The following is a 144,179-nucleotide window of genomic DNA, read 5'->3' on the forward strand; positions in this document are numbered from 1 at the left end:
TTCATTAATGTCTGTACATATTAGTGAGACCATACAGAATCTGTCCTTTTGTTTCTGGCTAACTTCACTCAACATAATGTCCTCAAGGTTCATCCACATTATTACATGATCCATGTCTTTGTTCTGTCTTACAGCTGCATAATATTCCATCAAGTGTATATACCACAGTTTGTTTATCCACTCGTCCTTTGATGGACATTTGGGCTGTTTCCATCTCTTGGCAATTGCGAATAATGCTGCAATAAACATTGGTTTACAAATGTCTGTTTGTGTCTTAAGTTTCAGTTCCTCTGAGTATATACCTAGCAATGGAATAGCTGGGTCATATGGCAAATCTATATTTAGCTTCCTGAGGAACCTCCACACTGTCTTCCAGAGTGGTTGCACCATTCTACATTCCCACCAACAATGAATAAGTGTGCCTCTTTCTCCACATCCTCTCCAGCACTTGTCACTTTCTGTTTTTTGGATAATGGCCATTCTGGTAGGTGTGCGATGATATCTCATTGTGGTTTTGATTTGAAGTTCCTTAATAGCCAGTGAAGTTGAGCATTTTTTCATATGGTTCTGAGCCATTTGTATTTCCTCTTCAGAAAAATGTCTGTTCATGTCTTTTGCCCATTTTTTAATTGGATTGTTTGTCTTTCTGTTATTGAGATGCAGGATTCCTTTATATATATTACATATTATATATGTGGTTTCCAAATATCATCTCCCATTGTGTAGGTTGCCTTTTTATTTTTCTGACAAAGTCCTTTGATGTACAAAAGTGTTTAATTTTGAGGAGATCCCATTTGTCTATTTGTTCTTTGGTTGCTCGTGCCTTGGGTGTGAGGTCTAAGAAACCACCTCCTATCACAAGATCTTTAAGATATTGCCTTACATTTTCTTCTAACAGTTTTATGTTCTTGGTGCTAATGTTTAGGTCTTTGATCCACTTTGAGTTAATTTTGGTATAAGGTGTGAGATGGACATCCTCTTTCATTCTTTTGGAAATGGATATCCAGTTCTCCAAACACCATTTATTGAAAGGCTGCTCCTTCCTAGTTGCTTCGGCTTCAGTGTCTTATCAAAGATCAGTTGTCCGTAGATGCGAGGGTCTACTTCTGAGCACTCAATTCGATTCCATTGATCAGTATATCTGTCCTTATGCCAGTACCATGCTGTTTTGAGCACTGTAGCTTTGTAATATGCTTCAAAGTCAGGTAGTGTGAGACCTCCCACTTCATTCCTCATTCTCAAGATATTTTTGGCTATTCGGGGCACCTTACCCTTCCAAATAATGTTAGTTATTGGTTTTTCTATTTCTGTAAAGTAAGTTGTTGGGATTTGAATTGGTATTGCGTTGAATCTGTAAATCAGTTTAGGTAAAATTGCCATCTTAACTATATTTAGTCTTCCAATCCATGAACATGGTATGTTCTTCCATTTTTTTAGGTCTTGTTCAATTTCTTTTAGCAGTTTCTTATAGTTTTCTATGTAAAGGCCTTTTGTGTCCTTGGTTAAGTATATTCCTAAATACTTGATTCTTTTGGTTGCTATTGCAAATGGGATTTTTTTCTTGATTTCCTCCTCTTGTTGCACATTACTTGTGTATAGGAACACTACAGATTTTTGCGTATTGATCTTGTAGCCTGCTACTTTGCTGTATTCATTGACTAGTTCTAGTAGCTTTGCTGTAGATTTTTCTGGATTTCCTACATACAGAATCATGTCATCTGCAAATGGTGAAAGTTTTACTTCTTCCTCTCCAATTTGGATGCCTTTTATTTCTTTTTCTTGCCTAATTGCTCTAGCTAGAACTTCCAGCACAATGTTGAATAACAATGGTGATAGTGGGCATCCCTGTCTTGTTCCTGATCTTAGAGGAAAAGCTTTCAGTCTCTCCCCATTGAGTGTGATGTTAGCTGTGCGTTTTTCATATATTGCCTTTATCATATTGAAAAAGTTCCCTTCTATTCCTATCCTTTGAAGTGTTTTCATCAGGAAAGGATGTTGAATTTTGTCAAATGCCTTTTCTGCATCAATCGAGATGATCATGTGGTTCTTCTGCTTTGATTTATTGATGTGGTGTGTTACATTAATTGATTTTCTTGTGTTGAACCAGCCTTGCATACCTGGAATAAATCCCACCTGGTCGTGGTGTATAATGCCTTTAATGTGCTGCTGGATTCGATTTGCGAGTATTTTGTTGAGGATTTTTTTGTCTATATTCATTAACGAAATTGGTCTATAATTTTCTTTTTTTGTAGTATCTTTGAATGGTTTTGGTATTAGGGTAATGTTGGCTTCATAGAAAAAGTTAGGTAGCTTTTCCTCTTCTTCAATTTTTTTGAAGTGTTTGGGCAGGATTGGTTCTAATTCATTCTTGAATGCTTGGTAGAATTCACATGTGAAACCATCTGGTCCTGTGCTTTTCCTTTTTGGGAGCTTTTTGATGACTGACTCAATCTCTTTACTTATGATTGGTTTGTTGAGGTCATCTATTTGTTCTTGAGTTAATGTTGGTTGTTTATGCTTTTCTAGGAAGTTGTCCATTTCATCTAAGTTGTCTAGTTTATTAGCATATAGTTGCTCATAGTATCTTCTCATTATCTCCTTAATTTCTGCAGGGTCGGTAGGTATGTTTCCTTTCCCATTTCTGATTGCATTTATTTGCATCTGCTCTCTCTTTTTTTCTTTTGTTAGCCTAGCCAGTGGTCCATCGATTTTATTGATTTTCTCAAAGAACCAACTTCTGGTTTTGTTGATTCTCTCTATTGTTTTCCTGTTCTCAATTGCATTTATTTCTGCTCTAATCTTTGTTATTTCTTCCCTTCTGCTTGCTTTGGGGTTAGTTTGCTGTTCTTTCTCCAATTCCTCCAGGTGAGCAGTTAACTCTTCAATTTTTGCTCTCTCTTCTCTTTTAATATAGGCATTTAGGGCAATAAATTTCCCTCTCAGCACCGCCTTTGCTGCATCCCATAAGTTTTGATAAGTTGTGTTTTCATTGTCATTTGCCTCGAGGTATTTACTAATTTCTCTTGTAATTTCTTCCTTTACCCACTGGTTTTCTAAGACGGTGTTGTTTAGCCTCCATATGTTTGTGAATTTTATGACCTTCTGCCTTTTTATTATTTCCAACTTCATTCCATTGTGGTCTGAGAAAGTGTTTTGTATAATATCAATATTTTAAAATTTGTTGCGACTTGCTTTGTGACCCAACATGTGGTCTATCTTAGAGAATGTTCCATGAGCACTTGAGAAAAAAGTGTATCCTGCTGTTGTTGGATGTAGTGTTCTATAAATGTCTGTCAAGTCTAGTTCATTTATCGTACAATTCAACATCTCTGTTTCTTTAGTGATCCTCTGTCTAGATGTTCTATCCATTGATGAGAGTGGTGTATTGAAGTCTCCAACTATTATTGTAGAGGTATCTATTTCTCCTTTCAGTGATCGCAGTGTTTGCCTCATGTATTTCGGGGCATTCTGGCTTGGTGCATAAATATTTATGATTGTTATGTTTTCTTGATGAATTGACCCTTTTATTAATATATAGTGTCCTTCTTTGTCTCTTTTAATTGTTTTGCTTTTGAAGTCTAATTTGTCTGATATTAATATAGCTACTCCTGCTTTTTTCTGGTTGTTGTTTGCATGAAATATCTTTTTCCAACCTTTCACTTTCAGTCTATGTTTGTCCTTGTGTCTAAAGTGAGTTTCTTGTAGACAGCATATAGATGGGTCCTGTTTTTTAATCCATTCTGCCAGTCTGTGTCTCTTTATTGGGGAGTTTAATCCATTTACGTTTAGTGTTATTACTGTAAGGGCAGTACATTCTATTACCATTTTGTTTTTTGGAATTTATATGTCATTTCTTATTTTTTCCTCTCCTTTTACCTTTCCTGATAATCTTCATTTCTGCACTCTTCTCCAACTCTCTCTCTCCTGTCTTTTTCTATCAGCCTGTAGCACTCCCTTTAGTATTTCTTGTAGTGCCAGTCTCTTATTCACAAACTCTCTCAGTGTCTGTTTGTCTGAAAATGTTTTAATCTCTCCCTCATTTTCAAAGGAAAGTTTTGCTGGATATAGAATTCTTGGTTGGCAGTTTTTCTCTTTCAGTATCTTAAATACATCATGCCACTGTCTTCTTGCCTCCATGGTTTCTGCAGAGAAATCTGTACATAGTCTTCTTGACCTTCCCTTGTATGTGATGGATCGCTTTTCTCTTGCTGCTTTCAGAATCTTCTCTTTGTCTTTGACATTGGACAATCTGACTAGTAAGTGTCTTGGAGTAGGTCTATTGGGATCTATTCTATTTGGGGTACGTTGTACTTCTTGAATCTCTAATTTTCTGTCTTTTATAGTAGTTGGGAAATTTTCAGTGAATATGTCTTCTATTACTCTTTCTGCCCCTTTTCCCCTCTCTTCTCCTTCTGAGATACCCATAACACATATATTTGTGCATTTCATGTTGTCACTCAGCTCCCTAAGACCCTGCTCATATTTTTCCATTTTTTTCACCATCTGTTCTTTTGTGTGTATGAATTCGAATGATCTGTCTTCCAGTTCACTGATCCTTTCTTCTGCCTGTTCAAATCTACTGTTGTGTCCCTCCATTGTGTTTTTCATCTCCTCCACTGTGGCCTTCATTCCCATGAGTTCTGCCATTTGTTTTTTTAAGTTTATGAATTCTTCTTTATGGTCATCCAGTGTTTTCTTTATATCCTTCAGCTCTTTTGCTATATCTTCCTTCATTTCATTGAATTTATTTAGCATTAGTTGCCTCCACTCCTGTGTCTCAGCTGAGCTGTTAGTTTGTTCCTTTGGCTGGTCCATGTTTTCGTGTTTCCTGGTATGGCTTGTTATCTTAAGTTGTCTAGGCATCTGATTTTGTTGATTAGTTTATTTTGAAGCTTGTTTTCTATCTTTTACCTAGTGGTTTTCTTGTTGGTTGGCTTTGTTCTCTGGCCTCTGTTATTCAGTTCAACTTATTCTAGACCTCTAACTTAGGTTCTATTTAGTTGATCAGAATTTCTCCCCTCTTGTTTTTCTGTTTCTTGCTCTGCCTCTATGTAACCTTTTTGTGAGTGGGTCTCCTCAGATATGGTCGACCGTAGTCAGATTTTCCCAGTCTAGTGAGGCCCAGGTCTCATTGGGAGGGTATGGAGTTTTCCTGAGAATAAGACCCTCCTATGAGGCCTTTAGAATTGGTGCTTTTCCTCTCCTGTCCAGCAGGTGGCGCTTGCCAGCACGCAGCTCTCCCACCAGTGTAAGGAGGTATGGGGACTTTAGTTCTCCTGGTGACTCTGATCCTGTCCGGGGCGTGGCTGACTGAAGCCGGAATCTGAATTCCAGCCCCTGGGGTCTGAGTTCCCAGAGGGAGGACTGCCAGTTGAGCTGGACCTCCTTCCACTCTCCACTCTTACAATCCTCAGAACTCCAGTTGTCTCTCAGGGGCACTATTCCCTTCTCCCCTCTCCTCTTTGGGGCCTCTCCAGGTAGATTCCTTGGTCAGCCTGAGTTGCCAATTAAAGACGGGGGTGGAGGCCTTCAGTACTGAATACAGAACTCAAAGACGCTGTGGGTACTCTGTGTCCCTCCAAGCCCAGCCTAGTCCCTCAACCCGGGCTTTCCAATAGAAAATAACCACATATATTACTTTTAGATTAAAAAAAAAAAATAGAAAAGAAAAACAAGAAAAAGAAAAAAGAAAAAAAAAAAAAAGAGTCTCTTTTAAAAGTCTTTCCCCAGCCTGGAAGTTTTGTCAGTGTCAGAATAGAGCATTTAAAGATATGCTTTGGGCTATTGTCTGATAATTATTCTCCAACCGCTTCAGTTCCACCCCTGCCAGGGGCTATTGAAATGCAAAAAGATAAGGGATCAGTGAGAAGCCAGAAGGGACAAAATGTAGGGGAAAAAAAAATGGCTTTTTTGGAGTCTGGTAATGGGTGCCCGCTTTTACGTGCCCCCACTTTTCGGAGCCCAGCCCTTCTTTAGCACCCCAGCTCCCAAAATTAGTTAATTAATTTGTTAATTAATTCTGCAGTTGAGGCTGGGTTGAGCCTCCCTTCTTGCCCTCAGCAGATTGCTGTTTTTTGTTTTTTTTTCCCCCCCTTTCAGGGAGCCGGCAGCAAGACAGTCTGTGAGGTCTGGGTGGGGAGGGGCGCCAGACCCCTGGTCCGGGGAACTTACAATGTTCGCTGTGATCTCAGCTTTTCCTCCAATTCCAAACTTGCGTCCAATGTGTGACTGGTTACTGGAGGCCCCAAAAGCACTGTTTCATATATTTCTTGGGTAATTGCCAGCTGCTCTAGGGGAGAGACGAAATTCTGCTCCTCACCACTCCACCATCTTGCCCTGCCCTCTCCCAGCCACTCTTGCTTCCTTCTCTCTCTCTTATTACAATAGTATGGATCATCTGATGCAGCTAAAACCAAACTTTTGCAAGAGAAAAGGCACAAAGGTTCAGCACACCCTCATGTTTGAAGGAACTGCCAGCAGATCGAAATGGCTGAGAGCACAGCACGTGGCAGAGGAATGTGGAGCAAGAGGAGGCTGGTTTGTAGAGGATCCCATGAAGCATTTAAGACACCCAGTGGCTAAGTCACTGCTACCCAGCCAAACCCATGTCCTAACTCAAACAACTTGGAATTCCTTCTTCAGCTTCTCCTTACCCTTGTTCTGGCTGCCCACCTCCATCTTCTGATTCCCTCCTAATGCCTTTTCCTTTCAAATCTACCTAGCACAGTGATTTTATCATGGGATTTCACCCAGGCATGACTGCCAAAGTCAGAGGAGAGCACTCCCAGGGAGAGGACCCTTGTAGACCTATGTCCCACCCCATCCCAGAATCACACATGAACAGAACACCTGGTCTAAGCCAGGGCCCATGCTCATGGCTTCCGTATCGTTATATCTTTTGATGGTCTGAGCACTCAGCAAGTCAGGAGTTAGGAGCTCCTTTAGTGAGAGGAGGAGTTCCAGAGAGATGGGGTGAAATGTCCCAGATCTCTCCAGGGCTTTAGTGGCCGAGCAAAGCGTCTTGGCGATTGAGACTCTACCACCCATGCTCCTGCTGGGCTGGGAGGTGATGTGATCTCCCTTCCCTAAGGGCCTTGGCCAACTCCTCTGGAGTCCAAGGCAATGTCCTTCTAACCTGGGCACCCATGAAGGAGCCAGGCCCAGTCCTAGGCTTGCCTTCCTCTTTAGGCACTGAGCCTTGTCATGCTCTTAGGGAGCACTGAAGAACATCAGGAACCCCCGGGGTTGCTGTCACAAGGTTGCACTTTAACGAGCTTGGCTGGCTGGTAGGTGACAGCAGAAGCCAGGAGGTTTGCTTGAACCTCTTGCTTCTTTCCTAGTTTTCTTAACCTATAAAATGGGGGAGCTAGACAAACAGTCCAGTTCTGTTCTGGCTGCTTATGGGTCTCTGGTCTGAGAAGTGGAATGGATAGAAACCCCTATAGGAAGTCCCTGGGTCTACCCACACAGCTTCAGCCATGCCCAGTTTCTGAGCTGAGGAGGGCCAGGGGTCAACATGACAATAAGTCTTATATCATGGGCAACTCAGATAGTGAGACTGCAGAGAGTGTATGCAGAAAGAATTCTGAGGCCACTCTTAGACTCAGGAGAACAGAGTTCTGTGGCTGATTAGTAATGCCTGCTGAGGGTATGGGAATTGGAAGTGACAGCATGCATGCCACATATCAGCCAGCTCTAGCCAGCAGTGGAATCAGCTTACCAGCTGCAAAGAGAATGATTTATGTTCTCATTAATCTTGAATCAGTTCTTTCATGGGTGAGCTCTAGGCCTCCTTTCATCCTCAAACCATACTCCATGGACAGATCTCATGATTCCTATTTTATGCATGAATAAACCAATGCTCAGAGAGGGTGGATAACTTGCCAAGGCCACACAGCCAGGACATGATGTAGCCAAGATTCAAATCCAGTTCTGTCCAATCTCAAGCTGTGTTCTTTCCACACATTAGTCCACCTGCCCCTTATGTTTTCTTTCTGGCAGAGGCTGGACTCTAAGTTTACAAGAATTCATGTATTTTTAAAAGGCCTATGGTCAGCAAATAAAAGTTAATTTGAAATTATCTCTAAAAATATTTCTAAGATAAAGAAAAAAAAATCCTGATTTGAAAAAGTCACAGAATAGATACTGGACTCTTAAAAGGTCCTTTATTATTTGTTCCTGAACTTGAGAGGGAAGGGTTACTGAGAGCTACTTGAGATACTGGAAAAGGTGACCTCAGGCCTTTCCAGAGATTAGCCCAAAGCAGATAAGGATAAAGTGTTTTCATTAAGGCAATTAGAGCTGGCAGCTGACAACCACCTCCAGGCCACTTTAGTAATTATCCCCAGGCATTGGACAACCATGAGACCTTCAGGCTGAGGAAGGGTTAAATCTATCTCTGGGAAAGCAGGAAAACCCTACCTTAGACTCAGCAAAGATTTTATTCTCCACTGGTTTGTTTAAAAATTGCATGTTATTCATTTTTTTGTTACCAACCTCTAAAGCATCACATGGCCCATCTCATGATACATCACAGGACTAAATGAAAAGCAAGGAGGGGAGAAAAAGGTGGCAAATGGTGCCCAAGGGTTCATGTTCCTTGAACTTTCCCTTATATAATACAACTCTCTAAGATCTGTTGTGCGAGTGTCTGCATTTTTTTACATGTAGCCTGGGAGAGCAGGAGATGGACATAGGAGAAGGGGTGAGATCATGGGGGCCCGTGAGTGCTGTGTTGGGATAACTGGGCTTTAGCCTGTGGATAATGGACACCCTTTAAACGGTCTTAGGTAGAGGCTCCACATTGTCAATTTGCACTCTGTAGCTCACGCTAGCCAAGTGTGGAGTATGAAGAGGAGGGAACAGGGCTGGAGGCAGGGGGACAGATGGTAGAAAAAGTTGGAAAAATGTTTGGCTTTCCACGCACCTGTCTCCATGAGGGCAGGGATCAGCCTGACGTGGCTGTCCGTGTCCCTGGTGATAAGGCGTGTCTGCCACCTAGTAGGCCCACGATAAGTATTTGTTAAATGATTGAATGGTGCAATTTCATTTATCCCAACAGAGAATAAAATCTCAACCAGAGCCTTGGTAATTGATAGAATTGGGGTGTGAGGGCAGAAAGGAGTCTTACCCGGGGACCCAGGAGCTCTTGTTGATCGACATGGGGCAGATTTGGAGACAGTGTTGGATTGTGGTGAGGCTGGGAGGCTGGTGGGACCGGCAGGTGGGGATATCTTATCCACCACCCATGAAGCAGTTACCTTCCTCCTCAGCTCCAGGCCTGTGCACACTCTGCTCCTTCTGGCCCAGAAACTCCAACTCTCCCTCCCATCCAGGCAACTCCTCCTTAGCCTTGGATCCCAGCTCTAACCTCCCTTCCCCAGAGGAAGCATTTCCTAGACCCAGAGAGTTGAATCAGTTTCCCTGATGCCAGACTCTAAGGGGGCTCATTCTCTTCCGACCAGGCCCTTACTGGTAACTGACCCTGACATCTGGGGTCAATAGATCAATGTGCATCTCCCCTTCTAGTGAGTTGGCTTCCCAAAGCCAGAACTGTGTCCATTTGGGGTCACCAGTGAATTTCCCGTAATGGGCAATGCTTAGTATGTAGTGAGCACCCAATCAGCTGAATGAATGAAGAAATGAAGGAAGGAAGGAAGACGTGCTTGTGTAAATGAATGAGTGCATGAATAAAAAACTGGTGGGGCTCTATCTCTTAATAAACAACAAGATTTCAGTCGCGGTTCATTTCCTAAATGGAAGCAGAGAGTCAGTTTTGCAAAGCAGGAATAACACGAGTCCTGGAAGCAGACAGAGCTGGGTTTGAGTCCACGTGCCGGCCACTTAAAAGGTGCTTGATAAACACTTGTTGGATAATTCCTGATCTTTTTCATCTGAATGTCTCCATGCAAGCAATCAATGTTTTGGGGCCTCAATTTCCTTATTTATCAAAATGGGAATAAGAAATCTGGTCTCAGTTTTTTTTTTTTTTTTTTTTTTTTTAAATAAGAATTTAATGAGATAACATGTCAATGTCAGGCACATAGTAGACAATAAATAAATGCTTCTATTTATTATCAACAACTGGGCTAACTGTGTACCTAAGAGTTTGCAGAGAACAATAAATAAGGAATGAGTGTAGCACCAAGATGGCCAGGTCCTTCCATACACAAAGACACACACACACACACACACACACACACACACACACACAAAATTTCCCATCAGCTTTCTGCAGCTGGTCACACTCTTAGAAAGGGATTGGCTTTCTTGCTGTGAACAAGCTCCAAATATTTCCAGCTGTGACTCAAACAGGGGGAAGCAACTGAGTTTGTGCATCTGTGTGTGTGTGTGTGTGTGTGTGTGTGTGTTGCATGGTAACGTCCAACAGGCAATAGACACTCAGACCTGCCTCCTTCCTTCCTGTGTCACCTCCGGGCTTCCGCTCTTGGCAGAGAGTCTAGGGCCCCGTCGGGGATCCTTGCAAGTCTGGGTCAAGGATGAAGGAAGAGAAGAGAGGGCGCGAGGGAAGAGAGGGAGAGAGGTGGGGGGTCGAGTTCATGTTTTCTCCTCCCCAGGCCCTCCAGAGCCCCAGGCCTGAGTGTAAGGAGTGAGTGAGGTGGAGGGAGCTGTCAGAGGCGGCTCGTTGTCTGGAGCAGCCTTGTGCCTTCTATTTATGGCAAACACCATGAAGAGCCCCCAAATGTTGGCTCAGGCTGGCTCCAAGTTGTCTGCTGTGCCAGAATGTAGATCCTGCAGCTGTCGCTAAATCACCAGGGGCTCCTGGCCACCTTCCCGCCACTTGCCAGCCTCTATTAATGGATGTGGGGATTCGGTGATCTTCCAAAAAGTGGGAAGAAGGCTGTGACGACTCTTATGTTTGTCTGTGCTTTAGAGTTATAAATCCCTCTCCCCAGACCACATCTCTCTCCTGAGCCACCTCCTGGGCACATCAGCGTGTGCAAAATGGATCTCACTACCTCCCAGGTCTCCAGCATGTCCGTCCTGCATACTGGCCAGCTTGTCAACTGGGAAGAAGCTTGCTCCTAGAACTTGGAAATCATCTTAGGAGCCCCCAAAACAGTGGGTGTCAGGCCAACGTGGATTCAAATCCCAGCAAGCATGGGGACTCTGAGAAGGCTGGGGAGGACAGGGAGGGCGGCTCCCGCCACAGCTGTCTTCACTAGATTGGAGAGGTTTGTAAAGCTTCCATCTCTCGTTGCCCATAAATCTGCTATTGTGCTTAAATTGGCAATGTGTAACTGAAGAGGAAAGCCATCCTGGCTCCAGGTAACTTGTATTCATGTTACTCCTAACTAAAGGCTCCTGGCGGGAAGGCCCTCCCTGGCGTCTGAAATCCCCTCCGTGGCAGCCGCCTAAATGCCAGCAGGTGGTTCCTGGAGCACTGGGGAGGAGCGCTCCCAGAAGGTTCTGGCAGCTTTGTTCTGGAAGATTATTGGTCTCTGCTGATCAGCATCAGAGAGTTCTAGGGGAGGCAGAAGAGGATTGTCACCGTTTGCCAACCTTCCAAGCCCCCAGAAGCCTTCAAGGACTTAGGTTGCTGAGTGGGTAAACTGTTATCTCCCTCTCTCCCCCTTTATTTGTTCCTTCTTGAAATCTGCAAACAGTTTCCAAGATGGGGAAAAAAAATGACCCAGGAGGTGAGGTTTTGCAAACGTATATCCCAAAATTCACGTTCAAGGTTTGATTTTCTCCCCATTGTTATGGCTATTTTGCTGTTTACTGAGCTGTAAACAAGTGACTGCAAGGTCCTTGCAATGGTATCATTTGCTACCCAGTTGGGCGCACTTCTAGAGAGACTGTTAAGAAGGTGTTCTGCAGTTGGGGAACCCTGGTTTGAACCCAATATCCCAGGCACCTGCTAATAGAAACTTTCCCTGACCCCGCCTTTCTACATCTGTGAAATGGCGCTGCCGGCAACTGGCTTTGAGTTTCAGGTGTGAGTGAATCGTGTTCTTCTTCCTTTCCAAAAACTCAACTCCGATCCTAACTAAATCAACCATCAGGAAACATTAAAATAGAACACGAGAATATGTATATGCAGGTCCTCTATGTCTGGGACTCAGCTGCTAGGTAAAACGAGGTCTCATTGACAGTTCTGATTCGATTACCTTGTTGGGTCTCTACCTTTTTAATAGCTGGGTCTGAGGCCCATTTCGAGGTTCCTAACCCCTCCCCTCAGATACCTCACCAATTGGTGAGATGTACAAGGGCTGTTCTGTTTCACATATTGCATAATTGTGTCCCAAGCAGCCAGCTCAAAAAGTATATAAGACGTGTGTGTATGCGTGTGTGCATGTGTGTGTGCTTATCTCCAACATCTGCCCAGTGCCTCTCACCCCCTGCTTCACCGGCTGCTGCCCACCTTGGGGCTACAGGTGTTGATGGGAAACATCCAGCCCCCCTCTCTTGGTCTCTCCTGACTTTGGAGGGGGCCCCGACAGCACAGCTGCTTAGGCTGAGAGACAAGCAGGTGGCTCCTCAGTTTACATACTGTCCTCTCCTCCCCAGGGATGTGCACACCCTCAGCATGGCCCGGCCAGAGTCAGTTTCACTGACATCAACCACCACTCTTGTGTCATCCTTAGGCCCGTTGCCGAGCCCCATTTGTCACCCCAAACTGGGAAGGGATCTTCTGAAATCCCTCCCTGCAATTTGCCTTCAACTCACAGTCCTCTGCTCCTCCTGCCCCAAACACAGACAGGATTCACAGGTTGTCCTTAAGTGTCTGAATTACAATTTCGCATCCAGGGAAGTTTCTTAGTCTCCATTTCGTACGTGCATGGACGTCATATCTTGCAGACATACGAGGGGGGAAGAGACAAGAATGAAAAGCGACTGATAGAAGAAGATGGTAGGATGAAGGAGTGGTGGTGTTTTCCTCCTCCTACACCTGAAGAAATAAGCTATCTCACGCAGTGTCACCCGCTGAGGGAGAGAGATCTGGGAGTCACAGTCCAGTTTGCCCATCTGATTTGGAAACCCACGGCTGCCTGATGGAGGGGCAGAACTGGGAGATACACCCTGCTTTTTTGGCTCTACACCCAGTGTTCTCGATTCTTCTCTGAATCAAAACCAGAAGTCACAAGCTCGAAGCCCGCAGGGTCCAGGCATCTGATGGTGCCAGGGTCAGAGATATCAGGAGAATGGAGCTGGCACTGACCCCCAGACCAGGAAGCAGAGGGGACCCCGGCTAGCTGGAAACACACGCCCCACCTAAAGGAGCAGCAGTGCCTCCAATCTGGCCCAACAGCCATGGGGAGTGAAGGCCCAGATTTGCCAGACTTAATGATGACTTAAGGGAAGCCGCCACACATTTTGGATTTTAGGTAAAATTTCAGAAGTGTCAGCAGCAAATTCAAATAATATACGCATATGATTGTGTGTGTGCATATGTGCATGTGTGTGCATGTGTGTACATGAGTGTGTAACATACTGACTAAACAAAACATATGTTAACAGGATTTTGCTTATGAGCTACCATTTTGCCTCTTGGGCTGCAAACTGTTTTACAATTCAATTGAGGCATTTTGATTTTATAAAAAATTCTACTGCAGATGAATCTAACAAATCTACCCCAGGCCTCCCATGGCCGGTTTCAACCTTCCAGTCGGGGAAACAGAGGCCAAAGCAGACTGGGATTGGGAACTACACAGTTCACACACCCGTGAAGCTGGCCCTGGGCAACCATCACTGTCATCTAATGGAGCTAACATCTGTTGAGTGCTTACTCTGTGCTCGACATCACTCTAATGCTTGCCATATTATTTATGTAATCCTCCCCACAGCCTGATGAAGTGGATGTAGTTATTTCCATTTAGCAGGTAAGGGAAATGTGGCACAGAGAGGTTAAGTAACCTATTGAAAATCACACAGCTGGAGAGTGAGAGAGTCGAGTTTGATCCTGGCAGTCTGGCCCCGAAGCCCACGTTGGTAACCCCTGGACTAGAATATTACATTGTCTTCATGATTATGACTGTCATCATCATCGTCCCCTTCTGGAGTTGACCAGTGACCTAATTTGGACCAGGAGGACACCCAGAGACCCTGTGGTCCAGGCAGGCCCAGTCCAGTTCCTGAAAGCTACTTCCCACAACCCGGCAGGTGCAGACACAGGTACAGGTGCCTGCGCGGTGCTCACGTTTGCAGGTCTGGGAACCGGAGAAGAAGGAAAGGAGAGTTCAAATGAGGACTCCCCGGCTGTTCGCCAGACCAAAGAGGCCTCTGCAGGACTGAAGGCTCTCAGGTTTTGTTCCTTGATCGGAACTGGAGATCGGTGCTAACCCACTGCGGGGGCGCCAGCTTGCCTTACGGGCCTCCTGCTGACTCAGCACCGTGGGAAGCCAGCTGGGGACCTGATCCTCCCCTCGGCGCTGCCATCTAGAGTTTCCAGCAAGCAGGGGCCCTGCACCAGGCACTCGGCTGCTGCAGGTTCTTTTGAGACCAGGCAAGGACCAGCCTCTGACGAGGGGGTTTCTCCTCCAAGGCTTCTCCTCCTGGTGCTGCGGGAAGTGAGCAGCCCGAGTCGCCCCATCTTTCTCAACAATCTCACGAATTCAAGATTCTAAATTGCAAGAAAAGGAGGATGCAACAACGACATCTGTGAAAATGTTGAAAACAAAGGAAAAATGGACTCCAATGATTCTCTTAGCATAATGATTTCAGTTCTGGTCCATGAAATAAAAATGATGGTGATTCCCCCTATGTAGAACCTGACTCCCAGGGGTGTAAACATCCCTGGCAACGTGGGACAGGATTCCTGGGGATGAGCCTCGATCTGGCATTGTGGGACTGAGAAAAGCCTTTTGGACCAAAAGAGGGAAGAGAAATGAAACACAAAGTTTCAGCAGCTGGGAGATTTCAAAAGAGTCAAGAGGTCATTCTGGAGGTTATTCTTATGCATTATAATAGATATCCCTTTTTAGCTTTTAGTGTATTGGAATAGCTAGAGGGAAATACCTGAAACTGTTGAACTGCAACCCAGCAGCCTTGATTCTTGAAGGCAATTGTATAACTATGTAGCTTACATGGTGTGACTCTGTGATTGTGAAACCTTGTGGCTCACACTCCCTTTATCCAATGTATGTATGGATGATGTGAAAAATGGGAACAAAATATAAATGAATAATAGGGGGGATAGGGGGATGGGGACGGGATGTTTTGGGTGTTCTTTTTTACTTTTATTTTTATTTTTTTGGAGAAATGAAAATGTTCAAAAATTGATTATGGTGATGAATGCACAACCATACAATGGTACAGTGAACAGTTGATTGTACACTGTGGATGATTGTATAGTACGTGAATATATCGCAATAAAACTGAATTTAAAAAAATGAGGGTGATACCAATGCTATCATGATGACAATAATAGCTCACATATATTGAGTCCTTCACTGAACTTTGCTGTGCCAGTTTGAATGTATTATGTCTCCCAGAAAAAGCCATATTCTTTGATGCAGTCATTTTGGTGCTGATCAGATTTCCATGGAGATGTGACCCACCCAACTGTAGGTGATAACTGATGAGACATTTCCATGGAGGTGTGGCCCCACTCATTCAGGGTGGGCCTTGATCAGTGGAGCCATATAAATGGGCTGACAGGCAGAGGGAACTCAGTGCAGCTGTCAGTGACATTTTGAAGAGGAGCTACAGCCAAGAGGGACACTTTGAAAAAAGCACAGGAGCTGCAGATGAGAGACGGTTTGAAGATGGCTGTTGAAAGCAGACTCTTGTTCCGGAGAAGCTAAGAGAGGACAAACACCCCAAGAGCAACTAAGAGTGACATTTTTGAGGAACTGCAGCCTAGAGAGGAACGTCTTAGGAGAAAGCCATTTTGAAACCAGAACTTTGGAGCAGATGCCAGCCACGTGCCTTCCCAGCTAACACAGGTTTTCCAGACACCATTGACCATCCTCCAGTGAAGGTACCCGATTGTTGATGCATTACTATGGACACTTTATGGCCTTAAGACTGTGACTGTGTAACCAAATAAACCCCATTTATAAAAGCCAATCCATTTCTGGTGTTTTGCATTCCGGCAGCATTAGCAAACCAGAACATTTGCTAAGTGCTTTACTCAAGTTATCTCACATATGCTCATGTACTTGACATAGGTGTTGTTCTGCTGTCCAAACCACTGATGATCATTTTTTGTCACACTAAATTACAGCTCAGGCATTTTGCATGTAATTAATCTCCTTAATTGAACGTTTATGGTTGAATAATATGGCCATGGTGTGGATGAGTGATGAGTCATCCAGCCCTGCTGCCCAGCTGGGATCCTGTCCATTCCAGGAGGACCACGTGTGGGGATGGGGAAGGACTGGCAGGAAGGGGAGGCAGGGCTGGGGAGCTGGCTGGCTGCAATCGACCCCACCTGTCTCTCCTGCCACCTCTCCTGCCATCACCCCCTCTCCGAGCTCCAGCCACATGACCCTACTTGTCCTTCTTTTGTTGTTTAAATTCCCCGTGCTCTGTCCCTCCACAGGGCCCTTGCAAATGCCATTGCTTTTGCCCAGTCACTCTTCCTTTCCCTTTGCCTACCGTCTGAGTCTCCTACGGCTGCTATAATAAAGCATTGCAGGCTGGCTGGCTTAAAGCAGCAGCCGTTGATTGTCTCACAGTTCTGGAGGCTGGAGGTCTGAAGTCACAGTGTTGGCAGGACCATGCTCCCTCTGAAACCTGCAAGGGAGAATCCTTCCTTGCCTATTCTAGCTTCTTCTGTTTGCCAGCCATCCTGGGCACGCCTAGCTTGTAGATGCATCCCTCTGACCTTTGGCTCCTCCAACTTCTCATGGCCCACTCCCCGGAGTCCGTCTGTTTTAGTTTCTCAGGCTGCTCAAAGTATATGCCATGAAAGGGATCACCCTAAACAGTGGGAATTTATTCGCTTACAGTTTTGAGGCTGCGAAAACGTCCAAGTCAGGGCATCCTCAAGGCAATGCTTTCTTCCTGAAGACTGGCTGGGGGCAGTCCTCGGCCCCTCTCCCACATGGCAAGGCACATGGCGACGTCTGCTGGGCTCTCCCTTCTCTTCCGGATTTCCTTGCTTTCAGCTTCTTGCTTCCGTGGCTTTCTTTCTCCATCTGTGTTCATTCCTGTTATAAAGGACACCAGTAATAGGATTAAGACCCATCCTGACTGAGGTGTACCACACCGTAACTGAAGTAGCCGCAACAAAAGGTCCTACTTACAAAGGGTTCACACTCACAGCAATGGATTAGATCAAAGAACCTGTTTTTCTGGGGCACATACAGCTTCAAACCACCACAGTTTCTGTTTGTGACCAAGTTTTACCCTTATAGGTTGTGCCGGTTTGAGTGTATTGTGTCCCCCAAATGCCATTATCTTTGTGGTCTTGTGTGGGGCAGACGCTTTGGTGCTGGTTGGATTTGCTTGGAGTGTGCCCCACCCAGCTGTGGGTAATGATTCTGATGGGATGTTCCCATGGAGGTGTGGCCCCCCCATTCGGGGTGGGCCTTGATCAGTGGAGCTATATAAATGAGCTGACTCAGAGAGAGGGAACGGAGTGCAGCTGGGAGTGATGTTTTGAAGAGGAGCAAGCTTGCTAGAGAGGAACGTCCTGGGAGAAAGCCGTTTTGAGGCCGGAGCTTTGGAGCAGACGCCGGCTGCCTTCCTAGCTAACAGAGGTTTTCCGGACGCCATTGGCCATCCTCCGGTGAAGGTAACCGATTACTGAGGTGTTACCTTGGACGTTTTGTGGCCTTAAGACTGTAACTGTGTAGTGAAATAAACCCCCATTTTATAAAAGCCTAGCCATCTCTGATGTTTTGCATTCTGCAGCATTAGCAAACTAGAACATAAGTATATCAAACATATTGGATTAGTGCCCACTCCAATCTAGTTTGGACTCATCTTAACTAATCACATCTTTAAAGAGCCTATTTCCAAATAAGGTCATATGCATGGGTCCAGGAGTTAGGACTTGAGCATATCCTTTTGGGGGGGCACAATTCACCCTATAACTCCCAAGTGATGACCACTCATCCTCTAGACCCTTGGCTTGATTCCACTTTTTCAGGGAGGCCCTCCTGAAACCTGGTCCTCATTCTGCTGTGTGGATTTGCCACATAAGGCTTGTCAAAGCTGCAGTTGGACATTTATTTGAGGCTATTTCTTCAATGCCTCTCATGCATTAGGCTCTTCATGCCATGAGGACAGAGACTACACCTGTCGTATTTATCACTGCTTATAATTACTGCATTGCTACCACCTAACACACGGTAAGGATTCCATGAATGCTTGTTGAAGGAAAGGACAAATAGGAAGTTGAGTTCAGGTAGCGGCAGGTGGTATTGAGAAGCAGGCACGTGGCCGCCCCATGGATTTGGATGTGGGTAATGGATTCATTCTGAGATGGACGCTAACTAGTCCAAACCTGGGGGAAGGGAATAAGGTTCCATGGCCTCAGCCAGGTATAGGACCCTGGGTGCAGGGCCAGGGCTGTAGCAGGTAAGGCTGAAGCCCATGACTGCAGATCTGGCCTATGTTCTTCTGGGACATGCCTTCTTTGGCAGATTGGAGATGCTGAAGGTCAAAGGCAGTGTCATCAAGTCTGACCTTATGGGGAGTGGGGCTTGTCCTTGAGTGGACTGTAGATGAAGCTGGAAGAGGAGAGGCTCTGAACTTTGGGTGTCAGACCTCCCTGGCTGCTCCTAGGTGGGTGAGGGGTGTGAGGCCAATGCTTCCCCACTGACCCAGAGTTTTCTCCTGCCTGAAGCAGAATCACAGAGCCCTTGGAGGTCTACAGTGGGGGCTGTCAAGCCTTTCCTGTAAAGGGTCAGGTAGTAAACATTTTAGACTTTATGGGCCACACAGTTTCTGTTGTGACCACTCAGCTTTGCCCTTGTAGCACAAAAGCAGCCATAGACAATGTATAAACCAACTACAGTGGCTGTGCTCCAATAAAACTTCATTTATAGACACTGTAATCTGAATTTCGCATCATTGTCATGCATCAAAAAATACTTTTCTTCTTTGGATCTTTTTCAACCATTTAAAACGTAAAAACCATTCTTAGCTCATGGGATGTGCAAAAACAGGCAATGGGCTAGATTTGGCCTACGTGCCATCATTTTCCATCACCTTATCTATTCTTTGTTCCAAATCCCAAGTATCTTTCTCTGCTGTTTTGCAAAAAGTCCCTTTGGAGGGCTAGGTTCAGGTCCTCGCTTAACCTTTTACTCCCTGTGCGACCCAGGGAATGTCACGTTGCCAGTCAGGGCCCAGGCATTCAGGGATTGAGTTAGAGGAGTAACTGGGCCCCTGGCCGCTGTGACCATCTTTCAGTGGCTGAGTGATGGTGATGTCTAGTCCCAGTCGGTGGTCTCTGTTGTGCCCCTTGGATCAGTTTCTTAGGACTGTCATAATAAAACACCACAAACTTGGTGCAAACCAACAGAAATTGATTCTCTCACAGTTCTGGAGACTGCAAGTCTGAAATTAAAAGGTTGGCAGGGTCACGCTCCCTCCAAAATATCTAGGGAAATTATCTGTTCCATGCTTGTCCCCTGGCTTCTGGTGGCTTGAGTGTTCCTTGGCAGTCCTTGGCTTGTAGCTGTGTCACTCCCATTTCTGCCTCTGTCTTCACACGGCCGTCTTTCCTCTGTGTCACTCTCCTCCAATAAGGACACCAGCCACTGGATTTAGGGCCCCACCTAATCCAGTATGAACTCATCTTAAATAATTGCAACCTGCAAAGAAATTATTTCCAAGTAAGACCACATTCATGGGAACCAGGCTTCACCATATCTTTTGGGGAGGACACAGTTCAACCTCTCCAGGAAGTAAGGGTCCCTGGGAAAATACCATATGGCTTTGAGGAAGATTCTGAAGAACCTCTTGGGATCAATTCCACAGGGAAGTTTCAGTAGCTGGAGATGCAGACTCCAGAGGGCTGAGCCATGGGAGCTGCCCATGGTCTGCTGTCTTTTGTCCACAGAGTTTCATATTCACACTTAAAAGAGTTGGGTCTGAGCCATGTATTCATTAATTTTCTCCCCTTGCAAAACTGTGCAAAATGAAGTGAAAATCATCCTTTCTCTCAAACACTGTTAACATGAAATAATATTTGACACCTGTCAAGCATGTGAAGATAAAGACTCAGCATGGGGTAAGGGGTCTGTGTAGCGCCAGCACAGCCTGTGTGGGAGAGAAGATTTAGAAAACCGAGAGACCCTAACCAACCAGTTTTTTCTCTTACATCCTTATTCTCATAAGTGACCCAAATGTACCCAGCCCTCAAAAACCGTGTTTGCCCTTGCCGCCTCCCTTTCCCTCTCTCTCACACACACACATGTAATCATGGAGATCTTCCTACTCCCCCCCAGGACCATCTGGAAATCTTGCACGCCCACTCCCACGTCCTCCATTCAGCCCTTTATCATCCCTCGCCTGGACCTTTCAAAATCATCTGTCATCTCCTTGCCTTTAGACGCCCCTAGTTTTAAGCCATTCTAAGTAGGGTCCTGTAGTGTCTTGAAGTTGTTTGTACCCCAGAAAAAAATGTATTCTTAATCTTATTCCATTCCTGCATGTGTGAACCCATTGTAATAGGCCTTTTTGATGAGATAACTTCAGTTAGATGTGGCCCAGCTGCATCAGGATGGGTTCCAATCCTATTACTGGAGGCCTTATAGGGAAGGCGACAGAGACAGAGAAAGCCACAGGGAGCAGCCAGAAGCTAGAAAGCAACAGAACACAGAAGAGAAAGAAGAAGATGCTGCCATGTGCATTGCATGTGACAGAAAGCCAAGAACCAAGGATCACCAGCAGTCAGCTCCAGCAGGCCACAGTCTGTGGGAAAAGGCATCACCTTGCCGACGCTTGATTTTGGATTTCTCCTATCTTCAAAACCTGGAGCTAAAAAATTCCCATTGTTTAAGCCAAACAATTGCATGGCATTTGTTTTAGCAGCTGGAAAACTAAAACAGGTCCCATGATTGTTTTTTCCAGAAAAGGAAAATCTGATTAAATCACTGACCTGATAATAAATCGAATGCCAAATACCTTTCTATGGTCCCTGCCAAACAGACCTTTTTCTTATTTTACCCTCACCAACTTGCCATCCCTGTTTCTACCTCTTAGTCTCTCCACTCACCATTTCTTCTGCCTGATGTATATATATATATTTTTTTGAGATTCTATGTTGATTTTAAATACTATTTCCTAATTGTCTTTTTTTGTTTGTTTGTTTTTTTAATTTTAAATCTTCATTTTATTGAGATATATTCCCATACCATGCAGTCATACAAAACAAATCGTATATTCAATTGCTCACAGTACCATTACATAGTTGTACATTCATCACCTAAACCAATCCCTGACACCTTCATTAGCACACACACAAAAATAACAAGAATAATAATTAAAGTGAAAAAAAGCAATTAAAGTAAAAAAGCACACTGGGTGCCTTTGTTTGTTTGTTTGTTTCCTTCCCCTATTTTTCTACTCATCCATCCATAAACTAGACAAAGTAGAGTGTGGTCCTTATGGCTTTCCCAATCCCATTGTCACCCCTCATAAGCTACATTTTTACACAATTGTCTTTGAGATTCATGGGTACTGGGTTGTAGTTTGATAGTTTCAGGTATCCACCACCAGCTACCCCAATTCATTAGAACCTAAAAAGGGTTGTCTAAATTGTGCGTAAGAGTGCCCACCCGGGTGACCTCTTGGCTCCTTTTGAAATCTCTCTGCCACTGAAGCCCATTTCATTTCCTTTCACGTCCCCCTGTTGGTCAAGAAGATGTTCTCCATACCATGATGCCGGGTCTACATTCCTCCCTGGGAGTCATGTTCCACTTTGCCAGGGAGATTCACTTCCCTGGGTGTCTGATCCCACATAGTGGGGAGGGCAGTCATTTCACCTTTCAAGTTGGCTTAGCTAGAAAGAGAGGGCCACATCCGAGCAACAAAGAGGCATTCAGGAGGAGGCTCTTAGGCACAATTATAGGGAGGCCTAGCCTCTCCTTTGCAGCAACAGTCTTCCCAAGAGTAAATCCTGTGGTAGAGAGCTCAACCCATCAAACCACCAGTCCCCTATGTCTGTGGTCATGTTAGCAACCATTGAGGTGGGATAGGCCAATACCCCTGCATTCTCCACAGGCTCCTCAAGGGGGCTTTACATATTTTTTTCCTTTTTTTTTTTTTTTTTTTTTTTTTTTTTTTAACTTTTTTTTTTAAATCAACTGTATGAAAAATAAAAATTAAAAAAAATAATTAAAAAAAAATACAATAAAACAACATTTCAAAGAGACCATAACAAGGGAGTAAGAAAAAGACAGCTAAACTAAGATAACTACTTTACTTCCAACATATTCCTACTCTACCCCAAGAAAGTTACCTAATATAGCAACATTTCTGTGAACTTGGTCCTACTATATCCATCAGAAATTAACAGACCATAGTCATTCCTGGGCTTTCCCAGAACATTAAATTTACCCACAATAGCTTATCTGTTCTTCTTGGATTATTGTTCCCCCTTCCTTAATTGCTCCCTATCGATAGTTCCCCTACATTCTACATTATAAACCATTTGTTTTAAATTTTTCAAAGTTCACATTAGTGGTAGCATATAATATTTCTCTTTTTGTGCCTGGCTTATTTCACTCAGCATTATGTCTTCAAGGTTCATCCATGTTGTCATATGTTTTACGAGATCGTTCCTTCTTACTGCCATGTAGTATTCCATCGTGTGTATATACCACATTTTATTTATCCACTCATCTGTTGAAGGACATTTGGGTTGTTTCCATCTCTTGGCAATTGTGAATAATGCTGCTATGAACATTGGTGTGCAGATATCTGTTTGTGTCACTGCTTTTCAATCTTCCAGGTATATACTGAGAAGTGTAATCGCTGGATTGAACAGTAACTCCATATATAGTTTTCTAAGGAACTGCCAGACTGACTTCCAGAGTGGCTGAACCATTATATAGCCCCACCAACAATGAATAAGAGTTCCAATTTCTCCACATCCCCTCCAGCATTTGTAGTTTCCTGTTTGTTTAATGGCAGCCATTCTAACCGGTGTTAGATGGTATCTCATTGTGGTCTTAATTTGCATCTCTCTAATAGCTGGTGAAGCTGAACATTTTTCATGTGTTTCTAGGCCATTTGTATTTCCTCTTCAGAGAACTGTCTTTTCATATCTTTTGCCCATTTTATAATTGGGCTGTCTGTACTATTGTCATTGAGTTGTAGGATTTCTTTATATATGCAAGATATCAGTCTTTTGTCAGGTACATGGTTTCCAAAATTTTTTTCCCATTGAGTTGGCTCCTCTTTACCTTTTTGACAAAATCCTTTGAGGTACAGGAACTTCTAAGCTTGAGGAGTTCCCATTTATCTATTTTTACTTTTGTTGCTTGTGCTTTGGGTATAAAGGCTAGGAAGTGTCCGCCTAATACCAGGTCTTAAAGATGTTTTCTTACATTATCTTCTAGGAGTTTTGTGGTACTTTCTTTTATATTGAGATCTTTGGTCCATTTTGAGTTAATTTTTGTGTAGGGGGTGAGGTAGGGGTCCTCTTTCATTCTTTTGGATATGGATATCCAACTCTCCCAGCCCCTTTTGTTGAAAAGACCATTATGACCCAGTTCAGTGACTTCAGGGGCCTTATCAAAGATCAGTCAGCCATAGATCTGGGGGTCTATCTCTGAATTCTCAATTCGATTCCATTGATCTATATGTCTATCTTTGTGCCAGTACCATGCTGTTTTGACAAATGTGGCTTTATAATAAGCTTCAAAGTCAGGGAGTGTTAGTCCTTCCACTTGGTTTTTCTTTTTTAGAGTGTCTTTAGCAATTCGAGGCATCTTCCCTTTCCAAATAAATTTGATAACTAGCTTTTCTAAGACTGCAAAGTAGGTTGTTGGAATTTTGAGTGGGATTGCATTGAATCTGTAGATGAGTTTGGGTAGAGTTGACATCTTAATGACATTTAGCCTTCCTATCCATGAACATGGAATATTTTTCCATCTTTTAAGGTCCCCTTCTATTTCTTTTAGTAGAGTTATGTAGTTTTCTTTGTATAGGTCTTTTACATCTTTGGTTAAGTTTATTCCTAGGTACTTGATTTTTTTAGTTGCTATTGAAAATGGTATCTTTTTCTTGAGTGTCTCTTCAGTTTGTTCATTTCTAGCATATAGAAACATTACTGACTTATGTGCATTAATCTTGTATCCTGCTACTTTGCTAAATTTGTTTATTAGCTCTAGTAGCTGTATCATCGATTTCTCAGGGTTTTCCAGCTATAAGATCATATCATCTGCAAACAATGACAGTTTTACTTCTTCTTTTCCAATTTGGATGCCTTTTATTTCTTTGTCTTGCCGGATTGCCCTGGCTAGCACTTCCAGCACAATGTTGAATAACAGTGGTGATAGCGGGCATCCTTGTCTTGTTCCTGATCTTAGAGGGAAGGCTTTCAGTCTCTCACCATTGAGTACTATGTTGGCTGTGGGTTTTTCATATATGCTCTTTATCATGTTGAGGTAGTTTCCTTCAATTCCTACCTTTTGAAGTGTTTTTATCAAAAACAGATGTTGGATTTTGTCAAATGCTTTTTCAGCATCTATTGAGATGATCATTTGATTTTTCCCTTTTGAATTGTTAATGTGTTGTAATACATTGATTGATTTTCTCATGTTGAACCATCCTTGCATGCCTGGAATGGACCCCACTTGGTCATGGTGTGTGATTTTTTTAATGTGTCTTTGGATTCGATTTGCAAGTATTTTGTTGAGGATTTTTGCATCTATATTCATTAGGGAGATTGACCGGTAGTTTTCCTTTCTTGTAGCATCTTTGCCTGGTTTTGGTATTAGATTAATGTTACCTTCATAAAATGAGTTAGGTAGTGTTCCATTTTCTTCAATGTTTTGAAAGAGTTGAAGTAAGATTGGTATCAGTTCTTTTTGGAAAGTTTGGTAGAATTCCCCTGTGAAGCCATCTGGCCCTGGGCATTTATTTGTGGGAAGATTTTTGATGACTGATTGGATCTCTTTGCTTGTGATGTGTTGGTTGAGGTCTTCTATTTCTTCTCTGGTCAGTCTAGTTTGTTCATGTGTTTCCAGGAAATTGTCCATTTCCTCTACATTATCCAGTTTGTTGCCATACAGTTGTTCGTAGTATCCTCTTATAATTTTTTTTTAATTTCTTCGGGATCTGCAGTTATGTCACCTTTTTCATTCATTATTTTGTTTATATGGGTCTTCTCTCTTTTTGATTTTGTCAGTCTAGCTAGGGGCTTGTCAATCTTGTTGATCTTCTCAAAGAACCAACTTTTGGTGATATTTATCCTCTCTATTGTTTTTTTGTTCTCTCTGTCATTTATTTCTGCTTTAATCCTTGTTATTTCTTTTCTTCTACTTGGTTTGGGATTGGTTTGCTGTTCATTTTCTAGCTTCTTCAGTTAATCCATTAGTTCTTTGATTTTGGCTCTTTCTTCCTTTTTAATATATGCATTTAGTGCTATAAATTTCCCCCTCAGTACCACTTTTGCTGCATCCCATATGTTTTGGTATGTTGTATTCTCATTTTCATTCATCTCTCTATATTTAGCAATTTCTCTTTATATTTCTTCTTTAACCCACTGATTGTTTAGGAGTGTGTTGCTTAACCACCAGGTATTTGTGAATTTTCTAAGTCTGTGATGGTTATTGACTTCTAATTGTATTCCATTGTGGTCAGAGAATGTGCTTTCAATAATTTCAATCTTTTTAAATTTACTGAGGCTTGTTTTATGTCCCAGCATATGATCTATTCTGGAGAAAGTTCCATGAGCACTAGAAAAGTATGTGTATCCTGGTGATTTGGGATGTAATGTTCTATATATGTCTGTTAAATCTAATTCATTTATCAGATTGTTTAGGTTTTCAATTTCCTTATTGGTCTTCTTTCTGGTTGATCTATCTATAGGAGAGAGTGATGTGTTGGTCTCCCGCAATTATTCTGGAAACATGAATTGCTTCCTTTAGTTTTGCCAGTGTTTCTCTCATGTATTTTGTGGCACCTTGATTGGGTGCATAGACATTTATGATTGTTATTTCTTCTTGTTGAATTGCCCCTTTTATTAGTATGTAGTGGCCTTCTCTGTCTCTCAAAACATCTCTGCATTTAAAGTCTATTTTATCTGAGATAAATATTGCTACATCTGCTTTCTTTTGGCTGTAGCTTGCATGAAATATTTTTTCCATCCTTTCACTTTCAATTTCTTTGTGTCCCTGTGTCTAAGATGAGTCTCTTGTATGCAACATATTGATGGTTCATTTTTTTTAATCCATTCTGCAAATCTATTTCTTTTAATTGGGGAGTTTAATCCATTTACATTCAACGTTATAACCATGAAGGCATTTCTTGAATCAGCCATCTTATCCTTTGGTTTATGTTTGTCGTATATATTTTTCCCTCGCTCTATTAATATCCTTTAATGTACCCATACCGAATCTCTTTAGTACTGAACCTTTCTCCAAGTCTCTGTGTCCTTTCTTTGTTTCTCTGTCTGTAGGGCTCCCTTTAGTATCTTCAGTAGGGCAGGCCTCTTGTTAGCAAATTCTCTCAGCATTTATTTGTCTGTGAAAAATTTAAGCTCTCCCTCAAATTTGAAGGAGAGCTTTGCTGGATAAAGAATTCTTGGTTGGAAATGTTTCTCACTCAGAATTTTAAATATATCCTGCCACTGCCTTCTCACCTCCATGGTGGCTGCTGAGTAGTCACTACTTAATCTTATGCTGTTTCCTTTGTATGTGGTGAATTGCTTTTCTCTTGCTGCTTTCAGAACTTGCTCCTTCTCTTCTGTGTTTAACAGTGTGATCAGAATATGTCTTGGAGTGGGTTTATTTGGATTTATTCTATTTGGAGTTCTCTGGGCATTTATGATTTGTGTATTTATGGTGTTTACAAGATTTGGGAAGTTTTCCCCAACAATCTCTTTGAATACTCTTCCTAGACCTTTACCCTTTTCTTCCCCTTCTGGAACACCAATGAGTCTTATATTTAGAAGTTTTATATTATCTATCATATCCCTGAGGTCCATTTCGATTTTTTCGATTTTTTTCTCCATTCTTTCTTTTGTCCTTTCATTTTCCATTCTGTCATCTTCCAGGTCACTGATTCGTTTTTCATCTTCCTCTAGTCTTGTAATATGAGTATCCAGAATCTTTTTAATTTGGTCAACAGTTTCTTTAATTTCTATAAGAGCATCTATTTTTTAATTTAGTCTTGCAATGTCTTCCTTACACACTTCTAGGGTCTTCTTGATATCCTTTGTATCCCGTACTATGGTCTCTTTGTTCATCTTTAGTTCTTTGAGTAGCTGCTCTAGGTACTGTGTCTCTTCTGATCTTTTGATTTGGGTGTTTGGGCTTGGGTTATCCATATCGTCTGGTTTTTTCATATGCTTTAGAATTTTCTGTTGTTTTTGGCCTCTTGGTATTTGCTTAACTTGATAGGGTTCTTTTAGGATTTGTAGACCAATTGAAGTTCTTATCTCTAATTTATCAGATCTACAGCTTTGTGGCATACACTTTATCTAACCAGCAAGTGGTGTCCACGAGGCACCTGTTCTCCACAAGTCAGTTCTCCCCTCTTTGCCTTTGTGGTGAGTGGGGGAGGGAGTCTTGTGGGGTCCAATTGGTGTACCAAGCTTGCGTGTGTAGTTGGTGTTGCCCACCCTGTATATGGGGCATGTCTGGCCAGTCAGGGAGGGGGGGTGGCTGTAACAATCAAATCTCCCTGGTGTTCCTGGAGTTTTAAAGCTGCTGCAATAGTCTAATCCTTCAGTTCAGTCCTGCCACAGTTTGTCTCTGCCCCTGACCCACAAGTCCTTGGTACTGGTGTATGGCCCCTGAGACTTGCATGTGGGTCCCTCTTCCAGGCCGTGCACCCCCTGGTCCTCTGTTGAGGGATGACTGTGCTATGTCACAGGTGAGTGACGTCCCCCCAGGGTGGTTCTGGGCTGCTGGGCTGTGTAGGAAGGCTCCCAGTCTGCTGAAATGATGGCTGAATGGGGCTTTGTTAATTCACACTCCTCCACCTTCCCAACTCTGGGACAACCAGCTGAGGGTGCAGGGAAGGCTAATGTCCACGCCCAGTTTTGTGGTGTGTGCCTGTTATTTGAAGCACTTCCATCACACTCGGTTGTCTGGGGCAGCTCTGGGCTATGGGGCTGGTGATGGGCAAGAGTGTTTCCTGTCCACCAGGATGATGGCTATGAGTGGATGCTCCCCTTTTTCTTGGGAAGTTGTGGTGTTTAGTGAATTTTCTCAGCCACTGGATTATTGCTTTTTGTCTCAGAGCTCTCTTAGTTCTGTTCTTGTCTTGACCTGCCTAAACTGCAAGTCTTCGAGGCTTTCTATATTGGGCTTCTTAGAGTAATTGTTTTAGAAACAGAAAAAAAAAAAGATAAAAAAAAAGAAAGTCCTCCTCACAGATCTAATGGGTTATTGAAATGCTAAGAGACAAAGCAATTAGGGCCATTAAGGAAAGATCCAGGGGGCAGAGAGATCAGTTTTTCTTTGGGATTTGCATATGAGCCTCAGGGCCTGAGCTCTGCCCTTCCCCTTTCTATGTTCACCAGAACTCCAAAAAGCCTCCGCTTTTATTTTGGAGTTTTTCTTGCTGTTTTTTGCTATGTCTCCTCTCTGCTGGGCTGGCTGCTGTCAGATTCTCTGGTGTCTGATCTCAGTCTATCTAGGTTGGAGTTTGGATCGGTAGAATGTGTTTCCGATAAGAGCTGCCACTGCAGTTCTCCCTTCTCCTTCCCAGCACCGACAGCCCCTCCTCCCACAGGACTGAGCCTGACAGGGAGGGGCGTGGGTCCCCTGGCCACAAAAACTTACAGATTTCGCTGATCTCAACAGTTCAACGTGTTCATGAGTGTTGTATGAAGTATGCCCAAAGTCAAATTGCTCTGTGGTGTCCAGTCCACGCAGTTCCTGGCTTTCTACCTACTTTTCTGGAGGAGTAAGTAAAACATACAGCTCACTAACCCTCCATCTTGCCCTGCCCCTGCCTGATGTATATTTTATCTCCCTTCTCCTACTTCCTGGGAATCTACTCAAACTCTGAGATCCAGCTCAATAAGGATATTATCACCAGCTCCCTGCTCCTTTTCTCATTGGCCCAACTTCTGTCTCACAAGTAGAAGCCTTAGTTTGACATTAGATACCAATGAGCAAGAAAGTAATATTCATAAACTGTACGTAAGAAAAAAAGAATCCCAATAAAACAAATACACGTGTGTCTACCATGTGGTCTAACTAAAAGATGGCCCTCCTCTCTGTGTCCCTTCCTGTATCTCTTCCCTTCCATCCCCTTCCATGTATTGACTTGACCCGCACCACAAATTTTATGTTTACCATTCCATTCGCTTCCTTTAGAGTTTTGCCTCATTCGTTTCCCTGAACTATACATTAAGTAATTTTATGTGCTTTTCACTTTCATATAAATGGAATCATCCTGTTTATGCTTTTTCTCCTGCAAGATAACATTCTTGAGATTTATCCAGTCTTTCATATCTTGGTTAATTTGCTCATTTTCTCTTTCATTCCATTGTATAAATATAAAACAATACTGTTATCCATTACCATTGGCAATGGTCATTTCGGTTGTTTCCAGTTTCGGGTTATGGCAAATGTTGTTTGTGGGGCCATTTCCATCCAGGTCTCCTGCTGCTTTAGGGTATATTCCTAGAAGTGGCTTGCTGTCAGACTTGGGCACATCTTCAACTCTATTCAATGATGTAAATTGCTATATTGGTTACATAATTAAGTGATTTTAACCAGTTACATCCACATCACCCAGCACTGGTTAATATTTCTTGTCGCTCTACTTTCTGGCATCATTTCATAGCGTCAGACCTTAATTTTTGCTAATTTGGTGAGTGTGAAATGACATCTCATTGTGGTTTTATTTTACATTTCCCTGATGACTAGAATGGATGCTTCATTCATATTTCCTCTTTTAAAGAGTAGAATCTGTTTTGCCTACATTTCTACTGAGTTGTTTGTTTTGTTCTTACAGATTTATAGCAGTTCTTTGTATGTTCTGAAATGGAATTCTCTGTCAGTTTTATATGTTGCAAATGTTTTCTCCTGGTTTGGGTTTACCTTTACACACTTTCTGTTTCTGTTTTTTGTTTTTGTTTTTGTTTTTTTCTGTAAATTGAAACTCTTAAGTTTAATGTAGACAAATTTATCAATTTTTTTTCCTTTATACTATGCCTTTTTGTGTCTTGTTTAACAAATCCTTTCCTAGCTTGAGGCTTTCAGACACCCTTCTAAGGTATCTTCTAAGATTTCTATAGTTTTCACTTTTACATTTGAGACCCCAGGCTGCCTGTAGTTACTTTTTGTGTGTAGTGTGACAAAAGGATCCCTTTAAAATATTTTTCCATGTGGGTCACAATTATCCCAGCACTGCTCATTGAATATCTACCCTTTCATCACTGAATTGTTATGAAGTTTTCATTGATGGGAGTTTGTCCCTGGGCTCTCCATTCAGTCCCAGTGTCCACAGCACAGTGCCTTCATCCTGGAGACTGACAATTTTTTTATATCTAATAAGTAAATTACATCACTGAGTTCTTCCTCTGGAATGTCTTGGATACTTCCCATTCTTCACTGTTCTGTTTACATTTTATAATCAGCTTGTCAAGTTCCACCAAACACACACACACACACACACACACACACACACACACACACACAAAACCGTGACACTGGTTCCCATGACTATCATTGCTCTCATAGTGTTTTGCATCATGCACAGAAAATCCTTGAGCACTTATTTATGCACAGAACCCATGTCTTATTCTTAAAGCTTTTCATAGTGCCTGACACAGAGCAGGTGTTTGAATGAATTGGTGGAAGGATGGGTGGATGGATGATGAAAACCTGCTGTTTGGGTGAGATTCACTTTTATACCAAAACACAAATTTATAGCACAATTAAATTAGTCACCTCTCAAAAGGATCTTTCACTCTCTAAAAGAAGTGAAAAAGGAGCAACTGTCATTACTTGAGCACCAGCTATGTGCTAGGAATTGTGCCAGGCAGGAAGACACGAAATCATTTTGGAGTAAAAATGCTTTGAAAATAGGGCATAATTTTCAAAAAACAGCATCTGCAACCATCACGTGGCTTGTGAAAGGCAAGAAGCCTCTTCCTTAAGCTTCCGTTTGCAGGGGTTGTGTGAGTAGCTCCCAGCGCTGACCTGTCTGACAGCTTGTGTTTGGGGCTGACACATTCTGAAGATGGAAGTTTCGTTAAACAAGACTCACAACAGATCAAGGGCTTTGGCCTTTTGTACATACAGGCATTAAAGAGCTGCTCCCTTTCAGGAAGCTGGTAGTTTTCTTTGCCTGGGAAACCTTGGGGGAAAAAACACTCAAACATAAACTTTTTTTTTTTGAAGAAAGGAGACTCAAGATTTCTGTGTTTTTATAAAATATTTAAAATACAGACTTTTCCTTGGCAAACGAAGGACCTTCAGCTGAGTAGCTCCCAGGAAAGAAAGCCATGTCCCAGAGCAAGCTTCCAGAGTTTACAATCTGTAGTCTTAAATCCTGGGTTCAAATCTGGGCTCTAAAGTTCCCTGCTTGGCTGATGTTAGGGGAAAACTTGACCTCTTGGAGAGGCAGAACCTTCACCTGTAATGGGAATAAGAACAACCTGGTTCATCTTCCATAGAGACATGAGCTTGGGATGGGATGGCCTGTCAGGGAACCCTTCATAACCTCTAACACATCCTGGAATCTCTAGATTGCTCATTCATTCAGTCATTCAACCGACATGCGTGCGGCACCAACTATGCACCAGTGCCATGTAGGACTGGACACACAACAGACAACAAACAAGACCCCTCCCCAATGGAGCTATTGTTCCAGTGGTGGGAGATAGACACTGACAAAGACAACAAATAATACAAAAGGCGATAAGAGATCGGGAGAAAAATAAAGTTGTGTAAGACAGGGTGTCTTAGTTTGCCAGGACTGCTTGATGGATTACTCACACTGGGTTGACCTAAAGAACAGGAATTCATTGTGTCATGGTTTTGGAGGCTAGAAGTCTAAAATCAAGGTCTTGACAGGTCATGCTTTCTCCCAGGGGTGTGGAGCATCCTGGTGCTGCTTGCTACAATATTGGGGTTTTTTGGATGGCATCTCCGGTTTCTCCTTCTCACTTCTCCTTCTGCTCAGCCGTCTGTGTCTCTGCCCAGATTCCTCTCCTCATCAGGACTCCAGGCTTTTGGACTAGGCCCACCCTGATTCAATCTGGCTTCATCTAAATAGGGTCTTCAAAGATCCTAGTCACAAACGATCCACACCTCAACTAACAATAGCATCTTCAAAAGTCTTGTTTATAAATGAGTTCACACCCACAGGAATGTGCAGGAGACTTAAGCCTATCTCGATGGGAGGCATGATTCAATCCTCAACAGAGCGTGTGCTGGTGGGAGCGGGGGACTGATGGGATGTTCCCTATGGGTTGGACAGGAAAGGCCTCCCAGAACAGCAAGACCTCACCAAAGTGAAGGGGTGAGCCCCGCGGCTGCCCAGGAAAGTCGCTCCAGGCTCGGGAGACAGGAAGTACAAATGCCCTGGGGCAGGACACTGATGTGGATGATGGCAGGTAGCCTGAGCAGTGTATAGTTTGGATTTTTTTTTTTTAGATAAAGATGGAACTTTATTTCTTACAGAATAGTCCTGTGTGGTCTAGGAGAGGTGGGACACTTTACTCTATGAGGTTTTCCACGGACAAGTTCCTCCTGTGCTATTGCTTTCCCCTTTCTTACACTATTGCCCTCGGCTGACAGGCTGAGGCCAGTTCACTAGTTCCAGTCCAGACTACACAAAGTGAAAAACAAAAAGGAATGAGCATCAATCATTTTGTCACACAACAAACCACCTGCAAACTTGGTGATTTAAAGTAATAATCATTCATTAGCTCACAACTCTATGGATGAGCAATTTGGGCTGGGCCCAGCTGGCAATTTGTCTGCTGGTCTCACCTGGGTTCCTGCACGTGTCTGTGGTTGACTGGAGGTAGCCTGGGTGCTGGGGGGCACAGACGGCCTCACTCACGTGCCTGAGGATTGGCCGGGTGATGGTGGCAACTGTCTCACGTTTCCCCAGCATCTAGCAGTCTTAAGCTGAGCTTTGTCACAGAGTGGCTGGGTTCCAAAAGCAGCAAGAGAGGGCATGCCCCAATGCATAAGAACTTTTCAAGACTGCTTGCACCACATTTGCTAATGTCCCATTAGCCAAAGCAAGTCACGTGGCCAAGTCCAGATTCAGCAGGTGGAGAAAGTGGCAAAGTTACATTGCTAAGGGGCTTGTGTACAGAGATAGGAGGAATTTGTGGTAGTGTTTTGCAGTAGGGTTGGGCTTTTCAGTCCCGTGGCTGACCCCTCCGAGTGAGGGTGCCCTAAAGGAGCGGCCTGTGCTTTTCCGATCTGCGAGTGTGAGGATGGGTAGAAGGAACACCGGATTAACAGGACTCCCAAGCAATACCCCTTGCACACAGTGCCTCTCCGTCAGTAAAAAGTGTACTTAGCACATCACAAATGGCTTTGGATGGAGTCTCCCCACATGCGTTTGTTGAATGACTGATTCTCAGAACAGCCCTGTGAGGTGGTACTGACGGCCGGCTTCCCTGGGACCCAGACTGCGACGGAGATCACCAGGCAGGATTTTTATGGGGGCGTCATTGAGGCAAGTTTCTGAGGAAGGAATGAAGGGGAAGGATGCAAGATTGGACAGAGGGAGAAGCTGAGCTGTGAGGATGTCCCGACAAAGGCCTCCTCCGACCCCATGGGGAGGCCTGGAGCTGCAGAGAGGTCCCGAGTTGAGGCCCCTCAGGGCCGATCAGTCCTCAGATGCAGCCTTTGCAGGGAGGAGGCCTGGCCTCGGGTGAGGTGACTCTCCTCAGCTGCTGGAAGTGGGGGAGTAAGACCTTTCGTTCTGAATGCAGCTCCCCCCCAGCCAACCCCTGGTCCTGCTCAGGTCCATTTCTTCATACAGGTTTTGGGGGCATCTCCTCAGGGTTCCAACTGGCCCTTCTTCCTGTGGAAATTTAGAAGTGGAAATATGCCATAGCCCCCAAGACTGCAGCTGGTTTCCTGTAGAAAATAATGCTCGTTGTCTCCCTCCTCCGTATCCATTCTAGGTTCCCCTCACCCTCTGCCTGCACCTGTTGGACTCAGTGGCTCACCTCCTGGGGTGACCCTGAGGAGTCTGAAGTTCCTGTCATTTGCATGATCTCCTCCATAGACTAGAAGCTTCCTGAGGATGGACGTTTTCCTGTTTTGACCTCTGCTGTGTCCTCAATTTCTATAGAAATTTTAGAACATTTTGTTCTCATGTCAAATGAGGGTCCATGGTAGCAACATATGTATGGAAAAATAAAACCATTCATTCACTAATCTACCAAATTATTCAGTCATGATTTTTTTTAAACTCCAGTTGGGTGTCAGGCTCTGCATTAAGAACTGAGGAAGACAAACTTTGAATGAGACATGACATCCCAATGCAGATTGACATGTAAGAGAAATTAAACTGGGTTATAAGAAAAGCCCACTAACATCATTTACAGAAGCTGCAGGAGCCTAGAAAAGGTTCTTTTTAGGTGGGGGCATTGTAGTTGGGTCAGCAAGGTAAGTAGGAGTTTACCAGATAGGGATAAGGCTTTTAGCTCAGGTTTCCCTCTCTCCAAACAGGCAAAGGAAATGCAAGATATAACCAAAGGAAATCAATGCAGCCTGGAGAGTTCCAATCCCCTCCTATTGTAGGACTTTCCTATAATGCCCTTAAGATTGTAGGCTCTGGGGATCCTAATGGAGAGAGAACAAAGGCTCCCATCAGGGCCTCAGAGGATTGTGTCTGGGAGGGAGGAGGGAGGGGGCAGAGAAATGAGAAGACACTCAAGCAAAGGACTGTCTAAAAAGTCATTATGGGCTTTTAAGTAAATTCTCAATTATAATCATTCTAATGGCTCTAATAAGTCTGCAATTTGGAGCTATGATGTTCTAATGTGTCAGCTGTCGTATGGCTCAGTTATAGATTCTTTTCCTTTTTTCTTTGGAAAGCTAATAATAAAAGGAGGGCACCTGCTATGATGAATTCTGCCAATTTCTCACTCAAAAGGGGATGGGTCCTCTTATCTCATTTAAGCCTAATTCAGTCACCTAAGTGCAGCTCACTCCCCACACCACCCAGTACTGTCTCCTTTGGACTCTTCCATCCTACAGCATTAAATTATGGCAACAAGGAGTGTTCCAATGGCATTGAGTTATCGTGGTAAAGTGCAAAGACCCAGGGCCGGCTGCTCAACAGTCTGGATTCATATCCTGCCTCTGCCTCATACTAGCTCAGGAACCTTGGGCAAGCCAGTTCTCTCTTCTGTGCCTCAGTTTCATCATCTGCAAAACAAGGATGACAATGGTGCTCACTTCCTGTCAGTGGAATAGACAACCTTGGGCGTGTAAGGGCCACTGCCTGCCATATAATAGGCCTTTCCCCTTATAGTCAAACTCACTTTTTTGGCAGATGAAGAAAGAGAGGATAATTCAGTTGTCCAAGGTCACTTAGTTGCAGAATTGTTAATGGAGTGAGCCAGGAGATGTGGACTTTGGAGCCAGAGGGTACTGGGATCAAATGTGAGGGCTGCCCTGATCCACTGGGCCACTCTGGGCAAAGGTCTCTCTGGCCTTCAGGCTCCTCCACTTGTTCTCTCTCTGCTTGAGAAGATCTTCCCCAACTCCTCAAGCAAAGACTCCATTCCTGCAGCTCTCTGCTCAAAGCTCCCCACTTCATCAGCCAGGATTCCTGAGCATCCTCTTTCAAACAGCTCCTGCACTGCCCTCCATCCCCCTTACCACGACTTCTTTGTTTTCACTGGGGCCTTCACCATCTGATACATGGAGTTGCTTATTGGTTCATCGTCCGTCTTCACCAATGAGAATGCAAACTCTTTCAGGACAGTCCGACATACTGTATTTGCTAGTTTTCCTCACTGCTCTACCTCCCCATCCTGGAACAGTCCCTGCTGCAGACCAGGTATATAATACGTATTTGTTGAATGCATGTTGAACAAAAAGTTTCTTGATTTCTCTAAGCTTCAGATTCTCAGGGGAATGGAGATGCCTGCCTCCTAGGGTTACTACAGGGATAGCTTATATGAAATGCCTGGCAGGGAACCAGCGTGTGGGAGAACTTGAGCAAATGACTGTGATTATAATTACCAGACATATGTAGACCTCCTGGGGCTGGAGCAAACCTTCACAGATGACCCTGCTGCAGCACGTCTTCATCAAAAGAGGAGGGTTTGGGTCAGCATTTCTCAAATCTGGCCACATATTGGAATCACGGCAGGCCTTTGAGAAAACACAGCTCTACAGTCCCCCCGGAGGTCATTCTAATCAGTCCCCTGGATTGAGGTCAGCAATCTGTATATTTTTAATATCGGGATGGCAAGGCTATGTCCTTTACAAGAGCTAGAAGAGAGGTGGCTCTGGAGAGAGCTGGTGTGGTGGCAATGTTTCAACCTTATTATAAGGCAAAAACACTTGCTGAGCAAGGTTAGGGTGTTTACATAGAAAAGCACAATTTCATAATTTTAAGGGAGGCGGTGGGAATGAAGGACTATTTGCCAGACAGACCTGGCTGTCAAGGCGCAGGCAACTTGGTTACATTTCTTCTTTTAAACTTTGACACTGCCAGCTAGCAGATAGGCAGTAAATGCTTGCAAGATTGTTCGCATTTCTGAGTGTTTAATCTTTTAATTATTACTCTTGGAGTTTGTACAGTGTAATGCTAATAAGCAACCACATGGCCCTTTCCTTGAACTTAATTTCATGCCCAGAATGTTTACACAACTGTGATTCCCCACTGTACAAAATACTGTGGCCAAGAGTTAAACCCCTTGGATAAACAAAATGAAATCATTCGCTATATTTACAATGACACAAGTGGATAAATAAGTAACTGGACTGATATTTTCTTAATAATTATCTAGTTCCGTGCTATCCGGTAGAGAAGCCATTAGTTGCATGCAGCCATTTAAATTAAAATTAATTAAAATTGAATTAAAAGAAAAAAGTCATGTCCTCAGCCACACTTGCCACATTTCAAATGTTCAGTAGCTGCATGTACGCAGAGGAATGGTACCAGGCAGCACAGATACAGAACATTTCCACCAGATCAGAAGTGTCTCTTGGATAGCGCGGATGTCAATTTTCTAGAAGTGTGTGCTTTAAGCAGACTACAGCTAGTGTGTGGAAATCTGCAAACCCCCTGGGTAGTAAACCGCCCCCCACCCAAACTGGCAAGAGGACAAAAGGTGTATGGTTGAGAAATTTGAGTTCCAGAATCAGCTTTTATAACTGGTTATTTAAGAAAAGTCCAGATGTGATTCTAAGTGTTTAGGGGGAAGGAGAATACTGTCAATCTGCTGAGCAGACAATAAAAGAAAAGAGCTTTGGACAGATGTTCGGAAGTTCTCTCCCAGAGACCGACTGCCCCAGAGGGAATGAGGTGAAGCCCTTGGTCTTCCCAGCCTCCCTTTTGGGAATGGCTGTTCATCGCACCTGTCCCCTCACCAGAGTGAAGGCAAAAATTGGAAGGGTCCATTTTTTAATTGGTATCTGCCGTGCTATTCCAGAAGAAAGAAAACTACTGAATGCCGGAGGGATAAGTACCCTAACTCATACTTTTCTCCTTCTTGATTACTTTTCCTTCCCATTTGAAAGACAAGATGGGTCATAGAAAGGGGTCAGTATCATGAAGTTTAAACCTGGAATCTGGCATAAGTGAGATCTGGTTTTGTGAAGTTGGTTGAGTTATTTCACCTCTCTAGATTGTCAGCGAGTAGGGATAATGACCTGTTATGAAATGAGACAATGCCTGACAAGCAGTGGACATAGCACCTGCCACGTGACGAACACACGCTCGTAATAAGTGCTTCATTGTCATGTGTGCACCTGGGTGTGTCGGCCAGGCCATCCCAGGCAACAATCCCAGCCGTGCTGTTCATTAACTGCCTTGCTTCAGTAAGTCTGTTAAGGGTTTTATGCCAATTTCTTCACCCATAAATTAGGAACGATGCTATCTGTAGGGCCAAATGTCAAGGAGCAGTGACATGGCCTGACCCAAAGTAGAAGCTCCGGAAATGTGGCTTCTCTTCTTTCCTAAGAGATTCCTTTGGAGCAAAACCTTTTCATATCCCCGTTAAGGTCCAAGGCTGGGCTGCACCATGTTCATCTGCAGATGAAATTTCCTTTCACCCATGAGCTGTTTGGTCCAAGCCTCCCTCCTCTTCAGTGGAAGATACTGGCAGAGAGCTCAGGTTCCTAGCAGAGGGTTCCTGGTTGGCTAAGCTGGTAAGCTGTGGGCAGTTCAGGGTGCAAGAATGGAAAACATCACTTGGGCTTGTTGCTTGAGCCTCGACCCAGACAGCTCAGCATGCCCAGCTCTGTGCAGGTGCTGGGTTTGAATCAGGTGGGAGAGGCACCAAGGAGAGCAGAGCGTCACCCTCTGTGGCTGGGTGTGCTCCTCCTGGCCCAGCCCCCAACAGGAGACTGTACTCTGGGATTGTACTGCCCTCCTTTCACTTTCCAACCCTAGAGCAACCAACCCTGCACATTTCATTAACCTACACGATTTTCACAACACCCCAGACGAGAGGGCAGGCCAAGTGGGGAACTTTCTACCTCCATTGCCCAGAGGTGGAGGCTGGCCTTTAGAAAGGTAGACTGCTTTTTAGAAAGACATAGCTGTTATATAGGAAAGCCACAGTGAAGGCTCAGGATATCTGATCCTAGTTTTGTTTTGCTTTGCTTTGTTTGTTCCCCTTGTAATTTCCTTCACGCTGTCTCTCAGAATTCTGTAATCTCTTCAGCCTTCCTGCCACATCCCACCCAGAGCTGCCTGTACTCACGATGCCCCTGCCCCCCACCCACCTCTCCTCTTTTAACTTTCATCTTCATGGTGTAGCTGAAAGAAATGTAATTTGACCATAATAATTCTCTTCAAAAGCTTAATGACTAATATTTACCAGCTCAAGAAGGTTTCGAAAGAAGAGGCTGGATTACTCTAATCAGATCCCATTATGGAGAATTTCAAGCATTTAATAGCACTGGATCCCATGCCAAGGGCAGAACGTAAAGCACAGCTTTGCACTAATTGGTCGGTGATGTTGGTTGGCCTCCTAAATCTGAGCCTTGGTTTCCTCGTGTATGAAATGAGAGCATTCAACCCAGTGCTTTCAGAAGTCCCTCCCCCTCTAACCTGGGAGTCTTTGAAACAAGGGGAAGCAGATGAGGTGTTGTTGCTCTGTTCTTTATCCCTTGTTTTAGGTAAGGATGCTCCTGGATTTGGAGATGGTTCCAAAGCCTCCCTTGGAACCTTGGATAATTAGCCTCCCTTGATATCTTGTGGCAACTTCCTGTCTGGGGGGCTCTGGGCAAAAAGAACCTGGGATTCTGTCCTCCTTGGAAAACTCCAAGAATTCTCTTTTGCTTTGGTCTGTAGGGACCGTCCGTTCTCTTCCAGGGCAAGTCCAGTGGCATTTACTGTTAAACTGAGCATTTGCCTTCATACTCTCTCCTTCTGGGAACAGTCTGCACAATTCCCCTCAAAGCCAGTAGGCATATGGATCTTTGTGTCTTGCATTTCTTCAGTTTTTGACAAAGCTACAAATGAAACCTTGAGGTAAGGAAAGACAGTAATGGAGATGAGAAAACTATCTATAATGGTGAGGTTGAAATACAAATTAATACTTCAACTTTGACGTCTACATATATATCTATATGTCAACCAGGGGCTAAGAGCACAATTCAGTACTCTACAAATATTTGTTAAGCATCTTCCATGATATGTGCGTATTTGTAAATTGCTTTGTAGTTTACAGAGCATAGTTTATGCACTGAATTAGTCAAGGTTATGTTGGTGGCAAAAATCTAAAACCAGTTCTGACTCAATAAATTTTTAAAAGAAATAAGTGTGTATGGTGGGATGGTATTTACTGGGAGAATACCAGGGCAGTTCAGAGAAACAAAAAAAAATGAGCATCTAAGATTCGGGAGAGTAAGAATGTGGGTTCCTTTGGGATTGTATCAGTCAATCCCAAAGATGGGAAAACAAAATCGTTCTGGGTCCTTCAACAGTGGATGTTTAGTGTGGGGAGGTGTTAACATAGCTGGTGGAATATCTAAGAAGTCAAACAGGGTTTGGCAACAGCAGGAAGCCTGACTCCACTAGAACTAGATGGAGAATGGATGCAGTTTGTGATACTCAAATTCAGAAGGGAGCCCTGGCTCAGGGGTTGGATGCATGGCGGGGTTGTTCCATCATGCTTTCCACTGCCTCCGAAGCTACTGAAAGACAAGGCCTCTGCTGAAGACACCCAGGGAAGCAGAGAGCTGGGCAGGGCCCCTGGGTTCCTCCCTCCTGGGGCCCCCAGTCTTCAGCCAGTGCTTCCCATTGTCTGAACCTGCCCTGAAGGCAACTGGCAAGGGGGTCTGGGAAGCAGTTTCTTGTGTGCAGAGCAGAGCAGGAGAGAAGGGGGTCTGAGAGGAAGCAGGTAAGCCATCACCTTGGGAAACCTCAGTTGTCCTGGCAAGTCTCTGTAACACTTCCCTTAAAGAGACTCAGCTCTGCCTTCTTTAGTCCTTGACTTGATCTCTTGGAAGTTCAAGTTCCTTAGCAAGGGGATGTCCTTGACCTGTCTTGGTTCAGGTGATCTGTCTGGATAGTTTGCTGTGGCCAAGGTACAGGGTCATTAAAGGAGTTATTGTGAACGAGGTATCTCCCACTCCACCCCCTGCCCCAACACACACACATGCACACACACACACGCACACACAGACACACATCAGGGCTATTGCACATGCTCCATTTCACTTAATGTCCTTGGAAATAGTCTTTATTTTCAGCTTTTCTTTGCAGACAAAGCTCAGCAAGATGGAATATTTTCCACATGTTGTCTGATGGTCAAGAGCTATCTGAAGTCAAAAGAATTTGGAATTGAATTGTGGCATTATCACTTACTGGCTGAGTGACCCTGGGCAGACAGTTTGACTCCAGGGTCCTCATCTATACAAAGGGGGTGGCCGTATTGGCCTACAGTGTTGTTGCAAAGATCCCATGAGATCACACACACTCATTGGTGTTCATCATTGCCTGCTTCCCACAGAGCGGCTACTTCTGTTTGTGTGCCCTGACCCAGTTCATGGAAGGTTTAGACCAGGTCAGTGAGAGCTTTCCTGTCTCATTAAATAAGTCTGTTCTAATGCAAAAGGTCACTCAGGGCGATCAGCTTTACACGGAAAGATGGGATTAAGATCTAATTCATCCATTCTCAACAGGGAGGGGGCAAAAACTGGTTCTTGGAGAAGTAAGAAGTAAGTGTCTTACTCGTTTTTATGTGTATTAAGCACTGATATGGATACATTATACAGATAAATATAGAATGTATATAGAATGCAAATTTCAAGGTGGGGGGGGTGATTAGGAAAAAATCCTAAAAGACCCTGTAGGCAGGCAAAAATGGATTGTTCTTCAGTTTTCTCTGCTCCATGGAGAAGCTTCTGGCTGTGCTAGGGAGCAGTTTGAAGGACGGGTGGCTCAGCCTCTAACCTGAGAGAAGCATGAGGTATAGAGGGCTTGGCATAGACTTTAAATGAGCAAGAATCTGGCTTAAAACCCTTGCTCTATTTTCCTACTCCCGTGGCCTTGAAAAGCTAATTTACCTCTCTGGCCTTCGGTTTCTTTAACTCTAAGATAGATCTTGCAGATATGTGGGAGATAAGGGAGAAAAAGTCTGAAAAGACACTGTATCTGGCACCTTTTTGTTGCTCCCCATGGCACTTTGATCACCCTAATTTATTCAAGACCAAGTCTTGGAGTCTTTTTCTCATTCCTGATTTTCACTATACTCTGTCTCATCTCTCCCTCTACCATCTCCTGTCCCTTCCTTCTCCCCTATGCAGGTGCCTGATGTCTTTCATCAGATCAGATCCTCTTCCAATGGGTAAGGCCTACCCCAGGCTCCCACTCCAGCCCCGCTGAGGGCCGGGCCTGCCCAAGTGCAGCTTGAGGGCGGAAAGACTGTCTTGTCTACCGTTGCATCCTGTGCATTCAATTCTAATGCCAAGGCCAACGACAGACATCCTCGGTGATAGTGCCAAGGCCAATGACAGACATCCTCAGTCCCTAGCTTCCTGCAATCATCATCTTCTGTCACTCAGATGACAGTTCTGCCTTGAGAGACCCAAGGCAAAGCATGAGCGTTCTTCCCCTGTGGAACCTCAGAGGCCTGACATTGCAGAGCCAATATCTTATGCTCGTGCCCAATCTGGGATAACCGCATCTCCAGCAGCCTGCCCTGGAGCTGGACCTTGCATGTTGAGCTTCCTACACAATTATGAGTAGGAAGTGGAGAAAAGCAAGAGACTGGGATGCTAGTGTCCTTCTCAGCAAACAGATTTGCCTCCTTCATAGCCAACTGCTGCTACTTTGTCTCAGTTCAGCCATATCTTCTTCATCAGTATCCTTGGCTCTGAACCTCTTTGGATTTGATGATTTCCATTCATTCTTTGATTTATTTACTCACCCACTTAATTACTTATTATTCAGGCAAAATTTATTTTTCACCTACTATTTGTCAAGTCCTGGGCAAGGTAGTGTGGCTCAATCCTTGGTGTTGGCTCAACTCAACACCTTGAGGTACATTCAAGCCTTGGGGGATCATAAAACACATTCTTTGTTTCTGCTTGGTCAAAGTCCCATGCATAGCTTCCAAACTGCTGGCATTCTCTTTTCTCTATAGCTAAATTTCCTAGGGATTTTTATTTTATTTTATTCTTTAATCACCATAATGTCTGTGTCTAATCCATAGGAAGCAGAAAGATTTGCTCAATGTGATATCTGTGCAAACATCTGTCAGGATGAGGCCAAGCTGCTAGCTCAAGATTTAATAAGAAAAAAAGGGGGAAAGGAATTGAATTAAAGGGAACAAGAATAATCACCCATCACTGGGTCTCTTGGAAAAAAAAAAAAATGATTTCAATCATTTTCAGGGGAATCTTCCCTCTCAACCCAACGGCTCTCTTCAGTTTTCTCTCCAGCAACTGGTAGATTCAGCAACCTCCCACAGAAATGAGTAAGGGTTGGCAACTTTTCCTGAACAGGGCCAGATAGTAAATATATTTGACTTTGCGGGCTATAGGGTCTGTGTTACAACTGCTCAACTCTGCCCTTGTAGCTCAAAAGCAGTCATAGACAATATGCAAAGAAATTGAAATGGCTGTATTCCAGGAATATTTTGTTAACAAAATCAGGCAGCAGATTGGATTTGGCACGTGGCCCATAGTTTGCCCCATCTGGATTACAGCAGGTCATCGTGAAGGACCTCCGGAAAAACTGAATCTGAGGGCTAGAAAGTGCTTTGAGTGTGAGGCTGATGGGCAGTGATAGCGGATGGTTGAACCATCTCTGCATGGCCAGCTGCTGTTTGCTCACTTCTCATGATGGGAGCCTCCACTTACCCAGGCAGCCCGTTTCACCTGTTCCCTAAGAAAGCTCTTCTTTGTATTGGCTGAAATCTGCTTCCTGCACCTCCCTCTCTTGGTCCTTGGGGCCACACAAACAACTCCAGGCACTCTCACACCCAATAGATCTTCAAATGTCTACTTTCCCCAAGTCTTCTTTCTTCCAGTGAAAGCATTCTGAGTTCTTGTGCTTCTTCCTCATTCATCATGGTTTCAGTTTCTCTCCCTCTTCAAGTAGCCCTTATCTTGGGGGATATTGGCTTTAGACAAAAAAGTAGGAAAGTAGAAACTGAAAATGTAGGCAGAAGAGGTTTCAGTGTCTATCCTGGAAACTCAACAGCGGGTGATTGGCTTTGGGAGACAGTGTCTTCCCCATGTGTATTGGGGAGAATGATGCTTCTCTGCTGGGATTGCATGATGGGTCATTGGGCCCAGAGGGCCCTGGGTAAACCATTAGGGTCACACTTGGGACATCAGAGATGGTCAAGACCTATGAGGAGGGCTGTAACTCCTAGAATGGGTCAGAGCATCTGCGTTGGGGCAGAGAAGTCAGAAGTCCTGGCCAGACTGTAGAACATGGTCTTAACAGCTGCGACACAGTCACTGGGGGCTCAGTTGAGTCCACGTGGGCATGCCTGTCAGGGGGATTTGGTATTTATCATCATGCCAACATGCTGGCAGAGACCAATACAGGAAATCACTGTGTCAGGGACTCCATCAGCAGTAGGAGGGCTTTATTCATTGATGGTGGTCTCCAGGCACTTGAGCGATTCTTTTGTGTCTCCTCAAATATGCTAATTCTGATCTTGCTGGGTTCTACCTGCAAAGTGTGCTGATAGGTATTTGAAAGGTGGGGTCTGGGTGGGGGGTGAGAAAGACCATGGCCTCCCTCTCTGCCCCCACCCCCTCCCCCTTTCTTCCCATCTCCCCTACCACACAGGCCTGACACAGGTCTGAAGCCATGTCCTAAGCCCTCCTGGCCATCCCACCCCACCCCCTGCCCAGCCCCATATTGAAGGTTATTAAAACAGGGACTTTATAAATCACCTGTCCAAATTCTGAAGAATGGAGGCCAAGCGGCCCAAAGGCTTTTAACAACTGCTGCCTTGCAATGCAAAGATTCTGAGAACAGGCCAGTCTCTGGGCGATAAACCAACCTTATTTCTCCAAGAGAAATGAATTACTGACCACCCCACTACTTTATTTTCCCACTGAAGGAAATGTAACATCGACCACTCCAAGGTTATTTTTCCTTGTAAAAAAGTAGTAAAATAGCATAGTGAAAGACCAAACACATTTTCCCTAACACTCCAGTTTTGGGTTCATCCACTCCCTGGTGCCTTTCCTGGTAGAGAAAGTCAACAAAGGATTTTAACATCATCTATTCATTTGGTCATTTAAAAGCACTAGTTGAGAATCTGTGTGCCTGCCCCCTGGGCTAGGTACCAGAGATAAAAATATGAAAATATGGTCTTTGTCTTCTAAAATATTGTGATTCAGTTTGGGTGATGGGGTTATTGGCAGGGAGGGAGAAGCAGAAATAAAGGGCTTCGGGAAGGAGGCAGCATTTGAGCTGAGCAGAAGCCCTGGTCAATACAATGGAAAAACCTGTACAAGGGCTTGAAATGATCAGCAGGTTTGGATATCCCAGATCAGAGAATGAGATCAACTTTTTTTTCATGATTCAACAATATTCTAGTTTGAGGCCTTTCATGGAAAATAAAACCCATTGGGTCCCAATTGGTCTCCTGATTGGCACTCTATTGATATAGACTGTAGAGTCTGATGTTTGATGCTTTGTCTAGATTTTCTTCATGCATTCATTATTGTATTGAGAGCCTACAAAATTCCTGGCACTGTGGTAGGCAATGGGGATATCCTGGTGTTGGGCTGGTTTCTCTGCAAGCAAATACTGGGACTGAGTTTGGGGTGTGAGATATTTCTTTGGAACCAACACCTATGAAAGGAAAGGAGAGGAAGCAGGATATACAGAGGGAGAATTTGAACTAACTAATTTCTCAGACTTGGCAGTATTGAATTTGAGTCTGGATAATTCTTTGTTGCCAGCACTTATTTTGCACATTGTAGGATGCATGTCTGTCTTCTACCCACTAGATGCCAGTTGCAATGCTCCACCCTTCCTGTTCCCATTAGCTGAAGCTGCTGTTATGCAAAATACTAGAAATGGATTGGCGTTTATAAAGAGGATTTATTAGTTACAGATTTATAGTTCTAAGGCCATAAAAGTTTCCAAACTAAGGCATCAACAAGAGGATCCCTTCACTGAAGAAAGGCCAATGGATGGCATCTGGAACACCTCTGTCAGTTGGGAAGGCACGTGGCTGACATCTGCTGGTCCTTTGCTCTCGGATTGTGTGTCAAAATAGCTTTCTCCAAAATGTCTTTGGGCTTTCTTTCTTAGCTTCTTTCAGCTCACTGCTTGGTTCTCCTGGGGCATTTCTCTCTAAGTGTCTGGGGATCCTCTCTTAGCTTCTCTGGGGCAAACTCTGGGCTTCATCTCTTTGCTTCGCAACTCCCAATGTCCTTCTGTCTGCATCTCCTAGCATCTCCAAGTGTCTCCAAGCATCAGCACCTGTTTTGGCTCCTGATCTCTGTTAAGTGCTACTGTGAACCAATCAAGACCCACCCTGAATGGGCGGGGTCAACATCTCCATGGAAATAACCCAATCAAAGTTCTCTCCCACAGTTGGGCTACTTACATCTCCATGGAAACACTCAATCAAAGGGTTCTACCCTAATCAAAAGACTAATATATCTGTCCCCACAAGATTGTATCAAAGAACATGGCTTTTCTGGGGGACACCATATATCCAAACCAACATGCCTCCCCAATCTGTAACAACAAAAAGTGTCTCCAGAAATTACCAAATGTGCCCTAGGGCAGAAAGAGGTCATAATTAACACCAGTTGATAACCACCAAATGGGCTCTAAATGCACATTTTTGTTCATGCCACATAAATGTAAACTGTCTCTGATCCTCTTTTCTTGTGGGGATACAAAAGAACACATGCATCAGATCAATGGCTGCATTGCTTCTGATGGGAAATCAACACAATATTATTGGAATTCCCTTGGATGTAGTTGTTGCCTTTTTCTTGCACTTTCATAACTCTCTCTTTGTCCTTGGCATTGGACAGTTTGATCATCTTGTGACGGGGCCTGTTTCTCTTTGAGTTTATCCTGCTTGGGCTTGTTGGGTTTCTTGAATGTTCACATTCATGATTTTCTTTAAATTTGGGAAATTTTCTGCCATTATTGCTTTGACTATTCCTTCTTTAATGTGTGCAGTGTGCTTCTCTGCCTTCAGGACAAATTCTGGGAGGGTGAGCCCAGATAAGCTTCCCAGTTCAGTTTTTCAGACTTTCTCCCCTTAGATTGGAGTGATGTACTTGCACCCCAGTATGTACACAGGGACCACTCTGCTCCCTCTGGAGTGGGGTCAGCAACCCACAATGCGAGTGCAAGTTGGCTTGATGCTGCTTTGTGGAAGAGGTAGGGGAGGGGCCAGGAGCTGCTTCTGTGGCTTTGAAAACTGTGTTTTCTTGATTCAGCACTGGTCCAGTTAATGCAACCCCTTTAACTGTTTTTTGTAGTTCTAATGAAGGTTACTGTCTTTTAGATTCCTCTGCCACTTCTGCCTGAGGGGGCCGGGGGTGGGGTGGTGGTGGTTGGAACAATGGCTGCTGTCAGATCCAGCCCCCAGTGATCTGAAGTAGCTGATCAAAAGCAATAATTAGAGATCAGATCACACCCCCTGAGTTTGGAGGATTAGATCTTTAAGTTTCACCTTTGTACCAGCAAGCTGCACTAAGAGCCTGAGCTGCAGTCACTGTTGCCCAGTATGAGGCTGGGGGATGGGAGGTGGTAGCTGCTGCAGGGAGAGTGAAATTCATAGGTATTTGGTGCAGTTTGCCAGCCTCTTCCTCCTTCTCTTCCTTGGATGCTGCCCAGTGTTACACTAGACTCCAGAGTTTCAAAATAATTGATTCAGACAGTTCCTGCCAGTTCAGTAGCTATTCTGGTGGAGGGACTGATTCCTGGAGCTTCTTACTCTGCCATCTTCTCACAGTCCAACCCACTCTTAATGCTAAGGTCTGGGCTAAGCCTCCAACTTGCCCTGCTCTCACACAGCAGGCCAAGTGAGCACCTTCGCAGGCAACCAAGAAACCTTCTGCCTTTCACACCTGCTTTTAGTTTCTTGATACCCTCAAGCAAGGGTATATCTTCTGATAGCCCACCAATGGCACTTATCAACAGCCCTTCACACTTTTATGGGGTAGCTCCTATTTCCCCTGTATTTCTCATAAGCCTGATACATCTTGCCTGCCAGCTCCCTTCCACAGGAGTATCTCAATTCACCACTGATAAAAATTTTAGCATTTGAACCACCACCTTGTGCCAGGCTTTGGGTGTACTCAACCTACCATGAGGTGGAGAATGATCCAGCCCACACAACTTATTTTATTGTCATCTGCTTTTTCAGACCACTCTTATTATCAACTGCCATGTTGGGTCCTCCAGAAGCTGACACTGAGTTGGAGCTTGGGGTGCCAGATGCTTTTTGTGTATCAGCAGTTGTAAAAGGAAGGAGCCAAACAAGGATTAGTCAAAGGAAGAAGTCAAACTGGGATATGAGTCTGACAGCCTGAACTCTGGAGCAAGCATTGTTCGTCAGGCTGTCCCACGTCAGGCCAGAGCGATTGGGCCTCTACGCCCTGCCTCATCGGTCCCGGGATCCTCTGCTCCCGGGAGGGTGTGGCCTCAGGCACGGCAGCTCTCTGCAGCCCGGGCGGCCCCTGGAGGAACTGACAGCTGCTCTGTGGACCACACTCCCTGGAGCTGGGCAGCAGGTCCTCCCTGGAGGGGGAATCTGTGTTGGACATTTTTGGGTCCACCACATGCTTAACAAAACAGGCCTTGCCTCTGAGTTCATGGAGTTTACACATTTGTGGGTGAAACTGACATTTATGAAGAAAATTACACACACACACACACACAAACATATTCATCCATTTTTCTGCAAAGGCCTTGTCACAGGTGGGGCTGAGAGGGCTGGAGATTGAGGAGGATCCTCCTTGAGAAAGGAATATTTGGGCTGCAGTCCGATTCATAACTGGAAGTTGAACGGGGAGGGGTCCCAGGCAGGGATTCCAGAAAGTGGAAAATAGTTGACATTTAAAGTGATCGAAGTTGTGCCTGGGCCACCGTAAAAATTAATTGGAAAATCAGTTGGATCAGAATCAAGCTATCTTGGGCCCCCTCTTTTATGTCAGAGGATTGAAATCAAACTCCTGTGGCTACAACTTCACTGCCCTCCAATCTCCTGATTTTATTCTGATACATTCTACATTTTCTTATCCTTGGATAGAGCCATCTGGGATATCATATACTAACTAGTTCCTTAGAATGTTTTTCTCCTATAATGTTTGTTTCCAAGCTTCTCTTATCTGCTCTGTAGAAGTTATGTGAATTTGGTATTTGACCACCCTGTAGTAACAAGGTTTTAGGAAGGATGTGTATGAGTCCAGCTCATGTCCTTGGTGCCAAGGTGTCAGGGCACCCCGGGGTCGCAGGAAGGTACTGATGTCATGAGAGGGCAGGAGCTCATGGGATTGCCAAGAAACTCCACAGAGGATGCAATCTCTAATGGGCTGTTTTCAGTCTCCCCATATCTGCCCTGACACTGCTCATTCCTCTTTTCATAGGATGTGGGTTGTTATGGTCACAGAAGACTGAACTGGAAGGCTGCTATGGAAGTGGGACAATTGGGAAGAAGTTGTGTTTCTAAATTACTCCTTTACACTGGACTTGAAAAGCCGCATTACTTCATCAACAAAGACCTCAAGAGAGCCACTGGCGGCGGAAGATCAATAAAGGACTGTGTAGGACATATTTAGCTGTCTTTGGTAATCCATGTGGTTATCTGGTGGATCCTGGGTCCTGGGCTGGCATTAAGGTGGAGGAGGGGAGAACCAATAGCAATAAGAGCTCCTTGGTGAAGGAGCCTTTGAAATTACCAAGCAAGTGAGCATGAGCTAATGCCTTTTTCTTCACATCTAGACCGATTTGAGGTTGGCAGGGAAAGACTCACGATCCCCTTTTTGCAAAGAAAGGAACAAGAGGGTCTGAGAGACGTGGTGAACTGCCCGAGGTCTTACAGTGGGTGAGGGGTGGTGCTGGGGTCCCTGCCCTGGTCCCCAAGCTAGCTCTGGGCTTGTCTGACCTGCTAGGTGACCTCGCAGGCAGCTTAGGCCCAGAGCTGCGAATAGAAGCCTGGTGGCCTTGGCACCGTTCTCTTCCCGGCAATGCAGAATCAGCCAGGGGAAGCATTCCACGCCACCCTTAGCAGAATCCTGAGGCTCATCAGCTGCAAATGAGGAGGTAAGAGTGAGCCAGCACCAGCCCCCTCTGGCTTTAGAGAGCATGGTCTGTTGTCAGCTCAAAGAAAAGTAGTGGGGGAGGCCATCTGTGGCAGAGATTGCATTATTAGCTGCCAGACAGCAAGTGGGGCTCAGGAGGACACCCGCCAAAGAGCACAAAGCCTGAGACAGCGCTGTGGCAGCTCCTGGGGAGAGATGAGATAGGGACAGGCCAGCAGGATGGAGTCAGCCACCTGACTACTACTTCCACCTCCTAGACACCAGCCTGCAAGAGGGAAGGTAGAAGAGACAGCAGGTCCAAAACATGGCTCAGACCCCAAGAGAGGAGAGGCTGGGCCCAGGTTACAAGACTTGCAGCCATCCAGGTGGAATTAGAAACTGCAGCTCCAGAAGATTCCAAGCCAAGACTTTCCACTGCAGCCCAAAGCTCTTAAGGAGCCCCATCTTGATACTCAGCAGCTGTCACATCCCCACCCTCCTCCCTCCACTCCCCAGGTTTCCTTTGTACTAGGCAGGATGCAGGCGTGAGCAGGGGGCCTCTCCATCAGCTGCCCCCCATGCACTATGACACCCCCACCTCTGGTAGGTTGGCAACAACTGTAAGATCTCCCCAGGTTGCCCTGGCTGGAAAACATGTTCACTTCTAGCTCCTCCTTTTCCTGCTTTTCTCTATCCTATCTGTTATCTAGTCCCGGCAGCTTTTATTTAAAAATATCCTGCCTGGCTGTAATTTCCTTTCCTTTACTCTGTCACTCCTGTGATCTTGGCCGACCTCCCTGTGTGTTTGCCTGGCTGCTTGCCATCCTTTGCCCCCCACTGTCCCACTCCCTTCAGCCCACCAGCTCCATTCTTTCCCCTGGGCGCTGGTGTGTGCATTTAACCAGTTGCTGGGCCCTTTTCTAGGCTGTGAATAAAATGGAGAAACTCCAGCCCTCAGGAAGCTCACATTCCAGAGGTGGTGATTTAGGCAATAAACAAAAACACATGCAAATATATATATGTATAGTAAGTTAGAAAAATAAAAACTATTACATCAAGGAAATGCACACACAGGGAAGAGGGTAGGGGGCTGGGGAGAGGGGGGGATCCCAGGGGGTCTCTGGGGAAGAGCACCCCGGCAGGGGAAAGAGAGCGCCCAGACCCTGACACAGGACACGTGTGGCCGAGGCCCAGCCAGGACCTCGGGGCTGCAGCCAGAGGGACCCCCGGAGAGAGGCCTGGGGAGGAGGCCAGAGAGTAGCTGGGCCGGGTCAGGTAGGGTGTTTCACGCCATTGTGAGGGATTTGGCTCTGCTGCTGAGTGAGAGGGTTTGTCACTCAGGGGTGCAGGGTTCTGACTTATGTCTCAAAAGACCCCTTTGGCTGCCGTTTGAGGAACAGGCTTTCAGGGAGGGTGCGGTGACACCAGTTTGGAGGCCAATCAAGCAACGGATGATGGTGGGCTGGGCCTGGGCACCGGCAGGGAGGTGGCCCGGGGCGGTGGGATTCTGGGTACGTTGTGAAGGTCGCCCTGAAAGAATCTGCTACATGTTTGGTGTGAGCAGAAGAGAAGGTGGAAAGCTTTGGGCCTAAGACCTTAGAAGATTGGAGGGGCCATATACTGAGCTGGAGAATATACTGGAGGAAGCAGGTTTTGCAGGAGAAAGATGAAAAGTTTGGTTTTGACACCATCCAGATAATGCGTATTCATAGAGCACTTGTTGTTACATTGTTACAGAGCACTTTCAAATATGCATCATTACATTGGATTTCATCCTGACAATGACCCTGTAAAGTAAGCAGGAACGCGCACACGTGCACACACACATCCACACATTTCTAAATATACGAGGATGCTTTTCAGAAAGGGGCAGATACTTTGCAGAGAGGGCAGTTGCCACAGCAAATGCTTTTATCTTATCAAGTTCCATGTTGCAAAATTGTAGAACTGTTTTTCTCTTTTATCTAACAGTGCAGAGCTAAGTGATCCCAGGCAATGTTCTGCCCTTACAGCTAGCTGAGGTCTCTGGGTCTAAAGCAGTGCTCCACTCTCACCTGGAAGAGGGAGGGAGGGGTGCAAGCAGGCTTTACCTCACGGCAAGGGAGGCTGGGAAGTGTGCTGTTTGTGGTTGGGGGACCATGTTCCTAGCTAAACTTTGGAGAGGTCTCCTACTAAAAACAAATGTGAATGGATATGGGGGAACATTTAGCAGTCTACGGATGCCACATCCTTCCCCCACTCCTGTTTAAATTAGAACTCAGCTTCAGAAGATGAAAAACTCCACGAATCACCAATCTGACTCTCAGTGTCCTAAAGGATAATATATTCCTTTAGCGATTGTTTTTTTCCAAGAAGGGGTTGGCAGAGGAATCATTACGCTATATAACATTCTGGAGGACTTCCTAAAAGTCTTCTTTGCCCAACATCTCTCCTCCTTGCCCTAAATCTCAACCTCAGGGCAGCTTATAAAGATTACTGACCTCTCAAAACCCATTTCCCTCCAATCACCAGTTAGCAAACTGCAGCTCAGTGCAAGCGAGCCATGCAAACAGGGATTCTAGCTTAGTAGGCGGGAAAGGAGGAGGGGAATTGTATGAACACCTATGATGTGATCTTTTGTCATCTGTACATATATGTGTGCATGTGTTTGTGTAACATCTTGGTAGTCTTCTAACCTCTTGATAAAATCGCAACACAGCTAGAGGCTAGCAGTCCCGCTGCCCCAGCCCCAGCACAAGCAGACTTTCTTTTCTGATTGTCAACCGGTCATCAGCTGAGGGGTACCAGGCCATCCCACTGGTCCAGCCCTTGCACTCCGTCTCTCATCACCCCTCTCCCCTCTCAGGAAAAATATAAGCATTTCTCCCTTTGGTTTTGTAGCAGAATTCCATCCCCCACAAGATGGAAGCAAAGCGGGGCCCACACCTGAAGGGGGAGGAAGAGTTTGCGAGGCAGGTGAAGTGGATGCACCTCTGGGGGCTTCCCCAGCCCAGGCTTCCATGATGCGTGGAATTGAACTCAAACCCTTCCGGCCCATTGAATGCTTTCTCTCCCCTCACTTCCCACTGTAACTGTCCCCACCAGGAGGGGTGAAAACTAGAGATGCCGAGTTTCTGCTCATTCTTGACGCACCTTGCTTTCTGCTGGCTGATTATGCAGCAAGGGTGACCAGCAGGCAGCTCCCCCCGGGGTGGCCAGAGCATCTGCAGGAGGTGGCACTGTGCAACGCCAGGGCCCTCGAGGCGCTGAGCTGCAGACACGGAACCAAGTGATGGGGGCTGTGGGTGTAGGGGGAGTGAGGTTGGGTCAGGGTTGGAGCGAGAAGGTCTTGCCCCTGCCTAAGGCCCCCCGTCAAGGGCAGCTTGGAGGACGTGTGGCGGCCGTGGCCCCAGAGGGCTGGTCAAGGCAGGAGTGCTTCATAATTTGTGAGGTCCAGCGAAAAATGAGAAGGCAGCCTCTGGTTCTCATCACCTCTTCTTTGCCATGGATGAAGGACGGTGCCCTGCCCTAGAGGTCCGAGATGGATGAACGCCTGATACTGGACAGCTGAGGTTGGCAGCAGTTCATTTGTCACAGACACACAGCCTGGGGAGGAGGCCATGCCGGCTGTGCAGGGGTAGAAAGCAGGAGCTGAGTGACCAGTGGGGCTGTGGGAGGCAGGCTTTGCAGTGACCCAAGGGTGAGGTGGCCTTCGTTCCGTGGGATGGCGAGATGGGCTGCTTTGAATAATTGCATGTGCTGTCAGGGAGGGTGAAGTCTGCTGGGCTGAGGACCAGCTGCGGTGCAGCTGATTTGGCCGAGAGGAGAAGCAACTGGGCAGGAAGCCCTTCCCGCTGAGTGGGGGGCATGTCTGGTGAGAGCAGGGGTACTCAAGACTGGGCTTTTGGGGCACTGTGGGGTTCAAAGATGTCCAGGCCACACTTGGCATTTCAGGCCTTACAATCTAGGCCTTTTGTGCAAAAATGATTAAGAATTTCAAGGCAGCTTCAGTAGAATATTCCACAAAGTGGGGGGCCTTCCTACCCCAGACCCAGGTGGCACGCCCCAGAAGCCAGGCCTGGGTGAAGACATATTCATCTCGGCCCCCCCACAGTAGTCCAGCCCAGAAAAGAGGCTTCACAGATGCTTATTGAGCTGAACTGATCTTGCAACTTCTCACTCCCACCACTTGCAGCTTAGAGAACTGTTGCAGGCATTCAGTGAGATGAGTAAGTGCAAGCGCACGGCCCAGTGCTTGACCCAAAGTCACTGTTCAATAAATGGGGGCTGGCATTGGAGTAGAATACACATAATAGCAGCTGCCTCTTATTCAGTGCTTGTCATGTGTCATGTGCAGGTCTAAGCACTTTCCATATATGTATATATATAAAAACTCATTCCATCCTCACATCAACCTATGCAACAGGTACTGTCATCATTTCCATTTTACAAAACTGAGCATTGGGTGCACAGTTCCTAAGTGGCAGAGCCAAGATTGAAACTGAGGCAGAGGTGGTGCTCTTAACCGCTGAGCTTTATCGCCTTCCTAAGGACACAGTGGTGAGCCACGTCTTCCAAAGTGAACTCCGATGTGTCTTTGTTCCTGCAGATGGACAACAGTGCATTTCCTTAATTACCAGTGACACTATTTATTTTTGTGAAATATACATAGTTTGCTATTATTAGGCTACCAGAAACTTTGAATATAGTATCTCCACTACTAGTGGCTGTATTAACACAAGTACTAGTAATAATGTACTAGTAATTGTGCTAGTGCTAATACTAGTAATAATGATGCTGATAATCCTTGGTACATGCACAGCACTTACCAGTGATTAACACTGCACTTTACAAATCAAGCATCATCGGATTCCCCCAGCTTTCTTATACATAGGAACAGGTAGTGTTATCCCCATTTTACAGATGAGAAAACTGGGGGAACAGGGAGGTCAAGTCACTTTCCCAAGGTCACCAGTGAGAAGGGCCAAACATGGGGATATGGGTTTCTGATTAGGCCTGTTTTGTGTCTTTCCCAAGAGGCCACACAGACTTCTGGAGTATAATTGCAGCTCTCTAATTGCCAGGGCTGCCCCATGGGAGAATGGGCCATGCTAGGCAGCGAAGTCTCCGTTTAGGGGGACACTGCAAAGGTGAGAGCCCCGCCAAGGGAGATACTGCTGGGAAGGTACTTCAAACACAGGCTGGGATTAGAAAGGACTAGGCATTATTTAAAAATCCCTTTCATCTCTAACAGTTTATTATTTGTGCTTTTTTGAGCACTAAACCCCAAAGGGGAGAGACACTTTGGATTACCACAGTGTTCTAAAGCTGCACCAGTGCTCAACTCTGGATGTTCTGGAGGACAGCAGCTTTGTCTTGCACATGTCTTTATCCCTAGTGGTTAGTACAGGATGTGGCCTATGAACAAATATCTGTCAAATGAAAGGACAAGAGAGTGAGTGCACAAAAGCATGGAATGTAATTAATTCTCCTTTCTCCACAGTGATTTCATAGGGTCATTTATAGCTGTGAAGATCACCTACTGTCAACCACCCCTTCTGATACAAAGAAAGCAATGGACAGCCGGGTGCAGAGGTTGGGTTCCTTTCCTTCTGACCACAGCTTTCCACCACCTCACACCAACATCCCTCCCATTTTCTAACATTTCCTGTTAGCAAAAATAAGAAAAAATGTTTCTGAAATGATTATTGTATATATTTCCAAGGGGCTTGCTCTAGCTTACACATCTCCTTTAGTTTCAGGGCAAACAAAGAGAAACTTTCCCAGAGGCATCATCTAATTCAGAAGGATCTTTTAGGCCCTAATCTGCCCGTGAGTTCTTCCTTGAAGCTCACCTTAGTCTCTCGCGCTGTAGTTTGTCAGTTTCTGCACATGATGCTGGAATTAAAGGGCTGCTTTTCTCTGGGCTCACCCAGTCCCAGGCCTGCCTCTCATGGGGTCTGACGCTGTGCTCAAGCCAAGGTGCCTTGTGTTGTTTCCCTTGCTAAAGCCTGTGCTTTTTTGGGACAAGGATCCTGCAGGAAGCCAAGGTCACAGGGCCAGAGACCTTAAGCAAGTGAACCAAAGTTGTTCAACTGTTTCTCAGCAGGGCCAGAATGCACATGATTTCAGGCCCCCAAAGGACAAAAGCAAGGACTTCACAGTGGAGAAGAGTAACACATCCTTTTTCCCCAGTGTTTTGCCATTCACAGAGAATGCCAGGGTGCCCAGCTCAGGGACCCTCAGATAGCTTCACAATTTTGATGATTCAGATGAAATCAGCCTCACTTGCCTGGGGCCAAAAAGTGAATTTAGGGGAAACCCTTTCCAGCATTTTCTCTATCACCCATTTGTTTCCCTGAAACTTCTGCTCATCCACCAAGAAAATGGCAGCCCTTCCCCAAGGTGCTCCCTGTCCTTCCCATTCTAAGCAGAACTTAACACCCCTCTTCCATTTCCTCATTCTACCTTATACATTCATTTACCTAACTTCCTTTTTTACGGAATAGAAGTTCAGAGAGCATTCTCCCCATCTTCTCCAGCTACTTCATTTATTTATTTAATTTAACTTGTGAGCCTTTTGAAGATTGTTTTAAAACCCTGAATGAATTGCTTGCATTTTTAATTGAGAATTGTGTTTTCTGTTTAGTAATAAAGATGCAAAATTCGCTTGTGGTTTTGCATGAGAAAGCCAGAAAACTGTTGTGTGTGGGAAGTTCCATCCCAGGACCATGCCCCTGTTCTCATCCATATGTCTTATAGTCTCCCTGAGGGAGGTCTGGAGTGCGGCCCTCGTGGGTCCTTGTCTCTGAGTATTTTGTGGGGGAGAAGGCCTGATGGGGCAGGCTGTCCATCTTTGTCGACCAAGGTTGCAACATGGTTTTCGACGAAGGGAAAATGGCATTGCTCAAGCTGATCCAACACATACGGATTGTGCATGAACACGACTAGCCAGTGGATAAAGACTGAGGCACTGAGCTTGCAGCATATGGAAGAAATGGAGAGGGAGAAGGATTCCGTTTTATCTAAGCGCTCTTGCACATTTTCCCAGCGAGTCCTGCAGAAGGTAGGGAGAACGGCACCTCAGACTCACCTGTGAGCCACATTGTACCACAGAGGGATGGAAATGCAAACCAACCATTTCTCCCACTTCTGTCCTTCTCCTGATGTGCCCCTTGGGAGGTTGCCTGTAAAATCAATGGCCCAGGGTGCCAGGGATGGGGGTGGAGAGGGCTGTGCACACTGACTTAAGAAATTCTTCTTACGGGAATGCTATTCTTTTTATTATGCAGGGAGATATATAAATGCATATGAATAGGCAATTTTATTGCTTGATTTGAGCTTTAAATTTTATTAGTGTAGTGGGTGTGTTTTGCCATCCCCATTACTGTCTGTTCATGATGAGCATCAGAGGGCTGTTCTCACTTGCACAGAGAAGTGGATTTGGAGCATGTTCTGGGGGAGTCACCCTGCCAAATGGCACTGGTTCTCTGCAAGAAGCAATCTCAGGAGCTGGCCGTGCAGGCAGAGTGGGCTGCTGGAGGGTGGGGACCAGTTCTTCAGACTCCATTGCCAGCATCCAGCCCTGGCGGACAGTTGATGCTCAATACTCGCTGGCTTTGCATTTTGTGCTTGGGATTCTGGCTGCAGTTTTCTCTCCCCATGCCCTGAGCTGCTCCGAAGCTCAGCTTCCTGGTTCACCTAACCACCCACTCCAAGGGTCTTCCCTACGTCAAGGGTCATTGCTTTGCATCCAAGGACGGTGTGTGGCCTTGCTGAGTGCAACCCTCCCTGGAGAGTCCCAGCTCCTGTCTGCTGGACCCTGATTCACACACAACACACACACACACACACACACACACACACACACACACACCTCCACACACACACCCCTCAAACAAAAAAACGAGAGAGAGAGAAAACAAAACAAAAAACAAAAACATATAAATCAGGACTCAAACCCAGGGCTGCTCCTGCAAGTATAATTACACTGATTACCTGTGACCACTGTGGGGTGTTTTTGTTTCTTTTACTGATTTTCCCTTGCTGTAGAAAACTATTCCTAAACCTTACGTTTAAGTAGCAAGCTCTGGGCTGGCCTTGATCTTTCAGAGTTGGGAGACTTACTCTATTTTGCAAGAATTCATCGCCCCCCCCCCCCCCCAACCAGAAGCCCAGACCACAGAAGTAATTTGCATCCTGAAGAGTAAGTCGACTCTCAGGATTTCCTTGAGAACAGCCAGAGCCCAGGTGCGAGCTTCTCTGCAGGGCCACCTGCTCACCTGCACCAGCCACGGGCGTGGGCCTGCTCTCTCACGCCACCTACTAGACCGTGTCTAAATCACCTGAATAAAAAGCACATGCCTGCACCACTCAATGCTAGGCACTAAGGGAAGATAAACAAAACTCATTAAATCATGCAATGCTAGGATTAGAGGAAACTTTTAAGATGAACCCCCTGTTTCCTTGAAAAGAAAGCCAAAGCTTCAATGATTTGGGCACTTACTAAGTATGGTGTTGAATTGGCCAGGGTTTGAACCCTGCCCCCACCCACTCCCAACAGAGGCCTCTCGGGCAAATCACTGAATCGCTCTGGACTTCAGTTTCCTCATCTGTAGAATTGGGATGACAAACCTATCCTGCATGGTTGCTAGTTTCATTATTATTTTTATTATTTAGATATTACTTTTTAATATGTGGGCACAGATGTTTCTGATAGATAATTCTTGAAGTGGTAACTCACTGTTCTTAAATTTCATGCACACATACATGTAAACGTTCTTAATTTCAGAGGCTAGGGGAAGGGAAAGATAGCAGGACTTGAGAAAGGACCTTTTTACTCAATGTGAGGAGGCAAAAACAAACAAAAACAAAACAAACAAACCAAAAAAAAAAAAACAAGAAAAGGGGGCTGGAATCTGTGAGCCAAGCAAAAGTGGACCTCTGGCTTGAGCTCAGTGTCATATTCTGTGAAACCCATTGTATGTTCTTTTGCTCACTCACTCATCTATCCAAAAATATTTACTCCATTCCTCTTATGTGCCAGACCTTGAAAAGGTGAGCCCTACCCTCACGCCTCACCACCCCTGGCTCTGACTCTTGGCTCTGACCATGCACTTTCACTGCAAAGAAATTCCTTCAACAGTGAATTTTGTTTTCCCTGATAATTTCTAAGGGAGAGGAATTCCTGAACCTGCCTGTGCATAATCTGGTCAATTGACAAGGTCAATCACACTTGCATCAGACTATTGCTGCTCCAAGCTTATGGTTCTTAAGATCACCCAGCTCTCTCCCCTCGCTCCAAATCATGATTGGCAGCAACTTCAGACTAGTAATAGGGTCTTGGTGCAGTTTTATTTCCATAGAGCAGACGTTCTGCCCAGTGGAGGTGCACACACTAGTCTTCCCCTAGACAGTGGAAATCCAGGCCACTGTCCACCTGAAAGAACATTCTGATTTACACATTGTGGGAGCTCAATTGACATCTGTTGATGAATGAATGGATGGAAATCAGTCTCTAGGGGGGTTGATAACTGTAAATTAATACCAAGATACAGGACCTCTCCATGCACTAGTCCAGTGCAGACTCCGGCTTGAGGATCAGATCTCAGATTATACTAACAGGACCTGGAAGACATCACCCTTTGATTGTAAACAGAGCACATAATGGATCTTGTTTTCTTATGCCTGATACATTACACACAATTTAAAGCTTAATTGTATACCTTTTAAAAATCATTCTGTAACTGTTCCTGTGTACTTAAATTCATAGCCAGATTGTGAACGCCTTTGGAGAGCTAATCCTGGGGACATTTTCTCAAGACAAGACTCTGAGATTGCTGCCCTTATTTTTGGCCCTTTCCTCCATTTCTGTTCATTCACCATTTATCTACTGAGAGCCTGCTATGTGCCGGGACCCATTCTAGGCTTGTTGAAATAAGGATCTATACTTTCTATCTCAACATTCTCTCCTCTCATTCTCTCTTCAACTCATTGCAATTTGATGTCTTAGCCTTCTAACTCCCGTAAATGTATCTGGCAAAGGAAAGCATCAACCTCTTTGTTGCAAATCTAATAAACACTTTCCCTTCACTATTATATTGTATTTCTCTGTTGCATCTGATTCCATTTACTGTTCCTTTCCTCTAGAAATTCTCTACATTTTTCTTCCTTCTATGAAAACATTAGCTTCTAATTGTCTTCACACCTTTCTGGAGCTTTGAACCAACATGTCCAATGACCTAATGGATATCTCCATTTGACTATTCCCTCCAACATTGTGAATTCAGTCTATTCGAAACTAAACCTGTTGTCAAGTAGAGTTGATCAAAGAATGGTGATTAGGACCAAGGAGGGTTTTCTGAGTAGGGCACCTGTTACCTTGGTGCAGGTGGTTGTATCCTAAAGGTGGTACCACTGCTCCAAAGCCCAGAGGTCAGTGCAAGGATCTAGATGCAGAATGAGACCCCAACTGGTGGAGTAAGAAAGTGGGAAAGCTGACGAGGGAGGAGCAGCTGAGAGTACGAGAGTATGAGCTGAGGCAGTATGAGAAAATTATGATGTTGACATGCAGCTGTCGGAATAATCCTTCAGCTGGCTTGCATGGAAGCATGAAGTTCATTTAAATGGAGAGGCTGTCTCCTTTCAAAGCCCATGCTCATTTTACTCCTAGAGATTCCATAAAGGAGAAAATAATATGGTTGGTGCAAAAATAGAGATGGGGCCTTTTGTAGAGCCATCTGAGGAATGGACGAAGCAAACCCCACAGCCAAGGGAGCTCAGAAGTCTCAAGTAGAGAGTATAGCACTCTGGTGCCCACGTGGCCACCTCCGCATTCCTAAGGAGTTGAAATGCAGTGCAGAGGTCCGCAAAGACACATGCTACAGGCCTGCAAGTGGGAAGGTCAAAGAGGGTAATCACGGCAAGGACTGTCCTAAGTGTCAAATGCTCTGGCTTTATGGAAGACAGGCAGAGAGAGACAGAGAGGGAGGGAGGGAGGGGCAAGTGGGAGGGAGAGAGAGGGAGGGGGCACCACACAGCTGTGAAAGGTTAATTAGTATTTAAATACACAGTTGTGTTTTCCATTTGGTCTGACTGGGAAAATAAATTATGTTTTTCAAAGCAACCACTTGCAGGCTATAATTGAAAACAGGCATGGGGAGTGCAACTCAGCCAGTGTAGCAGAAGAAACAAAAGAGAAATCAGCTGGAGACCAGCAGAGGGGCTGCCCAAGCCTGGGGCTGACCAAAGAAGGGGAGGGGCTGCAGGGGCTGAGCTGAGAACTGGCTTCCTCCCTGGGGACCCTGGGCAGGTCACTTGACCGTCTGAACCTCTAGGTTCTCCAAAGGAAGGTAATGATACTTTTTCTCAGTGTGGTGTTAGGATTGAATGTGCCAAGCACAAAACAGGTGCTCAATAAACACTAATCCCGATACAGGTTAGTCCAGTCTACTTCAATCTCCCTCTTCTCTGAGTTCATATAATGTTTCTGTAAAAGCCATGGAAAACAAGCCCTTAGTGATATGGTGTCTTCTATTGTTCTCTAACTGTATCATAGTTGGATTGCTGCTTTGCCAGGTCAATCCAATTTCATTTCATTTACTTCAGTTCAATTAAGGAATATTTGTTACAAAGTGACCATGTCCCCGGGACAATACCAGAGGCCACAAAGTATATGTCCTCAAAGAGCTTAAGCCACATCCAGAGAAATGAGAAAAGTGAGGTGGTTCCCGTCAGCTGTTGACCTGTAGGAAGCTCCTACAAAGGGTGATCAAGTCCATTATCACATGTGATTTTCCTAATAACATCTGCAGGGTACTGATCTTACAGATAAGGACATTGAGGCTCAGAGGAGGTGACTGGCTTTTTCAAGGTTGCTCAGCATAGAGAAGAGGATGGTGCTCACATCCACACCTGCTTACCCGAATCCGTGCTGTGCTCTGTCTTCTCCAGGGCCCTGGTTACCACGCTGGCCAGCCCCAGCCTGTCTCTTACCATTACTGTCTGGTTGTGCTGTGTGAAAACCCAGCAATTTGTGGTCTTTGGTGTTAAACCCATGGGAGGAAGACAGGTATCAGGTATCAGTTATGTTAATTGTGAAGGACGGTGGAATCTGGATTCTCATCAAGAAAACTTGCTTTTCCATGACCAGCAGTGGAGCACCCAAAACAGTGAGTTACTTCTCCCATATATCACCTTTCTAGGGTTTATTTCCATCACCTATTTCTAGAAAATGAAAGCCTGAAGTGGCTCAGCATTATCACAAATAGCCAAGGTCACTTTAAGAATATATTACAATTTACAATTGTAAATCCATGCGGAGACTTTTCTGTCTTGTTCATCTCTAGATGCCGGCGTCTAGAAGAGGGCTTCCCACAGGATAGGTACGGGATACAAACGTTTACTGCATGAGGGGATGAAGAGATCTGTTCTCTCTGTTAAATTTTTATTCCCTATCATCATACTCAACTAACCATTTTTCTGACAAATTTTATATTTATTCTGTATCTTAATTGAACTCACCTTGCACAAATTATCTCAAATGTTTTATTTATGAAACATCATTGCATTTTCTTTATGTTCAATTCTCCATTTTAAAAACACAAAACAGTAATTATTACTAATTTCTTACCATCAATTGTTTAATCTATTTTGCCCCTCTCTGTGCTCGCCCTTGTTTCCTCTGTCCCTATCCATTTTCTTGCTGGTTTTGTCTTCTGGTGAGGGCCTATGAGTAGCGTATTCTTTGTATACCTTCCTACGTCTGAAAGTCTTTGTTTTATCTCATCATTAAATGATAGTTTGTTAAGTACAGAATGCCAAGTTGCCACACTAAGTGCTCAAAATTGACAGTATTATTTGTATTACATTGGTGATCATTTCTCCTCAATATTTTCCAGATAGTACTTCATCCTTCCTGGTATCTACTGTTGGGGATTTAAAGCCTTCTGTAAATCTAATTGCCATTCCTTTGTAGGTAACCTGTCTTTTCTTGTTGATGACTTTTCATATCACAACTTTAACTTGGATGCCCTGCAGTTTCTCTTAAATGTAGAGGGGGTGGGGGTTATTTTTATTCATCCTATAGGCATTTGGGGTCTTGAGGGACACATCCCAGCACTCCAGTCCAGAGGCCTCGGCTATCCAAGTCTGGTCTCAGCTCCCACTGCCTTATCCCTGACCTGTTACCCTCCCCCACCCACCCCCCAAACCTCCCACATCCTCTCCCTACAGCAGCACTGAGAGGTCCCAAGTGCTCCCCAGGACCTGGGCTAGGAGGAGACCAGCAAATCAATGGGGCAGAAAATTTAAGGAGGCCCTCGCTCTCAGGTGCCGCCCTTGCACTTCCAGAGTCCTAAGAGCGAGGGCCTCCTTAAATTTTCTGCCCCAGGTGCCTACCTTGCCTCACCCAAGTCCAAGTCTCTTCTTGGGTTTTCACCTGCTGCTTCCCATCCTGGAAGGCCATTCCCCTTTTGCTTCTGTTTCTGTGATGGGCAAACTTTAAGGAGGCCAAGAGACCCTCACCTCCTGCTGTGCTCACCCTTGTATAATCCCCTCCCCTTGGGTGTGGGAGGGACCCATGACTTACTTGTACCCACTAGAATATGGCAAAGATGATGGACCCCCATGATCACATTATTTATTTATATAATTCTCTTTATCCCAGAATATCCCTATCACAAATTGTCCTGGCACATAGCTGCCACTCTTCTAAAGAAAAATGCTTTTTTTCTGAGAGAATAAATGAATTTCTTGCCTACAACTTATTCTGTAAATCTATGATACAATTTGCTCAGTGCTTATACCTCTCTCTGCATATATGTGTGTATTTAAGGGAGAGAATCCAGCACAAACTCTGTCGATGACATCTGAATCAATCGTTCTCCTGTCCACAGACACTGGCTTCCCTCGGTGATTCTGGAAGTTATGGCAGGATCTTTGAAGACGTACCAGGGATCTCAGACCCCAGGAGAGACTGCGCAGCTCAAGCCTGTGGGACACGGGCCTCTTTGAGCACATCCCACCCCTCCCAGTTGAGAGAAGGGTCTATAGCCCCAGCAACTGTCCCAGCAGATTTTTTTTTTTTTTTTTTTTTTTGGATGCAGAAGTGAAACTTGAAGTGTAGCTAAACAAAGAGAGCAGCCTTCACGCTGGTTGGTCCTGCCTGTGTCGTGGAAGAAAAGGGGAAGCCAGGAGCCCTCCTGCCCCCAGTGCCCATTCTGACGATTTGATGTCAGGTTCATTGCCCGCATCCCTGTGGCAGCTTTTCCAGCCTCCACATCAGTAAGCAAGAGCTGGATAACAATTAGCACACAGCAATGCTAGAAAGAGTAAGGGCTTTGGCTTCAGCTTGACTTAGGTTGGAATCCCAGTGCTGTTTCTGACTAGCTGTTGACTCATGGGCCATGCAGTTAACTCCCCTCTGTGTTAGTTTCTTTATCTGTCACGTGGGGTGACAGTGCCTTCCCTTCTGGGGCATCATGAAGACTAGAACACAGTGTCGTGACCAGTGGTGATGGACTACTTCTCTCGTGACCACAGGAGATCTGTTCCTGCTTACTGGTTGGTCTCCTGGCCTGCTGGCATTCCTTCTACCCTCCCAGGGTACATTTCAATATTCTCCTCACTCCTAATTGCTCCTACCAGATTCATCTTTATAAAGTTCAATTTTGATCATGCGACTCCCCTCCTCAAAAATATCCATTGGCCCCCTATTGCCTACTTGGTTATGCTCAAGTTTTCTGGCAAACCTCGTCTAACCTGTCTGTCTGGAAGGTCTGTCTTTCATGTTTGACCTCTTCGAGCTCCACTTTGTTTTCTTCATGCACCTCTTTCCTGCTTCGTGAGAAGCAGCAAGGCCTTGCCTGCATGCCCACAAACCCTGCACCCAGGTACTCAGGGTCAACTCTCAGCTCTGCGACTTACTAGCTGCAGGATCTTGGGCAGATTGTTTAGTCCCTGGGCCTCTCATCTGTCAAATGGACTGAGGGGCCTTGTGAGAATTGAATGTGTTAACCCTTGACTAACACGTGTAACAGTGCCTGGTTCAGGATGTCCTGGCCAATGCTAGTTGCTGCACTTGTTGCCTGTACAATGAAGCCCCCGGCCACATTGTTTATAACAGACATATTTTCTTTAACTTTGTGGCTAACATTCTAGATAATTGCATATTTTTTAAAATCTTCTCAACTCTAAGCTCTTGGAGGTTAGGGACCATATCTTGTTCATTCTCCATAGTTCCTACAATAGAGGCTCAAACTTAGTGATCAATGATTAAGAAATTGAATTGCTTATCACATGACCACCCCAAAAGCATATGTTTAGCTCTATCAGATTGTGCTGGAAGTCCATTTGGATTAGCCAGTCAGTTTTGTTAGCGTTATTACTCTGCACTTGATTACAAATACTATCAAAGAAGCCCACACTGCCTTCAGGAGAATTAAAAATAACTGTGAGGGGCCTGGAATCAGTGATCCCAGAGCACCAGGGCTGGACAAGCCTTCAGAGATGTTGGGACCCAGCCCCAGATACAGACCACACAGCTAAGCCAGTAATTTCCATCCTTGTTGCAGAATTGCTATGTTTCCCAAAGCAGAGCTGGACTCCCTTTCTGCTTTCAAAAATTTCCTCCCAAAATAGAGAAGTGAAGCAGCAGATTTTCTGCCTACTGCAAGGATTCTAGAATATTACCAAAAGAAGTAACTTCTTCTACAGAAGACTTGGATGTTACTTCCTGGGTGGGATGGAAATCAGATCTCCACCCACCAACCCGAGCCTTAAACTGCAGCCCTTGCCTCTCCTTGTGGCTCCAAGAAGGACTAGGAATCATCTGGAAAGAATCGTTTCCCTCACTTGACTATTTAAGGTTCTCATCAAGTCCTTCATGAGAAAGGAAGAGAGTTAGCATCAGAAAGACACTTCACAGTTGTTGTTTATCGAATTCATGGTCTGGTTAAACTACCTCGACGTAAACTATATGGACTTATTACACAGCATTTAATGGATTTTAGTTTTAACTTTTGGGCTTTGACTTTTATGAAGTCAAGAGTAAAAGAAACCCTTCAGTCAATATAAATTAAAACCAGGCAGATCCAATTACCTGTGGCCAGTGAGACTCCGGCTTGACTGCTGGTGGGGAGTGTGAATTTGGATGACTATTTTGGAAATCAGCTTGAGAAAACTTAAGAGTCAGTTCAGGATAGTGATTACTTTTGTTCCAGTGATTTTAGCTCTAGAAATTTATCCAAGGAAAAAAGGTGGAAATGTGGGTAGGGATCAATGTTTATATCTGTGAAGGTGTGTTCCTGGGGGTGCATTTTGGAGGCAGACGTTGTTGTTTTTTTTTTTCATTATTTTTATTTTTTGATAGCAGCCGAAGCTCAAAACAACCTCCTTCACATAGTGCATCATTAAAAGAATGACAGTGCATTCCTAGGAAGGAATATGATGCAGTCACCAAAAATAAACCTGACATTGTAAATGAATGCTTAATGATGTGGGAAAATGATCACAATGTGATGTTAAATGAAAACAGAGAATACAATTGTGAGTCAATTTAGGTTCCAATTGTGCTTTATTTACATGTGCAATTGTTTAAAGTATATTTTTGTAGCTGAAAGAACAGGAATTAGAATACAATGGCTCTTGGGCACTGAATCTCCACTGGGGGTGAGTTTGACCACCAGAGAGATTTTACAATTTCTGGAGACATTTTTGGGTGCCATGTCTTGGTGAGGGGGTGCTATTGGCACCTAGTGGGTGGGGTCAGGGATGCTGCTAAGCATCCTGTGGGGCATGGGATAGTGCCTCACACCAAGGAATTACTCCCCCCAAATGACAATAGTGCCAAGGTTAGGAAACCCTGCTCTAACCTCTCATCTTCATTGTGCTCTTGTCTACCTTGAGCAAACTCCCTCCCCCTCCTTCACTCCTCCCCCCCCCCCGCCACACACACTTTCTAACACTTACTGAGGTCTTAATACATGCCAGGCACTGTTCTAAGCATTTTAACTTGTATTAACTCATGTTACAACACAACCACTCCATGAGGCAGAGACTATATTGTCATCCTAGATGAGCTAATCTCTTTGGACTATTTTTGTATTTCAAAAGATATTTCTTCAAACTTAGTTACAGTGTCTGAAACATAGATAGATGGGTGGATACATATACACGCAAACCTATATATATATGTAAGTGTATATGGGACATGTATATATGTGTGTGTATCTGTGTATATTATGGCAACATTATTAAAAATGACTAGTTTTGAATAATGAGATAAGAGATAAGTGCTGTTTTCTTGTTTGTACTTCCCTTTATATTTTTCTATATTATACTTCTCTACATTTTCTTCAGTAAGGATAAATTAATTTTGTTACCACAGCCATCTAAGAGTATCTTAGAGCCCTGGATCCCTGAAGGGCAGTTCAGGAGAACAGGCCCTGATACAGGAGAAAGTGTAAAGAAAGTGTATTCCCATCAAGCTCTTCCATGCAGTTTCCTGAAATAGAGCACTGACTCCCATTGCCAACGCAAAACTTCAGTTCCTCAGATCTAATGCAGACCAAATTAGTGCCACAGGTCCTGCTTGTGCTGATTGATTTTCTTGCTATATTTTATTGTGGCTAGCTCCTTTGAGATTAATTATTTCCTATTGATCTTTTATGCAACAGCAGGTTTCTTCATTTATCCTCTAGAATGACCCTTCTCGTTTCCACTCACTCAAATGATGCTGTTGGAGGGAATCTGCAACCGAACCCAGTGAGTTTTCAACCTTATTTGCATAGCAAATTTAAATTTACCCGGAGAGCCCTTAAGAAATAAAAATGACCCACCGCTATCCTGAGAGATTCTGCTTTGACTCATCTGAGCCCTGCCCCCAGAGCTTTTAAACACGGAGCCAGGTTTGTGAACTCGGCCTCAGCTGTCATCATGCAGACCCAAGCAAAGAGGATCGGCCTCCCTCAGAGCAGCCTGCTTCAGGGCAGATGGCTGCTGCTGGGTAAAAGTAGGGGGCCCTGGGAGGCCAAGGGCCCCCCAAAGCCTCCAGCTCAACGTCAGGCCTGATGCCTGCACCGTGTGCCCTACACTCTGTTTTTGGGTGACCCTGGCTGTGGGGAGCCCTTCACTATGGGCAGCTGTGTCTGCGCCTCCTCCTCAAGCCGGCGCTCCAGCTCCCCAAAGACGGGCCTTACATCCTTCTCAGGCCTTCTCTTTGACACAGGAAAACGTAGCCGGTTCCTTCGGCCACCCCTCAGCCACATGCATGTTCCTCACATTCTCTTTCTTGCTTCCTGCTTCCTGTCAGACATGTTGTTTTTCCTCCTCCTACTGCCTGGGTGAGACTCCCCATTTTCAGCTGCTCCATTCTAGAGGCTGAGTAATCCGGAGAGCTGCCATTCCTCCCAGCCGCCTGCCGTGGAGGCTGTGGTGTTGAGGACATGGAGGCTGAGGCTCACAGCTGGGTTCTGCTCGGGGGATTAGTCTCTGCCCCGGGGCAGCCTGCAGCCATGACTGGTAGTGGAGGTGGGGTGGGGGGTGAGGGGGCGGCCAAGGGCTGGCCCTTATGCCTCACTTAGTGAAGTCGTTGAGAATCCTCCTGGCCTCAGAGCTCCCGGGATATTGGCTGAGGCCTCTGGTTAAACTGCACTGCTTGTCAACCTCCCTAGGGCTCAGTTTGGCTTCCTCCATACTGACAGCAAACCCCACTCAACTTCCTGACAGAAATGTCCACCTGAGTCTATTGCCAATAGAACTCAACCTAAGATACCAACTGCAAAATGAGTCCCTGAATTAACCACCCTTGAATCAGGTTACCGTGCCCTGCATCAATTCTGGGGGCTCTTAAAAGGTTGGGAATAGGACTCAAAACTTCAAATGGAATCTGGACAGTAGGGAGAGAAATTGGAATCTGAGCACCATAACTATAGGCATAAATATCACCAGTAGCTCTCAGATAGGAAAACATAAAACAAAATCCCTAGTCTTTAGCCTGGCCTAAAGTCATATGATAATCTGGCCTAGCCTTGATTTTCAGACAGTGTTTCCTGTTAAAATCCTATGTTGCAACCACTGCTGTAGACAGTATACTCTATCACTTTAGTATAGCTGGTATACACTTCCGTGTAGGTGGTATATTATACTACTTTGGGATAGGCAGCGTACTCAACTATTTTAGTATAGGTGGTATATGCTATTACTTTAGTAAAGCCAGTATGCTCTATTACTTTCATATAGCTGGTAAACTTTTTAACAATACATTCTATAGCTACAGTTGCCAAGACCGCCACAGAACTTGAAACTTGATGCCGTTTAACCAGATATTCCCTCTGGCAGGAAGACTCCACTGTAGTTGGCCTGAACAACTTCTATTTAACCTTCAAGCTTCATCTCAGCCCTCATCTCCTTTTAGGTTCTTAGCCCCTGTGCTGGCCTTTTTAGGCTGGTCTGACCCTCTTGCTTGGTGTTCCTACCGTCGTTCCTCTATACATCCACCTTTACCAGCATTATCCACGTGACTTTGTAGCAACCGTCTAACCCACGTGGACTCCTTCAGGTATGGCCAGGTGTTACTCATCTCTGTACCTCCAGCAGCTGGCACAGTGCCTGAAACATACATAATAAGTTTTCAGCAAGGGTGTATGGAATTGAATTCAACTAAACCCAAACTTTATATTTCTGATCTGTAGACTCAGCTGATTGGAGAGATACCGGAGTTACTAGACTACCACATTGCCTTGAGATATTTTAGGCAACTTTGCTAGTTGTTTCAAAGTTCCCACATAAAACTTACCCAACCAACTCCTCCCTAAACCACAGGAGGGAAGTGAGAAATGGGCTTGGTGTTTACAATGACAAAAATAGCCAAGTGCCCCCCGCATCTGGAACCCCCTCCTCACCTATCTCAGCACCATGAATGGCACTTTCCGACCCTTCTTCACTTGCGCCAATCCCAGCTGCCCCCAGACCCAGGAGATGCTCAAGGAGGAGCACCAGGTGTCCAGGGCCCCCCCGCCTCCATGGCTCTGCCCTGGTGACATCCACCATGATCAATGTCCCCAGTGAACCCTCCATGCCTGCCCATGTCATCTGGTCCCTGTTCAACATGCTCTCCAAGTGCTCTTCACCTGCTCTGTGAAGCCCAGGGACTGAAAGAAGGTGAGCGACATGGCTGGAACCCAGAGACAGGCCTCCACTGCCGAGTGTCTGAACAGTTGCCTTCTGGAATTTGGCCTCCAGTAATCATCACTAGCATCGTTCTTCTTATCACTGGCTCAGTGATAAACTTCCAGAATGTTACACAAAATATCACCCAAAACAAGGCCACTAGTAGCTGCTCTTAGCCCACGGCCCATCCCTCTCACTCTCCACTGCTCATCCTGCATCTGGGGAGATGAGCCTGCCCCCACACACCCCCCACGTTACATCAGTTTATGAAACACACATTTCTGTCTGGTATAGAACTCAATAAAGTACACATGTATGTAAAGAAAAGAAGAGCCATGCAAGCCCCTCCCTTTAGCTTTGACTCAAACTCCTTCCTTTTTGTTAAGCTTGAGTTTCTTCCTCTAGGAAACCTTCCTGAACTTGCTGTTTGCAATGCTCCTTTATCCTTTGCTTTATCTTGCATGCCCCTCCATTGTTCAGATATTTCACCGTATGGTCAGAGGTTTGCACATTTTGATGTCTCTAAATAGACTCTGAGTCCCTCTTGGGCAGTCTGGTACTGAAGATGCTCTATGGGGTGGTGGCTGAAATGTAGCCCCTTTGCAGCAGAACCAGAGAAGTGAGAATGGCTGTGAACGCCCTGCCCCTCTTGTAAGGCAGAAGTCGCTCGATGCTGGTACTCCAGCTTCCAGCCTGTCCTGGGGCAGCTGCAGAGCTGCCTCACATGCTTTCATCTCCACCATCAGGTGGCAAGACCTCTCCCCTCACCCCCCATCTGCTGCTTCATTTCTGTAGGACCTTAAGAAATTCAAGAGCATTTTGTTCCCTAGTTACTTTTCAGGATTAGGCCAAAGTCTGTTGCTCACAGTACCAGCTTTTGTCTTTGCAAATAACTTGGGAATAGTTCAGTTTTCACAGTTAAATGAATATGCACTTTGGAGATACATAAAATAAACAGAATGAAAAGGTACCCTTCGGCTTTGGCAGTTGCACAAAACTGACCGAAACCTTCTGTTGCCTCTTAGATTCCAGTTTCCAGCTTGAAGTAGGGAAACGGGAGACACTGATATACTTAATACTCACGAGAACCTGTAGAAGGCTGGAAAGGCGAGCCCCCAAGAGAAAGTTCCATGAAGAAAGAGTAGGTGGGAAGGGTCTTCTTTCTGCCCTCTGGAATTTAACAGGCACAGAGACTGGGTTTTACCTTGGAGCTATTCTGCACTTCTTCACGGGACCAACTAAAAGGAAGAGGTTTCAATTGCAGGATTCAGGATTCCCGAACGATAAGAGCGAAATGCTTTCTCCCATCTGCTCCCTTCCCTCCACCCCGTTGCCTGCCTCCACTTCAAGGCAGGTGTCTCTGGATCTCTCTGGGGTGTCGCCAGTGCTTCTCACCTGACCTGCCTGATTCAAGTCTCTCCCTGCCTTGAGCAGGTAATTCGTCTGTTTCATGGATCCTTGCTGCTGACCCATTGGAGTGGAAACTCCTCAACCAGTATCAAGGCTTTCCACACTGTGGCAGAACTCCACAACCCCATCTCAAATCCAGTTCTTCTTGCTGGATGACTTTCTCAAGTCCATTACCGTCTCTGCATCTGCTTTCTCATTTGTAAAATGGAGATGTGGAATTATTGTGAGAATCAAAGGAAATAATAATGGATATAAACATTAGTTGATTGTCAAGTGCTAAAGAATTGCTTTGATTATGTCATTAAGAGCCCAATAATACTCACTAAAGCAAATTCTTTGTGTAGTTAAATACTGTAAAAATATACTAGGAGACATGTAGAAACTCTCTGGGTGGATCATAGAGTCAAACAACTAGGAAGGACCTGCAGTGGGATTCGAACCTCCACCAATAACCATGGATTTATGACGGGTACTAGCACCTGGGCCCCAGAACTGTGCCATCTCAGGTCCATAGACATAGGGAGCCTAAAGGAAGATGAGCATCCCCCATCTGGTCCTGATGCTTCATAGATGGGGAAACAGGGCCCCAAAGAGGCTGAATGGTTTGCCTGAGGTTGTACAGCTAGAGAAAGCAGAAGTGCAAGTAATAATAATAGAAGCTGTATGGTTTACAGCAAAAGGACGGCTCATGCATTTTCTTACTTGGTGTCAGAACCACTCAGGGATGGACGTTATCTAGTTCTCCATAGTTTCTTGAATACTCATTTTTTAATCCAGGCTCTGAAGATATGCTTCAGGGTTTCTTCAAAAAATAAATTATTATAGTTATTTTTTCCCATCAAACAATGGAGATTTAAATGCTCTGTGAGCCTATTTATTGCTTTTGTCTATTTTATACATTGGGGTATTGTAAAAGATTTCCTTTGAAACAAAGGATTCCACTTCTGAAAATACATTGAAAACCACTGACCTAGAAGAAAAATAAAATGCAGAGGGAGCAAAGCTATAATTGCAAGTGTGTGTGTGCAAGTGTGTATGTGTGCATTGGGGTGGTGGTAGAGTAAGTTAGGGTGGCAGCACTGGAAAAGCAAATTCATTTACCAAATTTTTCCTAAGTACCTAATATACAACTTGCTTCGCCTCTGGGAACTGGACTTTCTGATTCTCCAAGAGGCCACCAAGAGGTCTCTTTTGCCTGCTTTCTGTTACTAAAAATCCCCCTGAAGGCAAGGGCTCCTGCCCTGTGTAACTAAGTCATCTGGGAACACACGTGCTGAGGACAGATTTGCCCAACCTTCAGGGAGTTTCTGTGAGCACAGGCTCATCTCTCCATCCCTAAGGAAGACAGGATTGAAGTGTGCTGAGGAAACCCTGCAGAGAGTGCTTACTTGTTGTTGTTATTGTTATTTCTAGATAATTCAGTTGTTGGGGTCCAACATCTTTATGTAAGAACTTAGGATAGTGCTTTGGAAATTATTTTGTCCAAGACCAACAGTAAGAAATATATTTCACATTAGGCACCAATTGGCACACACATATACAAAAAGATATATAAAACAGAATCAAATATTCCATAATACTTACCTTTATTGTTGCACACAATGTATCCATATTCATATTCATATTCATATTTTCAATTCTATTCTATTCTATTCTATCCCATCCATCCCATCCCATCCTATCCCATTCCATTCTCTTTTACTTTAAAAAACCTGGAAACCACCCACTAAATTTGTTTTTAATGCAATTTTATTGATATATATATCCCAACACCAAATAATCCATCCAAAGTATACAATCAATGGCTAACAGTATCACAGCATTAATCACCACAATCAATTTTAGAACATTTTCATTACTCCAAGAAAAAAATAAAAATAAAAATAAAAAAGAACGCCCAAAACATCCCATGCCCCTTATCCCCCCTATTTATATATTTGTTTGTCTTTATTTGCTTACTCATCTGCCCATACACTGGATAAAGTGGGTATCAGTCACAAGGTTTTTACAATCACACGGTCACACAATCAAAGCTACATAGTTATACAATCATCATCAAGGATCCAGTCTACTGGATTACAGTTTAACAGTTTCAGGGATTTTCTTCTAGCTATTCTATTACACTAGAAACTAAAAAGGAATACTATATAATGCATGAGAATAACTTCCAGAATGATCTCTCAACTCTGTTTGAAATCTCTTAGCTGCTGAAACTGTATTTTGCTTCATTTCTTTTCCCCCTTTTGTTCAAGAAGGCTTTCTCAATTCCATGATGCCAGGGCCAGGCTCATCCCTGAGAGTTATGTCCCACATTGCCAGGGAGAATTACACCCCTGGGAGTCATGTCATGTAGGGGAGGGTACTGAATCTATTTGCAGAGTTGGCTGAGAGAGAGGCCACATCTGAGCCACAGAAGAGTTTCTCTGGGGTGACTCTTAGGCATAATTATAAGCAGCTTAGCTTTTCATTGCAAAAATAAGTTTCATAAAGTCAAGCCTCATGATTGAGAGGTTGACTTATTAAATTGTGAGTCTTTAATGCTTGTGAGAATATCAGAAATCCCTGAGCAGGGGAAGTTTAGTATTTCCACATTTTCCCCAGTTTCTCAAAAAGACTTTGAAAATACTTTTTTTATTTTCTGCCCCAAATGCCTTGGGATGTATCAAGGTATTACATGAACCTGTATAGAATAACAAGATCTCATTCCCTATTCTATGTTCCATGTAAATGTGTTGTTTAAATAAATTGACCATACAGGATAAATTAGACAGTGTGCTACAGAAAATATACATTTTGTACCAAATAACACATTTCTACCTTTGGTCTCACATGGAAGCTGAAGTTTTAATCTATAGTCAGTATCATCCATTACCCTGTATTCTTTTTTTCCCTTGATATTTTTTTTAATAACAGCTTCATTGAGATATAATTCATATACCATAAAATTCATCCATTTAAAGTATACATGCAATTCAATGGCTTTTCGTATATTCAGAGTTGTGCAACTATCAATACAATCTATTTTAGAACATTTCATCACCCCAAAAAGAAACCCTGTATCCATTTTAAGTTACTCTCTATTTCTCCTCAACCCACCCAGGCTAAGGAAACTAGTAACAACTTCCTGTCCCTACAGAGCTGGACATTTCATAAAAATGGAATTATATGACATGTGGCCTTTTGTGACTGGCTTCTTTCCCTTCTTGGCATGATGTGTTCAAAGTTCATCCATGCTGTAGTACGTATCAGTATTTCATTTGTTTTTGTTTGTTTGTTTGTTTAATTAAATTCAGTTCTATTGAAATATATTCACATACCATACAGTCATCCATGGTGTACAATCCACTGTTCACAGTACCATCTTATAGTTGTGCATTCATCACCACAATCTATTTCTGAACATTTTCCTTACATCAGAAAGAATCACAATAAGAATAAAAAATAAAAGTAAAAAAGAACACCCAAATCATCCCCCCACATCCCACTCTATTTTTCATTTAGTTTTTGTCCCAATTTTTCTACTCATCCATCCATACACTAGATAAAGGGTATGTGATCCACAAGGTTTTCACAATCACACTGTCACCCCTTGTAATCTACATTGTTATATGGTCGTCTACAGGAGCCCAGACTACTGGGTTGGAGTTTGATAGTTTCAGATATTTACTTCTAGCTATTCCAATACATCAAAACCTAAGAGGTGTTATCTATATAGTGCATAAGATTGTCCACCTGAGTGACCTCTTGACTCCATTTGAAATCTCTCAGCCACTGAAACTTTATTTCATTTCATTTTGCATCCCCTTTTTAGTCAAGAAGACATTCTCAATCCCACAATGCCAGGTCCAGATTCATCCCTGCATTACCTGTATTCTGATTTACCTTCATCCTAACCAAGTCCATTTCATTCATATCACTAATTGAAGTCTGATCTCTTTTTCAGCTTCTTTAACAGTTGCTGTATGGACTAATGCTGACTTTCAGAGCTTCAGAACGCTAAATCTAAGTCTCAGGTGTCAGACAGACACCCAAATTTCCAGGAAACTACCAGGTTATACACAAAGAGCTCAGCATCTCAGAATTTAGAAATAACAGTTAAAACTCAGGAATAGCTATGACTGCTCTAAGAGCTTAAAATCTAGGAACCTTTAAAATAAGGTTTACTGAACACTCTGTATTCCTTAATTGATGATTGTCCAATCTCTGCCCATGTTCTATCCCCTGATAGCTAATGATCTGGGATTCAATTCTCAGCTTTTTCTCATTATAGTTACTTTATATTAGTGAGTACTTAACAATATTTGTCCCTTCATTTCTGGCTTATTTCATTCAATGTAATGTCCTCAAATTTCATTCATCTGTAGAAGTGGGGTGACGTCATCAACATGGCAACGTAAACAGATACTGAAAACTCATCTCCAGAGATTCAATGAAAAAAAGGACAATTCTGAATTGTTTGAAACTCTGGAGGAGCATATAGACTGGAGAAGGACCCAGCAAATGCCAAATTGAAGGGAGAAATATCAGGTAGGAATCTTTCACCCCAGACCAGCCTGTCCTCTCCCCTCCCCCTCATTCATTCAGTGTGGGAAAAGCATGGAATCATCAAACTGGACCCTTCACATCGGGGACACAGATTTTAAAATCTCTCACAGCAGTGAGGCAACCCCCCACTGTTTGAAGACCTGGGGGACAGAGGGGACATTTCAAGGCCCAGGTCAGTGAGAAACAAGGAGACTGAGAAAATGTGGACAGACACTGCATTTTCAGCCCTGGGTCTGAAAGCCCTTCCCCCATCCTTGAGGGAAGCAGCAGCTGGTAGCCATTTCCTTGTGTTGGGGAAGGCTGGATTACTCAGTCAGCTGAAGGAGTACTCTGCCACAGGTGTAGCTCTATATTGAGCCAACTATTGGCTGGTAAATTGAGGGTATAGAAATCCTGCAGTTTCAGCTCATCTGTGTAGATGCAGCCTGTGCACGGAGGCAAAGCAGCCTCTGAGGATGAAGTTACTGAACAATGCCATCTGCTGGACAGTCCAGAAACTGCAAGGGAATGGAAATATTTTTTAACAAAGATGCTCCAGACCCTTTATTAGGACCACAGGAACCCGTCTACATGCCCTGCACAGAAACTTGGCCTTGTTTTGGCTGAGAAATTTGGACAATCCAACTGTTAAAGCAGGGCTCTAAAACAAACCCAGGTCTTGCTGGCCAGTGGAAAACAGAACACCACTGGAAGCCAGCAGATATATATTATCACACAGAGTGAAACTGCTGGGGTTCCCAGTGCCTACCTCCTATCCCTGTGGCGGGCCATGGTGGGTGCTGATTTTGGGGGGAAGACTGGGCAGCAGAGCCAATCTGATGACTAGCCAGGGAGAGAAACAAAGAAAAGATAGAGAACAAAGAAAACCAAGAAAACCCAAGGCAAAAGAGAGAAAACAACCACCAGAATAAACTAATCAAGAAAATCAGATGCCTAGGCAGCAAAAATCATGAGCCACACCAGGATACATGAAGATATGACCCAGTCAAAGGAACAAACTAACACGTCAGCTGAGATTCAAGAGTTGAAGCAACTAATTAAAGATGTTCAAACAAATCTTGTAAATCAAATCAATGAGTTGAAAGAAAATGTGACAAAAGAGATGTAGGCTATAAAGAAGACACTGGGTGACCATAAGAAAGAATTTGTAAGCTTGAAAAAACAAGTGGCAGAACTTACAGGAATAAAAGGCACAATAGAACAAATGAAAAATACAATGGAGACATACAACAGCAGACTTGGAGAGGCAGAAGAAAGGATTAGTGAACTAGAGGACTGACAATCTGAAATCCCACACACTAAAAAACAGATAGGGAAAAGAAGGGAAAAAAATATAAGCTGAAGCTCAGGGAACTGAAGGACAACCTTGAGCACAAGAATATACATGTTATAGGTGTCCACGAAGGAGAAGAGAAGTGGAAAGGGGGCTGTGCCGGTTTGAATGTATTGTGTCCCCCAAATGCCATTATCTTTGTGGTTTTGTGTGGGGCAGGCGTTTTGGTGATGGTTGGATTTGCTTGGAATGTGCCCCACCCAGCTGTGGGCAATGATTCTGATGAGATGTTCTCATGGAGGCATGGCCCCACCCATTCGGGGTGGGCCTTGATCAGTGGAGCTATATAAATGAGCTGACTCAAATAGGAAAGAGAGTGCAGCTGGGAGTGATGTTTTGAAGAGGAGCAAGCTTGCTAGAGAGGAACGTCCTGGGAGAAAGCCGTTTTGAGGCCGGAGCTTTGGAGCAGACGCCAGCTGCTTTCCTAGCTAACAGAGGTTTTCCGGAGGCCATTGGCCATCCTCCGGTGAGGGTACCCGATTGCTGAGGTGTTACCTTGGATGCTTTGTGGCCTTAAGACTGTAACTGTGTAGTGAAATAAACCCCTGTTTTATAAAAGCCTATCCATCTCTGGTGTTTTGCATTCTGCAGCATTAGCAAACTAGGACAGGGGCAGAAAGAATAACAGAGGAAATCATTAATGAAAATTTCCAAACTCTTATGAAAGATGTAACATTAAAGGTCTAAGAAGTGCAGCATACCCCAAAGAGAATTGATCCAAATAGACCTACTCCAGGACACTTAATAATCAGATTGTCAAATGTCAAGAACAAAGAGTGAATTCTGAAAGCAGCAAGAGAAAAGCAATCCATCACATACAAGGGAAGCTCAATAAGACTAAGTGCAGATTTCTCAGTAGAAACTGTGGTTGTGAGAAGGCAGTGATATGATATATTCAAGATACTGAAAGAGAAAAACTGCCAAGCAAGAATCCTATATCTAGCAAAATTGTCCTTCAACAATGAGGGAGAGTGAAATATTCACAGATAAACTTCTACTGAGAGAGTTCATGAACTGGAGACCTCCTCTACAAGAAATACTAAAGGGAGTGCTACAGACAGATAGAAAAAGACAGAAGAGAGAGGTTTGGAGAGAAGAGTATAGAAATGAAGATACCAGCAGATAGAAAGAGGGTAGAGATGGGGCATTTGATGCTGAAGGAGTACAGAATGTTCAACAGAATTGATTATATGGATTAAGAAATGGATAACACAATACTGGGTGACAGTAGCACAATACTTTGAGTACACTGAACAAAGATGACTGTAAGTACAGTTGAAAAAGGAAGGTTAGGAGTATGTATGACACCAGAAGGAAACATAGAAGATAAAGATTGGGACAGTATAACTTAGTGAAACCTAAAGTGGTAAGTGATTGTGATTCAGTTGATGGACATTTTGGCTGTTTCCATATCTTGGCAATTGTGAATAATGCTGCTATAAACATTGGTGTACAAATGTCCATTTGTGTCCCTGCCTTCAGTTCTTCTGAGTATATACCTAGTAATGGGATTACTGGATCATATGGCAATTCTATACTTAGCTTCCCAATGAACCACCAAACTGCCTTTCAGAGTGGTTACACCATTCTACATTCCCACCAACAATGAATAACTGCACCTCTTTCTCCATAGCCTCTCCAACACTTGTAGTTTTCTATTTGTTTATTTGTTTGTTTTATAATGGCCGTTCTAGGAGGTGTGAGATGACATCTCATTGTGGTTTTGATTTGCATTTTCCTAATAGCTAGTGAAGTTGAGCATCTTTTCATATGTTTGTGAGCCATTTGTATTTCCACTTTGGAAAAGTGTCTATCCATGTCTTTTGCCCATTTTTAAATTGAATTGTTTGTCCTTCTGCTGTTGACTTGTAGGATCTATTTATATATTCTGGATGTTAAACCCCTATCTGATACGTGGTTTCCAAATATTTTCTCCCAGTGAGTAAACTGTCTTTTTACTTTCCTGACAGAGTCCTTTGATTCACAGAAGTAGGTAATTTTGAAGAGATCCTGTGCTGGTTTGATGTATTATGTCCCCCAAAATGCCATATTCTTTGATGCAATCTTGTGGAGGCAGACATATTGGTGTTGATTAGTTTGGAACCAATTGATTGAGTGTTTCCATGGAGATATGACTCAATCAACTGTGGGCAAGACCTCTGATTGGATAATTTCCATGGAGGTGTCACCCCACCCATTCAGAGTGGGCCTTAATTAACTCACTGGAGCCATATAAAAGAGCTGACAAACAGAAGAAACTCAGAGGAGCTGTGAGCAATATTTTGGAGAGTACCTTGGAGAGACATTTTGAAGACGGCTATTGAAAGCTGATGCTGATGCTTAGATATGCTTGAAGTTGCAGACCCCTAAAGTTAGCTGCAGCCAAGAGAGACATTTTGAAGATGGCCATTGAAAGTAGACTTTTGCTACTCCAGAGGTTGCCTGGAAGAAACTAAGAGAATGCCCCCAGATGCCTAGAGAAATGTCCTGGGAGAAAGCCATTTTGGGACACAACCTGGGAGCAAAGGAAGAAGATGCCAGCCACCTGCCTCCCCAGACAACAGAGGTGTTCCAGACACCATTGGTCATTCTTCAGTGAAGGTACCCTATTGATGCCTTAGCTTGGACCCTTTTAAGGCCTTAAGACTGTAACTTTTTATCCAAATAACCCCTCTTTATAAAAACCAATCCATTTCTGGTATTTTGCATAATGGCAGCATTAGCAAACTGGAACAGATCCCATTTATTTATTTCATCTTTTATTGCTCACACTTTGGGTGTAAGGTCTAGGAAATCAGTTCCTATCACAGGATCTTTAAAATATTTCCTTATATTTTCTTCTAAAAGTTTTACAGTCTAAGCCCCAATGTTTAGGTCTTTGATCCATTTTGAGTTAACTTTTATATAAGGTGTGAGATAGGGGTTCTCTTTCATTCTTTGGGGTATGGATAGCCAGTTCTCCAAGCACCATTTCTTGTAGAGGTTGCTCTGTCCCAGTTGAGTCGACCTGACCACTTTATGAAAGATCAATTGTCCATAGATGAGAGGGTCTATTTCTGAACACTCAATTTGATTCCTTTGGTCAGTATACCTCCCTTTATGCTGTTTTGACCACTGTAGCTTTGTAATACTCTTTAAAGTCAGATTGTGTGAGACCTCTCACTTAATTTTTCTTTAAGGTATTTTTCCACTAAATTAATTTTAACACCAACTAATATGTTTTGTAGTTTTAAAGCACTGACTTGAGGTGACAGTGTGGAAAGCGGCAGCTAGAGGACTTATCTGAAAGCTGGGTTTGCACTGCATGTGACGCAAGTCTGAGAAATGTCAACTGACCATATCAATGAAGGGCAGCAGGTAGAGATTATGGGGAGCTACCCACCCTCCCTAGTTCCACGTATCCCCTCAGGGCAGTCACTGATGTTGGTAAAGTATTGGTTCTTGTTGGTTTGATAAACATCAGCTTTCTGAAGTGTTCCCAGAGCAGTGTAACCAGATAGGAAGGGAGCTTCATGTCCTGTCTTAGGAGGAGCTTAGGTGGTGATCGAGGGGGAGAGATGGCTGGGAGAAGTTGAGTGAGATTTTGGTGGGGGCTCCAGAGGACCAACTATGGAGACCCTAGAGAGATGGACTTCAGTGCAGTTCATCACAGCCTTTAGGGGTAGGGGCCAGAGAGAGAGGAAAGCAAAAGCATGTATAGTAGTTATAAGATGCCAAACACTTTTCTAAGTGATTTATATATGACAACTTATTTAGTCCCCCCCATAACCCTAGGGGGCAGGAGTTGTTATTAGCATCCTCACTTTACAACTGAGGAAACTGAGGCCCCGAGATTAAGTAAATTGTGCAAGATTGCCAAGCCAGATTTGACTCATGTGCCTAGCTCAGGACCACCTCCTGCTAATCACTGATCTCTTGCTGCCTGCTCTCAGCCCACCCGCCAGAGGAGGAGGAAGAGCAGGAGGAGGGGGAGAAGGGGGAGGAGGGGGAGGAGGGGGAGGAGGGGGAGGAGGAGCTGTAGTCACCATTCCAAGTGACTGTTCTCTTGGAGCATAAAGTGTGAGGCACGGATTGATAAGAGGAGGGGCTGTAGAGATAGACAGAGGGTATAATCATAGAAGGCCATCTAGATCCTGGTAGAAACTTTGCACTTTATGCTCTAGGTTGAGGTTTCTGAAACACTGGCTCCAAAGAAAGAACCAAATATGTTTTGAAACACTGGTGGTAAAATAAATATTAAACAGACTCCTGCTATGCTGGGTTTGTCAATACTTGGAGAGGTGGCACAGCCTGCAGCAGTCCCATAGTTATTTGACCACTGCATGTTCTCTTGCCCTGAGCATTGCCACTAAGTTTTAGGGAGTACCCGATGAGGACAATACTGCTGTAGACAATGAAAAGTTATTATTCTAAGTTTTAAAGTAAAAGGAGGGATATGATTGTGTTTGCATTTTAGAAAGATCATTCTGGTTTCAGATTGGAAAATAGACAAGATGGGAGGCTGAGTGTGGGTATAAGATGAATGCCCAGAGGTCCTATTGGGAGGCAGGTCCTTCTGGGAGAAATCAGGAAGAAGGATGCAGTAAAGAAATAACTAGGAAACAACACTGACGGTATTTTCTGTCTGATTGGGCATGACAGGGGAAAGAGAGGGGTGGGTGGAGAGGACATCCTGAGTACCAGGCTTATGTGGCTCCCACCTTCTGTGTTTGATGGCAGTGGGGGAGATGTTGGGGGGTGAGGATGGAAGGATGGTTTGGAGGTGTATGGGGTGTGAGGTGCTAATGGAAGATTAAGTTAGAGAAGCCCAGCAGGAAGAGGTCCAACAGCCAACTGATGTCAAGAGCAAGATCAGGACAGGAGATTTAGATGTGGGACACATAAACATGTGCACAGAAATTAAAGCCACAAAAGGGATCCCCTCTTCTAGAGAGAGGATGCAGGTAAGCAGAGGGTCAAGGGCAGGGTTGTGTAATCACCAGCATTTAGTGGCTGAGCAGACAAACATTAGTGCAGATAGCAGAAGGAGAAAGAGTGCCCAGAGAGGCAAATCTAGCCAGGAGTGTTATTTCTCAACAGCCAAGGAAATTGAGATGAAAAAATCTGATATGGCAAACTATGGGTCTTTAAGCATTCTGTCCACAGTCCACACCCCATGGGGTGGGTTCCTAAAACTTTTGTTGTGGAAGAATATATGTTTAAGGAAATATGTGTCCCAATGTAAGATTGAACTGGAGGGGAAAGGTCATGAGTGGAATTTTGAAATTACTGAGATTTTGTTTCAGTCTGCACGGAAGTAAAACAACAAAGACAGCACGTTAGGTAAGGTAACTCCCATCTTGGATGAGGAACCATAAAGTTAACTAAGACTTGTTGAGTGCTTTTTGTGTTTCATGAGCTTTACTGGATACTTCTACATGTTAAATGAGATTAAATGGTATCATTCAATACCTAACAATATTCCTATAGGACAATGTTACTTTATGTCCATTTTCCAAGTTAAAAAAAAAAGGTCATAGGCTTGGAAAAGTTATGTGTCCAGGACCAATCCATTAGCAAGTGGCAGAGCCAGAATTTTAACATGCGTTTGTCTATCCACAGAGCCTGGCTGCTAGCTACGGCACTGTGCAGCAGGCTGTGCTATATATATCTAGTTGCAAATTCCTTTATCATTACAAACTCTAAAGGATATACCTTCCTCGTGGTTTTAGCTTATGTGCTCTGCTCATTTTCTGCAGAGAGCATATCAGCTGAGAACCACTTTGTAGCTTCTGGTTATCTGACTAATTGTTGAACGCCTTTTTAGCATTACCACTCACAGTTCTATCTTTCTCATCCTAAGTACTTTTAGGGAAATGCCTTGAAATTTTATAAACAGTTGGAAATGCTTAGGTAAATAGAAGGTAATCTGTATGTGCTACAATTATGAATGAGAAGTATCTGTGCTTGGAGAGAGATTGTAATAACTTCTAATTTTCAAATGTAATTGTTTCTCCATGTTATGGGAAGGCAACATACCCAACTGTAGCATCCCAAGATGAGCATAATTATATTTCAGAGCTGTCATTTCCCTAGAAACGGAGCACAAAGATATGGCCACTTTCCCCACCCCAAGCACTGTCAGGAAATCAAAAAGAAAAGCTATTTCTTGTAGTTGACTTGCAGCCATTCTCTCTGATCTCTCTTCAGGTGGATAAGAAACTAAGGGGCAAATCTGTTGACTATATTTTGTAGAAATAGAGAAAAGATCTTATCCCTTTACGCTGTCTGTCAGCTTGGAAGAGTGCCGAATCACAGCCAAGTGACATATTTAGTAATTCATTTCCAGTTCAGATCAAAGCAACAAATCTTGTGCAAATTATCTCCCCATGACTCACATCAGCTTTTTAAGATTTTGCTGACGAAGTTTGACGAATTGTTATCAAGCCAGCTTTGGGGGTGTACACAATTCATCTCTGCTTATATATAATAAGTTATATGGTCTTCATCTGGCTCAGAATGTAATTATTATTTCTTTTCCTCAGCACACTTCTCTCGGAAAGAAAGAAAGAAAAAGCCAGGTTAGTGACTTGGCAGAGCATCTGTGAACCGTGTCAAGAGCAATGCCTCTCGTTCTGCTGTGTCTAGAAATCTTGGGGTGGATTCTAGGTATCTGGAAAATGTGCGGCATTCAGGAGGAGTTTCTTTATATTAAAATTTATATTTTGAAATGTGCAAAAGCAGAAGAGATGCCAAACATTTAGAAGGTTCAGCATCACCTTATTCTTGTTTCCTGTGACTGGAGCTTATATTTCATTCTATCAATGTCCTGCTCAAACCCGGCCCCCTCTGGTCAGTTGTGACAAGGCTAATCTCTGTATTTGGTTAGTAACTCATTTTTCAACTGATATTTATCCAGACAGCGTAGTAGGCACTGGGATATGAAGCTGGATAAGGCCTGATCCCTGGCAGAGAAGGGCGTCACAGAGCAACAGAAAGTCTGTGGCATAAATCATTACATCTTGGTTCTGCATAGGGAGCTGTGAGACCACAAGGAAGAGACTGAGCAATTTTGTGGGGGCTCCATTGGATTCCCAAGGGGGCAGACATTTGGTTTGTGGTTTAGCGCAGGAGTCAAACAAAGCCCAGAGCTTGGAGTTAGTGAGACCCGGGATTGACCACTAGGCCAACCATCATGGTCATGGCATTTACTTTTCCAGACCTCAGTCTTCTCATCCATAAAATGGGGATAGGGATGCACACAATCCCTTGGCAGTGTTGGAAAGGTTGAATGAGGCCATGCATTTGAAGCACTTAGGAGACCCATGCTAAAGATAGGTTTTCTGAATGAGCAAAATGAATGCCCATTCTGGCCTGGGCACTTGGCAGCCCTCGAAATCCCCTGGCAAGCATGTGCTGGAGGGGTGGGTGGGCTAGAATGCAGACCGTTGGACCCCCGTACTGGGTAAGCAAACATCTCTCTCCCTAGTGCTCACGGTGCCCACGTGTACATTCATCTTGGCTCAATATGAGCTGGTTCCTTCAGCTCTTTCCTCTTCTGTCCCTGCCCACCCTATCATTATTTGTGCTACCATCTATCAAATCCTTCCTAGTGGTAAATAAAAGACAACCCAAGTAACAGAAGTTTGAATACCTGAGAACTTATTTATTTCACATGAAATTCTCTTGGGCTAACACCCATTAGAGAGCCACTCTTACCCTCTTCCTGTTTGTTGTTGGGACGTTCATCCTCATGGTCACATAAAGGCTGCTGTATCTCTTAGCATGGCAATCTACATCCCAGGCAGGAAGAAGAAGGAAAGTTGCAGGAGCCAAGGCATTCAATGTGATGCTTGAGAGGCATGCCAGCTGAGCCTCTTTGATAAAGCTCCACCAAGGGACTTCCCAGATTCCATTGGACAGACTGGGACACAGTCACTGCTTACTACATGGGGGTCTAGGAAGGAAGGCAGGGGAAAAGGCATTGCAAATGACTTGGAGTTGCCCTAACATGGCATATGCCATGCAGGCTGTTCTCCAGGGCCTAACTGAACTTCTGCTGGTCCCATGCAGCCTTTCTTGACAGATGCTGTCTTCACAATTACCCCTGCCCCATGTCAGGCCATGCCATCTACTCTCTGGGCCTCATTGTTAAGCCCTGAACACCAACACTCCCAGCGCCGTTTGTGAGCATCTCACATCACAGTTCATGGTGTACCTTCAACTATGGCTTCCTGTTTGACCCTATGAACTCTCCTGTGAGGCAGACAGCCTTTTGGAGTTTCCAAAAACTAAACTGATTCAACTTCGCGAAACAGCCTGGTGGGAAAAGTTCTCGATTTGAATTTGGAGGTAGGGGCTGTTTCCTTACCTCTGGGTCAAGCAGGATTCTAATGTTGGTTTGACCACTCATTAGCCATGCTAACATGGGCCTCAGTTTTACTATCTGTTAAATGGAGATAAAAGCACTTGCTATTGTAGACTGTGCTGGGATCAAGTGAGACAATGAAAGTCAAGCACTTAGCACGTTGCTTGATTCATGGTATGCCCCAACTATGGTAACTGCTATTATTCAAACTGGCTGTATCATTCACACAAGACAAGTTAACTGTTTGGGTCTCAGTATCTTATCTTTAAAATGGAGAGATATTTGCAGATTATGTAATATAATACAAAATCTCAGCACATATATTCATTCAGTGTAAATTGAATGAATCCTTATTCACTGATCCTTGATGAGTCTGAATTCTACATGTCACACCAAGGCCAAGAATTCTAGAATATTCTCAGCAGGAACACAGTAATCATGATGGTGATTTACTGAGTATACGCTGTGCTGGAGGCCACACGTGGTGGTGTCATGACTCCATTTTGCTGCTGATGAAACTGAGGTCTTATTGTTTAGTGCCTTGTCCGGGGCCCTCAGCGTGGCTGGACCGCTGGACGGTCTAACTGCTCTGTTTGCACTCTCACTAGGGTATCACTCCGCTTTCAAGGATGGAGGGATGTGGGTCACGAGATTCCAGCTGTGTTTAAGAGGAGCTGTGCAGCCAGCTGTCCAGATTTCACAGCTGGGACTCCAGAATAGCGTGGGCAGCTGGGAAGATGACTGCTAAGGCCTCTCAGTGCTCAGATACTACGTGTCTGTGGGAGGATACATGGGCAGGCCATTTGCTTTCTAAAAGCCAGACGCATATGCATTCCTTCATTTCCCAAGCACCTACGATGCTCCAAGCATGCTCTGAGGCCCAGGGGAGGCCACGGTGAATGAAAGGGATGTAATCCTTGCCCTCCTGGGGCCTAGAGTTTAGTACAGAAGGAAACTAAACAGGTAACCCACAAACATATCATTGCAAAGGGAAGAAACATGTTACAAGAAAGCCCATGGGATATGTTAGAAAGACACCAGGGAGATCCACGTGGCTAAGGAAGTCCAACCCCTTGGAGGAGGTGACATTCCGCTGAGATCTGGAGAATGAGAAGGCTGGGTGTGTCTGGGGTGGATGCTCAGGGACCCAGGTAACCCAGCAGCTCTCTTTTGACAGGAGAAACCAACCAGGGATGGAACATTTTCTTTCATTTTCAAACACTCCTCTGCCCTGTAATTGAATAGATGCACACATGCTGTTCAGCATTGACTGGAGGGGGGCTGCCTGTTGGAAAGGGAGACAATGGGTTGGCTCTTGTAGCAGGAAAGCACTGCTTCCTTTGGGGTGCTGGGAGGCTGTGCATGGATGCACCGGAGAGCTGGGGCACATCAGAGCCCTTGGAAAGGAGGGTGCAGTTGGCACTGGGGTTCTCCAGGCACCTCTGTGTACTCCATCCTCTGGCTCACACAACATCTTTTCTCGTTCCTCTTACAGCCCGATCTAAAGATAATGGGAGACTTACTTCCACATATGTGTTCCTGGATGGAAGGATTTTCTCCTGTGTAGGGGCCATTTTAAATTCATTCAACAAGCATGCACTGAGTAGCATTTATGACCACCACCACCACCTCCACCTCCATCACCCTCTACATTACCCCAAAATACATCCTTCCAATAATTTCCTAATGCAATAGGACCTAAGGGCTAAGACTTTTATGTAAAGGATCTCTGATTTTTACAGCAAGGCAGTGATCTAAGGCAATGTGCCAATTATTCTCACTTTACAGAACAGAAAATGAAGTTTGGACCTTGCTACATGGAGAGTACTGCAGGGTTGACATTTGACTTGGGCTCACCAAATTAGGTGCTCTAAGTCCTGAAGAAGACCTCCCCCTCCTCGATGCAATGCATGCACAAGGGCCCTTGTAGTTCCTGGGGACACTGCGTCTGGTAGTGCCTCCTAGTTGCGGCAGTGGCAGTAACAGTAGCATGTTTCATGCACTGCCCGTGAGTTAGGCCCTGTCTATGCCATTCACATGAGCTAGCTCACTTAGTTTTTGGAACAGCCCTAAGAGATAGGTGGTATTTATAACCCCATTTTATCCCTGTGGTAGATAAGCATCAGGGAAATGATATATCTTGCCTGAGGCCACACAGCCAATAGGCAGCCAAGTTTTCTGTCTCCATCCTGGGCTTTTCCTCTCTACACTCTGCTCCTTTCTGGATTTTCAAGTGGAATGTCTTCATTTTGTAGTGAAGAACTGGAAATCATATAAGGGAAATAATAACAGTGGTTATGGCTTATAATCAGGTGGACTCTTATTTGAATTCTAGTTCTACCACTCACCGGCCAGGGATGTATCCTTTCTGAGCTTCAGTTTCTTCTTACAAAAAATGAGGATAATTACTGTCTAATTAATTAGCCCATGGCAAGAGTTTAATGGAACTTGACATGCGATTGGTCAGGTCCAGAGCTGGTGCTTCATGCATTGTAGAGCATGTAAAGAGGCTTGGGAGGAACTTAACCCACGTCTCATCCGACACTCCAACAGCCCAACCCCATCTCTGACAAAGAAGCATTAACTTTTTGCATGCCTCCAGAGACGGAGAGCTCATTATGTCCCAAGGCAACCTACTCTAACATTAGAATCTTAGAAAACTCTCCTTCACACAGAATTAAAACTCATTCTCCTCCAAAGTAGTTTCCATGGCTGCCATAACAAATTGCTACAAATTTGGTGAATTAAAGGATTACAAACGTATCATCTTACAGTTCTGGGGAGCCAAAACCAAGGTGCTGGCAGGGCCCGCGCCCTCCAGAGACTCCAGGGGACAACGCGCTCCCTTGCTTTCTCCTTCTGGAGCTTCACTCCTTGACTCGGGGACTCTGTCCTCCATCCTCTACTTTCTGTGGTCACACTGCCTTCTCCTCTCCTGGGTCAAGTGTCAAACCTCTGTCTTAGGATAAGTTGATAACATTTAGGGCCCACCCGGGCTATCTAGGGTAATGTCGTCATCCCTAATCATGTCTGGAAAGTCCAAAGTCATAGACACAGGTTCCAGGGATTAGGACAAGGACATCGTCTGTGGGCCAGACTCTCTGATTTCTACCCCTCTGTCCACATGAACAAACGAATGTCTCTTTCACATGCCCACTCTTAGGTATTTTAGAATTCCCAGCTGAGCAACTCGAGCTGCAGATGGAGCCTCCCATTTGTGCTCACCAGACACTCTGCTCTTCCTCCCTTTGGAAAGAAACAAGGTGGGATCATCGTCTGCCTCGGGAGATGGTGTGGATGGGGTGGGTGCAAGTGGGAGGTGCCTGGGGCAGGTGGGTGCATGTGAGCGGTACATGGAGTGGGGTAGTTGCAGGTGGGAGGTGCCTGCAGCAGGTGGGTGCAGGTGGGAGGTGACTGGGGCAGGTGGGTGCAGGTGGGAGGCTCCTGGGGTGGGTGGGTGCAGGTGGGAGGCTCCTGGGGTGGGTGGGTGCAGGTGGGAGGTGACTGAGGTGGGTGGGTACAGGTGGGAGGCTCCTGGGGCGGGTGGGTGCAGGTGGGAGGCTCCTGGGGCAGGTGGGAGGTGACTGGGGTGGGTGGGTACAGGTGGGATGCGTCTGTGGCGGGTGGGTGCAGAAGGGAGGTGGGCCCTGGAAATGGGATTTGAAGGCCAGACTGTGTGGGGGCAGAGGGAGGTAGAGAGAATAGTCAGTCAGATAATAGGGGACAGGTAGATGTCTCTATGCATTGATTGTTTCTGAAGACAGAGCAGGAAAATCATTAAAACTGCACTGGTATATTTCCCCCTTGTTTTTGTGTATGAGTGTATATGTGTGTGTGTGTTTCCTCAGCATCTTCTCACACCGGATCCTTCAAGACTGGCACAAGGATTTTGAGATGTGAGCATGTTTCCCACTGTCCCCCATGGGCCTGGGATGACTGTCCCCTGATAGGGAAGGGCCTCCCTTGCTCCCTAGCAGCTCAGGCCTTGTCTCCGGCCTGGCCTCTCCCTCTGCTTTTCCTTCCCAAGCTCTCTGCCCTGGATCTCTGCTTTCCCACCCACTGCCTGGGAAGCCCTCACTCCCTCTCTGCCCACAATATTCCTAAATGCTTCACCCCCTTTGTCTTTCTCCCTCCCACTCTGTGCATTTTGCTTTTCTGATACTCTCTGGATCCTGATTTCATTTTTTGTGTTATCTCTTCCTCTCTCCCCTTGTCCTCTGCTGCCTCTCTCTTTTCTCTCCATTTCTATTCTCGGTATCAGTCTTTGATCTCTGGATTTCTTTACTTCATTTATTTCTTCATTCATGGATTCACCCAACAGATGTTTTTTAGCATTCGTGGTGGACCGTGTACTCGGGCAGGCCACAGAGCAGGAACTTTACATATAAAGGAGGGGTACTGATCACTATTAAGCACCGTCCCTGCCCCCCTACTCTGGGCTCAGGGCACAGGCTCCTTGGAGGCTGTCACCAGAGGGTTTTCTATCCCACCTCAGACAGACCTGGCCTTGAACCCTGGCTTCCTCATTCATCAGTCATAGCCTTGCAAACCTCCCCATCTCTTTGAACTCTGCTTTCTTCTACCTTGTGTGTAAAGAGCCTAGATTATGGTGGATTCTGAATAAGCTCCCATGCCTTCCCTTCCTTTCCAATCCAATTCAACTCAGCAAACAGTAACTGAGTGTCAACATGGTGACAGGTGCTGTGCTAAGCATTATTCATAAGATGAAGGTGAACTTTATTTCCCAGGGAAATGAGAGACGGATGTGTGACTCACACTGTAACCCAAGTACATCCTGTGCCCACGTGTGGTCCAGTCCCTGCGTGAAGTCACATTCAAAGAAGCCCAGCCCAGCCACCAAATGTTATTTAAAAAAATGTTTCCATAGTCCCTTTGTGTGTTTTGAGGAACTTCGATGGGAATCCAATTCGTAATCCACATCTTCCTCAACTCCCTATTCATTTGGAGTCTGTACCTGCTCCAGAATCCCTCATGTGCCACGCTCCATTCCCAGCAACTCCTTCCAGCTTCCAGGCCATGTGGCTTTTCCCTTCTCCCCTCCCCGCTCTCTAATCCCATGCTCTGTGGCACATAAATCAACTTAGCCTCTGGCTCAGATCACTCCCTTACCACTTGTCTCTGAGGCTGTGATTTTCTTCATCCCATCTTCTTAGTAAAATCACAACTGATTTGGTGAATACTTGCCTTTAATTGAGAAAAATATTGGAGTACAGGGGTAAAGACAGGGACCACGTGTGTGAGTAAATCTTGTCCCTGTTAAAATGCTGAGACAGTGCACATGGTGATCATTACTCCTGAGAGTTAATAGCTCACGAGAATGTCACTGTCACCTGCACTGTCTTTAAAAACTCAGAAAACCACAAAGTCATTGTGGTGTTCTAGTTCACATCTGTTTACCCCCTCCTGCTTTTTACAAGAACCTAATTTACCCATTGAAACTGCAAGAAAAACCTGTTACTCCGTGAAAGGAGGAGGGTTTTTCTCTCTCTGCCCCTGGATGAGGGAGAGGGAGCACGTGGCCTCAGCTACAAAGGGAAGCTGCCAGGATGGCAGAATGGACACTGAAAGAAAGAAAATCACAGAAGAAACTGATCACCCCACACCTCGGCTTACATGTCTTCATGGCCTTCTGTCCAGAAATTTGCTTATTTTTCAAGTCATTTTAAATCACAAACCCATTGAAATGTTAACAGTGGTTAACTTCAAGGTTTTGGGTGATGCAAATTTCTTCTTGACAATGTCTCTATTTTCCATAGTTTCAGCAAAAAACATGTGGCTTTTTTCAAAAAAATAAAATAAAATAAAAGCAGAGAACCAAAACATTATTTAAAAGAAAAAAGCAAGTTCTACTCACAACTATAAATTTGGAAGCAACAACTGAGGAAGGAAAGGGCTGGCGGGCGATTACTTCATCACTGCTGACTTTGGAACCTGTTCTAGGCTCCTAAGAGGAAAGTTAGAGGCTCCACCAAGCAATTTCCTGGAATTAAAGTAATCAAAAGCAATAGTTTCCTTTGGAGCCAAAATCTGGAGAGAATCCATTCCTTTTAAAATCAAATTATATCAGGGTGAGAAGGCAGGGCCAGCAGAGGGTCCTTGTGGGATCTATCTGCCTGCAGGTTTGAGGAACAACTGGGTAAAATTTATTCTTAAGGAAGAGAAACTACAAACACATCCACCTGGTTCCAGAACAAAGGCCTTGCCTTGCAGAGGAGCAGGGACTGGAGTTGAGCTGGGGCTCTGCCCCCACTTCTGTCTCTTGCCCCCCGGGCCAGCCCCATCTCTTCTTGCCTGAGTTAGGGGTGAGAGGGCTATCGCCCCAGGACTCTCTGAGCCACTGAAAGCCCAAGCAGCTGTGCTTTGGGGTCTGGGTGGCACAAAGGTGGGGTGGAGGGTTCCCTGTCCTTGAGCAGAGAGCACTTAGCACCTTTGCCAGGCACTGTGGCAGTTCCTAAGCCACCAGCTGGACAGGCACAGTGTCCCCCAGCCGGCCATCAGCAGGGCCGTGCGTCAGGAAGCCAGAATCATAGCAGGAAAGGCAACTGAGAGGCCCACGATTGTAGGGTGCAGAGAATGCTGCCCCTCACCAAATCCCAGGAATGGTTGGCAACCCTTGCTTGGGGAAGACTTTGAAAGTCTTCACTTGGTAGCCTTTGTTTAACCCTCCAGCTGGAGAATTCCCAGGTTATAAAGAAAAGTTGTGGTAATGGATGGTGGTGATGGTGTCACACAATTGTGAGTGTAATTAACAGCACTGAATTATATATTTGAATGTGGCTAAAAGGGGAAATTTTAGGTTGTCTATATGTTACCAGAATAAAAATTAAAAAAAATCATAAGTGTACAATGCCAACAGTGAACCTAATGTAAACCATGCACTATACTTACTAGTACAATTCTAATAATCTTTCATCACATGTAACAAGCACACCACGCTAATGCAAGGTGTTAATAATGGAGGGGTGGCGTATATGGGAACTCTGTATTTTCTGCCTGAGTTTTCTGCACATTTACAACTTCTCTAATTCAAAAAAAATGCAGTCTCATGTTAAAAATCTAAAGCCACTCTGAGCAGTTTAATAGTAACATTAGACACCATTTGTTGCATTCTTTGTTTTTTAGGTTTAGACCCCTATTTTCTGAGGGAAACTGATCCTCCCACCCAGCTAGGCCATCAGTCACAGCTCCTGCCCTCTCTGGGAAAAGGGGAGAAAACAAGTTCCAGGTGCTGGCAATACTATTTCCCTCGAAATAACGAGTGACGCAAGCAGGGCTAATCAGAACTTTTCTATGAAATACGATACACAGATGCTGGGGAATTGTCTTCCTTTTTTTTTTTTTTTTTTTTTCTGGGACCACAGGCCATGGGAATATTGGTGTGGAATGTGCAGAAGGCAGCTCTTTTCCTGTTGCAGAGAACCTATGGGAGAATGAAGACAGCACTTAGAGAAGCAAGTGAAACGCTGTCCGGGAGGCAGAGAGGGAAGGCCGTCAGCTGGACACGCTTCTGGCTGGTTTCTACCTTCATTTCCATCTACCTTAAATCTGTTTTCCTTTCCTTCTTTCCCTCCTACTTCCCTCCCTGTTTTCCGTCCTGCCTCCCTCCCTTCCTCCTATTTCTTTCCCTCTCTCCTTTCCCCCATCTCCCCACCTCCCATTCTTTCTCACTCCCTTTCTTTCTGTCTTTCTTTCCTATCTTTCTTTTGTCTTTCTCTCCCTCCTTCTCCCCACTTTCTTACCACAATAAAGCTAGTGAAGGTGAGAATAAGATAGCCTCTTGTGCACTTCCTTTACAACCTGGGGGTAGCAGCCAGCTTAACTTTGCCTTGTGACTTACCCCAGCCCCTCAAATGGAGCCATTTAGCTGAGATAATAGACAGAGCTTTGAGATCCATTAATAAGCAACCAAAACTTCAAGGGTGTATCCAGACTCATGGACTCTGACTCAAAGAGCGCTGGTCTTTGGTTACAAGCCAGTGGGGTTTCCAGAAATCCAATCAACCAACAGATGACAGGAGATGTTGGGCAAGAGACACTTGAGTCCTGGCACACACTGGTCTTTCATTGCACAACCCCAGGCGTCTGGGACACAGGCCGTCGGCTGCTGAGCAATTGTGACCACGAACAACGGGGACAAAAGCAAGGCTTTCACAGGGCAGAGCTGGGTGGGCCTGGTGAACGAACCAGGAAACAGCCTGAACTGCCAAAACGCTGGCTTCTTACTGCACGGCCCAATAGGATAGCTGTGCAAATAAAGGCCATCGATCTTTTCTCCCTTTTCACAAAGGTGGTGACAACTCTGATAATGTTCTTTTCCTCACTCCACTTTTGTATCCTGGGTGTGTAGAGAGGGGTTAAAATTATGACTAAGTTCATAGCTTGACAGACCAGGAGAAAATACACCTGGGTAGAATTAAGAGGAAATCAATGAGAAAAGCTGTGTTTGCAACTGGATGCTGTGATGGAAAGAATTTTTTTCCCTGTTGTCTCTTTGTGGAGGAAGGAGGTACATTTTAATTGGCATATGGGCAATTCTCTTTTAAATAAAAGAATATTTCTAGAACTTATGGAAAGAAGGGTATAAAGTTGGTACAGGATAGCCCAGGGGTGGGAGGCAGTGGTTGTAGCACTTCTATTTCCTTTTTTTTTTTTTTTGAGTCCCCTCCCCATCCCATGTGTCCACACTGGGGCTGTCAGTCGTAGAGTCCCACCTCATCTAGTTACAAGATGTTTCAGTCACCTATTGCTGTGCAACAGAGGACTCCAGACCTAGTGACGTAAAGACACAGCAATGTATCATGTCCCATCATTCATGGGTTGGCTGGACTGGGCTTGGCCATCCTGCTCTTCCGTGAGAGTCACAGGGCTGCCCTCAGCTACAAGCTCACTGGGAGCTGGGATAACACACAGGGCTGCCAGAGAGTAAGCACAGAAGCCACTAGACCTCATAAAACCTAATCCCCAAAGCCCTGCAGTGTCACTTCCACCATATCCAACCAGCCAACAGGAATTATTGGGCCAGCTCAGATTCAAGGGAAGGCTACATCAGCTCCCCTTCTTGAGGGGAGTAGCAGGGATGGGGGAAATGTCAGTAGACCTCTTTGCTAATAATCTACTACCATTTGCTCCCTGGCTACAAATTTTCACATGGTTCATGTGTGCAAAATACTCTTATGTCCTCCTAAGATTCCCAAAGCCAATTCTAACTGTGGCACTGGGCGAAGCTCCCAGTCCAGAATTGCATCATCTGATGAGGACCAGATGCAGATAAAGCTCCTTAGATGCAGTCCTTGGATGCAGTACCTCAGGTGCAATTCCTACTGAGTCAAACCTGTGAACTGAACAGACAACTTCTCTGCTACCCACATATGATGGTGATACAGGGCCAGCACAACTGCCGTTGACATGCATGCTCAGAAAGGGGAAAGGGGGAAGAATGGAAATCACAGAGCAATCACAGCAATTCTAAAACTTAGCCAGGCACATACAGCCAGTACTCCAAATTTAGTAGCTTAAAACAATAGCCCACAATTGATTATTTGTTTGTGATGCTCAGGATTGGCTGGGCTCAGCTGGGTGGTTCTGCTCCAGGTAGTGTTAGCTGTTGTTGGCTTCTCGGGTTTGTGGTCAGTTTCATGGATGTTCAACAAATTCTTGGATGCTCAATGGCCCAGGGCTCACAGCTCAGAAGGGCCTCATGCTTGAGGTTTAATGCTCTGTTGTTGCCATCTTGAAATTCTTAGTAAGTTTTCTTTGAATTTATGCTTGGTATGTAAAATCCTAGGGGACAATTGCACAGGGTGCTTGGCGACTAGCCCAACTGTCCCACTTCCCACCACCCACCCCCACCCCACATAGGTTTTCAGCCTCCTCCTCCCCTCACATTGGTGTCCTGGGCCCCACCCAGCATTCCCCTCCCCCGCTCTGCCCCATGACTGCACTCACCTCTGCCTGGGGAGAGGTCCGGGTGGGAGCAAGGGGAAGCCTGTGCTTTGCCATCACCCTCTGCCCTGGGGGTGGCCTTGGATAAGCACAGGGAGGGTCATGGTCAGTCATCCATGCTCCATGACATCTTGGTGCAGGGCATGGGAAACGGCCATCCTGCCCTGGGATGGCAGTGCTATCGCACTTTTAGGGGGCAATTTGGCATGGGTGAGCCTTGTGCCCACTCCCAATGCAAGTACTTAGCATGGATTGGCATGGGGGTTGCAAACCCTCAGGGACCACCTGTCTGCCAGGGAAGAGGACATGTCTGATTCAACTTCCCCACCTTGACCTGGGTAGGGGGCTGTCTATCCAATGACTTGTGAGAGGGGGCTCAGCAGCCATTAGGCCCCACCCAAGGTTGTGGGTGGGTCCCCCAGATGCCCAGAGTATCCTGAGAGAGCACTCCCTCGGATCTGCTCTGTGCCTGGGGAGACCCACTGTTCCGGTTTTCTAATGCTGCCGTTATGCAAAATACCAGAAATGGATTAGCTTTTATAAAGGGGGTTTATTTGGTTACAAAGTTACAGTTTTAAGGCCATGAAGTATCCAAGGTAAGGCATCAACAATAGGGTACCTTCACTGAAGGATGGCCATTGGTGTCCGGAAAACCTCAGTTATTTGGAAGGCACGTGGTTGGCTTCTGCTTGCTCCCAGGTGGTACTTCAAAATGTTGTTCTCCGAAATGTTGCTCTTGGGGCATTTTGTCCTCTCTTAGCTGCAGCTCCTCTTCAAAATGTCACTCTCAGTTGCTCTGTGTCTGGGCCTGTGTTGCTCTTTTTAAAGTACTGCAGTGATCCAATAAAGACCACCCTGAATGGGTGGGGCAACACCTCCATAGAAATAATCCAATGAAAGGTCTCACCCACAGTTGATTGAGTCATATCTCCATGGAAACACTGAACTAATAAGTTCCAACATAATCAACACTAATAAGTCTGCCCCCACAAGACTGCATCAAAGAATATGGCTTTTCCTGGGGGACATAATATATACAAACCAGCACACCCACTCTTTCTCCTCCCAACGCTCCAGGAACAAGCACCAAAAACAAATCGCATAACTTCAGTGATTCCACATATACAAGTTAAATGCTCTGGTATTTGTGTTTAAAACTGAAATGGCACAATATAAAGATGAATGGTAAAATTCTTGCTTATAAATTTAACATTTTTTATTTGTCTTTACCCAAAAGAACCTCAAATAGCAAATAAAAAACACTGCATCAAGTTGAGAGAGACACCATGGACAAAAGGGCAAAGCTTTATGTTATGGTATCTTTAATGGTCTTTTTCTCAAACTTTTTTAACAAGAAGTCTTGCATTTTCACTTTGCAGTGGGTCCCACATATTATGTAGCCATCCTGAGTGACTGCCTTTAGCCAGAAGCTTGGCTGGTGCAGGAACTTCTACGGTGGCTTCACTCCCATGTCTTGGGTCTTGACAAAGAAGGCTGGGATGGCTGGAGCTACCTGGGTGTTCTCTCTTCCTTGAGTTCTCTAGCTCAAGCTTCTTTACATGGTGGTTTGATCCCAAGAGGGTGCAAAGTGGAAGCTGAAAGGACCCTAGGACTAGAAGTCATTGTGACTTCCACTAAGTTGCAGGGGCAGCCAGATTCGAGGGAGGGGTGCAGGTCTGCCTCACAATGGGAGAAGCACATGGGCAGTCAGGGGTAGGAGGAACTGTGGTCACCATATTGCAAACAAGGAACCACAGGAGGCCAGGCACATGGCCGAGGCCGGGCTAATCACCGTGTCCCCCCACCCCCTTTGGAAGCAGGCAGAGAGGGGACCCCCAAACGGACACGTGACCCAGGTGAGGATCGTTAGAGTCCTTGGATCTCACTTTCTTTTAGATGGCAGTTGTATAGATTTAGGCTTGGGACAATCAGCAGCCATCTGTCCTGCTGTAGAAAGAGCCCGCCTGTGGGTAAATCCATCTCACTGCAAGAAGCAGCCAGAGAGACAAAGTCTTGCTGTCATCTTCCGAGCATCTGGATACACTTAGGCATTTAACCATTATGACCCTTAACTCCCCACCCTGTGAGCCAGTACTCCTTTAATGCTTAAGCCATCTTGAATTTGGTCTCTTGAACCCCCTATATATTCAGTAATAGCCAGACAGACTACACACATGATTTCACCCCATTCACTCACCAAGATAATCAATCCTATAGCATAGGCCAAAAACTTAGGCAGCGCTAGTATTTCCTTCTGCTCTCTCAGACCCTAAATCCGTTGACAAGTCTTTTTGCCTCTATTCCTAAGTAAAGTCCCAATTCACCTCCTTCTTACCATCCTCTACCCATAATTTAAAGCATCATCTTTCTGCCCAGATTACTACAATAAAACCCTGACAGATCCTCCAGTTACCTCCTACTCTCATGTCCCTAAAATAAATATGTACACAGCAGAGTGATTTTTTTAAAATAAAGCTAGATCACAACGCTCCACTACTTAAGACGTTTCTATGGCTTTCCGTTGTTTTAGCCTAAAATCCACACAGCCAAAACCCCCAAAGTTCTCCAGGACCCGCTCCTGTCTCTACCTCCAGAATCACCCTGCACCCACCTCAGCCTCCATCTCACCATCGCTTTCTCGCTGTTCCTTGAACACCCCTCACCTCACACCCACGGTTTCCACATGACTGGTCCTGGTGACCATTCAGGGCTCAAGAAGCCCCTACAAGGTCTACAGGGCCATTTCCCCCTCACTCTCTGTCCTATTAGTTTGTGGTAGCACTTACCACTCTGAAATCATTTTATGTATGTATTTAGATTTGTTTGTTTATTGTCTGCATTTTCCAATTAAAATATAAACTCCCTGAGGGCAGATACCTCAAATTGTCTAGATACTCAACCAAATTAACAACAACAGAAAGCAACTAACTAATCAAATCCACATATTATGATCCCCCTTTACGGATGAGAAAGCTAAAGCCAGAGAGGCTAACTAACTTGCATAAAGTCTAAGATTTATAAAGTGGTGAAGCTAAACTTCATGCGCCTCCTAAACCCAAGGCTTTGTGGCCTTAGCATGCCCCCCTTTATAAAGAATATTTTTTCAGGGATTATTTTAAAGCGTTTTGTGGATCAAAGACCTTTCCCAGCGGGACCCTGAGGCCATGGGACAATCAAACCGTGTCTTAGTTCCTCCCCATTGTATTCTACTTACTGAAAGTAGATTAAAATATACTTCCGGCCTGGCAGGAAAGGGAAAAGAGATAACCAAAGGGCAACACTCAGCCTCCAGGGGAGCTCAGAGGGGTTTCTTTTTAATCTGGTGGAAGCATTTGGGTGCTGGTTTTACATCAAGGGGTTTTGTTTTATCATTAGGTCAGCAACTTCTTTCTCTCTTTTAGGAACACAGTAGAGTATGGTGTGGTGAAGCAGACAGACTCCACTTGAAAGCTTGGAGGAATTGACCTAGTTTGTCCTAATTTGTTTTTGTCCCATTTTTTTGTGACTCAATCCCTTATGCTGCTGAGATTTCTGCTCTAAAGACACTAGCCCAGAAAGGCCTGTACTTACCAACCTATGTCAATATAGATGACAACTCACTTTCTGCTTCCTGAGCCTGCTCTATTTGTCCTCAATACACTTGTCACTACCAGCCACAATATTTATTTTTTCAGTATGTCTATGTGTGTCTTTCATGACAATGTAAGCCCCTGGCATCAGGGGCTTAATTTCGTTTGCTCATGTGTTCCCAGGGCCTAGAATGATGTCAGACATAGAGTAGAAATTCATTACATACTTGCTGAATGAATGGAGAGATACATCAATACATCAATGAGTTCTTTCAAGAATGGATTTGGAGCATGCTAAAGATAATAATCACTGCCTAAAAAGAATAAGAAAGAACCGCCGTTTCTTGATCCTACACTGTCTGAGGCTCTTTCCGGTAAGGAGCTCATCATTCTTCCTGCCTTGTAGTCAGAAAGCTGTTATCACACACATTGTTCTGATGAGGCAGCATAAGATTGGAGAGGCTGGGTAAGATGTTTGTTGACACAAAACTCAAAAATGGTGAAGCCAGGATTTATATTCAGTGTTGCCTGACTCTAAAAGCCATGCTCTTTCAGCTATTACATATCTTTATATTACAAAAGATAAAGTTTGTAGGGAAACTGACAGTAATTACAATATTGAAATAGAATTGTAGTGATTTAAAAATACAGAAAAGTGTCACACTTTCTTCTGCATGGAGAATTTCCCCTCCAAAGTACAATTAATTGTCATGGTTTTGGATAATCAGATTTTCTTTATAGGGCATTTTTTTTTTCTTTGTTCTTTTGGTTGCCCCACTATTTTCTTGGTAATACCACTGTTATTTCCAGAAAAAGTGTTAATGGAATCAACTCCCCTGGTGTTAAAAAATTTATTTTACTGGGGATTTTAATTAGGTAACATGGAAAGCTGAACTCATTAAGTTGTAAATCTTGGAATATCAATATTAGGCCTTTGATGAAGTTACTTTTGGGGCCTTTTTACCTCAACCTGCATAAGCAGCTATCATGGTAAGGGGAAAAGCAGTTATTAAGAGGTCATGCTAAGACATTTAGTAATACTCTCTTTTATGAAACCTTTGTATGATTTCTTTCTTTTTGTTGAGTTTGGACTGGAAGATTACCTGAGTTCGATGCTGAGGTAGACATGTTTGATAGTCAAAAGCTTTTGATGGGGTGACATCATCAACATGGCGACGTAGACAGCTGCTGAAAACTTCTCCCCAGATATTCAGCACAAAAAAGAGATAACCTTGAGTTGTTCAGAACTCTTGAGGAGGGTATGGATGGGAGAAGGACCCTACAGATGGCAAAATGAAGAAGAAGAGAGATATAAAGTAGGAGAACTGTGCTCCAGCTGGTGTGTCCTCTCCTCTCCCCCTCATTCGGTCTCGCACAGCATGGAAGGAACACAGAGCCGGCAGTTAGGATGCTGCTCACCTCCTTCTAGGGACGCACATTAAAAAATCACTCACATCAGTGAGACAGATCCTCATCATTTGGAGATCGGGGGGATAAGGGGAGGACATTTCAAGGCCCAGAACAGTGAGGGATAAAGATCTGAGAAAACGTGGACGGAGACTGTTCCAGCCCTGGGCCTGCAAGTCCCCCCACCCTTGAAGAACACAGTAGCTGGTAGCCTGATACTTGCCTGGGGGACGGGTGAAAACTGTGGTAGCTGGGGGAGTCCTCTGCCACAGAAAGAGTGGGAGACACAGCCCCACATCAAGTCCTACTTTACCCAGGAAAGTGAGGGTGTAGGAAACCCACAGCTTCAGCTGTGCCCAGTCAGATGGGGGCACCTGGAGACAATTCAGCACCAACCAACAAGACTCAGCTGGGCTCCAAGAAAATAAGTGAGCCCCACCCAGAAACACTCACCTGGGCTCTAAGGGGTAATTCAACCCCACCAAGCCAGATGCAGCTGAGCTGCAAGAGGTAATTCTGCTTCACCTGGTGAAACAGAGCCTCAGATCCAGAAGGTAAATGCCTTCTGAGGACAATTAAGTCACCAAACAGCACCATTTGTTGGGAAGGCTGGAAAGTGCAAGGGACTTCTCAGAACCTCTGTAGACCTTATCCCAGGCCCAGTGGAACCAGTCTACAGCCCCTGCCTCGGAAACTGGCTCTCTTTAAGCTGAGAAATATGGACAATACAACAGCAGTGCTCTAACATAAATCCAGGGCTTGATTGGCTGGTGACAAAGGGAACACAACTGGGAGCAGCAGACTTGTTTTACCCCTCCCCCCCCACAGAGAACATGCCGTGGTGCCCAGTGCCTACCATCCAGAGGCCAGCTGCTGTGGATGCCTGGTTGTAGGGAGATACTGGGGGGCAGAGCTAATCTGACAACTGGCTGGGGAGAGAGACATATGGGCAGGGCAAGGACCAGAATAACAAGAGCAAAAAATTCTGATTAAACAGAAGCTATGTTAGAGGTCTAGAATAAGTTGATCTGAACACCAAAGAACAAATTGAGAACTAAGCCAACCAACAAGAAAAAACAAAGTAAAAGAGTGAAAATGACCTGTAGAATAAACTAATCAAGGAAACCAATGCCTAGACACCAACACAAAATTAAGAGTCACACTAGGAAAATTTAAGATATGGCAAAGTCAAAGGAACAAACTAACACTTCAAATGAGATACAGGAGTTGAAACAACTAATTAAAGATGTTCAAACAAACATGCTAAATCAATTAAAAAATCAAATCAATGAGCTGAGGGAAGATATGGCAAAAGAGATGAAGTATATAAACAAGACATTGGGGGAACATAGGGAAGAACTAAACAGTTTGAAAAAACAAATGGCAGAACTTATGGAAAGGAAAGGCACAATAGAAGAGATGGAAAGCAAACTGGAGACTTACAACACCAGATTTGAAGAGGCAGAAGAAAGGATTAGTGAACTAGAGAGCCAAACATCTGAAAACCTACACACTAAGTAACAGATAGGGAGAAGAATGGAAAAATATGAGCAAGGTCTCAGGGAATTGAATGACAGCATGAAGCACACAAACATACATGTCATGGGTGTCCCAGAAGGAGAAGAGAAGGGAAAAGGGTCACAAAGAATAATAGAGGAAATAGTCACTGAAAATTTCCCATCACTTATGAAAGACATGAAATTACAGGTCCAAGAAACACAGCATAACCCAAACAGAATAGACCTGAATAGACCTACTCCAAGACACTTACTAATCATATTGTTCAATGTCAAAGATAGAGAGAATTTTGAAAGCAGCAAGAGAAAAGTGATTCATCACATACAAGAGAAGCTTGATAAAACTGTGTGTGGATTTCTCAGCAGAAACCATGGAGGTGAGAAGGCAATGGTATGATATACTTAAGATAGTGAAAGAGAAAAACTGCCAATAAAGAATTATATATCCAGCAAAACTGTCCTTCAAAAATGAGGGAGAATTTAAAATATTTTGAGACAAACAGACACAGAGAGTTTGTGAACAACATGCAGAAATGAGTGGTGTTTCTATACACCAGTAATGAGCAAGATGAGGAAGAAATCAAGAAAAAAATTCCATTTACAATAGCAACCAAAAAAAATCAAGTATTTAGGAATAAACTTAACCAATGCCACAAAAGACCTATACATAGAAAACCACAAGAAATTGCTAAAAGAAATCAAACAGGACCTAAAAAATTAGAAGAACTTACTGTGTTCATGGATTGGAAGACTAAATATAGTTAAGATGTCAATTCTACCTAAACTTACTTATACATTCAATGCAATATCAATTAAAATCCCAACAACTTACTTTGCAGAAATAGAAAAACTAATAACCAAATTTATTTGGAACAGCAAGGTGCTCTGAATAGCCAAAAATATCTTGAGAAGAAGGAACAAAGTTGAAGATCTCACACTACCTGACTTTGAAGCATACTACAAAGCTACAGTGGTCAAGACAGTATGGTATTGGCAAAGGATAGATATACCGACCAATGGAATCAAACTGGGTATTCAGAATAGACCTTCTCATCTAAGGACAATTGATCTTTGATAAGGCACTCAAGCCATTGCAACTGGGACAGAGCAGCCTCTTCAATAAATGGTGTTTGGAGAACTGGATATCCATATCCTAAAGAATGAAGGAAGACTCATATCTCACACCTTATATAAAAATTAACTCAAAATGGATCAAAGACCTAAACATTAGTGCTAAGACTATAATACTTTTAGAGGAAAATGTAGGGAAACATATTAAAAATCTTGCGATAGGAGGTTGTTTCTGAGACCATACACCCAAAGCATGGGTAATTAAAGTAGAAATAGATGAATGGGATCACCTGAAAATTAAACTCTTCTGTACATCAAAGGACTTCTTCAGAAAAGTAAAAAGGCAGCCTACACAATGGAAGACAATATTTGGAAGCCACTTATCAGATAAGGTTTAATATCCAGAATATATAAAGAGACCCTACAACTCAATAACAAAAAGACAAACAACCTAATTAAAAAATGGGCAAAAGACATGGACAGATACTTTTCTGAAGAGGAAATACAAATGGCTCAAAAACATTTGAAAAGATGCTCAACTTCACTGGCTATTAGGGAAATGCAAATCAAAACCGCAATGAGATATCATCTCACACCTACTACAATGGCCATTATCAAAAAAACAGAAAATTACATGTGCTGGAGAGGATGTGGAGAAAGAGGCACACTTATTCACTGTTGGTGGGAATGTAGAATTGTGCAGCCACTCTGGAAGGCAGTGTGACACTTCCTCAGGAAACTAAGTATAAAATTGCCATAGCTCCAGCAATTCTATTACTAGGTATATACTCAGAGGAACTGAAAACTAAGACATGAACGGACATTCATAAACCAATGTTTATGGTGGCATTATTCACAATTGCCAAGAGATGGAAACAGCCCAAATGTCCATCAATGGATGAATGGATAAACAAACTGTGGTATATACATACAATGGAATATTACACAGTTATAATACAGAATAAAATCACAGAGTATATAACAATATGGATGAAACTTGAGGATGTTATGTTGAATGAAATTAGCCAAAAACAAAGGACAAATACTGTATGGTCTCACTAACATGAACTAACATTAATGAGCAAACTTTGGGAGTTAAAGCTGAGAACACAGGTTATCAGAAGACAGAAAGAGGGTAGAAATCAGGCACTTGATGCTGAAGGAGTATAGAATATTCAACAGGATTGATTGTATAGATCCAGAAATGGATTCCACAATACTTTGTGATGGTAGCACCATATTGTAAGTACACTGAACAAAGGTGACTGTGAGTAAAGTTGTAAGAGGAAGGCTTGGGACATATATGACACCAGAAGGAAAGATAGAAGATGAAGTTTGGGACTGTATAACTTAGTAAAATCTAGAGTGGTCAATGATGGTGATTAAATGTACAGATATAAAAATGTTTTTGCATGTTGGAGAACAATGTAATGTCAGCCTTGCAAGGTGTTGAGAATGGGATGGTATTGGGGGAAAATATAATCAAGGAAAACTAAAGTATATAGTTAACAGTATCATTGTAATATGCTTCCATTAATTGTAACAAAGGTAATATACCAAAGCTAAATGTCTATAAGAGACATATCCAATGTATGGGAGGGGTATGAGATTCTTGGTGGTGGTGGTGTTATCTGACCCTTTTATTGTGTTTTATTTTATTTAAATTGTTCCTTTGATCCTTTTTATTATTCTTATTTTAATGTTTTTGGAGTGATAAATGTGTTCAAGGGCTGATTGTGGTGATTAATGCACAAGTGTATGACACTCTGAACAACTGACTATACTCTATGGATGATTGTATGGTGTGTGAATATATCTCTATGAAATTGCAGGGGGAAAAATAAATAGAGGTATTCAAGTGCTGGAGAAAATGTTGAGACAGAAATATGCCTACTCACTGTTGGTGGGGAAGTAGAATGGTGCAACCCATCTGGAGTGCAGTGTGGTGGTTCCACAAGAAGCAAAGTATGTGGTTGCCATAAGATCCTGCAACCCCATTATTGGGTATATACTTCAAAGAACTGAGAGCAAGGATACGAATGGACATTTGCACACTGGTGTTTATGGCAGCAGTCTTCATGATTTGCAATTGGTGGAGGTGGCCTAAGGTACATTAACTGATGAAAAGAATGGTGGTGTATGCATACAATAGAATGTTGAGGGGCTGCAAGAAGGAATGAAGTTGTGAGGCATGCCACTTATCTTTGAGTGAAATATGCCGGAAATGAAAAGACAAACATTATGATGCCTCACTAATACAGACTAACTATAATGTGCAAACTCTGAGAATTGAATCTTAGACAACAGGTTAGCAGGGGAAGCTTATTGTAAATCCTAGACTGTAAACTCTTACAGCAGTCACATCTATTCCTGAGTTGTAATGGTTATCTCTACATTCTGAGATGCTGAGCTCTTTGCATATCAACTAGTCTGTCCCTAGAACTTCAAGGATCTGTGTGACACCTGAGACTCAGAGCTCGAGTTTGGCAACTATGAATGTCAGTATTATGCCATACAGCAACTGTTAAAAAAGCTGAAAAAGAGTTCAGCATTCAATTAGAGATACAAATGAAGCAGATCTGGTTAGGACTAAGGCAAGTCAAACTAAAGGGTAAAGGACAATATTGACTATGTTTTAAAACTTCAAATTTTTCATGAGACCAAAGGAAGATATATTTATTTGGTGTAAAATTTATATTTTCTGTAGCACACCAAGTTACAAGTTAAAATTATCTTTAACTTGTACGGTCAGTTTACTCAAACACCATAAATACATGGAACTTTGAATAAGGAGTGAGATCTGGTTGGTTTGTACAGGTTGTTGTGAAACCTCCACACATCCCAAAGTAATTTGGGCAGAGAATAAAAATATATTTGCAAAGTTCCTCTGAAGAACTGGGGGAAAATATGGAAATATTAAAACTTCCCCACCTGGGAAATTACTGTTATTCTCACAAGCATTGGAGGCTGCTAATTTAGAAGGCTGGGCCCTCAATTTTGGGGCTTGCCTTATGAACCTTGTTATTGCAAAGGAGAGGCTAAGTTTACTTACAATTGTGCCTGAGAGTCACCCCCAGAAAACCTCATTTGTTGCTCAGATGGGGCCTTACTCTCTAAGTCAACTCGGCAGGTAAACTCATTGCCATCCACCCTACATGAGACATGATTCCCAGGGGTGTAAATCTCCCTGACACAATGGGGCATGACTCCTGGGGATGAGCCTGGACCCAGCATCATAGGATTGAGAAAGCCTTACTGACAAAAAGGGAGAAGAGAAATGAAACAAAGTTTCAGTGGCTGAGAGATCTCAAATGGAGTTGAGAGGTCACTCTGGAGGGTATTCTTATGCACTATATAGATATCCCTTTTTAGTTTTTAGTGTGTTGGAACAGCTAGAAGGAAATACCTGAAATTGTTGAACAGCAACCCAGTAGCCTTGATTCTTGAAGATTGTATAACTATGTAGCTTAAACAGTATGACTGTGCAATTGTGAAAATCTTGTGGCTCACCCTCCCTTTATCCAGTGTATGGACAGATGAGTAGAAATATGGGAATAAAAATTAAATGAATAATAGAAGAGATGGGGGATGGGATGTTTTGGGTATTCTTTACTTGTATTTTTATTACTGGTTTTATTTTTTAATTTAATTTTTCAATGTAATTTTTTTGAAGTAATGAAAATGCTCAAAATTGGTTTTGGTGATGAATGTAGAACTAGATGATGGTATGGTGAACAATTGATTGTACACCCTGGATGATTGTAGGGTATGTGAATATATCTCAGTAAAATTGAATTTTTTTTAAAAAAGCTTCTGATGTATCTTTAACCCAAAGGTCCATGAGTATTTAAAAGCAGGGCAGGGTGTTGGAATGGTTGGAGGTTCCTAGGAACTGGACCAGTTTTCCATTTTACTTTGATGCTTATTAGATGTTATTCTTAAAGTTGCTACAGGCCATTAATCATAGACAGCTTTAGCATATGCTCTGAAATGTTTCTTCCACAATGCTTCCAGAATGAACTTCCCCAAATGCATGACAGAACGTGGCACCTGTGTCCTCAGGTAGAAGTATCACTCAAATCCATACAGAAGACATCCAAACTCCTTAGTAAGTCATTCAATTTCTTACAGGATCTGTCCCCAGCCTTCCCATCAACCTCACCTTTTCCTGTTTTCCTCCAAGTAACACACACTACAGCCACACCAAATGCTAAACCTCCCCTATCCACGAAGCTGCCATGGCTGTGCCTCCCAGCCTCCGCATCTTTGCTTGTGCTGTATGTTCCAGCTTGCTGACCTCCCAGGCTTCTCACCATATAACAATTTTCCTTGTTTTTCAAGGTCAGCCTCAGATGGCAGGAGTTATTCATCACTTCCTCCAGGCTCCAACAATGCAATGCTTTCACTTCAATGGAGCATGTTTCTCATTTTGTCTGGTGTGTCAGTTTGGCTATATTATGTCCCCCAGAAAAAGCCATGTTCTTTAATGCAATTTTGTGGGGGCAGACATATTAGTGTTGATTAGGTTGGAACCTTTGGATTAGGTTGTTTCCATGGAGATGTGACCCACTCAACTGTAGGTGATAACTCTGATTAGATAATTTCCATGGAGGTGTGGCCCAGCCCATTCAGCATGGGCCTTGATCAGTTTATTAGAGCCCTATGTAAGAGCTCAGACAGAAGGAGCTCAGAGCAACTGAGAGTGACATTTTGAAGAGGAGCTGCAGCTAAGAGAGGACAAAATGCCTCAAGAGCAACATTTTGGAGAACACCATTTTGAAACGCAAACTGGGAGCAAGCAGACACCAGCCACGTGCCTTCCCAGCTAACAGAGGTTTTCTGATGCCAATGGCCTTTCTCCAGTGAAGGTACCTTATTGTTGATGCCTTACCTTGGACACTTTATGGCCTTGGGACTGTACCGTTGCAACCAAATAAACCCCCTTTATAAAAGCCAATCCATTTCTGGTGTTTTGAGAAATGGCAGCATTAGCAAACTGGAACATCTGGTATCAGAGATATTTGGGAATTGTCTCTCTTCCTCTCTAGATTGTGATCTCCATATGAATTCTCCAAATGTCTTCTTCATCTCTGATTATGACAGAGTTTGTTAGCAACAAGCAGCAAAAGCTGCCCCAGGCCAATTAAGTATACAGTAATTTATTGGGAAGGTATATGGCAGCCCACAGAAGCCAGAGTCACTCCAAGGAGTGATACCAGGAACAATTGGAGTGTTGCCTCATGGATGGCTCATGAGCACAAACAAGGCCCAGCTGTTTGCTTATTTTTTTTAACAGTTTTTCTTAAAAAACTGGAAATATCACATGCCTATTTGTAAAACATACAAATCATGAACACACAGCTTGATGAGATGATTTTTTGCAAAGTGAGCACACACTCTACTAACCTCTACCCAAATCAAGAAATAGAACATTCCTGGCATCCCATAACCTCCCCTTGGAGCTACCCTTTCCTGCTAGGATGCAGCTTTTAAGGAAGCACTCACTCATGTTGGTGAAAAGTACAGGGCTGGCACTTGCACAACCTTGAGAGTGAGAGTGTCCTTAAATTTTGCACCCTAGGGGCCTTTCTTGCCTCTCTCTAGTCCAGAACCTGCTTCTGCGAACATTTTGTAAATGTCTTTTGGTGCATATATGTGTGTTTATCTGTTTGTTATAGACTTAGTAGTGGAATTGCTAAGCCACTGGGTATGTTTATGTCTAGCTTTAGTAGATACTTCCTATTTTAGTTTCCTAAGCTGTTCAAAGCAGACACTGTGACATGCCTTGGCTTAAACAATGGATATTTATTGGCTTACAGTTTGAGGCAGGAAAATGTCCAAATCAAGGCATCATCAAGGTGAAGCTTTCTTCCCAAAGACCAGCTGTCAGCAATCCTTGGCTCCTCTGCCACATGGAAAGGCACCTGGCGGTGTCTGCTGGTCTCTCCCTTGATTAAGACCCATCCTCAATGTGGCAGGTCACACCTTAACTGAAGTAGCCTCATTAGTGGGTTTGTACTCACAGAAATGGATTAGATTTAAGAACATGTTTTTCTGGGGTACATATAGCTTCAAACCACCACCTTTCAGGCTCTGGACCCCAAAAAGACATGTCCTTTCCACATCAAAATACATTCATTCCATTACAACATCACAAAAGCCTTAAGTCATTCCAGTAACAAGGCTAAATACAAAGTCTCCTCAGAATAGGTTGTAGGTGAAGTCTTTCCTGGGGTGCAATTTCACCACCCCCACCCTGTGGACCTGTGAGACCTAGAGAACAAGCTACCTGCTTCCGATATACGATGGAGGGACATGCACAGGTGAAACATTTCCATTCCCATAGGGAGAAATTGGAAGGAAAACAGGGGTCATGGGTCCTAAACAATTCTGAAACCCCACAGGGAATACTCCATTAGATTTCAAGGTTTGACAGTCACCTGCGGGATGATGTTTTGTCTTCTGGGCCTGATGGAGTGGGAGCTCCAACCCTCAAGGCCATGCTCTCCCCAAACACCAGGATCATGATGGCTGCCAGGCTCTCTGCAAACCCCCGGTCCTAGGCTCCACCTTCTGAGAAGAATGGGGTGACAGCATTGTTCCTAAAGAACAATGAGTTGGAAGGCCTGCCCTCTCCAAGCACTGTGGCAGACTCACACTTTCCACACTTTCCACACACATTGGTGGGCCTGATCTCTTGGCCTAAGAAGATGTCTTCGATCCAGACCTCAGCTTCCACGGTTCTGCCCTTGAAGTGATTTTTCCTTCAATGTATCCCTCTTCTGTCCCTTTTAGTCCAGGCTGGTAGTGGTTCTATTCATACAAATCTTGCAAAAAAAAGTCTTGTTGTTTCACGTGTAGTACACGGGGGTACAAGCCATCAGACAGAGGACTTCCCACAGGCCCTTCCTGGATTCCAATCCTGACTTGCTCTGAAATGGCTGACTCATTCCATGTTCAGTTAAATCCTCACATGGAGCACTATTCTCTGGAGACTCACTTTCCAGAAGCTCAGAACATCTAAACCATCAATTACTGGTTTATTCGTGCCCAGGAGTTCAGTTCTCAGTGTATCCCTTTCCTCTCACATTTTACTATAAGTTGCAGGGAGAAACCAGGCTGCACTTTTCACATTTAGCTTGGAAATATCCTCAGCCAAATATCCAGACTCCTCACTTTCAAATTCTGCCTTCCATCCAACATCAGGACTCAATTTTGTCAAGTTCTCTGCCATATAAAAAAAAAAAAAAAGAATTGCCTTTCCTCCAGTTTCCAAAGACACATTCATCATTTTCTTCTAAGGCCTCATCACAACAGTCTCTTCGGAGCACTTTATGCCTTTTCTATCAAGCACTGCACAATTCTTCCAGCCTCTACCTTTTACTCCATTTCAAAGCTTTTTCCATAGTTTTGGTATTTGCAATAGCAACACTCCACTTTCCTGATACCAAAATCTGTTTTAGTTTCCTAGCAGATGGCATGAAATGGGTTGGCTTAAACGATGGGAATTTATTAGCTTACAGTTTGAGGCCAGGAAAATGTCCAAATCAATGCATCATCAAGGCGATGCTTTCTTCCCAAAGACTGGCTGCCGGTGATTCTAGGCTCCTCTGCTACCTGACAAGGCACATGGTGGCACCTGCTTGTCTCTCCCTTCTCTGTCTAAGGTTTCCTTGATTTCAGCTGCTTGCTTCCATGGGTTTCTCTCTCTCTCTCTCTCTCTCTCTCTCTCTCTCTCTCTCTCTGTCTTTATAAAGGACTCCAGTAATAGGACCAAGACCCAATGAGGTGGGTCAAACCTTAACGGAAGTAACCTCATCAAAAGCTCCTAATTACAAAGGGTCCACACATAGGAATAGATTAAATTTAAGAACGTGCATTTCTGGGGCACATACAGCTTCAAACCATCACATTTCCTGACAGTTTTCCAAAACTGGTTGTGTCAATTTACACACCCACTAGCAGAGTATTGAGCAGCAATGCTCTTCATCCTTGGTATTTTCAAATCTTTCTAATCTGAGGCATTCTGATCAGTTGTAGCAGTATTTCAGAGTGGTTTTGATTTGCATTTCCCTGGTGACTAGTGATATTGAACACATTTTTTTGTTCATTGACTATGTACGCTGTGTCCTGTTTTTAATTTTTCCAATTGTTTGGTCAAAATTTTTGTGATTTATAGAAATAGATGTTCGTGTGTGTGTGTACGCATGTGCATTCTGGATACAAATATGTTGTGGGTTTTATTTATTGCAAACATCTTTTCCCACTCAATAGCCTCATTTTTTTACTTATTTAATTGTGTCTTTTGATGAACAGAAGTTCCTAATTTTAATGTAGCACATTACTGATCTTTTCCTTTATGAATAGGGATTTTTGTGTTCAGTTTAAGAAACTGTCTCTACCCCAAGGTCATATATATTTACTATATCCTCTATAAGCTTTATTTTTATATTTAAACAAACTTTTTATTTTGGAATAGTTTTAGATGTACTGAAAAGTTACAAAGATAATGCAGAGAATCCCTAAATACCCCACACTTAGTTTCCCCTATTGTGAGCATCTTACATTAATACGGTTTATTTGTCACAGCTAATGAACCAATATTAATATATTATTATTATTAACTAAAGTCCATACTTTGCTTGACTTCATTAGGTTTTCTCAATATCCTTTTTCTGCTCCAGGATCCCATTTAAGACATTACATTAAGGCATTCCCTTAGATGCCTCTAGGCTGTGACAGTTTCTTAGACTTTCCTTGTTTTTGATGACTTTGACAATTTTGAGTGGTATTGGTCTGATATTTTGTGAAATGTGCCTCAATTTGTATTTGTCTGCTGTTTTTCTCTTTGTTAGACTGGGCTTGTGGATTTTGGGGAGGAAGACCACAGAAACAAAATGTCATTCTCAAAACATCATATCAAAGTACATATTAGCACTGATGATTCTAACCTTGATTATCCAGCTTTGAAAGTGTGCCAGTTTTGATATATTACGTCCCCCAGAAAAAGTCATATTCTTTAATGCAATCTTGTGGGGTCAGATTGATTAATCTTTCTGATTAGGGTGTGACCTCTTGATTGAGTGTTTCCATGGAGATTTGACTCACCCAACCTTAGGTGATAAATCTGATTGAATTATTTTCATGGAAGTGTGGCCTGGCCCATTCAGTCTTGATTAGTTTACTGGAGCCCTATAAGACCTCAGACAGAAGGAGCTCAGTGCTGCAGACGAGAGAGACATTTTGGAGACAGCTGTTGAAAGCAGACTTTTGCTAGTCCAGAGTTTGCCTGGGAGAAACTAAGAAAACACCCCCAGACCCTTATAGAGAAATGTCCTCGGAGAAAACCATTTTGAAACCAGAACCCGGAGCAGATCCAGCCATGTGCGTTCCCAGCTGACAGAGGTTTTCCGGACACCATTGGTGTTCATCAGTGAAGGCACCTTATTGTTGATGCCTTTGTTTGGATGCTTTTATGGTCTTAGGACTGTAACTTTGTAACCAAATAAGCCCCGTTTATAAAATCCAATCCATTTCTGGTATTTTGCATAATACCAAACTGGAACAGGCAGTGTGCTGGTTTTGGAACTGTTACGTACACCAGAAAAAGCCATATTCTTTTAATCTATTCTTGTGGGTGCAGACCTATTGTGGGTGGGAACTCGGTTAGATTGTTTCAATTGGGATGTGGCCCACTCAATTCAAGGTGGGCCTTAATACTTTACTGGAGCCCTTTATGAGAGGATAAAAGGCAGAAACACACAGAGAGAGGGCAGAGAGAGAGAAATACCTGGAGGTGCTAAGAAAGGACCCACAGATACACAGAGAGAAAGCCACTGAAAACAGAAGCCAAAGCTGGCAGAGAAGGACCAGCAGACTCCAGCCATGTGCCTTCCCATGTGACAGAGGACCCCTCGATGCCAGCAGCCTTTCCTCAGAAGGTATCCTCTTGTTGATGCCTTAATTAGGACATTTTTCATGTCCTTAGAATTGTAGCTTGTAACCTAATCAATTCCCATTGTAAAAGTCAATCCCGTTCCTGGTATATTGCATTCCAGCAGCTTTAGCAAACTGAAACAGGTAGTGTTTACTACATTTCTCCACTGTAAAGTTCTTCCCTTCACCCCCTTATTCATACTGCGCTCTTCGGAAGCAAGTCACTAAGCACGGGCCACATAAAGTGGTGAGGAGTTACGCTGCAACTCCTTGAGGGCAGAGTGGCTACATAAATTATTTGAAATTCTGTGTGGGATATATTTGTCTCTTCTCCCTCATTTATTTATTTATCCAATCATTTATTTATCTTGGTATGGATTCATGGATACTTATTTTAGATGTCGTGTTATTTATTTATTTATGTTTGCTCAAACTGTTCCAACCATTCTAACTCTGGCTTTGGGGATCTCTCTCAGTTGGCTCCTGTGTTCCTTTGATGTGCCTCCACATACCCTGCCCCCCCCCCCCCCCCTTTAATATGTCCTTCCTTTTGGGGACCACTAGATGCTTCAGGCTTATTGGGTATATTTTCTGCCCCAGCCCAAGAATCAACCAATCAGCTATTTCTCCAAGGAGCCCTGGTTCCTTTTATTGAAGTATGATTAGAAACCAACATCTGGGTGCTGGCTATGTGCATTCTACTGGTGTGTCATTGCTTCCAGACTCCCTCAGAGGACAGAGCTAGGAAATTTATGTATGTGTATTAAACCATGTATAGATACATATCTATAATTATATATATATATATATATATATATATATATATATATATCCATTAATGACATCATGCTGATGTCTCTGACCCTAATACAATTATCACTTGGTTCACTCTAGTCTTCTGCTTCTCTGCAAACTCCCACCTCGACAGTGAGAAACCTGGCTCCCACCATCCACCATCCCTTTACTTACTGGTTTAATCCCACTATACATTTACAGTTTAGAGTACACAGCTTCAGAATTGTTTACCCACACCCCAGGGAGAACAACTTTACAAACTAGAGTACAGTGCTCAGGTACAGTTCCTTTTGTCATTAGTCTAACAGTTTCCATTCCTTTCTAAAGTTAATTAGGTCAGCATCTCTTTTTCCCAATCCCTCAGAGAGGTTATATCAAATATGTGTAATAGGGTTAGATTGTGTTGCCACAGTCTGCATTCTATCCCAGTACCTCCCACAATCCTATTTCTTTTAATTTGCATACTTCACTGTTCACTCCCTATGCTATAAAGTTCTATGGGTTTTGATAGATGGATAATGTCAAGAATCCACCACTACATAACCATATGAAATAGTTCCACAGCCCTAAAGTTCACCTGTGCTTCGCCTAGTCAACCTCATCTTCAAGTCCCTGGCAACCACTCAACTGTTTTCTATCTCTATAGTTTTGTTTTTACAGAATATTGTATAAATGGAATCACACAATATGAAGCTGTCTTATACTGGCTCCTTTCACTTTGCAATTTGAGTTTAAGTTTCATCCATGTTGTGTGCATTAATAGCTCATTCCTTCTGCTTATTCCTGCTAAATAGTATCTCCTTAATATGGATGTCCTATAGTTTGTCTATCCATTCATCTCTTAAAGGATATTTTGGATGCTGCCAATTTTTGTCTACTATGAATAAAGCTGCTATAAACATTTATGCACAAGTTTTTGTGTGGACTTAAGTTTTCATATCAGCTGAGTAAATACCTAAGAGTGCAATTAATTGCAGGGTTGTATGGTAAGTCCATGTTTAGCTTTATAGGAAACTGCCAACCTGTATTTCAAGGTGGCCGTACCATTTTGCATGCTCGACACCAGTGGTGAGAGTTCCTGTTGCTCTGCAGCCTAATCAGCACTTGCGTTTACTTTCTTTTAAAAATTTTAGCCATGCTAATAGATGTATAGTGATATCTCATGTTTTTAATTTCATTCCTGTAATGACAAATGATGTAGCATCTTTTGTTTGCTTATTTGTCTCATGCGTATCTTCTTTGGTGAGGTATCAATTCAGATATTTTGCCCATTTTTAAATTGTTTTCTTATTGTTGAATACCAAGAGTTCTTTGCATATTTTGGCTATAAGCCCTTTATCAGATATATGTTTATGATAATGCAAATATGTTTTCATTCTCTGAACAGTGCCTTTCACAGAAGACAGGATTTTTATGTTGAATAAAGTCCAATGTACAGATTTTTGCTTTCATTGGTCATACTTTTTGTGTTGCATGTAAAAACTCATCACTAAACCCAAGATCATGCAGATTTTCCCCTACTGCTTTTTCTCAAAGTCATTTTGAACTTGGCATTTGGGTCTGTGATCCATTTTGAGTTAATTAGAAATTTTACTTTTTAAACTCTTACATTTTGATCTACAAACCTCATTGATTTTTATGTAGGGGACAAAGTGGGGTCAAAATTCATTTTTTTCGTATGAATTTCAGTTGACAGCACTATTTACTGAAATGACTGACCATTACTCACTACCCTACACTGTCACCTTTGTCATCAGTGAAGTATCCTTATTTGACGGGGTCTATTTCTGGACTTCATTCTGTCCCATTGGTATATTTGTCTGTCCTTGCACCAATGCCACACTGTCTGATTTAATGCAGTTTTATAAGCCTTTATATCAGGTAGTGTAAATCTTCCAGTCTTATTCTGCTTCTCTAAGGTTGTCCTGACTATTTTTTGGCTCTTTAGGCATTTCCATAGAAATTTGAGAATCAGCTTGAAATTTCTGGGAAGAAATTTGAAATTCTGATTAGGATACCATCAAACCTATTGATCAGTCGTAGATAATACAATATTCAGTTGTAACAATATTAAGTCTCTTAAACCATGAACTTGATCTATCCCTGTATTTATGTAGGGCTTCTTTAACCCTCTCAATGATATTTTATAGTATTGTATGTACAAGTCTTGTCCATCTTTAGCTACATTTATTTCTATGCATTTTGAAGTTTTTGCAGTTATTTTACATGGTCTCTTTGAAATTTAATTTCTGACTGCTTATTGCTAGTATATAGAAGTGCAATTGACCTTTTTAAAAATATTGATTGTATACAGTGGTTAATTCTAATATCTCTTTGCATTCTTCCTTTGGGTGCTGGGCTAGGTATCTCCTGTGTGCCTCTCTGGTTACATTCTATCATTCTCCACCCTGATCTCTGCACTAAGAGGCTGCCCTGTATGGATTATATTATCAAAGGGTCCAATGCCCTTTGGCTTCCTTCTGAGTTTGGCCAATGGGGATACCATGGGGGATGGGTGTGGGGAAGGGAGGAGATTGTGTCCAGGGTATTTACTCCCTGGTTCTGTCTCTGTGAGTTTGCCTCTGGCTGGCTGTGATTCTCAGAAGAAGGTGATGGCTCATCTCAGGACAGCTGATTCTATAAGGAGAGTTTCCTACCCACCACCCCCACCCCATCCCTTTGTTGCTTTGGGACTAACAGTAATGAAACCACTAGTGCTGCTGGCAGCCATGGTTCCTTCACTGACCCTGTGGTTCCACCACATCCTACCTACAATTTTGTAATAGTCCTCTTGTAAACAAATTCTCCTTGAATTATCCTAACTTGAGTGTGTTGTCTGTTCCTGATGATATGCCAGCTGAAACAGGTAAAGAAATGTCTAAAACAATGGAGCACATAATTGTAGCGAAAGAAGCCACAATTTTGTTAAGTGGGTATTAGGAAAATTAGGAATTGCATCATCTTTATCTCTAGCGCTTGTTTCCAACCTCACTGTGTTTTACCTACAAGAGAAATAGCACTAAACATTGGTTGCTGGTTCAGAGCATACAGTATATATGCACGGTAGCCCCCCACCCTCATCCTTGCAAGATGTCCCCATGCTGCTTCCAGAGCTGAGCCACCAATAGACCTTCCTGCTGCTTTATAAGGTCATCTTCTTAGGATCATTGTCAGGCAGTGAATCCCCTGGGCATCCCTGCATTGCCTTTCTTCATTGCGGTGGTAACTTCCTCGGTCCAAGGCCCTGTTGTGTAAGATAGCAGAGCAGTGCACAAGGCATTTGGTAAGTCCACAGACTGGATAAGAACCACAGACTGGGAAAGCAAATTCAAACTTAGAATAAGGGTTAATTCCAGTAAGGACAAATTCCTGCTTCATCCAAATGAATGAAGTTCACTCTATCCAGTCTGCCTCCAGCCAGCCTGGCTGATTCTTTCAAAACATGTTACCATAAGAGACCTCCTCATTGCTTCCTGATTCTGAAAAAGTGAGCACTGAGCAATGGCAGTGGCTGAGTCTGCCCTGGTGGGGGGAAACCATGCCTTTGTGGGTAATGTCCAACCATGCTGCAGAAGCCCTTGGAGCAAGCATTTGTCTTGTTGGGATATTGGTGGGAGTGGGAGTAACTTATTCACCTGATTACTCAGGACCTCTTCTGCAGAAAGTCATATTGGTGATTAATTTCAAGAGATATAATTCAATTCAATTTTTTTTTTTTTTTTTTGGTTTTTATTGCAAGCAAGTCACAGACTTGATTAACTGAAGCATAAAGTAATTTATTGGAGGGATATGCGGCAGCTCACATAATCAAAGGGAATGTTAAAGACTCAGGCATCAGGAAGTGGGAGGGAGCATAGAGGGACTAAATAATTTATCGTTGCAAACAATAATTGCATTGGGACAACAGGCATAAACCAGGACAGGTGGTCACCTAGGGGTGGTCTCTTTGGGCTTTTTTACTAGGAAGCATCAGCTTTCCCATCCTTTGGCCTCTTCACTCAAGCTTCAGATTCCAGGAAGAGGAGACAAATTTCCGAGCTTAGGTCACATGTCCACACCTGGGCCAGAGGAAGGAAGGAAAACTTGATCGATGATCTTATGGAGATCTCAAATGCAGAAAAATAGTCCACTTTCACCCCAAAAGGAAGTAAAAAAAAAAACCTCCCATCCTACTGAGCCAGTAAAACAAGGAATATGTACTTCTCCTAAGGAGGCATTCAAGGAATAACTGAGCCCAAATGACATATTTTCCTGCAGACAAATCAGATGCTTGAAATTTCTCCTCTGCAGTGTCACATAGTGAAAAGAACAGGGTTACTCGGAGGCAGGAGACCTGGGTTGAGGCCCTGACGCCATCATTTCTCAGCTGATGCAACCACATGCAACACACTTAACCTCTTCAAGACTCTGTTGCTTCACCGCTAATGAGGAGATCAAGATGCCTGGCCGGGGGAGGTTTCTTCTGAATAGTAAACAAAACAATGCATGTAAGTGCCCATTGGGGTCTGTGACGCAGCAGATTCTGAATAATGCATAGCCCTCCCCAACCTGACCTTATTCTTTTCTCAAAAAAGAGTAGATTTTCTTACAATGAAACAAACTCGGTCCTCACAGTTGGTGACATCTGGATTTGATTCCCGAGGCAGGTGCTTACTAGCTGTGCGATCTTGGGTAAGTTTCTTAACTTCTCCAAGCCTTAATTTCTTTAAAATAGAGAAAAAAAATTATCCAGCCCCAGGTTGTTTTGTGAAGCTTAAATGAGATGAGAGTTTTGAAAGAGCCAGACCCCTCTTCAGGACTAGGAAGTGTTCAAGGAACACAGTAGAATTTGGCATGTTCTTTTCTTGGCTCATGAGAGCTTAATGCTTCTGACATAAACAAGAACCCCTGCAGCAAAATATAATGTTCTCGAACCATAGAGCAAATAAGAGACTTGTCAGGAAGTCCGGGAGATAAGAAGGCATGAATAATTTCCGGGGTTTCCTCCCAGGTAAACACAACAGTCTCTGGTGGTTCTCGAAGACTCTGCTACAATCAACTACCAGCAGGAGACGTCTGCATTTGGACAGTGAAATCCCTCCTTTTCCAAGGTACAACTCCAGAATCCAGTGGCCTCCTTCTTCTTGTTTCCCTCCAGCGCCCCTGTGGCTGGGGAGTTTGGGGAAAACGACAGCAAACTTAGAAAGCCAGAGCGGGAGGCAAGTGGTCTGAGTTTTATTTCCGTCTCTGTCATTTTGTATTTGACTTTAGGAAATCATGTTCCACCTCTAGCCACATCTAATCCTTTCACCAACAAAAAAAAAGGGCTTGGGGCCATAGGCAAGTAGCATGCACAGGTGCCAGCCCCCTTGTTCTCTCCCAGCCCGTGGCACCCATCACAAATGATCAGGACACTTTGTCTTGCTGCAGCCACTGTGAATCATTCAGCGTGAGTTCTTGGAAATAAACCATGTTTACCATGAGTGGACTATTTTTCTTCTGATAATTAGAGCTATGGCTGTTTAAGTACATACTGTGTGCATCACAAACCTCACAACAGCCCTATCACTCAGACACTATCACCACCCCCATTTGCAGGTGGGGAAACAATAAGACTAAGTGATTCCTGAGAGCTGGATCCAGGAAGAGCTCTCTTTCTCTCTTCTTAGTCTTGACTGGGAGTCAGGAGGTGGGGGTCCCTACTGAAGCCTCTGCCTTCTCAGGGGAGCCCTGGGAAGGAGCCTGTGCCCTGGCCTCCTTCCCAGCGCCATGCACACTGTCTCCCAGAGGAGAGGGTTGGGATCATGGAGCAGAGTGACAGGCGCATGATTCTGATTTGGAACCGGAGCCCCCGGCCCTCTCCCCTAAAGTTCCCTCTCTGGTAGTCAGTTGGATGGCAGTGGGGGTAGAGAGGGGGTGCAGAGGGTCCATGTGCCCTACACCTGAGCCTTTAAGCCATAGTATCTAACCTAGCTGTTCAGGGTGAATCCTGCAAATGGAGAAAGCTGGGCACCTGCCTGACTACTGGCGACACTGACCGTCCCTATTTGACTCGTGACTCGTGCATGAACTCACTCTTCGGTATGGTGGGAGGGCTGAGGAGTCAACCTGAGCCCCTAACGCCAAGCTCCCTCAAAGCTCTGACATCTGTGATCCCACTGCCAATTTTTTTTTCATGGGCCGTGGTTGTAATCTTCAGTGTTTCCAGTTCTCACATCTCTTCTTCACTCTTGCCTGTCACCTCTGATTCTGTTGCTTTCTGTATCAATGGATCATTTTCTCCTTGGACCCACTTTGCAGGAAGGGAATTTTATTGGCTCAACACCAGGCTGTCCGTGGTCCTGCCTCAGACAAGTGGACACTGAATTCTCTTTATGGTTGAATGTGGCCAAGATGCCCCGCTCCGTCCCCTGTCCCCTGGGCATATGGCTGTCTGGCAGATGGTAACTGGCAATGAGAAAAGGCAGGGTTTGGGGATCCTTGTCCCAATCATATCCCTCACATATTTAAGTATTTTTTTTAACCTATAGCATTTTCTCTTATCTGCACAACTCTGTGAGAGAGTCATTAGCCCCCATTTTACAGATGGGGAAGCTGAGGCTCAATGAGGTACAGTGATTGACCGAGATCATAAGGTAGCAGAGCTGGGTTTCCAAGCTGGGGTTTTAACTCTAAAAAACACCAAGAGGAGATTTCCAGACCCTCAAAGAGGAGCTATGGTTATAGAGGCAGCATCACGGAGAGGAAAATCCTCTGGGCCAGGAGTCAGAGGACGGGATCTCTTCTGACTGCAGCTGGCTGGGTGACCTTCAGCCACTCACCCTCTGAGCCACAGGCTCTGTTCCTCTGAGCTGGAGCTGCCTGCCTTGGAGGGCCCGCCAAGGAAGGGCTCCATGCAGGAGAGAGATGAGAAAACCCTTGGAGTTCTTTCCATCGCTCGTCACCTCAGTCCTGCTATTCAGTTAATGTCAGCCTGTCCTGACTTTGGTTTCTCTGCTCCGAGCCCCTCAACCCTGGGACAGTGTCACCTTTTAAGGGGCCTCCAACAGAGTGGGAGAGAAGCAGAGAAGGAAGCAGGATATGGGAATCCCTGGGCCTCCCTGGGATCTGTGGTCAGGTCAAGGCCCTCCCTCTTGGCTGGTTCTGGGCTTTGGGTTGAGGTGGGTGCAGGGCACTGGCCAAAGCAGCTAAGGTATGGGCAGCCAGGGGCCGTGTGTATGGTGGGGACCTCAGCAGAGCCCAGTGCGAAAGACTCATGGCATGGGGCAGGGAAGGCTGCAGGTCAGTGGTCCGTGGGACCCACCTTGGATATCCTAGTTACTGACCTCCAGACCCCACCAGTCCTGGTTCCTAAAGGCCCTGGGCTGAGCCAGGCCAAGCCTTCAGCAGGCAGAGGTGTCAGGAGATAGAACTGGGGTAAGCACACAATGACATCGTCAACCAAGAGGGTTGCCCACTCAGGGCCTGGATTAGCTCAGATCCTCCCCTGTCCTTTTCCCCTAAAGTGTGAAAACAGGTGGCACTAATGGAAGCCACTTCAGGGCTTCATCTTTTTCCCTGTCCAAGTTCATTGTGCTGGATTTGTCTCATCTGACTGGATAACTTTGGACTTTAAAGCTGGCATTATGGCTTCTACATTTGGATCATGTCTTCTCCTAAGTTCTCTGAAAAAGCCTTGCCTTTCAACATGGCTAAGGCAGCACAATGGGCCTTTCATCCTAGAAAATGTGAAGCAAGAATGGCAACCTCTTTGAAGAAAGGGAATTTTCTAGCATTCCATTTTCTAGCATTCGGAGGCCTCTCCACTAACTCACGGAATAACCCCTCCAAAGAGATATATACAAATTATTTTATTTCCCTAATTAAGCTTTCCAAAAAAGTCAAGTCTGATGAGTTACTTCCTGGTTCTCTATCACCTCCAGAATGATACCTAATCCCTTTACCTGGGCTTAAAAGGTAATAATTTTACCCCAACTTAGCTCTCCAGTCTTATGTCTTCAAGCTTTTTGCACTATTCTGCTCATACTCCCCAGGCTCCAGGCATATTGGAGACATCTCTATTTGGTGGATCTGTTATATTCTTTCAGGACTCTGTGACTTTGCATTTCCTTTAATTCCACATGTGTTTATTGAGTGTCTGAGATGCATTGTGCTGCATTCTTGGCTCGGGGGAGAGAGAACAGAACAGCAGAAGTTCTTACTCTGTGTGTTTTATATTCCAAAGGAGGACCAGACACTAAATGAACAAAGAAAGCTATGATACTATGTCAGTGACAAATGATCCAAGGAAAGTTAACGCCAGATAAAGGGAGAGAGAAAGAGCATGGATAAGGAGGGGATCACTGAGGAGATAACATTCATGCAGGCCCTGAATTAAAGAAGGGAGCCAGCCTTCAAATACCTAAAGCAAGAAGGGAAAAAAAAATTGCCTCTTGGATGGCCAACACAGCAAGTTCACTTTGGATATTCAGATTTGTTTCCTTTTTGAAAATTGTGGATTTGGACTACTTCAGGTCCTCCCACCACACTCTGGTTTCATTTCATCCAGTGTCCTCTGACATCTTAATTTTACTCTCCTTTCACTTATCTGCCTCCTGCCCAATTCTCCCACACGTCATTTTATTAAGAGATTATTGCTTACCTACAAAATAAATCTCCTCGCATCTCAGTTGCTGCCAGTTCCGGTTCAGTTAATAATGTCCTTTTTTTTTTTTTGCAGATAGTTTTTCACCTCATTAAGAACCTTAGTAAACCTCCCCAACACACACACACATGCACATATGCAGATGTTAATAGGTTGCAGGCCACCAACTGTCTTACCCATGAGAATTTATAAGTGGGACACTGTCTTTGTTGGGAAGAAAGGCTTTGATAAGTGTTTTGATAAATAAAGTAGATGATGGATCCAGCTCCCAACTCAGACTTCTCAACTTTCATTGGCCTCAGAAGGGAAAGTTGTTTTGCATAACAGATGGAGAAAAGTTTGAATTTCTAGGGAAAAACCAAAAAACAAAGAGAAAGGAGTCAGTGGGTGACTTCATGGGGCAGTGACCCCTAGCAGAGGGTTGGCTAGAGAAGGACTTTTAGAGAAAATAAATGTTTATGATTCGACTTTTAAGTTCTTTGCTATGAGATGTGCTTTGGATGTTCCGCTAACCCTCCATCGCCTTCTTCCCATCTTTAGTAAAGTCTACATTGATCACTAATTCTCTTTGGCACAGTGGATTCCTCAGGGGAACCCAAAGTGTTGCCAAGTTTGGTGTCCAGGTTTTGAAGGGTCAAAAGTTGAAAGAAGATGGTCTCAGGAATGAACAAGCAGGAAGATCATGGGAAGGCATGTCCCAGAGAATTGAATAAATGGTGGGGAGAGCTTATGACTTTCTCCTGCCATGGCTGGATTCTAAGATAATAATAGCAAATCTCCAAGATGCAAAGATCCCTAGCTCTCCTCTTAGTCATCTGTGTATTTTTAAAATTTATCTAGTGTTCTATCCACCATGTGGCTATATCTATGTCCTTCAAGTTAGCCCAGCAAATACTTCTTTGGCATATTGAAGATTTCATCTTTAAATTGGAGGAAGTGGTTAGCAGATTTTGTAGGCTCACAGAAGATAAGAAATGGCAAGGAACTTTAGGATCTTTTCTTCAAGAGTTTTCTGAATCCTCTTTATTTCTCTGTTACATACCTATAAACTGCATTTGAACACATCCATTGATGTAACTCACTACCTCTGGAAGCAGCCCAACCCATCCTTGGACAACCATGTAAGAGAAAATATCCTCCTTGGACTGAGGTGAAGTTCTTCTCCTATAGTTCTATCCACTTACCCTAGACCTGCTCCTTGGGTGCACCTTGAATAAACCTCCCATGACCATCCTTATGATATTTTAAACATTCATAAGTTCACAGACTCATTTTCCTTGTGATAAATAGTGCCATTTTCATTGTTCCTTTTGATGCTTTGGACCCCTGAACCTTCTGGTAAGCCTCCACTGGAGGTACTCCTGCAGTGTGCATTCTCAGCTAAAGTCACACTCAGAACTGGATGTAGTATTCAGACATGGTGTGACAGCATAGGGTCACATGGATTCTATACCTGTAATAACTTCATCCTTTTACCATCTGGCTGAGGAGATTTGAACCCAAAAATGCTTGGACTTCCTCCCTAGTATACGCTAAGATGAAACAAGAACTAGCTTGGTTTCAGTTTCCCAGCCTAAATTTCACAGCTAGAATAGCTCCCAGTTCGGGGAATCATGCCATAGGTCAGGGAGCTTTTTCTTATGGACCAATAGGAGCACAAATCATAGAGTGGTCACTCATTACAATCATAGTTTGTCCCATGAGGACTTCACAAAGCCATCTGAAGTTTTCTGGTTGACTACTACAGGAAGTCAAGTTTCTAGAATATCCTAGAGGTCATCACATTCAGGACAAGCTCAGCAAAAACATGGTTCTCCTCTCCTTGATCTCTTTCTAAAATAGAAATATCCAGTAAAACCATCTTTTCAGTGCTTATGGTGCCAATTAAAATACTTTGGTAGTTTTGCATATTAAAAAAAATAGCATCTTTTACACACAACCTCCACTTAGCTGGCAACAGCCAGCCCTGAAAGAAGGAAATGCAAAAAGGATGAACAAAGGGGAACTGAGAAATGGATTTATTTAATTTTTCACTAAATTAAATTGCTATATGATTTCCAGGATTATCTTTGTTTTGGAGATGCAACAACAGTGAAATTACAGTTGTGATGGAGTAGTAACTGGGTAATCGAGTGCTTCCTTTATGTCCGTGCCATGCAGGCATTTTCTCATTGAATCCTTGCAGGAACGCTGTGGAATGAAGGTGCTCAAAGCAGTAGTGGTAATGTGTCTTGCAGTGGGTGTCTGTCCAGGTCTGCTCACAATGCAACTTGCATGGTGGAGACAGAGGCAATGGAAGTAGGGAGAAAATCTCTCTCCCCCTTGGCTGAGTTATTTTATAATATGAAAGGCAGCTTCTCTCTCCTTAGCAACCAAGGGTTCTCCTGTGAGATGCTAGCAATCATCATTACAGATATTATATACTGGATGGGAAGACCGAGGGATGAAAAACAAAGAATGCATAGGATACAGGTCATAGCACATAGTACGTGCTCAATAAATATCACCCAAGGAACAGAGAGTTCAGTGAAATAACCAGAACTATACACTCTACAGTGTGCCTGTGAGTGAGGGTGCCAATGGAGGGGGTACGTGGTAGAAAGCTGGAGAGTATGTTCAGGCCGGAGTGCCTCTTGCAGTTAAAGACCTGTGCTCCAGGCCTGGCAGGGATCTACACAAGGCTGAAGAGATGCTTCCCTGGGTGTGGGAAATCATCTCCTAGGGGCCCTGTCTCCTTGAACTCAGAATGCCAGCAGCCACATTCTTGCATCAGAGCCCACACCACTCTGCATGTGAAAAAAGCCCTTCATCTCCCTAAGCCAAAGAAGCATGAAGACCTAAGGAGCAGAAAATCCACTTGGGGAGCTAATATAATCCTGAGAGCGGGAGGCCACTTTTGACATCAATGTTTATGAAACCTGAGGAGTCTCAATTCATCTTTCCAAGTCCAAGTCAGAGAGATGGTGCCGAACGGAGCCTCATGGGAGGCTGGGAGGCAGTGCAGGGCTGCAAAAAGTAGGGGGCTTGGAGACAGCTTTCCCCCAGCTTTGACTGCTGACTCTCATCTTCTCTGTTGTACAATGCATAGCTTCTGGGTTTCAAGATTTACAAACATCAGAAAGGCAGCTTGAGCTTGGTGAGGCCAAGAGCAAATCTACTGGGCTATCTCACTGCAGAACTGAGCCCTGGAGAGAGTCCGAGTCACGGGTGATGCCCTCACTTCCTGTGTCTGAGCTTCACATGATCCTCTTGTAAGTCTCACCCTGCCAGGGACCATGAATTCCTAAGTTCCAGAACCTCACAGCTCATGGACTGGCCATTAGGGAAATACCAGCTTGCTTCCCTTATACTATCAATTTTTAAAAATCTCAGGAAGGCTTCTGATGTTCGCTCCTGGGCTAATTACCTGTGGTCAGTGGGTGGGATTGCCAATGGCACTTGTAGCCCCTAGTTGGAGTAAGGGGAGAAAAAACTCCCCCCAAAAGGAGGATCAAGTTCTCAGAAAAAGTAGATGCCTTTTTGCTTGTTACATAACTTACGGAATTCACTAAACTCATGCTGAGCCTCAGTTTGTTCATCCATAAAATTGGAACATGAGCAGCTATCTTGCAGGGTTTTTGTAAAGATTAGGCGAAATGACACTTGGGTTCCTGGCACTTACTCTCTACACAATATGCTTTTATTATCCATACATTAAACTACATTTATCTTTCACGTATTTTTTTTTATTAGATAAGTTCTAAGTTTACAGAAAAAATCATGCAGAAAATACAGAGTTCCCATATCCCCCCATTGTTAACACCTTGTATTAGTGTGGTGCATTTGTTACAATTGATGAAACAGTATTTTTAAAATTGCATTCTTAACTATTGTCTATGGTTTAGATGAAGGTCCAGTGTTTATGTTGTACAGATTTTCTATTTTGGGTAATGGAAAATTTTGTTAATGGGTGGTGGTGATGGTAGCACAACATTGTGAATGCAATTAACAGCACTGAATCATATATTTGACTGTGGTAACAGAGGGGCAATTTCATATATTTTTACTGTTTTTATATTTCATACATTTTTATTGTTTCTCCCCATGCTTAATGTATGCTCATTGCTGAGAATATGGGAACATTGACAAAAATAATAAAAAGCCCCCCATATTTAGACTATGCTCGTATGATCTTTTTTATACATAATTATTTAAAACATCCTAGCCTGTTCTTTTCACTTAGTGCAATTCACAGGCGTTTTCACATGTTTTTGTAGAGGAGGGTATAGCTTGAGCTGGGTCATTCACTGCTAGTGGGGTCACGAATGCCTACAGAGAGGAGCACGCCCTTGGCTATCCATCTGCATGAGTTGCTTTGCAAATAAGAAGGGCCTGTGTGAAGGAAAGGATGGCGTGGACACTGGCAAGGCATTGAGTTGGCCTTGTGGACTTAACCCTGAGACCGAAAGAGAAAAGACCCATAGGTTTAATTAATCGTTAGAGCAGTGCTCTCCGGTAGCTTCGTGGGATGCTTTCCCCATGCTCTGAGAAACCCAACAAAGCACTGGTGAGTTAGCTCTCTGGGTTCCTTGCTCCTCTCTGGTACCCAGGAGGACTGCAGTTTCAGAAGCACCAAAGGTCGCTGTCTCAGGCTAGACTTGGGGCTGGCCATTGTGGACCCCGGAGCCAGGACTTTCGAAGTTCGTAGACATCAGCCAGGGGTCATCATGGAGGTTCTGAATCACATGTGCAAGGATAGACTTCTCGGTGAGCACATGTGAGACATCCTAGGACATTCAGGAATAAAGGGGTGAGACTTAATAAGGAAGTGGGGACAAAAGCTAATGACACTTGTTGTATTACTATCACGTACTGTATTGAGGTGTAGGGGAATTCACTTTTCATTATAAATCCTAAGGAAGCATCATTTCTATGTCTGTGTACTATGCTATCAAAAAGATGCACTCGAAGTTTCTTTATTCAGTCCCCTATTATGTATTATTTGGATTGCTTCCAGTTATTCACTATAATAAATTCTGCAGTAATGAACAGTGACATACTAAGCCTTTTGTTGATCACATGCTAATTTTTAAAAGTAATCTGAATGAGAGAAAATAGGCTTTTTTTCCCCAATTAGGAAAAGAATGGGATCAATATGCAGTGATTGATTACTGTAAACATTAGTGAATGAAGTGATTAAAATAGGTCAAGACATGTTAGTTATTTAAATTTTGAAGTGCTTTGACTTAATACATAAAAGTAAAAAATGCTGCAGCATATATACATATGCACTTACAACTGAATATTTTATATATTGTATATATATTATATAGATATTCTATAAGCAATTATAAATGGCAATGTTAGAAGAGTTACTCATTGGCTCTTGAGCTATTCTTATGTCACTGTATCGTCCAAACTAAAGAAGAGCCTATTTTCTGTTAGCGTCATCAGAAGCAACCACCGTGGACCTGGAGACAGTCACTGCCTTCTCTGTCTGACCAAATTCAAACTCTTTAAACCAACCTGGCCCATCAGTGGGTCAGAATTCAAGTGTCCCAAGAAAGGGATTCTCAGTCCTAAGTCGGGCTTCTAGAGAAGAGATCTGAAAATGACACTCCTGGGAGCCTATGGACTTTGCAAAGCCACTTCAGAAGTTCCTGTTGGGGATGGATAGGGTTGTAGAGGGTCCTCAAGGCCCCATGATTCTATTTCCACCAGAACAGACTGGTTTTTCTTTGTTTCAGTGTTTTACTTGCCCCTAAAATATTTCCTTGGAATCTTGGTGCCCCTTAATATCAAAAATAAACCACTTTGCTTGAAGGGAACGCTTCAAGATTCCCTACTGACCCCTGTGGGTTCCTGCTACTATCCCTGCACCATCACAGCACTTCTGACCCGTCCCAGATTTGGGGTCCTTCTGGTACCTTCTCCATAACCAGCATAACTTGGTCCTCAGGCTGCCATTGTCCCACAGGAGGATTTCCCCCTCCCCCAGCCAGCCCTGACTACCTCAAAAGGAGGGGAGGGAAGAGGTAATGTTATAAAAGTTTTCTTTTATAAGCATTATTGTCCCCATTTTTGTCACAAAGAGCTTTATTGTATTCCCCCGATCATATAGTTATGTCTATTCATAGTGAAAATTTGAACAATATATAAAATTATAACAAAGAAAATAAAAATAAAATCCCAGCACTCTAAGCTAACTACCATTAAAATTTTATTAACCATATTTCAGGCATCTCGTTATGCAAACATATAGGAAGAACCTTATAATTTTAACTAAATGGGGAAATGCCATAATACCATTTTCTCAGTTTCTCACAGATAACTTCTTTTTCCCTTCCTTTCCCCCATTTACCTGATAACATTTCCCACCCAGCCACCCCCTTCTCTCTCTCTCTCTCTCTCGCACACACAGTTTTAAAAAATTAATTGCCAATATTTAATTTTAAATTAAATACATTCATATACATATATATATATATAAATATATATATGTGGTTCATTAAAAATAATGAATTAGATCTATACAGCCTGGCTTGGATTAATCTACATAATGAATTGTTAAAGAGGAAATGCACATTGGGGTTTTATGTGTACACACACACACACACACTCACACATATCCCCCACTTTGCATGCAACATATACAATGCTAGTCAACAATTTTTCTATTGGTGAAGAAGCACTGTGCTTTTGAATTCTTTGCAAGCTAAAAATTTAACAGGTAAATTTATTCCTTTGGGACAGATGCCTGGAATGTGATTGCAGGGACAAAGGATGCCTTTTTTTTTTCCTATATTTTGAAAGAGATTGCTAGTTTGTTATTCAAAAATACAATGAACATTTCCACCAGTGATGTGTAACATTAACTCTTTTGCCCTGAATTCCTGCCAGAAGTAGGTGTAATTACTTTTTTAGTTTGACAATTTATGGATATAAAGTGTTATTTTGATTGAGAGGCTCAGTAAATTTTCATAACTTTATTAGTTATTTCATTCTTTTCTGAACTGTTTATTCATATCAAAAGCACATTTTCATGTTAGGCCTTTGTCTTTTAGTTATATATTTGGAGGGATTCTTTGTATTAGTGATAATAATCTTTATCAGTCACATATATATTTAAAATATGTTCTTTTAAAATAATAATTTTAAATTGATCTATTGACTTAAAAATAATTTAAAATATTTTGGTATATTCCTGGTATATAATTAATTAATTAATTAATATTAATTCCTGGTATATAATTTTAAGGTTTATTTATTTTAGAGATTTTGGGTTTCCTGTTTTGGTTAAAATACATCTTACCTATCTTATTAATAGTCATATCAAAATTTACTAAGATTTTTATTTATTGTTTTTATTGTTTAATTTTCTACAGTTAAAGCTTTAAGCTACCACTACTTTTGCTTATCATGTGATGTAGGGATTCTAGTTTATTTTCCTCTGGATGGAAAGCCAGTTGTGCCTGGCTTTAAATGGACCTACTTTCTCCCCTCTAGTGTAAATATCACCTTTATCTTATGTAAACCCACTTTTTAAATAGGATCTCTGGATCCTATTTAACTGGACTCTATGTTCTAGTTTACTCATGTACTTATCTATTCCTACCCAAATGTCACACGATTTGGACTAGAAGGGCTTTGTTGTATGCTATGTGTTTTGCTTCTATGAGACTAGTTTATTTTTTTAATTATTATTATTGAGATTGTTCACATACCATACAATTATCCAAAGAACCAAAGTGTACAATCAATTACCCCTGGTACCATCATACAGTTGTGCATCCATCACAATTAATTTTTTTTAATTTTTAGAACGTTTTCATTACTCCAAAAAAGAAATAAAGACAAAAAAAGGAGACTCAAATCCTCCCATACCCCTAACCACCCCCCCTCCATTATTGATTCATAGTATTGGTATAGTACATTTGTTACTGTTGATGAAAGAATGTTAAAATACTAATAACTGTAGTATATAGTTTGCAATAGGTATACTTTTTTCCTATATGCCCCTCTATTATTAACTTCGAGTTATAGTGTCATACATTCATTCTGGTTCATGAAAGAGATTTCTAATATTTGTACAGTTAATCGTGGACTTTGTCCACTACAAGTTTCACTGTTTTATCCATTCCCATCTTTTAACCTCCAACTTTCCTTCTGGTGACATACTGGACTCTGAGCTTCCCATTTCCACCACATTCACACACCATTCAGCACTGTTAGTTATTCTCACAATGTGCTACCATCACCTCTGTCCATTTCCAAACATTTAAGTTCACCCTAGTTGAACATTCTGCTCATAATAAGCAACCGCTCCCCATTCTTTAGCCTCATTCTATATTCTGGTAACTTATATTTCAAGTCTATGGGTTTACATATTATAATTAGTTCATATCAGTGAGACCCTGCAATATTTGCCCTTACGTTTCTGTCTTATTTCACTCAATATAGTGCCCTCAAGGTTTCTACATCAACCCGTTTTTTTAAAGACAATTTTGTTCACACATCATGCATTCCATCCTGAGTAAACAATTGATGGTTCCCTGTATAGTCATGCATTTATGTATTCACCACTGTTCTAGTTTGCTAATGCTGCCAGAATGCAAAACACCAAAAATGGTTTGGCTTTTATAAAGGGGGTTTATTTGGTTACACAGTTACAATCTTAAGGCCATAAAGTGTCCAACGTAACATATCAGCAATTGGGTACCTTCACTGGAGGATGGCCAATGGTGTCTGGAAAACCTCTGTTAGCTGGGAAGGCACGTGGCTGGCATCTGCTCCAAAGTTCTGGTTTCAAAATGGCTTTCTCCCAGGACATTCCTCTCTAGGCTGCAGTTCCTCAAAAATATCACTCTTAGTTGCACTTGGGGTATTTGTCCTCTCTTAGCTTCTCCAGAGCAAGAATCTGCTTTCAATGGCTGTCTTCAAAATGTCTCTCATCTGCAGCTCCTGTGCTGTCTTCAAAGTGTCCCTCTTGGCTGTAGCTCCTCTTCAAAATATCACTAACAGCTGCACTGAGTTCCTTCTGCCCGTCAGCTCATTTATATGGCTCCACTGATCAAGGCCCACCCTGAATGGCTGGGGCCACGCTTCCATGGAAATATCCAGTCAGAGTCAACACCCACAGCTGGGTGGGGAGCATCTCCAAAGAAACCTAATCAAAACTGATAACCTCTGCCCACACAAGATTACATCAAAGATAATGGCATTTGGGGGACACAATACATTCAAACTGGCACAACCACCATCACCGCTATCTATTTAAGGACATCTCCATTTCTTCCACAAAGCAGGAGGAAGAGTCAAAGAAGGTAGAGAAACAAAAGAAAAAGAAAAAAGAAAGAGGAAAAAAAATTACAGCCAGGAAGCAACAAAAGGAAAGATAGCATTAAACTAAAGTAGAATAAAGAGTCAGATAACATTACCAATGCCAAGAGCCCCATACCCCTCCCTCATGTCCCCCTCTTAAATGCATTTAGCTTTGGTATATTGTGTTTGTTACATTAAAGGAAGCATAATACAATGTTTCTGTTAATTACAGTCTCTAGTTTGCATTGATTCTATTTTTCCCCCAAAACCTCCCTATTTTTAACACCCTACAAGGTTGACATTCATTTGTTCTCCCTCATGAAAAAATATATTTGTACATTTTATCATGATTGTTGAACACTCTAGGTTTCACTGAATTATACAGTCCCAGTCTTTATCTTCCCTCTTTCCTTCTGTTGTCCCACATGCTCCTAACCTTCCTCTTTCAACCATACTCACAGTCATCTTTGTCCAGTGTACTTTTACATCATTGTGCTACCATCACCCAAAATTGTGTTTCAAACCTCTCAGTCCTGTCTTTTCCTATCTGTCTGTAGTGCTCCCTTTAGTATTACCTGTAGAGCAGGTATCTTGCTCACAAACTCTGTCCTTGTCTGTCAGAGAATATTTTAAACTCTCCCTCACATTTAAAGGACAGTTTTCCCAGACATAGGATTCTTGGTTGGCAGTTTTTCTCTTTTAGTATCTTAAATGTGTCACACCACTTCCTTCTTGCCTCCATGGTTTCTGCTGAGAAATGTGCACATAGTCTTATCAAGCTTCCTTTGTATGTGATGGATCGCTTCTCTCTTGCTGCTTTCAGGATTCTCTCTTTGTCTTTGACATTTGAAGATCTGATTATTAAGTGTCTTGGCATAGGCCTGTTCAGATCTATTCTGTTTGGGGTATGCTGCGCTTCTTGGATCTGTAATTTGATGTCTTTCGTAAGTGATGGGAAATTTTCATTGATTATTTCCTCTATTATTGCTTCTGCCCCTGTTCCGGTTTGCTTATGCTGCTGGAATGCAAAACATCAGAAATGGATTGACTTTGCAAAGGGGGGTTTATTTGGTTACACAGTTACAGTCTTAAGCCCATAAAGTGTCCAAGGTAACACAACAACCATTGGGTACCTTCACTGGAGGATGGCCAATAGCATCCGGAAAACCTCTATTAGCTGGGAAGGCAAGTGGCTGGTGTCTGCTCCAGAGTTCTGGTTTCAAATAGCTTTCTCCCAGGACATTCCTCCCTAGGCTTCAGGTCCTCAAAAATGTCACTCTTAGTTCCTCTTAAGGCGTTTGTCCTGTCTTAGCTTCTCCAGAGGAAAAGTTTGCTTTCAAAGGCCATCTCCAAAATGTCTCTGTAAGCTGAAGCTCCTCTCTCAGCTTCTGTGTGTTCTTCAAGTGTCCCTCTTGGCTGCAGCAAGCTCACTCCTTCTGTCTGAGCTTATATAGTGCTCCAGTAAACTAATCAAGGCCCATGCTGGATGGGCAGGGCCACACCTCCATGAAAATTATCCAGTGAAAGATCTCACCCACAGCTGAGTGAGCACATCTCCATAGAAACATCCAATCAAAAGTCTCCAACCCAATCAACACCAACACATTTCCTGCCCACCCAAGACTGCATCAAAGATAATGGCATTTTTGGGGACATAATACATCCACACCAGCACAGCCCCCTTTCCCTTCTCTTCTCCCTCTGGGACACTCACAACATGTACATTCAAGCATTTCCTGTTGTCATTCAATTCCCTGAGATGTTGCTCATTTTTTTTCGTTCTTTTCCTGTCTGTTCTTCCATGTGTAGGATTTCAGGTGTTCCGTTCTCCAGCTCCTGAGTGTTTTCTTCTGCCTCTTGAGATCTGCTGTTATATGTTTCCATTGTGTCTTTCATCTCTTGTGTTGTGCCTTTCATTTCCATAGATTCTGCCATTGTTTTTTTGAGCATTTGTACATTTCTACCTTATGTACACCCGGTGTTTTCATTATATGCTTCATCTCTTTTGCCATATTCCCTAAACTTTTTGAATTGATTTATCATTAGTTGTTTAAATTCCTGTATCTCAGCTTAAGTGTAAGTTGTTCCTTTGACTGGGCCATACCTTCATTTTTCTTAGTGTAGGTTGTAGTTTTCTTTTGTCTAAGCATCTGGTTTCCTGGTTACTGCAATCAGGTTTTCCCAGACCAGAACTGGCTCAGGTCCTAGAAGGAGGAAATATTCAGCACCAGGTTTCCCTGAGGGTGTGTCTTAGAAGATTGACACAACCTGTGAGGCCTCGAGGTGCTGTGCTTTTCCTAACCTGCCCAGCAGGTGGCACCTGTCAGCCTGTCACTCCCTACTGGTGTAGGGAGGTGTGGCTCCTTTAATTCTCAGCATAAGTTGTTTCTGGTTTGATTGTTTCCCCCCAGGCCCTGGGGTCTGGTTCTGAATGGAAGTCTGGTAGTAGAGCTGGGCACCACCTCTTTCCTCTTATGGAAGATACACCCCCTAGGGAATTTTCATTTGCATTTAAATAGGTTGTCCCTCTGACTCAGCTCTCTCCACCCTTGTCTGGGTCAGAGCACTGGGGACTGAAAATGGCTGAGGCTTTCTCCACTTCAGAGAGCTACTAATTGAAAATGGCCGAGGCTTTCGCTACTGAGCTGCTCAGGTTGAGAGAGAGAAAAAGGGACAGAAATCTCCCTTTCAGGGTCAGTCCATGGCCCCCAGTTTCACCCATCAGTCAGAGATAGCACCCAGTCCTCTGGGCTCCCCCTCCTGAGTCAGAGAAGTCCCCTGGCTCTTCAAGGTCAGTCATCACTAAAAGCCTCTGTCTGCTTCTTGGGGATTTGCAGCTTGCATTGAGCAGTCCATGTTTGCCAATTAAAACCTGATTTGGAGCTGGCCTGAGGTATATTCACTTGTTCAGAGAGTGCTGCTCTCTCACAGTGAGGCTTTGCCATTTGGGCTGCCATGGGGGGAGGGGGCTTCCAGCTCATGTCCACAGTTTCTACTCACAGATTCCACACTGCAATCTCAGGCATTCCTTGCAATCCAGGTTGGTGTGTGATGTGTGGACAGTCACGGTTGTCCCTCAGCAGCCATTCCAGATCATTTACTAGTTGTTCCTCATTGTTTATTAGTTGCTCTAGGATGACTAACTAACTTTCACTACTCTCTATGCTGCCATCTTCTTCTATCTGCTAGTTTACTTTTGATAATACTCTTGTCAATTTCAGGAATTACTCTTCCTTATAAACTCTGAGATTATTTTACCCAATTCCAAAAGAGTATTCCATTTTATATTTCTCTTTATGCATGTATATATGAAGACTTAACATTTTTATTGTATTAAATATCTCCACCTAGGAACACAGTATCTATTTCCATTAATTCAGATCTAATTTTATGGCCTCAGAAAGATTTTAAAGTTTTCTTCACATATGTCTCATACATTCCGATAAATTATTCCTAACTTATTTTATAGCTTTTGTCACTATTCTCTCATTTCCATTTCTAACCTGTTATATTTTTAATTGAGAAATATGATTGAATTCTTATAAGCATTTTGTAGTCAGTGAACTCATCAAATAATTTTATTAATTCTGGGCAGTGTGGGTGTCTGGGTGTGAGTGTCTTGAATAGTTTCTTGGACTTTATTGATGTGTAAAATGTCATCAGAAATAGATACTTTTCCTTCATCCATCCGTTCATTCATTTACTCATTTGTTTGAGCATTGATTGACTTCACACCATGTGCCAAGCACTTTGGTAGGTACTTGCACTGTCAGAGAATGAAGTGGCCAAAGATTCCTGCTGTGGTGGACCTTATGAACTAGCACAGTTAACTACAATCAGAAGAGGAGAACAGCTGAACTAGTGCAGCATTATGGAGACAAGACAAGAGCTTGGTTGGGATAGCTGGGGTAGGGGGACAGCAAGGCCAGAGTGGAGGAAGTCAGAGGGAGAGTGGTAGGAGAGGAGAGGGGCCAGAAAAGTAATAAAATAGCAGGAGAAGAGCGATGTGTCATATGGAAACTAATAGGCCATTGGAAGGAATTTGTCTCCTTTTTCTCCTCCTCCTCTTTCTTGCTCTTGTTCTTGTTCTTCTCCTCCTCCTCCTTCTCCTCCTCTTCCTCCTCCTCCTTCTTCTTTCTCTTCTCTTTCTTATTCTTCCTCCTCTTTTTCTGTGAGAGAGAAAGAGACAGAGGAAAATGGGGAGCTGTCATGGGGTTTTGGGCAGAGGGTGGATGTAACTGACATGTTTTGAAAAAATCACTTTGGCCGTTCTGTTGAGAATAAACTGTGGGAACTACAGGAATTGCTGTTGGGAGGCTCAGGAATCCACGAGAGAAGTGAGGTCACTCAGAGCAGAGGTGGCAGTGAAGGGATGAGAAGTGGCTGGAATTCTGGACATAACCTGATGGTGGAGCCAACAGGAATTCCTGTTAAATTGAATGCTAGGTCTGAGAAAAAGAGAAGAGTCAGGGATGACTTCAGAGTCTGGGCTTGAGAATCTGGAAGGGTGGAGATTTCACCAGCTGAGAAGGGAAGTCTGTGAGATGAGTGGTTTTGCGAGGACTGGAGATTCTCATTTGGAGGTTCTTGCATGTAGATGGTATTTAATGCCTAAGTCGGCATGACATAACCAAGCAGAGTGTAGACAGAGTAGAGAAGAGACTCAAAGACTTAATTCCAACTCCTGACAATGTCAAACTCTGGGGAAAAGAAGAACTAGCAAAGGAAGCCAAGAAAAGTCATGTAAGAGAAGGGAACCCAGGAAGTAAATAAAGGAGTTTATCATGGAAGTGGGAATGATCAACTACGTCAAATACCACTGATGGTGGATATGGGTCAGTGTCTTGGGAACTACACATGGAGACACAGATTTCCATGAAGACAGTTTATGGGGTGCACTCTCAGGGACAACACCTGGACTGCAGTTGTAACAGGGGCCTCCGCTGCACCCACGGGGAGGTCTGGAGCTGGGACAGTGGAACTCCTGAATTGAGGTAACGGAGCTGGTGGGGGAGCCTGGCACTCACCGGAGGGTGGAGAGAGCATAAGCTGGGGTGCGGCCTCTCCCTCGGGAAATTCCCAGGGAAGGACTCAGCTGTGGGCTGTGAGCAGCCGCACTCTCCATAGCTGTGGGAACCAGGGCCTTGGCGGGAGCTGGGAGGCACTACACAGCACCCACACGTGGTAAAGATGAAAACTGACCATGGGCTCTGACAGCATGGGGGGTATTTGTGTGATTTTCATAAGGGCCATTTGGGGGTTGTGGTAGGGGGCAAAGCTTGCTTGGATGAGGGCAAGAGTAGATGGATAGAGAGAAATTAAAGGACAGCAGACTTAGACAATATTTTAAGATGCTTTGATGCAAAGAGGAGCAGAGATAGTGGAGGGAGAAGTTGGATTGGGAGAAGGTTTTGTTGTTTTGTTTGTTGAGATGTGAGAAGTGACAGCAGTATGCTCATGGTCCAGATGAATAGAAAACAAAAACTAATCATGTAGGAGCAAAGTTCAGAACTGCTGGAGTTATATCCCTAAGCATTCTTTTAGAGCATTTAAAATTATTATTTCATTTTATGTCTTATTGCATTTGCTAGAGCTTAAAGCTTGATTGAATATTGATGACGTTGATGGGCATCTCACATTGTGCTTGACTATATGAGAAATGGCTTCAGAATTTTGCCATTTTAGAATGATGCTTGAGCGTGGATTTGGATGAATAGTGAATTACCCAGTTTCTATTCCTATTGATATCATCACAATAGCTACTGAATTTTATTAGTTCCTTTCCAGCATTTCCTCACATGATCTTACACCCTCTGCTCCCCCCAGTTCCCACCTTTATTTGGGGTGGAGGGGTTAAATGCTCAGACAGGGGAGCTTGATTTCCTGGATTAGGTTTCCACGCCTATTCCTTATTCTCTGCATGATCATGGTCATTAAATGTATTCTCTTTATACCTTGGGTTTCTTATCTTCAAATTTCAATAATATTTATGATTACAGTGATCAAAACATTTGGCAGAATATCTGGTGCAGAGTCAGTACAGATATGTGATTGCAATCAATGTTTTATTATTATTATGTTAATAGATTTCCTGATAGAGCATCTTTGAACCCTAACAAGTCATATTGCATTATTTGACTTGCTTTTGCATCCTTAGTCATAAATAAGACTGAGCTATAGTTTTTGTAATTATTGCCATTGTATCTTTTTCAGGACTTTGCAGGACTTAGAATTAAAGTATGCTGGTTTAAATCTTGCATTGCTGAGCTTTTCAATTTTCTTCTATAGTTAGAAGTTTCTAAATTGCAGTGGAAATGTGTATTCCTTAAAGGTTAGATAGAATTCAGCTGTAAAACCATCTGATCCTGATGCCTTTTTTTTTAAAAGGTAAGTCTGTAGTCATTTTTCTAATCCTTCTTTTGGTAATTGATCTGTTCAAATTTTCTACTTCTTCCTGAATAGTTTTGATATTATGTATTATGGTTGGAAGATATCCATTTTTTTCTAGGTTTGTTTATTCATTTACATATTCATTTATTTGCCCTAGATTGACACATAGTATTCACATGTAATTCTTAAAATTATGTATGTTTGGGCCTCCCATCTCATTCTGCTCCATCTTTTTACTCTCCCATCTCATTTCACTTTTTCTCTTCTTTCCTTAATCAAGCTCATGAGGCATTTATGTATTTTATTCATCTTTTCAAAGAAGCAGATTTTGGATTTTTTTATTTTAAAATATTTATGTTTTTCTTATCTATTTCATTAATTTCAGTTTTTACTGGAATAATCCTTTCTTGATTCAGAATTTTTAGTTTCTCCTTGGTTCTTCTTATTTTCTAAAGAAGATACCTAATTTCCTGTATATTTTATTTGTTTTAAATAAAATAGTTTAGGATTGACTGCTTTCTATTTTTACATTACTGACAATTACCTCCCTTTTCTTGAAGCTCAAAATCACTTATTTCTCTACTAATATATTAAAATAAGATATTAGCTATTACTCCCAACCCAAGTTCTTTATTTTCCCCCACATCACTTTCTTTGTACCCCAAATCTAAGTCAAATTTAGAAATATTTTTTCTTTTCCCCTCTGGCTTATCCCATTTTCTTTGGGGTTTTATTCACGGAGGCAGTTTTGTTCAAGTTTTAAGCATTTTCCCTGGTTGTGACTACTATTTCAGGAATTCTTCCTTGGCACACATATTTTGCATTCCAAGACTTTCTGTAGTTACGTATCTCTATCTCGACTTCTATCTTTAAGTACTCCTGACACTTTGTTCCCCTACCATCTTCCCATGTCATGGAATCTCTCATTAGATTCATCTGTTATTTGATTAGAGCTCTTCCTTCAGCCCAGGATTCTCTGAATGAGGTCCAGAGGACGTGTGTTGGTGGTATGTTTTCTGAATCCTTGCATGTCTGCAGATACATTTCTTTCATCCCAACAGGTAAATATCATCTTGCTTGGGCATTGAATTCTCGGGTTGAAATCCATTCTCTTAACAGCCTCACAATGTTATTCCACTATTTTTTTTTAATTTTTTAAATTAGAGAAGTTGTAGATTTACAGAAAAATCATGTAAAAATATACTGTTCCCATATGCCCCCCCCCAGTATTAAAACTGTATTAGTGTGGTACCTTTGTTAGAATTGATGAAAGAATATTATAATTTTACAATTACCTATGGTTTACAGTAGGGTGTATTTATTTCCCAAAATTCCACCTTATTATTAGCACCTTGCATTAGTGTGATACATGTGTTATAATTCATGAAAAAACATTTTTATTATTGTACTATTAACTATAATCCATTGCTTACAATAGAGTTCACTGTGTTGTACCAACCTACTTTTTATCGTTTAATTTTTATTCTAGGAACATATATACAATTTAAATTTCTCCCTTTTAACCACATTCACATATATAATTCAGTGCTACTATCTTTTAATTTGATGCTGTGCATGAGAATCCCCCTGCCAGTTTGGCCATTTTTGCCTCTGTATATTATTGTTCTTTTTGTCTGGAAGCTTAAAATGTTTTCCCTTTATCCTTGAGATTGTGGAGCAAAGTCACACTTCGGCTTGGTATGATTTTTCTTACATCAATGCTTTCTAGAGTCTGGTGAGGCTTTCACACTTCAGTTTCAAGCCTTTCAGAAATTTTTAATGGATGATTTTAGTCTTACCTTTTCGCCATCTATTGTTCTTCTGTTTACTTGTAAGTACTATTGTTCTGGTTTGCTAGAGATGCTGTTATGCAAAATACTAGACATCGACTGGCTTTTGCAAAGGGGATTTATTAGGCTACAAGTTTACATTCCTAAGGCCATAGAAGTGTCCAAACTGCTGATGGTGCCTGGAACACCTCTGTCAGCTGGGAAGGCACATGACTGGTGTCTGCTGGTCCTTTGCTCCTGGGCTGTATTTCAGAATGGCTTTCCCCAAAATGTCTCTGGGCATCTGTCTTAAGCTCCTCTCTGTCAGCTCCTCTGCACCCTTGCTTCTTTCTCCTGGGACGTTTCTCTCTAAGCATCTGGGGGTCCTCTCTTAGCTTCTCTGGGGCAAACTCTGGGCTTCATCTCTTGGTTTAGCATCTCCAAGCATCCTTTTGTCCACATCTCCAAACATCTCCAAGTGTCAACAAGCATCTAGATGTGTGTTGGCTCTTAGCTTCTCTCTTAAATACTCCAGTGAACTAATCAAGACCCACCCTGAATGGGTGGGGTCCACACCTCCACGGAAATAATTTAATCAGAGGTTCCACCCTAATCAACAGACTAATCAGTCAGCCCCCACAAGATTGCATTAAAGAATATGGTTTTTCTAGGGGACATGCTATATCCAAACCAGGACAACTATTATATGTGTATCGCCACACCACCCCTTCTCAGCCATCTCTACTCCTTGACTCTTATATTTGCCTTTCAGTTCCATTTCTTTAGCTTTTGCTCCTGGTTTAAGATTTTTCTTCTACTTGATCTTCCAGTTCCCCACAGTGATTACCTTCTCTTTCAACTGCTGAAGTTTTTAGTTTAAAAATATTGTTATACCACTGGTTCTGTGAAGTATTTTGTTCATGCTGTAATATAACTTTGTGTTATTACTTTGCTTGCTCATTTGTTTAAGTCATCTGTCTTCAGCATTTTTTTTTTTTTTTTTGGCTAGGAGGTGTTCTTTCATGTGTGCCTCTTTGTGTTTCCTTTCCCTGGCAGTTAGGTCCCTTGAGAGTAGACTGCAGTTTTCCATTGCCTATCCAACAGCACTCAGGTTCACCTACCAGGGCATCTTAGGCACTGATGCCCAAAGATGAGAAAGACACTTTGTCTCTGTCCTATGGACTCATGATTTCGGCAAGAAGAGGACTCAGTCTACCTGTTGAGTTCCTACACAGGTGCACTGAGACCAGGGAAGTCTACAGGTCTTTCCAGGAGCACACTTCCCAGCTCCTGAACCTTTTGGGGGTCTGTAGATCACACCCCTTCTAGTTCTTCCACGTTCTACTCCTCATCTCAGGAATCCTTTCATTGGTTTCCAGGCTCTGTTATGGAGCAGAAATTCTTCAGCAGTGTTTTCTGTCTAGATTTTTGCATGTCCCAAGGCCTTGATCACTCAGGAAGCCTCACAGATCTACTGACACCAAGCTCGTATCCTTAGGAATTGAGAATGGAGTGCGGATATATAATAAGGGTGTCATCTTCAGAACTGGATTCCAAAACAAATTATGCATCAGTGAATGCCATAGAGTTCAATGAACACTGTTTTTCTTCCATAAATTTGGAAGTGAACTCGGACGAGATGCCTCTGCTTCTTTCCCTGCTCCCTGTTCCAGATGTTGTCACAGGAGTCTTTCCTCCTGCAGTGACTGTTGTCTCTAACACAGCCACACACAATGTTGAGTTTTATCTCTTTTTTTAACCTCTTTTTTATTTATTGGCAAGTTTGATTGCATCACATAGAAGCAGCTGAACTCTGCAATTATGAGCACTGAAGAGGAGAATTTTCCATAAGTGCCATATGCTTTACCAATACTGCCTCAGATGAGGCTCACCCATGAGCTTTTGATATTGCACTTGTCATTCCAATTCTATTATTGTACAGTTTGTTATTTCCAGAATTAGGAAAATGAAGATACATTTTCTGGTTCACTAACTCTTGTTAGTTCACCAAAAAATCATTGGACTCTATCATGCTACACATATTTTCCACTCAGTGTGCCCCATTTCAAGTAGGCCCCACTGATAATTTTTACATCTCTTTGGGTATATCAGCATATCAGTTTTAAGTGATGTCAACAAAGGCACACTTTCGCCAACTATCTCAGAATATTTTTATTATATTTATTTTTATTCATGCAGGATTTTTGAAATGCTTGTTTCACTTAAAAAAATGGTGCCTGAACTTATTACTTCTGTAAATTTTTATTCAATTTGCTATATTTGACCCTTATTTCAGTATCATGTGTCTTTTAACATTTTGTACTGAATTTGAACATTGCAGAGCATCATTTCATGCAGGCTAAAGCTGATTTTTGTTAAAGATTCATGATTTCAGCTGAAGGGTGTTCTGTCTGGTAAGTAGATGAGATTTAAAGGCAAAAGGTTTAGGTTTAAGTCTCCTGCTGGGAAGTTTGTTTGTTCTTTACCTGTGTGACTCTGAGTAAGTTACTTAACCTCTATGAACTTTGATTTCCCCACCTGTCAATGGTAATGATAATGCCAACCTTACAAAGCTGTTACACTAAGTTAAGTGTATGAAAGTGGCTGACTCATAATAAATACTCAATGAAATGTTAGTTGAATTTGAAACCACTCGGAAAGGTTTTGCACATCTAATGTGTAATATAAACACAATTTTCAAGGAGAAAGTTTAACTTTAACATGCCTAAGAGAAACAAATACTTTGAAGAATTTAAAGAAATCCAGTTTTCAGCCAAAATGTTGATTTGCATCACAATTTCTGTTCATTAAATAATGTCTGGCTTATCTGGTTTCAGAAAGATTTCTTAATTCATTTTTCCTATTTCCCTTAATTGTGTTTTCTCTAGTGCGGTCGCAGTTGACTCGTCTGGGGGGGGGGGGGGGTGGCGGCCGGTTGCTGAACCCTAGGCTCTCGGGGCTGCTCAGAGGGTACCGGCGGCGGGGGCTCTTTCCCGGAGGCGAGGGCGAGGCGGGGGACTGGGCCCGGTCCCCGGCGGAGGCGTGCAAGGTGTGGAGGGCGGCGAGAAGGAACAGGCGGGACACGTTTCTTTGAGGGTGAGGAAGCCAAGAGAGTTTATTAGGGGAGAGTACAAGCTTATATCGGGCGGTTTAGAGGGCGGGGTAGCTGTAGGGGTTAAAGGCTTGGATTGGTTCTGAGAGGGCGCGGAGGTTGATTGAAAAGGGGCGGGAGTTGCTCCAGTAACGAAGAGGGTGGAGGGTGCGGGTAAGGCATGGGGGGGGGTTTTCTCCGGCAAGCCCTCCCCAACGGTTGTACTTTGGGGTGAGGAAATGGGGCCTGCATTCGGCTCCACTTTCTCAGGCCCGGGGGGCCGTGGAGGGCGCTACCACCCGTGCCCCACTACCTTTCCTAGGGGCTGATCAGTTCCCCTGGCCCAGGCCCGCCAAGTCGGAACTCGATAACAGTGTCCCGCATTCTAGGTTAGGTAATAACTTTTCCTTAAAATAAGCATAGAATTCAGACTTTTCTGAATTAGATTTCCTTTTGCTGCAAATAGGGAATATCTGACTGTATTAAAATTATTTAAAAAAAAAAAAACACAACAAACCAGAGAACATCAGAAGACTAGAGAAGATACTGGCAATGATATATAACAAATGCTTAATGAACTTTATATACAAAGTACTTTTTCAAGTGCATAGAAATGTCAAAATCAAAAAATGGTTAAAAGTAGCAATGGTATGGAAAGAGATGGCACACCCAAAGCAGGAACTGAAGGGAGTTTGAAAAGGGACTTTTATAGAGCGGTGAGCAGGGTTAGGAAACCCATGAGGATGGTGAAGCATCCAGGGAACGGTCACAGCGAATCCTTTACTGGGCAATTCTCAAACGGGGCAGGGAAGGAGCCATGCTGCCAGAACCTGGCTGGGAAAGGGGCTTCCAGACAGACATTGTGGCCAAACATAGAGAAATGCAGTCACTGCTAAAGGCTTGGCCTGACCTGGTTGCAGGGAAGCAGGGGCATCAAACGTCCCCTCTCTCACCTGCTCTGTGATATCTTGCTGGTGCCATCACTGGGCAAATCC

This window comes from Choloepus didactylus, chromosome 14 (genome assembly GCF_015220235.1).
Source record: "Choloepus didactylus isolate mChoDid1 chromosome 14, mChoDid1.pri, whole genome shotgun sequence".
Lineage (NCBI taxonomy): Eukaryota > Metazoa > Chordata > Mammalia > Pilosa > Megalonychidae > Choloepus > Choloepus didactylus.